The sequence below is a fragment of the Coregonus clupeaformis genome, chromosome 35 (genome assembly GCF_020615455.1).
Source record: "Coregonus clupeaformis isolate EN_2021a chromosome 35, ASM2061545v1, whole genome shotgun sequence".
NCBI classification, from domain to species: domain Eukaryota; kingdom Metazoa; phylum Chordata; class Actinopteri; order Salmoniformes; family Salmonidae; genus Coregonus; species Coregonus clupeaformis.
Window position 1 is genome coordinate 7,110,366 of NC_059226.1, and position 144,179 is coordinate 7,254,544.

Sequence of the window (144,179 nt, forward strand, 5' to 3'; positions counted from 1 at the left end):
CCTCCTCGACTGGGTCAAGCCATGTGAGAAAGAGAGGGGCTTGACGTGGAGGCAGAAGGGCGAAAGGCTGGCGAGGAGCATGGAGACCTGGTCCACGGGTAGGAGTGAAGCCCATAAATTTTTTAGGGGGGGCTAACGCCGTGGACGACGGGGCAGCAGGAGGCCGCCAGGTTACGGGAGTCACTGGTCACCAGGGGGAAGGAGGATGTAGAGGCACGGCGAGAGGTACTGGCGTGTGTTGCCAGTCCGGTCCTGCCTGTTCCTGATCCCCACGTAGGGCCAGTGGTGTGTGTTCCCAGTACGGTCCGGCCTGTTCCTGCCACTCGCACCAAGTCTACGGTGCGCATCGCCAGCTCGGCCCGGCCTGTTCCTGCTCCCCGCACCAAGTCTGTGGTGCGCGTCGCCAGCCCAGTCCGGCCCATTCCTGCTCCCCGCACCAAGTCAGTGGTGCGTTTCGTCAGCCCTGTCCGGCCCGTTCCTGCTCCCCGCACCAGGTCAGTGGTGCGCGTCGTCAGCCGGTCCGGCCCATTCCTGCTCCCCGCACCAAGTCAGTGGTGCGTTTAGTCAGCCAGCTCGGCCCATTCCTGCTCCCGCACCAAGTCAGTGGTGCGCTCGTCAACCGGCGCGTCGTTCCTGCTCCCCGCACCAAGTCAGTGGTGCGCTTCGTCAGCCCGGTCCGGCCCGCTCCTGCTCCCCGCACCAGGCACCGGTGACCCAGGCACGGGCTGTGCCGGACTGACGATGCGCACCCCTGGCTTGGTGCGTGGAGCAGGAACGGGCTCGACGGCTGACGACCGCACCCCTGGCTTGGTGCGTGGAGCAGGAACGGGCCGGACCGGGCTGACGTGCGCACCTGGCTTGGTGCGGGGAGCAGGAACGGGCCGGACTGCTGACGGCGGCGCACCCCTGGCTTGGCGCGTGGAGCAGGAACGGGCCGGACCGGCTGACGACGCGCACCATTGGCTTGGTGCGGGAGCCGAACAGGCCGGGCCGCAGCTGGCGACGCGCACCGTAGGCTTGGTGCGAGGGGCAGGCACAGGCCGGACCGGGCTGACGACGCGCACCATAGACTTGGTGCGAGGGGCAGGAACCGGCCGGGCCGGGCTGGCGACGCGCACCGTAGGCTTGGTGCGAGGGGCAGGAACAGGCCGGGTCGGGCTGGTGACGCGCACCATTGGCTTGGTGCGGGGAGCAGGAACAGGCCGGGCTGGGCTGGCGACGCGCACCGTAGGCTTGGTGCGAGGGGCAGGAACAGGCCGGGCCGGGCTGGCGACGCGCACCATTGGCTTGGTGCGGGGAGCAGGAACAGGCCGGGCCGGGCTGGCAACGCGCACCATTGGCTTGGTGCGGGGAGCAGGTACAGGCCGGGCCGGGCTGGCGACGCGCACCCTTGGCTTGGTGCGGGGAGCAGGAACAGGCCGGGCCGGGCTGGCGACGCGCACCGTAGGCTTGGTGCGAGGGACAGGAACAGGCCGGGCCGGGCTGGCGGCAGCGCACCATTGGCTTGGTGCGGGGAGCAGGAACAGGCTGGACCGGGCTGGCAACGCGCACCATTGGCTTGGTGCGGGGAGCAGGAACAGGCCGGGCCGGGCTGGCGACGCGCACCATTGGCTTGGTGCGGGGAGCAGGAACAGGCCGGGCCGGGCTGGCGACGCGCACCATAGGCTTGGTGCGGGGAGCAGGAACAGGCCGGGCCGGGCTGGCGACGCGCACCATTGGCTTGGTGCGGGGAGCAGGAACAGGCCGGGCCGGGCTGGCGACGCGCACCATAGGCTTGGTGCGGGGAGCAGGAACAGGTCGGGCCGGGCTGGCGACGCGCACCGTAGGCTTGGTGCGAGGGGCAGGAACAGGCCGGGCCGGGCTGGCGACGCGCACCGTAGGCTTGGTGCAAGGGGCAGGAACAGGCCGGGCCGGGCTGGCGACGCGCACCGTAGGCTTGGTGCGAGGGGCAGGAACAGGCCGGGCCGGGCTGGCGACGCGCACCGTAGACTTGGTGCGAGGGGCAGGAACAGGTCGGGCCGGACTGGGAACACGCACTCCTAACTTAGTGCGGGGAGCAGGAACGGGCCGGACCGGACTGGTGATGCACACCACTTGCTTGGTGTGAGGAGCGGGACTGGGTTTCTTCATAACCCTCCGCTCCCTCAGCTGCCTACTCAGTTCCTCTCGCCTTGCCTCTACTCTCTCCTTCTCCCTTCTAGCACCCAGTAGCTCCTCCTGCTGCCCCGTCGCCCATGCCGTGTGCCCCCCCCCTAAATTTTTTTGGGGGTTGCCTCTCGTCCGTCCGACGACGACACTGTTGACGCCGTTGCTCCTCTCTCGCCAGGGCCTTAACTTTAGCCCATGGCCCTTTTCCCGCGAGCATGTCCTCCCAGGACCACCATTGGCCCACCTGGGCCATCGCCAACCTCTCCAGCTAATTACCCGCCGCTTGCTCCTGGACACGCTGCTTGGTCCTGTTGTGGTGGGATCTTCAGTCACGATCGTCGAAGGAGGAGGACCAACGCGCAGCGTTATTTGCAAACATACTTATTTATTAATTAATTAACACGAACAAAACAACAAACGATAACGTGAAGTCCTTGGTTAACACACATAAACCAACACGGAACAAGATCCCACAAACACTGTGGGAAAACTGGCTGCTTAAGTCTGGTTCCCAATCAGAGACAACAAGCAACAGCTGATACTCGTTGCCTCTGATTGAGAACCACACTGGCCAACATAGAAATACAATACTAGAATGGAAAACAAAGAGCACAAAACATAGACTCTACACACCCTGGCTCAACATAAAAGAGTCCCTAGAGCCAGGGCGTGACACCATGCTTCACCGTAGGGACGGTGCCAGGTTTCCTCCAGACGTGACGCTTGGCATTCAGGACAAAGAGTTCAATCTTTGTTTCATCAGACCAGATAATCTTGTTTCTCATGATCTGAGAGTCTTTAGGTGCCTTTTGGCAAACTCCAAGCGGGCTGTCATGTGCCTTTTACTGAGGAGTGGCTTCCGTCTGGCCACTCTACCATAAAGGCCTGATTGGTGGAGTGCTGCAGAGATGGTTGGCCACTGTGTTCTTGGGGACCTTAAATACTGCAGAAATGTTTTGGTACCCTTCCCCAGATCTGTGCCTCGACACAATCCTGTCTCGGCGCTCTACGGACAATTCCTTCGACCTCATGGCTTGGTTTTTGCTCTGACATGCACTGCCAACTGTGGGACCTTATATAGACAGGTGTGTGCCTTTATGTAGACAGGTGTGTGCCTTTCCAAATCATGTCCAATCAATTACATTTACCACAGGTGGACTCCAATCAAGTTGTAGAAACATCTCAAGGATGATCAATAGAAACAAGATGCACCTGAGCTCAATTTCGAGTCTCATAGCAAAGGGTCTGAATACCTATGTAAATGAGGTATTTCTGTTTTCGCTTTGTCATTATGGGGTATTGTGTGTAGATTGATGAGGAAAAACATTTATTTAATCAATTTTAGAACAAGGCTGTAATGTAACAAAATGTGGAAAAAGTCAAGGGGTCTGAATATTCTCTGAATGCACTGTAACTGCAGTCAGGTCAAGACCCTGGTGAGCACGATTAGCACGCAGATGAGCTTCCCTGAGACGGTTTCTGACAGTTTGTGCAGAAATTCTTCGGTTGTGCAAACCCACAGTTTCATCAGCTGTCTGGGTTACTGGTATCAGACGATCCCGCAGGTGAAGAAGCCGGATGTGGAGGTCCTGGGCTGGCGTGGTTACACATAGTTTGCGGTTGTGAGGCCGGTTCGACGTACTGCCAAATTATCTAAAATGACGTTGGATGCAGCTTATGGTAGAGAAACTAACATTACATTCTCTGGTAACAGCTCTGGTGAACCTTCCTGCAGTCAGCAAACCAATTGCACACTCCCACAAAACTTGAGACATCTGTGGCAGTGTGTTGTGTGACAAAAGTGCACATTTTAGAGTGGCCTTTTATTGTCCCCAGCACAAGGTGCACCTGTGTAATGATCATGCTGTTTAATCAGCTTCTTGATATGCCACACCTGTCAAGTGGATGGATTATCTTGGCAAAGGAGAAATTCTCACTAACAGGGACGTAAACAAATTTGTGCACAAAATTTGAGAGAAATACGATTTTTGTGCATATGGAAAATATTTGGGATCTTTTATTTAATTTACATTATACATTATAGTCATTTAGCAGATGCTCTTATACAGAGCGACTTACAGTTAGTGAGTGCATACATTTTCATACTGGCCCCCCCGTGGGAAACGAACCCACAACCCTGGCGTTGCAAGCGCCATGCTCTACCAACTGAGCTACAGGGGACTATTCAACTCATGAAACATGGGACCAACACTTTACATGTTGCGTTTATATTTTTGTTCAGTGTATGAACATCTTGAACAATGATCATGCCTTAACGGCGACATGTACTCTTTAAAATCTTCATCTGGCACAGCCAGAAGAGGACTTTGCAACCAGGGGCGGACTTAGTGATTTGGAGGCCCCAGGCAGAGGCCAGTCTAATTGGCAAACAGTAGGTTACCTTCCACGTTCATTAGAAATAATTCCAGCATCCGAACAGTGCACTGTGCGCCTGCCAACTGTCCTTCAGTTTGCAAGTGGCTGAAACTATCTCACTGGAGCGAGCGAAACAGCGTCCCTCTGTCTTGCTATATGTAGCCCATGTATCTGATGCTGTCTGGCCAAAAAGAGTATGACATGCCATAATCCTTTTGGCCAGACAGCATCAGATACATGGGCTACACATACAGTACATGTCCTCTGCCTCGACAACGATGGCAGTATTATCAGCAGCACCTGTCTTTTTACTAAAGAAATGCGTATTGTATCCCCCTAAAGCAGTGGTCACCAACCGGTCGATCGTGATCAATTGGTCGATCTCCAAGGCATCCCTAATCGATTGTCAAACATTTCTGTAAAAACCCAATGATAAGCCTTGTGTTCCTATTTTTTGTCTCGCACTGTTGGCGGTAGGTGCACCCGATTCAGTTGCCCTGCGCGCCGGGTAGGCGACGTATTTCCATTTTGAACCATTTCATATGTCTGAAGGTACAAACTCTGCCTTCCCAGGGGGAGCAAATGAAGTGCACTATAGGCCTACCACTGGCCAATCAGATGGCTCAGATTACCGTGTCTGCAGTAACGTAGCAGGCGTAAAAGAAAGCTACAGCAAAGTTGATACAGTAAGATTTCTAAACTTTTAAAACCATGACTAGAGAGACTGTCAACGAATACAGCAAAGAGCTGCTGTTTTTATGAGTGAGTTCATGTTTGTCTTTACTCAGCACTGTCAACACTTTCTTTTCAACACTTTTATAAGCCATAAAATGTGTGTTCTCCCTACTTCCACTCACGCTACAACCAGCACTGCAGCTGCAATGAATGAGTGGGAAAGTGTATCGATAGGCTAATGTTGTTATTATTAGCGGGTGTTTTTTTAATATCAAGGAATATTTAACTTTCTCTGGTCATAGGATTAACAACATGAATGTGTGCATGAGGCAGAAATAATGAGGTGTGATTAGAGTTTCGTCATCAGCTGGAAGACTGTCCCTTTTTGGTCGGTGTCAGTGGAGGAAAGGGAGAGAGGAGAGATGTTGAGAGGCGGACCCTGTCTGCTGCTCTCTCCCTCCACTGAGACTGACCATCAGATGCAGGCTCCATCAGCCCAGTAAAATAAAAATGCAAATTATTTAAATGTATAATCATTCAGCTGTGCCTCATAAGTAAAACAACAACTATTACTGTTGTGATCATAAAGCCTACCTCAAATGTTGAAAAATAATGTTGAAAAATGGTCTGAGAAGAACAACAATGCATTGGCAGGGCATTTCAAGCAAAGCCAATATGTTGTGACAATGTTTTGGGCCTATAGCCTACTACAGTACTGTTTTTAATAGGTTAATGTTGCATAGGCTTAAGTTTTGTAAGTCATGTAAAAAAAAAATCTGACCGGAATATCTCGACTTGCATTTTGACTCAGAAAGTGATCTCAACTCAAAAAAGGTTGGTGACCACTGCCCTAGAGTCGAAGGGCCCGGGGCTGGGTTTCTACTAAGCTAACATATGGAACTGTTTTAAGATGGTCATACAAAGGATCATTTAGCTATTTGATTTTGAATTTTTTGGACCCCTGTAGGTATAAAGAAAATATATAAAAAACATATTTGAAGAAACATTGAATTTGGCCTGTTATTAGCCCATAGAAATGCATTGAATAACAGATTCATACATGGAAAAAAAGATAGTCAAAAATGTAATCAAAAAGAAGTATGTTTTGAAGTGTCTGTACTATATCTGAGAGATATAAGAAAGCTCAGAATGTTTTTTAAATAATGTATCGTGGGAATTACCTGTATACCTTTACGTGGAAATGCCCTATTCACTCAAATTCATTTTTCGGCCTGGTACAGGGTTACCTTCAGACGAATCCAGTGACATGGAGAACACCATCGTGTTCGTGAGAGTCTCATCTTTCCATAGTGTGTAGCTGCTTGGGCGCTACAGACGTTTTTTCGTGAGAATAACGATTTTCGGGATGTTTCCTGGTCTGACAAATACAGCTGTAGCTCTGCGACCTTCCACCGCAGATGCGGAAGGATTGAGACGCAGCCCATGAAAAAAACAGGATATCTCCAGCTTAAACAGACATATTTTGATGGGGATTCTTTTTTTTGTATGCCTCAAGTGGATAAACTATTTTAATAAAATAAAAAAATAAAAATATTATGCCCAGCTCATGAGGCCCCTTGATGATGTGAGGCCTGAGGCAATTACCTCTTCTGCCTAATGGTAAGTGTTGAGTTTTTCTTAGCCACTGTGCTTCTGCATCTGCAATGCTTTATAAAAAAACAGGGCCAATTTGAAATTGTTCTCTTAAAAACATGATTAAATCCTGTTCTGTTAAGAGTTGACAGCAGTTTAAAACCACTAATACTTCAGTTTCAAGAGCCTAAACTATTTTGTTTCAGAACCATCAAACCCCTGAAGGGGAGCAGCATGGGGGACAGTGTCATCTAGTGGAATAGAAATGAAACAATTATTCCAGATATTATTTAATGAAGAATATTTACATTTCTATTAACTCCTTTTCAACTAATTTATTTTGACTGTCGATGTCCCCTTATTAAAATAATAACGTTTTTGAACATGTACTGATTGCATGTTTTATTTTATTTACCCACCTTGGCAGAGTGAGTACCTATTTACAATTATAAACTGGGTCGTTCGAGCCCTGAAAGCTGATTGCCAGAAAGCCGTGGTATATGAGACCGTATACCACAGGTATGACAAAACATGACTTTTTACTGTTCTAATTACGTTGGCAAGCAGTTGTGTTGTGCATAAGAACAGCCCTTAGCCGTGGTATATGGTCATACCACACCCCCTCGTGCATTATTGCTTAAATAACCACTAAAACTCAACAATAAGTCTCAATACCTCCTTAAATAGCATGAACGGGGAGGATAGGATCAGAAAAACAGAACGCATTTTGAAACAGGCAAAATATACTACAATTTGTGATATTGTGTAAAGTAAACGGAGGACCTTTATTTTGAAGCTTTTTGCACGATTTGGGACCAGTTAATGTCGCTGATTTCACGGAGCTGGCGTGAAAATAGTTTTTGTCGTTTTCATTGCTAATCAGTTGCTAGTCCCACTTCCTTCTCGCTTGAAATCACATTGACAAAGTTACCAACAACCACTTCCGGAATCTGGCTGAGCCAACTAAATAATAAAGATGGGTACAACATTTAGAACATGGTACTGAATTTCCCTCCCTAGCCCTACGAAAAAAACATAAAGCTATCTTCGAACGAAGCATGCTGAAGTTGTGGTGAATATCTCTAATCATACATTAGCCTGTTATAACCAAGCAATTCATCAGTGTATGTGTCATATTTACCTCTCTAGCTCCCTCTCTTTTCTATGGATTCAGATTATCATGATTGAAAATTCGCCTTCTCCCCTGCCATAAAGGGCAATCTACGGCTTTGTTATTTTCCTTGGCTCACAAATTGGCTTCTGTAAATCACATCATGTGACCTTTGAGTTTAGTCTGTGTCGATGACTGAAGTTGGCGATTCAATGCCATATTATTATCTGTAGGCTATGTGAAAATGCCAAATGTGCTCTCAAATGCAATGTGTTAGTCTGACTTTTCGATGTACTTTATGTTTTTGACCATTTTATACTCCTTCCCCAGTTTTGTATTTGTTGTGGGCCTATGTTCCAGATAAATGGCATTATTCAGTAGGGCTTACTTACTGGCCTTAAAAGTAAGTGAAATTAAACGAGACCACACTTAACATGTTTATTATAATTTATCTCAGGGATTCTTGAAAGATGGGACAATCTCAACTTTTTTCACATATATTTTTCTTAATATTGACAACATTTGAAATATGTATTTGATAGACCCAAAGTATCAGATCACACCATGTAAAGGAACAACCTCTAATTCTTTTTTTCTCCATAAAATGCAACTAACTGGATTCATGTCAACATTAGATTATTCAAATATGTAATACAAATCTCCAACATATTTTTGTTTTATTTTATAGCGCTATATATATACTGTTCCAGCACTAATTTCGTTACCATTTTGGCATGTTTTTCTAGATTTAACATAGAACAACATTTATAAAGCAAACATTATCCCTTAGATCTAGCTCAGTAAATACCTCAATAGTTTAAGCGTATGTTGCAGAACAGTGATTCAAATGTTCTTTCCGAATATTTACAAAAAAAAATCGATCTGAAGACATCAGTGACATAGTTGACAACAAATACTCAAGTCCAAACAGACATTTTTTTTGCCTCCTTAAAATAAACATTTGTAAAATATAGAACATTATTCATTTGAAAATTCCCAATGAAAACAACAATTCTATCAGCACTCTGACTGAGTAGTTGATGTTAGACAAAAATCTGACTGAGTTCATGTTTTACGGAGTTGACAAACATTTTTATTCTTCATTCAAGGGGTATACAAAGTAGCAATTTAGTTTTTCCTCAGTTTTTTATGACTCTAAAACCTTATTAAAATGAACATATTTGAACCAAAATGCATATCCTATCTTAATCTATCAGGGAGATGTTGCCAGTTTATGGCTGTGACCATTGTGATTTCAATATTGTTTGTTTAAATCTATCAAAAGTAGAGAGAACTTTACAGACCATGAGTGGTCTTGTTGCACTGCATGTAATGAGGACATGAAGAAGGGGTCCTGGTGTGGTTAACCCTGCTCATTCCTGAGTAATTTAGGATTTGTAAAAAAATTAACCAAATCGGACACATCTTTTAAGAATCACAGTTTTGAGAGAAATATTCTAGTCAGAGAGGGCTATTGCAATAAACTACATAAGATCCCTTTTCAGTTAATGGTAGACTCCGCGATATGACGTAGATGCATAAAGTAAACAGCATATTGGGTAAATTTCCACAACAACTTAGAGCGTTGAAGCGCAAGGCTCAACTTCTCTGTTGTTTTGGTGCCCTGGCTACCACACTGAACACCGTGAAGCGAACCTGTGCACATGCGCAGATACTGTGTGTAGCTGTGTGAAAGCGAAGTCTTGCATCTCGCTCATCCTAATATCTCTGGTGCTGCTCGTGGCAAAGTCATGTTGCTGAGTCTACCTTTTAATATTAATTATTGACCGTTTTTAGAATTGTAAACACTTTTTTGGAGAGTTTGAAATTGGGATCCTTTGCGTCTTACAAGGTGTGATGTCACGAGAGGCTGTGTCCTGGAGGGACGTTACATCCCCCTGAGGTGGCTGCAAACCCAGACAGCTATGGCTCCATCTGCTGGTATGGTCGGGAACTCCACCCCTCTATGGCCAATCTTCCCACGCAGCTGAAACAAATGAGGAGCTGATGAGCTGAAGGTTTGGGAAGGGAAGAGACACACTGAGGGAGTGTGTGGGGGGTGAAGAGACACAGTCTCCAACCTGGGCTCTCTGGAGGACAAGAGTGCTGCACGTCCACTTCCATGAGGAATATAAGGATTTGGAGATACTTACCTTTGGGAAATACTCACCTTTGGATATATGCACCTGTGGAAATACGTGAGAGACATTTGGAAGGACTTTTTGCTGGGTTGGCCACTAGCTGCAACGTGGACTACAGTAAGGCTGGGGAAAAGTTATCTGAGCGAGTGAGAATTATGATTTTGGATGTGGAAGAGACATCCCTGAACTGTTAACCCTTAAAGAGCCACAAGAGAACAGAATTTTGTTATATTTTCGTTAATTTCCCAAGACCTATAATAAAATCCTTGTTTTGTTTGAACCTTGTCTCCTTGCACTACTTGAGCAATCCCGCTGAAAGCTGTGTAGCCTCTCGTGACGTCACAAAGGGTATATCCGGGTATAGAACCGACATGGAAATGAAAAATATTGAAAATTCACAAAGCAAATCTTTCCCCTTATGTAATTTGTAAGATCAAATAATGCTACAAAATCCTTATTTTTTTAACTATAAAAATAAGGTTTCCCTGCCGGACAAGGATTGTCCGACTTTCAAGAATCCCTGGCCTTATAATCCATATAGAAAAATAATAAATCAGTGATCAGTTAAAGCTACAATACGGAATTCACAAAAACAGGAGAACAAATCACACTTTTTATTATTGACGTTCCGGCTATCATGGTCATGAGTGAGTTTCTTTATGTCCCATCTGCCGTCTCTGTAGGTATTGGGCTGTTGCTGTGCCAATCCATCTGCTGGCTGCAGTAGTAGTCTGTGTAGTCATGTTGTATTAACACTGCTCCGCTCAGCTCAGTGGACAACATAACAGGTAAGCATCAGGCAGCTGGATACTGACTATGTACTGTATGGACACATGACCATACAGGCAGCTTGAATCACTGGATGTCTGATGATCAGTATAATTCATGATAATCTGCATTGTTTCCTTAAATCAGACCTGTGTGAATGCCGTAAATGTTTTCCCTTGCCTTTCATGGTAACTTACAGTGCATTCCCTTTTTCCACATTTTGTTACGTTACAGCTTTATTCTAAAATGGATTAAATCGTTTTTTCCCCTCATCAATCTACACATAATATCCCATAATGATAAAGCAAAAACAGGTTTTTAGAAATATGGCATTTACATAAGTATCAGATCCTTTGCTATGAGACTCGAAATTGAGCTCAGGTGCATCTTGTTTCTATTGATCATCCTTGAGATGTTTCTACAACTTGATTGGAGTCCACCTGTGGTAAATGTAATTGATTGGACATGATTTGGAAAGGCACACACCTGTCTATATAAAGGCACACACCTGTCTATATAAGGTCCCACAGTTGACAGTGCATGTCAGAGCAAAAACCAAGCCATGAGGTCGAAGGAATTGTCCGTAGAGCTCCGAGACAGGATTGTGTCGAGGTACAGATCTGAGCAAGGATATCAATGTCTGCAGCATTGAAGGTCCCCAAGAATGGCCTCCACCAAGACTCTTCCTAGAGCTGGCCGCCCGGCCAAACTGAGCAATCGGGGGAGAAGGTTCTTGGTCAGGGAGGTGACCAATAACCTGATGGTCACTCTGACAGAGCTCCACAGTTCCTCTGTGGAGATGGGAGAACCTTCCAGAAGGACAACCATCTCTGTAGCACTACACCAATCAGGCCTTTATGATAGAGTGGCCAGACAGAAGCCAATCCTCAGTAAATGGCACATGACAGTCCGCTTGGAGTTTGCCAAAAGGCACCTAAAGGACTCTCAGACCAGGAGAAACAAGATTCTCTGGTCTAATGAAACCAAGATTGAACTCGTTGACCTCGTTGACCTGAATGCCAAGCGTCACGTCCGGAGGAAACCTTGCACCATCCCTACAGTGAAGCATGGTGGTGGCAGAATCATGCTGTGGGGATGTTCTTCAGTTGCAGGGACTGGGAGACTAGTCAGGATCAAGGGAAAGATGAGCGGAGCAAAGTACAGAGAGATCCTTGATGAAAACCTGCTCCAGAGCGCTCAGGACCTCAGACTGGGGTGAAGGTTCACCCTCCAACAGGACAACGACCATAAGCACACAGCCAAGACAACGTAGGAGTGGCTTCGGGACAAGTCTCTGAATGTACTTGAGTGGCCCAGCCAGAGCCCGGACTTGAACCTAATCGAATATCTCTGGAGAGACCTGAAAATAGCTGTGCAGTGACGCTCCCCATCTAACCTGACAGAGTTTGAGAGGATCTGTAGAGAAGAATGGGAGAAACTCCCCAAATACAGGTGTGCCAAGCTTGTAGTGTCATACCCAAGAAGACTCAAGGCTGTAATCGCTGCCAAAGGTGCTTCAACAAAGTACTGAGGAAAGGGTCTGAATATTTATGTAAATGTGATATTTCCGTTTTTTATTTTTGATACATTTGCAAAAATGTCAAAACAACTGTTTTTGCTTTGTCATTATGGGGTATTGTGTGTAGATTGATGAGGGGAAAAAACAATTTAATCCATTTTAGAATAAGGCTGTAACGTAACAAAATGTGGAAAAAGTAAAGGGGTCTGAATACTTTCCAAATGCACTGTATATCACAAGACAATTAGGCTAACACACCACAGTATTTACTACCTATAGGTTTTTAGTGCAATAGGATTTTGTACCATGGATTTGATTTCTATTAGGTTCTCTAATATCTGTCTCTCTGAATCTAGTCACCTCGACTGTAACCTATAGCCTACCTTATTGTCTTGAACAGATGTCTATGCCAGAGGTCAGAGGATAGATGACTGCCAGAAGAGGGCCATAACCAGATTAAAGGATGTCTCCATCAGTGAACTGAACAGAATTGTCTATTTATCACCTCAATGACACCAGATTTTTTGCATTCCCATTGGCAGAGTGAATACGGGACTAGGAAGTATGGCGTTACCTCAGTGAGGATGCTGTCATGATCGTTATAAACAGCGGACCAAGGCGCAGCGTGGTAAGCGTACATCTTTTATTAAGTACACACACGAACAAAACAACAAACCAAACGATACGTGAAGTCCTAGGTTAATACACCAAAGCAAACCTTACGGAACAAGATCCCACAATAAACAGTGCCAAACAAGCTGCCTAAGTATGGTCCCCAATCAGAGACAACGAGAATCAGCTGCCTCTGATTGGGAACCACCCTGGCCAACATAGAAATACACGAACTAGAACAAAACATAGAAAATAACACGTAGAAAATCCACACCCTGGCTCAACATATAAGAGTCCCCAGAGCCAGGGCGTGACAGTACCCTGCGACCGTGCCAACCAAACACAAGAGGGTAGGGGCCGGGTGGGCATTCCGCCTCGGAGGCGGATCCGGCTCCGGGCGTGACCACCACTCTCTCTCTACCCCCCCCGTAGCGCCCCTGGTCTGGTCTGGCCCCGCTGGCCGGAGCTGGACTGGACATCGGTGGAGCGGATTGCTTTGGCTCCGGTGTGGAGCAGCTGACCGGTGCCTGGAACAGGCACGGACCGTGCCGGGCTGACGACGCGCACCACTGGCTTGGTGCGGGGAGCAGGAACGGACCGGGCTGGCGACGCGCACCACTGGCTTGGTGCGGGGAGCAGGAACGGGCCGGACCGGGCTGACGACGCGCACCACTGGCTTGGTGCGGGGAGCAGGAACGGGCCGGACCGGGCTGACGCAGCGCACCACTGGCTTGGTGCGGGGAGCAGGAACGGGCCGGACCGGGCTGGCGACGCGCACCACTGGCTTGGTGCGGGGAGCAGGAACGGACCGGGCTGGCGACGCGCACCACTGGCTTGGTGCGGGGAGCAGGGACGGGCCGGACCGGGCTGGCGACGCGCACCACTGGCTTGGTGCGGGGAGCAGGAACGGGCCGGACCGGGCTGACGACGCGCACCACTGGCTTGGTGCGGGGAGCAGGAACGGGCCGGACCAGGCTGGCGACGCGCACCACTGGCTTGGTGCGGGGAGCAGGAACGGGCCGGACCGGGCTGGCGACGCGCACCACTGGCTTGGTGCGGGGAGCAGGAATGGGCCGGACCGGGCTGGCGACGCGCACCACTTGTTTGGTGCGGGGAGCAGGAACAGGCCGGACCGGGCTGGCGACGCGCACCACTGGTTTGGTGCGGGGAGCAGGAATGGGCCGGACCGGGCTGGCGACGCGCACCACAGGCTTGGTGCGAGGGACAGGAACAGGCCGGGCTGGACTGTGGAGACGGACTGGAGGTCTGGAACGGAGAGCTGACACAACCCGTCCTGGTTGAATGCCTATTTCCACACACTCTGTGTGAGGCATCAGCACAGGACGTACAGGGCTGTGCACTCGTACTGACACTACAGCACGTGGCACTGGCGCAGGATATCCGGGCCCGAGGAGGGGTACTGGAGGCCACGAGCGTTGAGCCGGCACACTCCGTCCTGGCTGCATGCCCACCTTAGCACGACACGTGCGTGGTGCTAGCACAGGACGTATAGGACTGTGCCGGAACACTCGCGGCACAGTACGTAGCTCCGCATAACTCGGAACCTGCCCAGTCTCACGCTGCCTAGCCTGAGTACGGGGAGTTGGCACTGCTCTACCTCTAGGCTCCGCCAACCACCCTTCCAGCCCCCCAAACCTGGTGGCCTCCTCTCCTAAATCGCCGATGCGCCCTGTAGCTGCCTCCAGCAGCCCCGTCGTCCATGCCGTGTGCCCCCCCCAAAAAAATTATTGGTGTTGCCTCTCGCGTGTCCGTCGTCGGCACGGTTGGTGCCGTTTCTCCTCTCTTGCCAGGGCCTGTACCTTTGCCCAGGGCCCTCTGCCCGCGAATATATCCTCCCAAGACCACCATTCGCCCACCTGGGACATCGCCAACTCCTCCTGCTTGGCACGCTGCTTGGTCCTTTTATGGTGGGATCTTCTGTCACGATCGTTATAAACAGCGGACCAAGGCGCAGCGTGGTAAGCGTACATCTTTTATTAAGTACACACACGAACAAAACAACAAACCAAACGATACGTGAAGTCCTAGGTTAATACACCGTAACAAACCTTACGGAACAAGATCCCACAATAAACAGTGCCAAACAAGCTGCCTAAGTATGGTCCCCAATCAGAGACAACGAGAATCAGCTGCCTCTGATTGGGAACCACCCTGGCCAACATAGAAATACACAAACTAGAACAAAACATAGAAAATAACACATAGAAAATCCACACCCTGGCTCAACATATAAGAGTCCCCAGAGCCAGGGCGTGACAGATGCTGACTAAGAAAATTAACAAATAGCTGATTGATGCTATGTTTTATATGCACTGCAATGATAGTTGCTTGATGTAAAAGTGTGGTATCTCAAATGATACTTATTTAGTATTTGTCACTATCGCTTTAAAGGGGTCCCCTTACTATTGTAAATGTCTTACAAATTATTTCCTTTTAACATTTTGTTTGGGGATATGAATGACTTCAGCCTCGATTCACAAGTCGTCTGGGGAAAAAAATCGAAGAAGCTCCTCAAGAACAAATTTCCTTAGAAAGTTATTTAATGCAATTCCTGAACATTTATCACAAACTTCACACATTTTCATGTTAATAAGTTCATTATCCTCTCACCAAGTTAGGTTTCATATTAATGTCTATTAAAACCATGTGAACTGATCTTAATTATTCTATTTGTGCTTTTTGGTTTAACTTAAATAGGACTCCTGTGGATATGCATTTCAATTCTCAGAGAAATGTCAGTTGTCTTGTCTTATCTTGCTATCTTTCTCACTCCCACTAGTTTCTGTCTATAGTCCACTCAACACCTGTCAAAGGTAACTGGAAGTACAGCACAAATATAAATGCAAAATGTTTCAATATGCTGCTGAGCTGAGGGTAGACAACCAATCTATTTGCTGGATATTTTGTTTTGTTTATTGTGCATTTTAACATTGTTTATTATAATTCAACTCTGTTGATCAATGGTATTAATCCTGCAACATACCTGTATGTTATAATTGTCCACCATCCACTGTGTTGAGCCAGTGTTTTTATTTGAATGCTCGGGGCAAGCAGAGGACAGTTTTGTCACCATAACTGGCATCTCTCCTCACCGTGGGAATTTGCTGAGGTTTTAGATGCACCTTTTCCATCACTTGTGACAGGACAAAGATTTGACTTGCAGATGAACCCTGGGCAGTCAGGTGACCTGACCACAGCAGCTCGCACATCATCTGCTCTTCAACCTCTTGTGATAATCCGTCATCACGGCCCCTCGACTAACTAAGGAAAATGCAGATAGAATATGTTGTGTAATGGAACGTGTATAATTAGTGGTGCTGTGTGGAACAAGATGAATTGGTCTTATATTAATCCAATGACTGTATTAGTATTGATCAGTCATAAATATGAGATGAACTTCTCGGTTTTATAATGCTTAAGCCTTTGGGTGATGCAAATCAAGCATTGTGCCTGTGCTGCTACAGTATGATGTGCTCTTTTCAGTTGGGGTGAGGTCAGTAGGTTTATGACCTCCTGAACTCATCAGACTGCAAGTGAAATGGTCACCGCACTATCTCCTCATCTTCAGGATTTGGCTGAGACTCCTCAATCAGTCTGCTGCCCACCTCAGTGACCTAGCCACCCACTGGGAACTGACAACCCCCTGTCCCCCTCCCCTCTCCCCTAGCCTGTCCCAGCGAGCCCACCAGACAGGTGAGCAGGCCACCTCAACCAGGCTACTCAGATAAACCATCATAAACAAACAAGAGGTTGGGATCAGATGGCTGGCCAGTGTTTAACCTCTGGAGGGCCACCAGGTCCTGCTGCCCTGTTTGTAAGCCAAGCTGGACCTGATGATGGAGAGCCCTGGCACTACCGTTCCCTGTGTGTGGAAGGGATCAGGGTTTAGGAGTAACTGATTACATGTATTCCAATTACACAAAAAATAATTGTAATCAGTTACGTTACCAGCAAAAAATATTGTAATCGGATTACTGATTACTTTTAAATTTAGAAAGGTTGTTCGCAAAAAAAATACATGACACCTTTCTGTTTTCTCAATGAAATTCAATTCAGCATTGAAAAAAGGCGCAAGTTTAAGTTTGTGCCACCTGAGCAAGTCAGAGACCACAATGATGACACACCAAATGCATTGGATGGATCATTTTTGTCTTCTTCTAATGCCTCTTAAGGGGAAAGTAATCCAAAAATAACTGAAAGTAATCAGATTACATTACTGAGTTTGGGTAATCCAAAAGTAATGTTACAGATTAAAATTTTGGACAGGTAACTAGTAACTAACGAATTATATTTAGAAAGTAACCTACCCAATCCTAGGGGGAGGGGTTGGTGCCAGGAGACAGGCCGTGCTGGGCTTCAAATCAAATCAAATCAAATGTTACATGCGCCGAATACAACAGGTGTAGACATTACAGTGAAATGCTTACTTACAAGCCCTTAACCAACAATGCAGTTTTTAAGAAAAAAAAAGTGTTTTAAGAGTGTGCTCCTAATCTCAGCTCGTTATCTGTATAAAAGACACCTGGGAGCCAGAAATCTTTCTGATTGAGAGGGGGTCAAATACTTATTTCCCTCATTAAAATGCAAATCAATTTATAACATTTTTGACATGCGTTTTTCAGGATTTTTTTGTTGTTATTCTGTCTCTCACTGTTCAAATAAAAACCATTAAAATTATAGACTGATCATTTCTTTGTCAGTGGGCAAATGTACAAAATCAGCAGGGGATCAAATACTTTTTTCCCTCACTGTAGGTGTTCCTCTTGTCCAGGTGGGAAAGGGCAGTGTGGAGTGCAATAGAGATTGCATCATCTGTGGATCTGTTGGGGCGGTATGCAAATTGGAGTGGGTCTAGGGTTTCTGGGATAATGGTGTTGATGTGAGCAATGCCCAGCCTTTCAAAGCACTTCATGGCTACAGACGTGAGTGCTACGGGTCGGTAGTCATTTAGGCAGGTTATCTTAGTGTTCTTGGGCACAGGGACTATGGGGGTCTGCTTGAAACATGTTGGTATTACAGACTCAGTCAGGGACATGTTGAAAATGTCAGTGAAGACACTTGCCAGTTGGTCAGCACATGCTCGGAGTACACGTCCTGGTAATCCGTCTGGCCCTGCGGCCTTGTGAATGTTGACCTGCTTAAAAGCCTTACTCACATCAGCTACGGAGAGCGTGATCACATAGTCATCCGGAACAGCTGATTTACTCATGCATGCTCCAGTGTTGCTTGCCTCGAAGCGAGCATAGAAGTGATTTAGCTCGTCTGGTAGGCTTGAGTCACTGGGCAGCTCGCGGCTGTGCTTCCCTTTGTAGTCTGTAATCGTTTTCAAGCCCTGCCACATTCGACGAGCATCAGAGCCGGTGTAGTATGATTAAATCTTAGTCCTGTATTGACTCTTTGCCTGTTTGATGGTTCGTCGGAGGGCATAGCGGATTTCTTATATAGCAGATTTCTTATAAGCGTCCGGATTAGAGTCCCGCTCCTTGAAAGTGGCAGCTCTACCCTTTAGTTCAGTGCGGATGTTGCCTGTAATCCATGGCTTCTGGTTGGGGTATGTATGTACGGTCTCTGTGGGGACGACGTCATCGATGCACTTATTGATGAAGCCAGTGATTGATGTGGTGTACTCCTCAATGCTATCGGAAGAATCCTGGAACATATTCCAGTCTGTGCTAGCAAAACAGTCCTGTAGCTTAGCATCCGCGTCATCTGACCACTTCCTTATTAACCGAGTCACTGGTGCTTCCTGCTTTAGTTTTTGCTTATAAGCAGGAATCAGGAGGATAGAGTTATGGTCAGATTTGCCAAATGGAGGGCAAGGGAGAGCTTTGTACGCGTCTCTGTGTGTGGAGTAAAGGTGGTCTAGAGTTTTTTTCCCTTCTGGTTGCACATTTAACACGCTGGTAGAAATTAGGTAAAACAGATGTAAGTTTCCCTGCATTAAAGTTCCCAGCCACTAGGAGCGCTGCCTCTGGATGAGCGTTTTCCTGATTGCTTATGGCCTTATACAGCTCATTGAGTGCAATCTTACTGCCAGCATCGGTTTATGGTGGTAAATAGACAACTACGAAAAATATAGAAGAAAACTCTCTTGGTAAATAGTGTGGTCTACAACTTATCATGATATACTCTATCTCAGGCGAGCAAAACCTTGAGACCTCCTTAGTATTAGATTTTATGCACCAGCTGTTGTTTACAAATATACACAGACCGCCAGCCCTTGTCTTACCGGAGTCAGCCGTTCTATCCTGCCGATGTAGCATATATCCCGCCAGCTGTATGTTATCCATGTCGTCGTTCAGCCACGACTCAGTGAAACATAAGATATTACAGTTTTTTATGTGCCGTTGGCTTGCCAGTTGGTTGAGGGCTAAACTTGCCCCCAGGCTCAACCTCAGCCCAGGCTTTGATTACTGGACCCAGTGTCATTAGGAGTGATTAGGGAGTGACCAAATCGACTTATTTCCAATGGTTTTCCAACTGTTTTCTGATTTCTCTGAGTTCCAGGGAAATATTAAATGGTGGACCATAAAGTTTAGAAGATCCCATATAAGATCATAACCTTGGTCACCGTAAATGGATGAGGTTTGGGGTGTTTATACTTTTTTTCTGCCATTGAAATTCACTATATGATTCATGAGAGAGATGTTATTTTGTATGTACTGAAAGAGTCAGTTGATCTGCACTGTTTGACATACAGTATGCCTGTCCTTCATGATCTATTTTCCTTTTGCTAGTCAGGTTTCATTGGGTCTGTCTCTTCCCCTTGTAGCATGAGCCTGTACTGGCTTGTACTAGTGGTTAGCGGGGCCTTCTGTCACGCCCTGGCTCTGGGGACTCTTAAATCTTGAGCCAGGGTGTGGACTTGTTATGTTTAGTTTTCTATGGGTTTTGTTCTAAATCGTTTATTTCTATGTTGGCCAGGGTGGTTCCCAATCAGAGACAGCTGTAGCTCGTTGTCTCTGATTGGGGACCATACTTAGGCAGCATTTTGGCATTTTAGTTTTGTGGGATCTTGTTCCGTAAGGTTTGTGTTATGACCTAGGACTTCACGTATCGTTTTGTTGTTTTGGTTCGTGTAAGTACGAAATAAAGTATGTACGCCTATCACGCTGCGCCTTGGTCCGCATCATGTAACGATCGTGACAGAAGATCCCACCTCGACTGGATCAAGCAGCGTGACGAGGAGAGAGGATGGACTTGGGAGGAGAAGAGAGAGAATCTGGCGAGAGGGATGGAGGCCATGATCACGGGGGAGAGACAAGCCCAAACCATTTTTAGGGGGGGGCTCATGCCGTGGACGACGAGGCAGCAGGAGGCCGCGATAGAGCGGTTCAGCCGATTAGCAGAGGAGGCCGCCAGATTAAGGGGGTCATTGGTGCAGAGGGAGCAGAAGGAGTGTGTAGAGGCATGGCGAGAGGAGCTGGTTAGGCAGCAGAAGGAGCGGAGGTTTACAAGGAAACCCAGTCCCGCTCCTCGCACCAAGCAAGTGGTGTGTGTCGCCAGTCCGGTCCGGCCCGTTCCAGCTCCCCGCACCAAGCCAGTGGTGCGCGTCGTCAGCCCAGTCCGGCCCGTTCCTGCTCCCCGCACCAAGACAGTGGTGCGCGTCGTCAGCCCAGTCCGGCCCGTACCTGCTCCCCCGCACCAAGCCAGTGGTGCGCTGCCGTCAGCCCGTCCGGCCCGTTCCTGCTCCCCGCACCAAGCCAGTGGTGCGCGTCGTCAGCCCGGTCCGGCTCGCTTTCTGCTCCCCGCACCAGGCCAGTGGTGCGCGTCGTCAGCCCAGTCCGGCCCGTTCCTGCTCCCCGCACCAAGGCAGTGGTGCGCGTCGTCAGCCCGGTCCGGCCCGTTTCCTGCTCCCCGCACCAAGCCAGTGGTGCTGCCGTCAGTCGGTCCGGCCCGTTCCTGCTCCCCGCACCCAAGCCAGTGGTGCGCGTCGTCAGCCCGGTCCGGCCCGTTCCTGCTCCCCGCACCAAGCCAGTGGTGCGCGTCGTCAGCCCGGTCCGGCTCGTTCCTGCTCCCCGCACCAGGCCAGTGGTGCGCGTCGTCAGCCCAGTCCGGCCCGTTCCTGCTCCCCGCACCAAGGCAGTGGTGCGCGTCGCCAGCCCAGTCCGGCCCGTTCCTGCTCCCCGCACCAAGCCAGTGGTGCGCGTCGTCAGTCCGGTCCGGCCCGTTCCTGCTCCCCGCACCAAGCCAGTGGTGCGCGTCGTCAGCCCGGCCGGCCCGTTCCTGCTCCCCGCACCAAGCCAGTGGTGCGTGTGTCCAGTCCAGCTCCGGCCAGCGGGACCAGATCAGGGACGCAACGGGGGGGTAGAGAGAGACTGGTGGTCACGCCCGGAGCCGGATCCGCCTCCGAGGCGGAATGCCCACCCGGCCCCTCCCCTGTTGTGTTTGGTTGGCGCGGTCACAGTCCGCGCCTTTGGGGGGGGGGGGGGTACTGTCACGCCCTGGCTCTGGGGACTCTTAAATGTTGAGCCAGGGTGTGGACTTGTTATGTTTAGTTTTCTATGGGTTTTGTTCTAGATCGTTTATTTCTATGTTGGCCAGGGTGGTTCCCAATCAGAGACAGCTGTAGCTCGTTGTCTCTGATTGGGGACCATACTTAGGCAGCCTTTTGGCATTTTAGTTTTGTGGGATCTTGTTCCGTAAGGTTTGTGTTATGACCTAGGACTTCACGTATCGTTTTGTTGTTTTGGTTCGTGTAAGTACGAAATAAAGTATGTACGCCTATCACGCTGCGCCTTGGTCCGCTTCAGTCAGCGATCGTGACACCTTCTATGACCTCAAGACCTACATGTTGATAGGTTCATGCCATCTTATTCAATTTTCCCTTGTTTTGCACGCACGGTAATGTCACTTTTGAGCATTTTAGAGTATTGGTTAGCCAATATTAAATCAATGTTTGCTTATTTAGGAATAGGTTACTTACTAGTTTACTCCCAAATAGGAGTAATGTGAATAGCAAATACCTCTAAGATCAATGCTCAACTTTGATGAGCACATCAGATCATCTGAGTGGTTGTAATTTCTTATGTGTCTATGGTTATGACATTAATAGGACATAGAGAGGCTTTATCATTCATTTCCCATTGGAAATTACTTCAGTCCTGTCTGAGGGTATATTCAAGACCCTAACATATGAATCGATTCTGAACAAAAGTATAAGTCCACGTCCACAAGAAGGGCAGGGAAATTATACGATTTTGAAATAAATGTTTATCACTTAACTAAAATGATATAATTGAAATAAATAAAGAAAAAATCATTTTACATTTCACTTGGCATCCTTACCAACATATTCACTCACTAGCTAAGCCCATAACAGTAATATTAAATTCTATGCACATACATTACTTACATTTCAACCAACAAACCATCTACACAGTAACTCAAATGTCCAGCAATGTATTATACACACTTTTTCATACACACATAAAAAAAATATTATAAATACAAAACATAGAAAGCATAGAAAATGTTTCAGTACAAACAAAAAGGAGGAACCAGCACAAGGCCAACTTGAGTTTGCATGACAAGGTCCTGATAACAAAGAACGTTGTCAAGGAAAATGGCCATATCCGGGTTAAAGGTGTGTTGACACTGAACTGGTATAAACCGAATCACCTCAGTGAGGCCACATGCAGCCAGTGACCTGGCCCTTCCCGGCTTTCTGTGGCTGTCTCAGGTGAACACATTGGGTCCTACTAGACCCTCACCGTGGAAGTAACATGTCTCCTGTGACCTGCTGCACTGTCCTATCACACCTGCTTGTTTCCAAAACAGCAAAGACTAGCTACCTCTCTGAATTCTCTCTGAGTGGATGGGACCTGTGATCCAAATTGTGTGAATTAACCTCCAGCTCTTCCTCCATATCTTCATCTTCCTCTTCCTCAGAGCTGGAGTCATCGTTGTAGAAGTGGAGAGTGGCTTGGACAGGGAAACTATCCAAGACTTTCTTCCCCAAATGAGACAGATATTCCTCAGTCCTGGACTTGGGCATGAAGAGTCTATGGATCAGATTAATGTATTAAGTATTGTAAAATACATCTGTGTTTTACAATTCAAAGAAAGTAGCATACCGGCATACAGTACCAGTCAAAAGTTTGGACACACCTACTCCTTCAAGGGTTTTTCTTCTTCTTTCTACATTGTAGAATAATAGTGAAGACATCAAAACTATGAAATAACACATATGGAATCATGTAGTAATCAAAAAAGTGTTAAACAAATAAAATATATTTTAGATTTTAGATTCTTCAAAGTAGCCACCCTTTGCCTTGATGACAGCTTTGCACACTCTTGGCATTCTCTCAAACAGCTTCATGAGGTAGTCACCTGGAATGCATTTCAATTAACAAATGTGCCTTGTTAAAAGATCATTTGTGGAATATCTTTCCTTCTTAATGCGTTTGAGCCAATCAGTTGTGTTATGACAAGGTAGGGGTGGTATACAGAAGATAGCCCTATTTGGTAAAAGACCAAGTCCATATTATGGCAAGAACAGCTCAAATAAGCAAAGAGAAACGACAGTCCATCATTACTTTAAGACATGAAGGTCAGTCAATATGGAAAATCTCAAAAACGTTGAAAGTTTCTTCAAGTGCAGTCGCAAAACCATCAAGCGCTATGAAGAAACTGGCTCTCATGAGGACCGCCACAGGAAAGGAAGATCCAGAGTTATCTCTGCTGCAGAGGGTAACTTCATTAGAGTTACCAGCCTCAGAAATCGGCAATTAACTGCACCTCAGATTGCACCTCACAGAGTTCAACTAACAAGACATCTCAACATCAACTGTTCAGAGGAGACTGTGTGAATCAGGCCTTCATGGTCGAATTGCTGCAAAGAAACCACTACTAAAGGATACCAATATTTGTTGAATATTTAAAACATACAATATACTTGCAGTGAAGCCGCTCAACATCTACATCACATTAGTCATCTAACAGACTCCCATCCAGAGCGACCCACAGACGCAACCAGGGTCAACACCCTGCTCAAGGGCACGTCGACAGATCTCCCACAAGGTCAAAAACGGGAACCCGAACCAGCGATCCATCAGCCACCGGCCCAAGCTCCTAACCGCCAGGCCACCAGCCCTCCAAGATCCCCCCCACAGTTCCCCAAGAGCTGCTCCTCAACCATCCGAGACTCTTTCCCCCCCGAGAAAAAAACATAATGCACCAACAACCAACAAAATGAACAAAAGATAAAAAAGAGAAAGATAAAGGAAAACAGAAAACAACAATGCAAAAAACAAAAGACATCAAGGACAACATAAATCATAACAGCAAGGCCAACTGAATATGTTTGAGTGCATGTATGGCACTATTTACATGTGTGTGTGTCTGTGTATGTGCACGAGTGTGCATTTGAATGAGAGTGTGTGTATATGTATGCGTACAAACACCTGCACGGCATCAGCCTCAGGCAAACAGGCATTAGCTGTAACAACACTGCCCCTCAGTGTCATTCAAACTTTTATCTTTGACCATCATTCTATCCCCCGCCCAGCAACTCCACTCCCACTTGTCTCCAATTCCACATCCCAAAACTCAGCTTCCCTCAGCCCATCCCACCTATCAATCTATCTAATCGAATAGAATCCACAGATTGCGAGTTGAAGATCAATACTTTTACTGAGAGTATTAGTATATTAGTAATTGACTGACCTGGTCTCTCCAGATATCCCAACAATACTATTTCTAGGGTCAATTTTAGATCAATGTTATGCATTTTCAGCCTCCAGGCTGTGTAAGGGCTATTTGACCAAGAAGGAGAGTGATGGAGTGCTGAATCAGATTACCTGGCATCCACAATCACCTGACCTCAACCCAATTGAGATGGTTTGGGATGAGTTGGACCACAGAGTGAATGAAAAGCAGCCAACAAGTGCTCATCATATGTTGGAACTCCTTCAAGATTGTTGGAAAATAATTCCAGGTGACTACTTCATGAAGCTGGTTGAGAGAATGCAAAGCTGTCATCAAGGCAAAGGGTGGCTACTTTGAAGAATCTGAAATATAAAATATATTTGGTAACACTTTTTTGGTTACTACATGATTCCATATGTGTTATTTCATAGTTTTAATGTATTCACTATTATTCTACAATGTAGAAAATAGTCAAAATAAAGAAAAACCCTTGAATGAGTAGGTGTGTCCAAACTTTTGACTGGTACTGTATAAAAATGATCTTCATAAAAGTGATAATTACATCAAATCATAAAATGTATTCACAACACTGGTCTTTTCCCCAAATTAGTCTAAATGTAGTAAAAATACCAACTTACTATCTTCTCTCAACTGCTAACATTCTACATACCTGACAGGGTGCTGGAATCCATGGGCACCTTTGGACATCTGTCTGGTTCTTGATGACACATTCCCTTGGTCAAACTAAACAGGACAAGTAGGCATGTTAATTTTCAACTCAAATGAATAAACATATACAATACCAAATACAGCATTTCCAAGGACATGTGTCAGTAAAGTATTGGATAATCTTGTTTACTAGACTACAGGTTTCTTGTGATGATAGGTTGAATGAAATTGAATTACTTCATAATCGAATTGAAGGTCTAAAGTAATTGCATAAAGGGAATATCCTTACTTTTTCTAGACATCCAGTTTCTCTGTGACAGGGAATCCATGGTCTCCATATCACTGGATAACTGCAAAAGTAGAAAATTATTTATTGAACTGGTTTTTATTTCCATATTCCAAGCAGGCAAAAGATAACCTTCATACCTTAGGAGTGGCTCTTCAGACTCCCCATATCTTCTCATGCATCTCATTTGTTGGTCTTTCACTGTGAGCAACGGCAACTGCATATCCTGACCAAGAGGGAGCATCTTCTGTCTTCGACTGACCCACTACCTGCAAACTCCTAGACTGAGGGATACGGTCAGGTATGCTGTTTATCAAGGCTTTCCCATCTTGACCATTCACTTGAATAAACAAAAGTGGATTTGGGTGGGGGGAGTCTTTGAGATCTGTCTTCGGCTGTCAAATTGCAGGTCCCCTTCCTCCACTGAGTTGAAGCTTTTCAAAGATCGACCATGGAAAGTTAGTTATTCAGAAACAATATTTGTTTGTCCTCTTTTTCATTATGTTATTTAACTTTTAGGCCCTGGCTGTCCTTGCATTTATTATATAGGCCTATCCTATAGTTCTTGGTAAGTTTACTGGTAATATGCATTTGTACAGGGTACATTTAGATTAAATGGAATATAACTAGTTTAATTCTCATTTAAGGATAGCAACTGTATAATAATTTGTATAACATTTGGTGAGTTAAGGGATATGCAAACAGCCTCTCACATTATGTTCTCCTAATAGATATTGGAGTTTTTTCTTTCCCTGATAGTGTTGCAAATTCTCTCTCTCATACGCCCTCTTGTTGCCCTTGTGCGGTGAATGTTTGCGCTGCAGTCTGCACCAATGACTGTATATACAGTATGTCTGCACTAGTGATAGGCGGGTTGACTCATAACCCGTAGTCCCCGTGGTTATATCTGCCGGGCGGGTGGGTTTAGGGTCATTAAATATTGTGTGGATGAAGGGCGGGTGGGTGGCAGGCGGGTTGAATAATGAGATAACAATACCTTAAAAAATCCATACAAATATAATTCTGGTGCCATTTAAATCTATAGGCTACATCAATCAATCAAATGTATTTATAAAGCCCTCTTTACATAAGCAGATGTCACTAAGTGCTATACAGAAACCCAGCCTAAAACCTCAAACAGCAAGCAATGCAGATGTAGAAGCATGGAGGCTAGGAAAAACTCCCTAGAAAGGCAGGAACCTAGGAAGAAACCTAGAGAGGAACCTGGCTCCGAATGGTGGCCAGTGCTCTTCTGGCTGTGCCGGGTGGAGATAAGAGTACATGTCCATTAAGGCCAGATTGTTCTTCAAGATGTTCAAACGTTCACAGATGACCAGCAGGGTCAAATAATAATCACAGTGGTTGTAGAGGGTGTGACAGGTCAGTACCTCAGGAGTAAATGTCATTTGGCTTTTCATAGCCGAGCATTTAGAGGTCGAGACAGCAGGTGCGGTAGAGAGAGAGAGAGAGAGAGAGAGAGAGTCGAAAACAGCAGGTCCGGGACAAGGTAGCACGTCCGGTGAAACAGGTCAGGGTTCCCTAGCTGCAGGCAGAACAGTTGAAACTGGAGCAGCAGCACAACCAGGTGGAATGGGGGCAGCCAGGAGTCATCAAGCCAGGTAGTCCTGAGGCATGATCCTAGGGCTCAGGTCCTCCGGGAGGGAGAGAGGGAGCATACTTAAATTCACACAGGACACCAGATAAGACAGGAGAATTAACCAGATATAACAGACTTTCATTATTTTAGGCTATCTGGCATTAGTGGGTAAGCCTAAGCAGTCACAAGACTGGACTTCAAATAGACTTATGGCACGTCAAGAAAACTGTAGCCTACTGTAGGTTCAGTGGAAACTGAAATCTGGACACTGACTGGAGGTCTACAACCTCTCACATAGCCTTTATATTAACTCCTGCAGAATTAAGCATTTTTTGCAGTAAAATTATCCAAGCGTAGGCTAAATTTTTACTCGGGAAGAGGAGTGGAGAAAAATGTCTTTCTTTCAGCATCTTGAGAGAATGGGAATGCACAGTTAGATACCGTCTGTAGAGGCGCTATCAGCATTATAAAATCGGAGTATTTCAACCATATAAAATAGACTATGCATCCAAGCCGAACTGAAATCTTATCACAAACATGTTGGGTCGTTTTCACAGCTTTTTATTTCCTTACAACCGGTCAAACTGATGTAATTTGGACATTAAAACAGAAAATCTTTCCAGTTTTTTACTGCATTTTCTCCCCGGTACCTAAACGTCTTTGCTTCACAAAAGAAGCAGAGATGACAAAGAAAACCTTACCGATGTCAAGCATTCATTCTATCAATTTATAACATTATTCTGGTGACCAAGGGTTTATTTAGTCTTCTAGGGTCTCCCGAGTGGCGCAGTGGTCTAAGGCGCAGTGGTCTAAGGCAGTGCAGGCTGTGCCACTAGAGATCCTGGTTCGAATCCAGGCTCTGTTGTAGCCGGCCGTGACCGGGAGACCCATGGGGCGGCGCGCAATTGGCCCAGCGTCGTCCAGGGTAGGGGAGGGAATGGCCGGCAGGGATGTAGCTCAGTTGATAGAGCATGGTGTTTGCAACGCCAGGGTTGTGGGTTCAATTCCCACAGGGGGTATGAAAAAAATAATAATGTAAGTCGCTCTGGATAAGAGCGTCTGCTAAATGACGTAAATGTAAATGTAAATATGGGCTAGGCTAATGACAGAAGATAAGCTGCATGTATTTACACTGAACAAAAACATAAAACGCAACATGTAAAGTGTTGGTCCCATGTTTCATGAGCTGAAATAAAATCAGACATTTTCCATATGCACAAAAAGCTTATTTCTCTCAAATGTTGTGCACAAATTTGTTTACATCCCTGTTAGTGCGCATTTCTCCTTTGCCAAGATAATCCATCCACCTAACATGTGTGGCATATCAAGAAGCTGATTAAACAGCATGGTCATTATTATCCAATTTGTAAGTCGCTCTGGATAAGAGTGTCTGCTAAATGACGAAAATGTAAAAATGTAAATCATTACACAGGTGCACCTTGTGCTGGGGACAATAAAAGGCCACTCTAAAATGTGCAGTTTTGTCACACAACAATGCCACAGATGTCTCAAGTTTTGAGGGAGTGTGCAATTGGCATGCTGACTGAAGGAATGTCCACCAGACCTGCTGCCAGAGAACTGAATCTTAATTTCTCTACCATAAGCCACCTCCGTCATTTTAGAGAATTTGGCAGTGCTTTTGTCACAGTTTAGTGTGAACCCCTTTTTGCACCACACAACACAGGATGTAATGTTCTCCAGCACACAACCAACACAGAAGACCAGGACAGGTAAGTATGCTCAAGGTACATTTTATTTTAAATTCATGGATTAATATGGATCGGACCCTGTTTCTCCACCTCCCACAGCAGACTGCACGATTTTCCGGACTGTGTCGACACAATAGCGCCTCTCCTCATGTAGGTTACCCTCCCCCTGACTCCCTCAGGTAAATATCGGCCATGCAAAAGTGACAGTGCAACACGGCACACTGAATTATTCTGATATGGCACCGCAACACTGATAGTTATAGGGAAGGCACTGCAAACAATATGGTGAAAGGCACTACTACTCGCTCTGGTGCTGCACACAATATGGGGCCCACCCTTGGCCCTGCTCTACTCTGCCAACCCCTCTAACTGACTTTCTACTACTATGGGACAAAATAGGGAGGAGGACAGGCAAACAAGACAACATATCCCCACAAAATAAACGTCTCTGTATGACGATACCCAGATCCGCACAGCTCCCTGCCCTGGAACGCACCCGGTCTGAGACTCTGCTTGTAGACGTCAGCGATGGCCCCCCCTGTGGTGCCAAACAAGAGGAAAACAGACGTCAGGGACAGTGTTGCCAACTTAGCGACTTTGTCGCTATATTTAGCGAGTTTTCAGACCCCTCTAGCGACACATTTTCAAAAAAGCGACTAGCGACAAATCTAGCTTATTTTTCTGGTGTTATTGGAGACTTTTGGAGACTCTGACGTCAAAGCACGTATCGTTCTTACTCTTCTCAATGAGCAGCGGGTGCTGCCATCTGTGGGCCCCAGCCCCGTCCCAAAGCACTCACAGGCTTCGCGCAGCAGTCCCTCCCAGCTGCAGTCAGAGCAGGAGATGTTCACCCCTCCGCGTCCAGACTGCAAATGAATTGCGCATGCGGGAAGCCGCCGCTGGCTGATCCCGTCCTGGCTTACATTCAGGGCGGGATGTAAATGTAGGGTGTTTTTTACTCACTTTTTGTCTCTCTCCCACAACGTTATTCCTCTCTCCTACAGCATCCATCACAATTACATGCACATGGCCAATTATGCAAATTAGGTGATGACATCATTTAGCGACTTTTAGGACAGCCAATAGCTACTTTCCTTACTGAAGAGTTGGCAACACTGGTCAGGGAAAGCTGCCGATAATAGTGGCTTTCAGTGGCGTGGCAAAACGGCCCAGAGAGAGAAAGAGCTGTGTAAGGGGAACACGGGAAGAATCACGTCCATTACTTGCCGGAGCTAAAGCTACTAGGGCCTCCTGTAGCTAGGTTCGATTCCCACGGGGGGCCAGTATGAAAAATGTATGCACTCACTGTAAGTAGCTCTGGATAAGAGCGTCTGCTAAATGACTAAAATGTACAAATGTAAATGTGCGTTGTACCAATGCCTCTTTCGGTCCTCTGCTCTCGGATCACCACTCAGCTCCACAGCCCCAGTTCGTCGTCAGCGCAGCCACCCACATCCTCAATCGAATTCAGCAGTAAGAATTTGTGTTCCGCAGACGCTGGTCCAGTGCGATCACAACAAACAGACAAGACATGGAAACTTGCAGAGGGGACCGATCCCCCACCCCCGAATACCTCTTCTATGGTATATTGGCGATCACACAATTTAATGTGCATTCCGCCACCTACTGTACAGTTTATAACTATGGCAATGAACGCCACAAAAATCCACCTTTTTAACACTCCCACATCTACATTTGTTTTCTCAATTATTTGAATGCCTCCGCATAGGAGATTCGATTGACCGCTCTAACTTATGCCACCTCAATCTCCTTCACCTTTACAGGGCACTCCAGGAAGTCGGCCTCATGATCCCCACCACAATTGCAACATAGTCGTCCTTCAATATACCTCTGTCTGTCTGCACACACTTGAAACATGGCCAAATCCTTTACAATTCTTACACTGCAATGGTTTGGGGACAAAAGCTCTTACAGAGGTATTTGCTCTTGATCAATAAACATCAGGACTGACAAACTTTCTTATTTTTCTGCATTCACCCAGTGGGTCAGACACCGGGCACCAACCACACCAGGAATTCTCTTCAGGGATTCAACCTGAACATCTGTCATCACCCCTGAGATGACTCCTTTGATGGGGGCTCTACTCCGAAGTTCAAAACACAAAACTTCTGTTGTCCGGATTATTTTGAGGCTGACTGCAATCTTCCTCTGTTCTTCAGAAATACAATTAATCAAAACAAGACCACTCCTGGTCACTGACAGACTACACCCACTTATACACTTATCTACCAATCCATCTCGTGACACGTCCAACTGGCCTCACAACCGCAGACCACATGTATGACGTCGTGTGGGTGAGCGGTTTGCTGACGTCAACGTTATCAACAGAGTGCCCCATGGTGGCAGTGGGGTTATGGTATGGGCAGGCATAAGCTACGGAAAACAAACACAATTTCATTTTATTGATGGTAATTTGAATACACAGTGATACCGTGACGAGATCCTGGGGCCCATTGTCATGCCATTCACCCGCTGCCATCACCTCATGTTTCAGCATGATAATGCATGGCCCCATGTCGCGAGGATCTGTACACAATTCCTGGGAGCTGAAAATGTCCCAGTTCTTCCATGGCATGCATACTCACCAGACATGTCACACATTGAGCATGTTTGGAATGCACTGGATCAACGTGTACGACAGCGTGTTCCAGTTCCCGCCAATATCCAGCAACTTCATACAGCCGTTGAAGAGGAGTGGGACAACATTCCACAGGCCACAATCAACAGCCTGATCAACTCTATGCGAAGGAGATATGTCACGCTGCATGAGACAAATGGTGGTCACACCAGATACTGACTGGTTTTCTGATCCACGCCCCTACTTTTTTTTAAAGGTAGAGTGCATTCAGAAAGTATTCAGACCCCTTCCCTTTTTCCACATTTTGTTACGTTACAGCCTTATTCTAAAATGTATTAAATAAAAACATTTCCTCATCAATCTGCACACAATACCCCATAATGACAAAGTGAAAACAGGTTTTATAGAAATGTTTGCAAATGTATAAAAAAACTAAAAGGTCCCACAGTTGACAGTGCCTGTCAGAGCAAAAACCATTCGAAGGAATTGTCCGTAGAGCTCCGAGACAGGATTGTATCGAGGCACAGATCTGGGGAAGGGTACCAAAAAATGTCTGCAGCATTGAATGTCCCCAAGAACACAGTGGGCTCCATCATTCTTAAATGGAAGAAGTTTGGAATCACCAACACTCTTCCAAGAGCAAATTGAGCAATCGGGGGAGAAGGGCCTTGGTCAGGGAGGTGACCAAGAACCCGATGGTCACTCCACAGAGCTCCAGAGTTCCTCTGTGGAGATGGGAGAATCTTCCAGAAGGACAACCATCTCTGCAACACTCCACCAATCAGGCCTTTATGGTAGAATGGCCAGACAAAAGCCACTCCTCAGTAAAAGGCACATGACAGCCTGCTTGGAGTTTGCCAAAAGGCAGCTAAAGGACTCTCAGACCATGAGAAACAAGATTTTCTGGTCTGATGAAACAAAGATTGAACTCTTTGGCCTGAATGCCAAGTGTCACACATCCCTACGGTGAAGCATGGGGGTGGCAGCATCATGCTGTGGGGATGTTTTTCAGCGGCAGGGACTGGGAGACTAGTCAGGATCGAGGGAAAGATGAACGGAGCAAAGTACAGAGAGATCCTTGATGAAAACCTGCTCCAGAGTTCTCACGACCTCAGACTGGGGTGAAGGGTCACCTTCTAACAGGACAACGACCCTAAGCACACAGCCAAGATAATGCAAGAGTGGCTTCGGGACAAGTCTCTGAATGTCCTTGAGTGGCCCAGCCAGAGCCCGGACTTGAACCTGATCGAGATTTTTTAAAAACATTTTAGTCGACACTCTTATCCAGAGCGACTTACAGTTAGTGAATGCATACATCATTTTTTATACTGGCCCCCCGTGGGAATCGAACCCACAACCCTGGCGTTGCAAACGCCATGCTCTACCAACTGAGCTACATCTCTGCCGGCCATTCCCTCCCCTACCCTGGACGAATTGTGCGCCGCCCCATGGGTCTCCTGGTCGCGGCCAGCTACGACAGAGCCTGGATTCGAACCAGGATCTCTAGTGGCACAGCTAGCACTGTGATGCAGTGCCTTAGACCACTGCGCCACTCGGGAGAACATCTCTGGAGAGACCTGAAAATAGCTGTGCAGCAACGCTCCCTAGCCAACCTGACAGAGCTTGAAAGGATCTACAGAGAAGAGTGGGAGAAACTCCCCAAATACAGGTGTGTCAAGCTTGTAGCGTCATACCCAAGAATACTCGAGGCTGTAATTGCTGCCAAAGGTGCTTCAACAAAGTAAATGGTCTGAATACTTATGTAAATGTGATATTTGCAAAAATGTCTAAAAACCTGTTTTTGCTTTGTCATTATGGAGTATTGTGTGTAGATTGATGAGGGGAAAAAAACTTTACAAAATTCGGAAAAAGTCAAGGGGTCTGAATACTTTCCAAATGCACTGTATCTGTGATCAACATATGCATATCTGTATTCCCAGTCATGTGAAATCCATAGATTAGGGCCTAATGAATTTATTTCAATTGACTAATTTCCTGATATGAACTGTAACAGTAAAATCTTTGAAATTGTTGCATGTTGAATTTATATTTTTGTTCAGTACAATTATAGACAAGTTGACTAACAAATAGCCTGCCAAAATGTTTGAAATGTATAAGCAAAAACATATCTATATCAAGCAACCAAAAAAATGCACCCCCTGTCAAAAGAATATTTCCGCTGTCTCTGACTGTAGCCTACAGCACATTTTCTATATTAGTGGGTGGGTCTGTTGTGGGCCTCAGATTTTCACTTTATCACATAGGCCTAGTCGGGCGGTTGCGGGTGAACAAACAGCAGACCCGCGCACCACTAGCAAAGACAGTACAGTAGGAAGATAGGCTAAAACTGCATCTCCAATAGACATCCCTGATCACACTTGCAAGCGAGTTCATGGCGACGTTGCCTAGCTAAGCTCATGCGTAGGGACACGTCATCGGGTGTAACGGTCGTCTCCCGCCAAACTGCGCATGTGCAAGCCGTCAACGCAAAGGCACCCCTTCGATATAAAGTTGTTTTTGACGAAACTGAAAACGTATCAGTTTGTATTTTTCACGTGGTTGGAGTAATAATACGTTAATCTACTTAAGACATAGGCTTGAATCTAGGTTATTCCTTTAATTTTCGAGAAAATTAATAACTAAAGAAGAATTGTTCACTTCTCTCATTGACTTCTCAAACCCCAAACCCCGGGCTGGTCTGTTTCAGTCTGTTTCGAAAGCGTTCCCGGAAGTCTCGCGATGATGCGCCTCTGGGTTTAGAAACTGTGCCACTCGTCTGCACTGACTGCGAGCATGCGTAATGACGATTTGTAGTGGGAAGAGCCATTCTGTCAACAACAGGGAAGCAACGGTCAGGTCGAATCTGAGCTCTGTGCAGAGGAGAGGCCATACCATATGGGCTCAAAAACGGCTTTCCAGATGTAAAGAAAATGCTAATAACGTTGTGCTACGTCTACCTTTGGGTGCGCTTTCAAAAGTGCTACACAGTAGTTATTCGGAGCACCCTGCACAGATTGTGCGGGGGGAGCAAAAGCAGGGCCAGTAACGTTAGCTTCACATTCTGTGCCTTGAATCCACTCGGGAAGCCTCGACTTCAGAAAGGACAACCAACCTGCCAGCAAAGTGTCAATAAGCAGCTCAGTCCACCTCTGCCTGAGGAGGACGTTTTTCTCAAGTTGGGCGACAAGGCTATTTACATAACCGAACCTCAGGTGACACGTTTGTTTGATATAGCTAGCTAGTTATGTTAGCTAGCTTAGCTAGCATCCGAGGCCTTCACTTGTCAAAAACATAAGCTGAATGGGCAAGCCCAGCTTGCCAGCTAAATGACAGGCGTGACGGTACGCAGTCTGCTGCTCTGTTACATTCAGAGCACGACCATGTGAAATAGGCCTCCTCCATTATTAGCTATCAGTTTTTGCATGCTCTATGATTGAGGTAAATAGCTAACCCGTCAAAATCCAGTCAATTCTGGCGTGAACTTGTCAGATCTTTTTGGTGCACATTAACTTACATTATATGTCAGTCATTCTACATAGTTTCATAGATTTCATAGTCTTACTAATGTCTAATGATCATACTAACTTTCTAAAACATGCTTTAATATCTATCTATACCATCAGTGTCCATACTGTAGATCAGTGTATATGTTGTCTGTATTATTGTTCCTAGGCATGTGATGACCTCAGCAAGTGGACTCTTTTGTGGGGGTCCTCTCTGAGTTGTGGCCCGCGGATAGAGAACATTTCTTTCATCATAGAGGCTACGTCAGGACAAAGAGTGGGCAGCCAGGCTCATCATCACACTACAGAAAAGAAAAAAGTATGGATCACAAGTATATTTATCGAGACGCAAAGAAAATGTCCGTTTTTGTAGACTGTCAATCATATATGTGACAAAACGTACACTGAACAAAAATATAAATCTAACATGCAACAATTGAAAGGGTGGGGAGAGGTCATAGATACCTTTTTTAAAAGGTAGGGGCGTGGATCAGAAAACCAGTCAGTATCTGGTGTGACCACCATTTGCCTCATGCAGTGTGAACAGGCTGTTGATTGTGGCCTGTGGAATGTTGTCCCACTCCTCTTCAACGGCTGTGCGAAGTTGCTGGATGTTGGCGGGAACTGGAACACACTCGTACACGTCGATCCAGAGCATCCCAGACATGCTCAATGGGTGACATGTCTGGTGAGTATACAGGCCATGGAAGAACTGAGACATTTTCAGCTTCCAGGAATTGTGTACATATCTTTGCGACATGGGGCCGTGCATGATCATGCTGAAACATGAGGTGATGGTGGCGGATGAATGGCACGACAATGGGCATCAGGATCTCATCATGGTATCTCTGTGCATTCAAATTGCCATCAATAAAATGAAATGGGGCACTCTGTTCACAACATTGACATCAGCAAAGCGCTCGCCCACAAGACTCCATACACGCTATCTGCCATCTGCCCGGTACAGTTGAAACTGTGATTCATCCGTGAAGAGCACACTTCTGTGCCAGTGGCCATAGAAGGTGAGCATTTGCCCACTGAAGTCGGTTACGACGCCGAACTACAGTCAGGTCAAGACCCTGGTGAGGATGACCAGCACGCAGATGAGCTTCCCTGAGACGGTTTCTGACAGTTTGTGCAGAAATTCTTCGGTTGTGCAAACCCACAATTTCATCAGCTGTCCGGGTGCCTGGTCTCGGACGATCCCGCAGGTGAAGAAGCCGGATGTGGAGGTCCTGGGCTGCCGTGGTTACACGTGGTCTGCGGTTGTGAGGCCGGTTGGACATATTGCCAAATTCTCTAAAATGACGTTGGAGGCAGCTTATGGTAGAGAAATTAACATTAAAATCTCTGGCAACAGCTCTGTTGGACATACCTGCAGTCAGCAAGCCAATTGCATGCTCACTCAATACTTGAGACATCTGTGGCATTGTGTGACAAAACTGCACAGTTTAGTGTCCCTTTTGTCCCCAGCACAAGGTGCACCTGTGTAATGACCATGCTGTTTAATCAGCTTCTTGATATGCCACACCTGTCAGGTGGATGGATTATCTTGGCAAAGGAGAAATGCTCACTAACAGGGATGTAAACAAATTTGTGCACAACATTTGAGAGAAATAAGCTTATGGAACATTTCCTGGATCTTTTATTTCAGCTCATGAAACATGGGACCAACACTTTACATGTTGCATTTATATTTTTGTTCAGTATAGCCAGTGAGGAATGTGCAGTCTAATGTGCTGCTGCTCATTTCATAGCAAAGTTTGCAAATAATAGATACAAATGATATACTTACTGATGATATACTTCTGCCAGGTAAGCCTACTTTGCAGTTAACATTTAATTGAGAAAGTTTTGAGGAAAGTATTTCTGTCAACCCACAAGACGTTATCACATCAACTGGCTACACACAGTGATAGACAAACGCGCCCACCAAACAGACAGACGGCAATATTGCTGGAAATTAATTGGCAGATATTGTGTTAGGTTTGTCTTTTTAAGCCAATGGTGCTTAACCAGGGGTGGGATAATGTCAATGATGCGTTGATTAGATAGTAGCTGGGAGCTTGCTGTGTCTGATACTTGTGAGATTTGTTTGTGACAGTTTGCGGTTGAATTGTTTGGCGAGCTACTCATAGGTGGGCTGTGAGCTACTGGTAGCTTACGATCGACCTGTTGGAGACCCCTGCTCTAGTCACTGTTGCCTAGGGTCGGGTTTTCGAGACTATGCTTGTATGCCTATGCCTTTTAGAGTTCGGGGGGAATGCTCTCTTTTGCTGACTGAACAGAGAATTGGAACCTTAGACAAGTCACTTTCTTTCCTTCTGAGTGTTTACCTCCTCTCCATTGTTCCTCACGTCTGGGTGGGACTGCACTGGACAGTGAAACCCCACTCTGTTCAATTGGGCTATTTTTCTTCAAAAGGCTCAAGGAAAGAGGAAGCCTCTGGCCTCTTGGAAGTCATGCTTTAAAAAGCAGGTCTTTAATATGGCAGACAGAGGATCAACTGACACTTGAGATGCCATGTTAAGATCCTGGAGCCAAAATGTTTTGGTTGGAGAGGAAGTAGGGATCCTTTATTCCCCTTCAGCCATTTAAAGGTCCCTTTAAACACAAAGTGTTATTTTACTCAGGCAGCAGTAGTTTCTCAAAAGTGGTTAAGCAGTGCATTATCTATGTTCTGTTGGTTGTTGAACTAATCCCGATCCCAACTAATCTAGAAAACAGTCTGATATGATCCTCTTTTCCTTCCACTGTCCACTAACGGTTAAATCCTGCTGACCTGTGTAATATGCTGTGTTGTCTAGGTGCTGAAGTGGTCAGACTACTGTCTCCCTCTGGCCTGTAGCCCAGTGCAGCCGTTCAGGGCCGTGGCTCAGGCCAGCGTTGACAACTTCAGCCGCCTTGGGGTGGCGTTTATGGAAGATCGCCTTCAGCTGGACAATGGACTAGTGCCTTCAAAGATAGTCTGTGAGTGTCCTGACTGCTTAAATGTCAATGGTTTATCATCTCATGGAGTGTGTATCCAGTTTTATACCTATCCTCAACTTTATTGTAAATTTAGGATTTTAAATATTTAAAGGCTATTTCTGAAGAGGCCATTTTTTTCAGTAACTGCAGATACGTTTCAGTTGTTGGCCAATGCCATCTCAGTGCTTCATTTAGCTAGGCTATATCCAAAAACATTATCCAAATCTATTGTGAAATTTTTTCACATTGCTTAAAACGGAGAGAGGGACACATTTTGCAATTCAAATATTGCCCTTTGTACTCATTTCCCTAGCTGTCCTGCTCCGAGAATCTGCATTCAAAGAACTTTTGGAGAAGGGAAAGTCGGAAAAGCACATCACTTCCCTCTCCCTCAAAAAACAGACTGAGATCATCCTCTCTGAGCCTTCTCCCTGCGAGTGGGAGGTACTCTCAGTGAGAGGCGACCCCAAGCTAACACAACACAGGAAGGGCAGCCTGCTCCTACCGCCGGAGATCCAGAGGGCTTTAGGGGAGAGACGAGGCTCAGAGCCCCTACGAGGAGCCAGCCCTGGGGTGGACAGCGGGGACATCTCCCTGGGCATCAACCACCAGCACATGGAGGGCCACGGCCACCACCTCCACCTGTCCAGCTGCCACGAGTGCCAGGAGCTGGAGAACAGTACCATCCTCTCCGTCAAGTACGCCTCGGTCGACAACATCCCTGACCTTCCCGACGACTACGCCACGTGCACGGACAGCGGGGACGAGACTCTGGACGAGTTCGAGGAGGATGAGGCAGAGAGCTTTGTTGGTCAAAGCCGGCGGGTCAACGTTACCGGGAAGCCCCCCAACGTGCTGGTGTTCACGGGCGGCTGCCAGGAGAGGTTCCAGAGGGTGCATTCGCTGCTGGGCGAGTGCATCGACATGGACAGCTACACGGTGTACCCCCTGAGGCCCCAGCAGGCCCTCAGTGAACCCTGGCTGGGGAGTGCTGCCCTGCTAGTGCTGGCCTCAGACGAACCCCTTACCCCCCAGCTCCAGGCCCGTTTCCTCGCATACCTGGAGCAGGGTGGCAGGATCCTGGGACTCTCCTCCACCCTCTGCCCCACGGGGCTGGCCCTGGTGCCCAGGAAGAGTAGGAGGAGCCAGATCTGCAGGCTGAGCTTCACCAAGGCTGATACCACAGAGCTGGATCTGAGCGTGCTGGCCAGCGGGAGTGTGTTTGTTAGGGAGCCCCAGAGTGGTGGTGGTGGTGACCCTGGAGAGACGGAATTCTGGGGGGAGCTGAAGTGGGACGGGGATGGTGGGGACAAGGACATGGTCATCGTCAGGGTGACGCGTGGAGAGGACGGAGGGGAGGCCGTGCTGTGTCAGGTTAAGGGTTGCACACGACTGTCTCTATCAGTCATATGTCCTTTCACATGTAAAGCACTAGATTTGTATGTAAAATGAAGCGCTCTATAAATGGAAAGTATTCATGTTCATGTTAACTAACTTTATTTAGCAACTAATATGCAGTAGTCATTCATGTTGATATGTGCATTTTACAAACCGTTGACTTTTCAGCTGACCTTTGCCCTCTCACCACTGACCTCAGGTGCACCTGGAGACGGCTCCCAACTCTGAGGATATTGTGTCGTCTCAGGGTTTTGACGAGCTGAAGATGAGCAATGCGCGGCGCTACGAGGTCCTGACAGAGATCTTCACCTCCCTGGGCTTGAGCTGTGAGTTGAGTCAGGCCACGCCCGCCAGCCCTGTCTACCTCCTCGCCACCTCTGAGGTACGTACCTCCTCCTCTGCTACCTTTCCGTTAAAGCTAAGGCCTCTCCCAGCCAAGGCCGTGTTCAGTAGGCACAAGGTTTTTGGAATGTTCAGATATCTATTCAGAAATCTATTGTGTAGAACAGACATGCTTCTGACATATAGAGTAAGGAGTCATGACTGCTCTATTAATGGTATTTCTGTCTGCATCAGTAATTGTGTTGCATATAGTGTATGCACCCAACTAAACGTGACCTAGGCTTCCCCACCCTATAGTTGATCAGCCACAAATTATATATTTCTACATTGGCCTGTGGTGTCAAAATGGCTGGCTGGCCTGCCCCACAATATCCAGACAACTGGGTATGGAAACCCTCAACTCTCTTGTCTGTTAGAGTTCTCACATTACTCCCATCCTCAAGTTGGATAAAAAAATCTCCTACTGCTTTAACAATGTTAGCTCATCACAGTCTCTCAACTAGATATGCCATGAGGCTGACTGCTGATCAAAGGTCTGTTCTAGCTCTACTGTTTGTGTTCTTGTGGAGCCCTGCCCTCACTTATTTTGACTGCCTCTCTGGACACATAAACCTGCTCTAAGCCAGTTGCATATATTGGACAAGCATTTACATGTATTAAGAATCAAAATGGTTTCCACATGTTCAGACCTGTCTGGGGCGGGTCTGGACTAGGGCTGCCAAAATAAACATTTAACCAGGCAATTATGGTCTGGTGTGTGTGTGTTGGTCTGGGTCTGTGTGGCTGGATGGATGGATTGTGTGTGGCCAGGAAAAGGCCTGACATGAATGTAAGACGTAGCGCACAGTCACACACATACACACCTTATTGGTCAGTGCACAATGCAATTTCTCTATGTGAAATCAGTGAAGTAACAGTTCAAAATGTGCCACCAGTCTGTGTACACCCAGTCGCTGCCTGGCAGGCTGAGGATATTACTCCCAGTCAACTTGCTGCCTGGCAGGCTAAGGCTTCATTCCTCCATTGTGTTTGATGATGATGAGGCCCTTGACTCTTCGAAAAGGCCCGCCAGCAAAGTGCTGTGCTCTGCTGTGGTATGTGGGGAATTAGCTCTGGGAGTTAATCAGTGTTTGAGATGGATCACTGACCGTTTACTCGCCCACTTCAGAGGGATCTCAGAGGGCCCTGCCAGGCTCTCGCCACTGATTGGCCTAACGGGCCTCTGAGAGCAGGAAGTGAAACGCCTCAGGACCACACACCAAGAGGCCAGGGTTCCGGTTTAGAAGCAAGGTTTCAACTGCTCCTACAGTTTAGCTTCGGTACTGCAGTTTAATTGACGCCTGGCCAAGAAAAACTATTTCCATAGACAGCCACATAGAGAAGTCAGATTTGAAAATTCCTAATAAGACACTTTAGTCATCACCTTTGTGCACAAAACATCCATTGAATTATTCAAATAGTTGTTGCTGAGTCCGATTATTTATTTTATTTTCTCCATCACTCACAGCCTAAGATATTAACATTTTATATTAATCTGCTGTCTGCCATGTTTTTGGATGATGTGATGAAGTTTTCGCTGCTCGCACTACTCACTGTGCGCACTGAGTGCTAGTGCACGTGATGTTGGGCCGCGTAAACCGTATGCAACCCGGACATAGACAGTCCATGAATTGGCGTATGCGAACGTGAGTAGATTACGTTGAAAACTACGGTCGGACATCTTAGATGCAGTCTCCAGTTATTTATACCTCAGTGCCACAGACAGCCAGCTGTTTCTGGAGGCTTCAGCCTTAGCAGTTATGGGTAGTCTAGTTAAACCCACAAGGGCTATAGAGTCTAGAGTAGGGCTGTCAGATAGGCAGAAGTGCTGAAATGCAGCACTTGAATTGGGAAAGGATTGTGAAAATGTCATTATTTCAGCCAGGGTCTCAAGACTGCAGCCCAGGTGTTATGGTACTCTACTCTGTTGTACCCCATTACTTTGAAAGATACGTTTCTTGGCAGGGGGATACAAATGACAGCAGAAGTTTCCCTATGCACCTGTGGTGAAATAACTCTCCACTAGGTGGCAGACCATCTCTATTTTGCTCCTTATGAGTACTACATCCCCATCTCTCTGGTATTTCATAGTGTTTGTTATGATGATTCGTCTTAGCAAAGAGCAAATAATCAGTCAGTTTGATTAATGTTCTTGAGTATTCTTTATCAAAGTATACACTTACTGAAAAATAAATCAAAGAACGTAATACCCCAGTACAGTTGTACCTCCAAATAAAATTCACTTTGACCACGATTTGTGAACCCCAAAACGAATGCATTATCTCATAATGCCAAATAAAGACCACAGAATGTACCCTGGACAGGAGACACACCCGTTGCACCCGTTGCCCTCCGCTTGGCAAATCACATCTGATGGGCCCACTTGAACGATTCTGTTAAGTTACTTATTTATCCATTCACTTGGCCCTAGTTGGCTTCCCTCTGACCGACAATGGAGAAGTGTTTCCAAAAAGGCCCAAAATCTAGTGTTATTATGACTGTTTGGTGTGTTTGGACTGGGCTGTGACTTCTTCACCCCACTGCCCCAGCAACTTTGTTAAAACAAACACCAGGATGATGAAAGCGAGGGCATGCAGGATTGCTTCCAGATTGTTCTTGGAAAATGGAAGGTGCTTTGAGGAGTTGGAGGGGAATAGATAGTGTACCACAGAAATAGAGTACTCTGTGCACCTTGTCTTGGCTAGAGCGGATGGACTGTGTGCATCTGGTAGTGCAACCTCTGGAATTTGTAGTGACCCTGGTGGTATCATTATTACCCAGGTTCCTTTGCTCTAGCCCGTCACATGGCATGGGCTTGCTCAGAGGAACTCTGCTCAGACAGATTCATCAAGGGAGCGTTTATTTCCTTTTTCCCCTCTACTGCTCACTTCTTCTCTCCCTCTCTCTCCTCACTCTCTCATCCCTCTCTGATTTCCCTGCTATGCTTTCTCTAATCTAACAAACCAATCATGCACCAAAAACATTTTTTTTCTTTGTCTTGAATATTACTTAGATGTTTTCAGTTCGTACTAGTCAGGTTATACTAGTGCTTTCAATCGAGAAACCCACTGAGCTCCCTCCTCCTTATCCCTGTAAGCCCAGAGATGTCAGACTTGTTAACAGTGGCCCAAGCAGTCTCCAGTGACTGCCCTCTCCTTTGTGATTGGCACAAAGCAGATAATTGAGGCATGCAGATCAGTGACTCTAATTGATTAACCATCACTGTATTCATTAAATATGGATTTGGGCTAATTAGGCCATCATCCCTGTCCTCTCTCGTTGCCAAGGGGGTGCTAATCACATACATTTGGGCAGCAGATGGTGCCTTGAGAGGTTGTTAAAAAAAAGACCTCATTTTAGGAGATGAAAGGAGCACCACGTATCCTCTTTACTAAACCGAATATCTCCTGTGGGTGTGGGGTGGCAGAATTTACTATTAATCCACTCCCCCCCTCAATGTGCATGTAGTGGAAAGGGGGAAAACAACACTTGATTCTAATTGGAGATTTCAAAATGTCAGTCAAACCTTAGCTGTACTATTAACACTAGCTGTAAATGGTCATTTGGATGGCCTTTTCTATTAGTAATGATTCAAAAAACATTTATTTCATCATCTGTGAAGTTTATTATGTAGGCCTATGAACTGTACAAGTAGGCCTAGTGTAGGGAAAACTGATAATATAACTTAAATTAAAAGAAATTAGTATAAAACACTTAACAGGGTTCTCACCAAAGAATGTGCCACTATGCCCGTACACTTTAAAATGAATTATAATGGACCTACTGTACATTCATGCAGTTTCTTGACTGTGGCCAGCTCGCTAATAGCCTAATCACCGAAATGAAAGCAGAATATAAAAAAATATATATATATAATATAGCGAAGAAATATAGCCAATTTTCAGTGTGGCCCTCCAGACCTCGTTGAAGACAGAATGCGTTTGACACCCCTGATTTAAAGCTGCAATCAGCAATTAAAACAATAACAAAGGGTTCTGCCCGCACCTGTTAACGTTAGAAAGCTGAGGGAAGGGGCTGGGGAAATGTAACCACTCTCAAATTCATAAACCGAGCTATGGAAGCAAGGACTGACCATCCATGATATCAAAATTATAGTTTTAACCATGTTTTGAGGCTATATAGTGTTTGTTTACATTTACTTTGTTTACCAACATTGGTGTAAAACAAGCTTATATTTTGGGTTCGTATCATATAACTCCAAAAATGGATGTAGCAACTGCAGATTGCCCCTTTAAGGCTCTAGATTGCAGGAAATGTCACTTACAGGTGTTCAAAAAATCTTGTGAGTCTCCGCCCGCCTTACTAATCAGCACCACCTTGTTAAAATATCCTTGGGAAAACCCTGACTTAACCATTGATTTGAAGACTCGAAACACAACACTAGTGACTTGACCTGAGCTCTGGGACTTAACTTGAGACTTGTCCATTATTACTTGGGACTTGACTCGAAGGTTAAGACTTGAGACTTGCTTAGGACATGCTAAATTGTGACTTAGTTAGTACCATCTCTGGTAGTTACTATAAAGAATGACGTTTTATTTTTCAGCCTGTGTGTGATAAGCTTAATCAAAGCAACATATTACTTTTAATTCAGACAATTCACTTTGCTGTTCTTGGCTGGGTGCAAATGATCTAGCATTGCGGCGATTGCAATGGAAACGTTCCCTGTCTGCGTAGCGTCCGTATACAGCATCATATTAGATGAGGATCATGTCAAATCCCAACATGTTTAGTGTTACGCATTGATCTAAAACACAGGAGAGATGTTTTCTGGTGGGAGTCATAAAGTGTGTGACCCTTTTGATGGATGAGAAGTGACTGGAACAGAATGTTTCACCACTCTGGGGACCAGCGCCTAATTAAGCCATGTAATTGATTATCCACAGCCGTTGATGATCTTATTTAAGACTGGACTTCAGCTCGGCTCTTTAACTCTATACTGTAAATATGATTGACCGTATTGTAAAAGTCATGTTGATCGTCATTGAAAAAGATGGCATCCTAGTTGTCCGTCGTTTTATACGTTTTCATGGAAGGATGGGAGCCATAGGATATGAAGATAAATATATTTCATTGAAATGAGAGAAGTGAATGGTAATGAAAACACAGAGGATTTATTCAGTCTCTCATCACACCGGCCTTGTGTTCCTCTGTCTCCAGGAGCGCAGGGCCAGCTTCCTCAAGTGGCTGTACACCCAGGTGGACAAGGAGGGGCTGCTCAAGTCCTCCAAGGCCTTCCTCAAAGTGATCCCCAGCGCGGAGCTCCAGGCTGGGCCACCCCTGCTGCCCAAAGGGACCCTGGCCTTGGTCACGGACCCCCCAGAGGCCCAGAGTTGGGAGCAGTTCAGCCTGCAGACCTACAGCCAGCACCTGGAGACCCGCACGCTGGGACGCACCCTGCTCTACGCTCAAGTCACCCCGACCACCATGGACCTACTAGAGGGGTAAGTTAACGTTACCTGCACCTGGCTCTGGGACAGGGAGGGAGGGGGGTAGTCGATAAGTAAGGGCCGAATCCTAACCTAAGAATTAGTTGAACTTGAAGTTTCACAGAACTCTCCATTGACATCAATGCATGATTTACGCAAAAGATCGAGTTGGCTGCTCTCATATTTCAAGTTAGCATCCGGGGCTTAGCAGGTGTGGGTGGTTGCAGGAGAAGATGTCCAGTTTACAAGTATTGTTAAATTAACATTGACACATACGATGACATACGCACTGTGATACCCTTGTCAGCATAGCGCCACGAGGTGATTCCGGGTTTAGTAGTGGTGTCTAAATGAAAGTGAAGTTGTCAGACACCAGCGCGGCGAGCACAGTGCCTGCACCATGACAGGGGATCATGAGAGTTATAGAGCGATAAAAATCGAGAGAAAGCAAATTCAATTGAGAGAGAGTGAGTGGTTGGTCCACCAACCATGCTGTGGGTTGTGGAGGCATTCCGCTGGGCTGGAACTAATTTAATGGCTGAGTGACCTCACTGCAGCAGAGGCAGGCTGCACCTAATAGAGGTCTTTGTCTACCTCCCCACATCTCACTGGGAACTTGCCAGTCAACAGGCGGATCCCAGGAACAGGTGGAAGCTATTAGAGCTGTCATAAAGTTTGAAAAATGGATTCTGGACCTGCGCTGAAGTGATTGGAACTGACAGTGTTGTCATTAAGGTTGTAAGGTAACGAAAGAGGGGGGAAAGACGAGGGCACGTGAAAAAAAACTGTTCTCCAGTTTTGATTTCGCTCCCTCTGATTTTTTTGCGTTTTAATTTCCAGATGGTCCCGTTAGTCTTGATTAAGTTGGATTATTCTAGATGAAAGCCTCTTGTTGGATTCCTTTTCTTTGTTTTAGCCTATATTCCCTCAAGAACATGTAGTTCTGCCAAGCATAGTCATTATAGGATGACTATGGGGGATTGTCATTGTTTATCTGGACCGCTCTTGCTCCTATCAAAAGGGAGCACATGGGTAGTGTTCATTAGGCACCAAAAGGAAGAAAATGCTCCAAAACGCAGAGAAACAGGGAGTTATTATCCAATAAGAAAATCTTAATTTTGTTTTCCGTTGCAAAATGCTTTTCTATGCTGTGACCTAATGAACATGGCCCTGGTAATATCAATATAACCATCACTGACACCAACCATGTAGGCAACTGGCCGCCTATCCAGTATTGAGTGTGTTTTGGCATTCTGATATGGACTGGTGATGATAGGGAAACTACTGTAGGTATCAAGTATGTGTGACTCTCATTCATACTCAGTAGGTCTTTATTTAGTGAGTTTGCTGGCCTGTGTTCTTAGCTGTGGGGTCTGTTTTTGTGCAGGTGGTAGTGGAATACCGTATGAACGATCCACAGCAGTTTAGGAGCTCCTCAAGTATAGGTCCACCAGTACAGTGGATTTAATAAGTGTTTCCTTAATTATAAAGTGTTTATTTAATTCAAGAGGGACTATTTTCAATGCATGGAGAGAGAGTAAAGGACCCACAGGCCAAGAGTACAGTAAGTGCAAAACCAATAACTGTTATTCGTCCAAAGCGCAGATTCTTTTTTCTGTTATAAGCCAAAGTAAGACAGGAAATGAAAATAGGCTGAATAATTCATGGATATAATTGAACTGGCATAAAACAGCAATTAGCTTCACATTCCTATGTAAATACTTTTTTATGGTGGTGTAGTGGTTAGTGTTGGCAAGGAAATTTAAATTCAAATGAGTTGCCGCAGGCAAGAAATGTTCTGACCAATGTATTACTCAAGCAAAAAATATATATATTATTGAGTGTATTCAAATGTTTAGTTTTTTACCTTACGTATTGTTCAACAAAATGATGGCATTGTTGTATGCATATCTTTTAGCATGCAGTAAAAAGGCAAAAAAGTTTTTTTCACACCTCTTCCTCATAAACTGAAGTTTATTTAATCATAGGCTATCCATGACCCTTTCAATAATATGTATAATTTCCAGGTAAACTGTACAATCCATTAGCCATTTTTTGTACATTCTTAATCAATATTTTAGTTCACAAATAAATGAGTTTAAAGCAGTGAGAAGCAAAATCCTGAGAATGTAATAACCTTATTAATATACGAAAGCTAATAATACATATATATATATATATTATTAAAACGTATTCCCCAAATGCAGCTTTAATTATAGATTAATCAGTTTTTCAACTCAATGGTGGAGCATTTCTTTTATAAGTAATAGGCCATTGAGGGGGAGATTATTAAAAGGGGAATTGGTTGGGGGGTAAAGTGCCTAGCTCATCGGCTGGGGGAGCTGATGAAGACGGGGGATTGGTATAGGGAGTTGGGGGACTATATTGACGGCCAGGCAGGATCTGAGCTCAGGGGGGAGGCGGTGTGTTTGTCCAGAGTATTAGTGCTTTGTTTGGCCAGTAGCAGCTAATAATAGGCTGGCCCCAAGACAGATCACAAGGTCACAACCTAGCTGGAATATCAATGCCCTCAGCCAGGGCAGCTGGGTTGTGAGCAGGTTACACACCCCGCTGCTACACACTCACCAACCCCGCTGCTACACACTCACCAACCCCGCTGCTACACACTCACCAACCCCGCTGCTACACACTCACACTACACACACACTTTCTAACACTTCTCATACAGACTGATCAGAGGATAGATACCCATCACAGTCATCTTGTGTATTTTTTATTCAATTGCTACTCAATTCGCTACTAAGGGTGGGGGGGCGTTCTGCATCCAACAGACGTTTAAATTGGACTGTTTTGTGGAAGTGTTTATTTGTGAACAAGTTGGGATAAGACCCCATGGTGTTCCTGAACACTGCTCCGCTGGGCCATAATGATGCTTTTCCTGCTCTGGTGAACCTGATCCCAGCGCCTGGAGCGCTACACTTCCTTTTGTCCGGCTTTCTCTCCTTCTGTCTATCTGAGCCCAGGCAGCAGGTCCGTCAAGAAAAACCCAAGGGCCCACTTTTCCTCTCCTCTCCTCTAACTTCTCCTTTTTCTTTCACTAAGCAAACATTGGGCCCGGTGAGAGGAACAAGTGATGGACGTAAAATGCAAACTGAATATTTCCTCAGAGTCCTCCTATAATGTAGTTTTATCGTTTATCATACTTCAGTTCTCAGTTAGTTTTGTGTTTGAGCGAGGAAAAGATTTCATCCTATTTCACCACCAACGACATCAATTGACTTTAGGATTAAAGAAAATACTGACTTGAAAGATAACCACCAGCAGTGTAATTTAGCAGTGAAAACCCGTGCCATATTTGGTTTGAGTTGCAGGGACATAAACAGGACCCTGTTAAGCTAATGGGCGCATAACACTTTCCTCCTCTGGAAGTGGGAATAAGACAAACACGGTGAACAAGGGGCTCTTCTGGTTAAAGCAGCCCAGTTGTCGAGCCAAAGCCTCGGCAATCAGTGTTTGTTTTGACAGGGAATCCAAAATCCAAACTGACACTGTATGGAATTAGGGTCCTGTTTCCTGTGCAAAATATGAACCTTGTACGGGTAAAAAAACGAGAAGGAGAGAGAAAATGGACGCTCCATAACTGCAACAGCAGGTTTGTACATAAAAATCAAATTGGTGCAATTGACCTTGCATGCTCTACCTGCAATTATTTCAAATTGTAAGCAGATGTCTAAAGTCCTCATTTCATATTCTGGTGAACATCTGGCACGGCAGACTGGAGTTAAAGTTTACATCTCCAGCAAGTCGGCATACTAAGGAGCTGGAGTCTGCAGGTCAGGGGAGAGGGCCCTACAGGGCACAGGCCTCATAGAAGCGTTCAAGTGGAGCAGGAGAAAGAGAGAGCGGGAGCGAGAGACACACACTTGCACAAGTGGGAGAATGGAGAAACACAACCTCCGGCACACATGATCAACACACAGAGGAGTTAAAATTATGAACATATTTTGTCGTTGGAAATTCAATAATCATCATCAGGGTGGAGGAGAATAGGTGCTCAACACTTTGTGATAAATGTTCTACCTATGTCATGAAAACACAAGCTCCAAGGAAAGACTGACATCCTGTCCAAGACATTGTTCTTTAAACAAGACATCACAGCTCTAAAGAGAGAAATCAAGTGGCGTCCCTCCGTATGTTCTGATGACTAGTGTTTCTAACTAAACCTCTATTAGGGCCATTTAAAGGGTCCAGCAGAGTCAGGGAAAAGAGGGCGTCCCGCCCTCAGTAATGGACGACGCATCCCATTGATCACCTCCAAGGGTGCTATTTGAAAATGATAATTTGTGCAAACAGGATTACGTCAATTAATCACATTTACAGATTAGTTTTTCCTCTCTTATCGATCATCACCTTTATTTTGGCGGATGATCAGTGCAAACTTGCTTAGGCTAACCACAGCAAATCCAATTGTGGAAATGAGCATCGACAGCAGAAGTAATCTCTTAATTTGAGATATTTTGATCTAGGGAATCGGATAGGGATTGGATAGGAGAGTGTTTTTGTGATAAATGGCTTTCAGTAAAATGTCCCCAAATTAGAGATTTTAGGCCAATATCACTCTGCCTGATGAGTTATGATTGAATTGAAGTTTTATCAGAAAAGAAAATCCAGTCAAATCAATTAATTTTGCCATTGACAATTACTATAATGACTTGGAGGCAGTCATCCACGTCAGTGTGGGCAAAAACGGGTTGCTCTTTATTTTCCATCACCCCAACAGCCATTCCCTGTGACAGGCAGCATGCTGTTGAGAAACATCTTCATCTGGCCTGTTTAAGAACCAGCAGAGCAAAGCTTCACCCCTAGGCCTACTGAGGGCTAACCTTTGGGCTGAAAATCCTATTTTTGTCTGCTGGGTGTAATGTGTAAAGTGTACCTCCCCACACCATTCTCCCCCATACCCCCAAAAACAAGGTAAGCGACTGGGCCTTTACACTAATCCAGGACCGGGACACACACACACACACACACACACACACAAACACACACACCCTGTCTATGTGTCAGTCTAGGGTGGTGTGAGTTACCACTCCTCCCCACTTGTCCCTCTGATCCCTTGGCGCTGAGTAAGTGACCCCTCTGGCTCAGCTGCCCCCCCATGCCCTGAGAGCCCATCTCTGGTCCGGCCAGCCACACAAAGGCCTGGCCGGACTTAAAAGGGCCCTGCTCTTCTGCTGGGAGAGGTGCTCCCCTCTTTCATCCCCAGACGTGTTACTTTGTAATGCCTTTGTTCTGGGCCTGTTGTAATTATGAGCTGGACAATGGCCCCGGCCTGGTCAGTTAAGATGAAATGAATGCTGCTGCTGGATGGGTGGTGGAGTAGTAGAGGTTACTGCTGCTGCGGGTGTTGGCACTCAGTCTCTTCCTCCCTCTCTCTCTTCTCGCTCTCCTCTCTCTCGCTCCCTCTCGTTCTCTCTTCTCTCTCTCGCGCTCTTGCTCTTTAGCCTTGTTTCTGCCTCTCTCTTAATCTTAATCTAGCTCTACCTCTCCCTACTTGAAGGTATTGCTCATTCAGGTTTGGCAGAAGTGGACCTGTAACTGTTCCCTGTTTAAAGGTGACAGCATTGTTTTGCATCGAACAGGTTAAAGTGTACAGAGATAGAGGGGGAGAGCGAGAAATAACTAGAGAGAGATAGGGAGGGAAAATAATGTGTGTGTGGGTGCACAGCGCAGGTTAAGGAGGGAGTCCCTGCACTTGTGGCCACTGCTGTTCCCAATCAGGGCCATGCTGCTGATTTGAAGAGACCAACCGGGAGTAACACAGCTGTTTTCTGCTACTGACCTGTGCTCAGGGGGAAGCAGGCCATATCGTTAGGCCGCCGCCTGCAACCCAGATAGATTGGAGGGAGGCGTGCAATTCTTCTTGCTAAATTTTTGTATTTTTTACTTCACCTTTATTTAACCAGGTAAGCCAGTTGAGAACAAGTTCTCATTTACAACTGCGACCTGAATTTATTTCATATTTCGAATACAGTTTTTTGTCTGAGTCATATGTTTTCTGGCTCAAGGGGATGTTGCAATGTTATTGCAGCAGTACACTAACATGGGGAGTTTTATATTTACATTTTATAGTCCTACATCCTAAGTATTTTATATTCCTATATGCGGTGCATTCGGCAAGTATTCACAGCCCTTGACTTTTTCCATGTTTTGTTACGTTACAGCCTTATTCTTAAAATTGATTAAATTATATTTTTTACCTCATCAATCTACACACAATACCCCAAAACGACAAAGCAAAAACAGTACAAAAAATTATAATATGCTAATTTAAACTACCGTTCAAAAGTTTGGGGTCACTTAGAAATGTACTTGTTTTCGAAAGAAAAGCAATTTTTTTGTCAAATGATGTCAATTAGCTTATCAAAAGCTTCTAAAGCCATGACATCATTTTCTGGAATTTTCCAAGCTGTTTAAAGGCACAGTCAATTTAGTGTATTTAAACTTTTGACCCACTGGAATTGTGATTACAGTGAATTATAAGTGAAATAATCTGTCTGTAAACAATTGTTGGAAAAATTACTTGTGTCATGCACGAAGTAGATGTCCTAACCGACTTGCCAAAACTATAGTTTGTTAACAAGAAATTTGTGGAGTGGTTGAAAAACTAATTTTAATGTCTCCAACCTAAGTGTATGTAAACTTCCGACATCAACTGTATATATACAGCTCTGGAAAAAATTAAGAGACCACTGTACATTTTTCTTAAATCAGCATCTCTACATGTATGACAGCCATTCCATTCCAGTGTCTGTTGAATTCCAACACAGGCACACCTCATTCTACTAAATAGGTACTGATTAGGTGATCACATGAACCAAATCTTATTTAACGAGGAAAAGTATAAAAACCACTGCTGTGGTCATCACTATCCACTTGCAATAGGACCAGCTGGATGGCAAAAACAGTGCTAATAGTAACTCAAAAGTAATATTAATCAAAAAATAACTATTGACTATGCCAAAAGAGTTGAAAAGGAAAGTTTTGAGTGAGGAAAAGAAGGGTTCAGTTCTGGCTTTACTGGCAGAGGGATACAGTGAGCGTCATTGCTTCCATCCTTAACATTTCAAAGACGGCAGTTCATAAGAACAAGGTCAAGCAGCAGACATTGGGGACAACAAAGCTAGAGACCGGCAGAGGGCGAAAACGACTCTCTACTGACCGGGATGACCGCCAATTCATTCGAATATCACTCAACAACCGTAGGATGACATCAAGTGACCTACAAAAAGAATGGCAAACGGCAGCTGGGGTGAAGTGCACGGCAAGGACGGTTCGAAACAGGCTCCTAGGGGCAGGGCTGAAGTCATGCAAAGCTAGAAAAAAGCCCTTCATCAATGAGAAGCAAAGAAGAGCCAGGCTGAGGTTTGCAAAAGACCATAAGGATTGGACCGTAGAGGACTGGAGTAAGGTCATCTTCTGAGTCCAATTTTCAGCTTTGCCCTACACCTGGTCGTCTAATGGTTAGACGGAGACCTGGAGAGGCCTACAAGCCACAGCGTCTCGCACTCACTGTGAAATTTGGTGGAGGATCGGTGAGGATATGGGGATGCTTCAGCAAGGCTGGAATCGGGCAGATTTGTCTTTGTGAAGGACGCATGAATCAAGCCACGTACAAGGTTGTCCTGGAAGAAAACTTGCTTCCTTTTGCTCTGACATTGTTCCCCAACTCTGAGGATTGGTTTTTCCAGCAGGACAATCAAGGTGTGGATGGAGGACCACCAGATCAAGACCCTGTCATGGCCAGCCCAATCTCCAGACCTGAACCCCATTGAAAACTTCTGGAATGTGGAATCAAGAGGAAGATGGATGGTCACAAGCCATCAAACAAAGCCGAGCTGCTTGAATGTTTGCGCCAGGAGTGGCATAAAGTCACCCAACATCAATGTGAAAGACTGGTGGAGAGCATGCCAAGACGCATGAAAGCTGTGATTGAAAATCAGGGTTATTCCACCAAATATTGATTTCTGAACTCTTCCTAAGTTAAAACATTAGTATTGTGTTGTTTAAAAATGAACATGAACTTATTTTCTTTGCATTATTCGAGGTCTGACAACACTGCATATTTTTTGTTATTTTGACCAGTTGTCATTTTCTGCAAATAAATGCTCTAAATGACTATATTTCTATTTGGGAGAAATGTTGTCAGTAGTTTATAGAATTAAACAAAACATTTATTTTTACCCGAACACATACCTATAAATAGTAAAACCAGAGAAACTGATAATTTTGCAGTGGTCTCTTAATTTTTTCCGCAGCTGTATATATATATACTACCGGTCAAAAGTTTTAGCACTAAAAAAAATCCACAAAGAAATGGACTGGCCATCTCAGTCCCCGGACTTGAACCCCATTGAAAACCTGGCTTGTTAAAATTACATGGAACGACCCTTAGTATAAAATAATATAAATTCCCCTTTTTTGTGGGGGGATACACTATAGCTCAGTATTTGTATTTATTTTATACAGTCTTTTGCTCATCTTTATCAAGAGTGCCATTAATTATGGACCTAACTATATATATTCTTATAATTTTTTTCTGTGTGGTTTACTTGGGGTCAGAGATTTTTGGAGTTGTTTTTTGGACACCCCCATAAAAATGATCTGAAGTATGTGTTGATTCCCTTCAGTATAGGCCATGGGGTTTGTCTCCCACTTCATTTTCTCTCCTCTGCTCTTGCTCTGTTCAGGGAGAGGGGAGTTTCCTTTAGGGTTGGTTGGTATCCAGATATTCATATCGTCATACCGTTTTTCTCTCATCCTGGGATTTACGGTATTACTGGCTTAGTACAGAAGGTGGGTGGCAAAAAATGGCAAAAAAAAGCCTTTGGGCGTCTATTACCAGAATGCTATCAAAATTAGCACAAGTAATAACGAATTTCCATGGAGGCTGCTCGCTGAATATGCTAAATGAATAGCAAAGACAGGCAATCCAGCTCACAAAGTTATACATACTGAAAATCATTTTTGGTGAGTTTGGACATTTACAAGCGAGACATTCTATAAATGAACAAAGTTTTGATGCATGCTTGTCTGAAGGAAGAACAGTACTGGCTCTGGAGCACCATGTGTACACGGTGTGTCTGTGTGGAGTCTGGAGTCGCTAGGGCAACAAGCCTGCCTGCTCTGCTCGGAGAAGAGGGAGCAAGCGAGCAGACGGCCGAGAACGGAGAGAAAAAAACGCAAGGAAATCAAGATGGCAGTGGCAGCTGTATAGATTTCTTAAACATGGCAAAAACATAACACTATATGATGCCCTGTCTGCTTATTAATTTGGCCACTTACTTAGATAACTAACAAGTTCAACTTAGGGGTCGCATTAACGCAGAATTCAGCGTTTTTCACAACAACAAACAAATGCGTAAGAAATAACTTGATGCGTTTTGTAAACGCAGTCAATCAGCAGACTGTGTCGATACTTCTTGGTGTGAACTACTTTACGGTGTAAACTACTTTTCTCTGGTAAAATTCAAGATTAACTTTATGCAAAACATTTGGAAATGAAGCTGGCTACATTCTATGATAAACATTAGAAATATGATGGCCATGCATAGTTTTTGCAAAAGATACCTTTTTATTTTTCATTGTAAGCTTTTTACTTTCGTGGCTGCCATCCAAATAGCGTTGCACTTCTGTTGTCATCTGATGAAAATGAAGCTATTTGCTGCCGAATGTGTTGCACTAATGTATTTTCTGTGACGGAAACTATAGTTGCATGCCCATGATCACTCAATTGAAACAAAAAAACACTTGACTTTCAGTATAAAAAGCATTCTCCCATTGTGCTATTTACGAACAAACACGACTGGCTCAACTGTTTTGGGGAACTACGGTAAGCTTCATAATGTAAAGTAATGTGACCGGTGAAATGAAGAACGTGATCTGCTTTATTTCCTAACATATGCGCAAGTTGACTGCAGGTATTTACTTTAAAAGTAGCTACAAATATTAAAATGTATTAGAAACACTTCAAATAAATAGTTGACGTATTGATAAACCATCCTGTGTCTATTTCCAAATACCCCGGTATACCGCCCAAGCCTTGTTTCCTTGTCCATTTGTTTCACTTGCAGGTGAAAGCCCTGCCATTGTAGCCGTCTAATTGTTAATTGTGGGCCTTGTCTTTCCTTTTTTGTGGACGTTATTGAGATTTTTTTATAATGTGTTTGGGCTTTTCTCTGAGCCAGCGACGACCTCTGTGGCACTCCGTGGATGTGCTTTCAAAATTAGATTAACTTTCTAGAGGAATGCATTAGCCCCCCAAGCTTTACAGCCCTGGACTGGCTGAGATGGCCCTTCATTCAAGCTCGCGCACAGACATGCACTTGCTTCTACACACTCATACACACATGCACGCACACACACAAACACCCGTACCCCCCACCTCCTCCTTTATTGACAACCTCTCATTGAACGTATAAGAGCATTACCATGTTTAGGAGTGAGTTGTTTTGTGTGATCTGCGGCTGATCTCATATTTGCATTGTAGAAATGTATTTTAACGCTGCTTTGCATGCTAAGCTGGCCCAGGGAGAAGAGGGGGAACTGATTTTAGATGTGACAAAGCCCCTGAAAAATAGATATTTGGGGGGTGAAAACACCCTCTACCCAGAAACGACTCATTTTGGTTCCCAGCTTTGAGACAATGCAGCTTTTCTCTCTCCTCTGTGGCTGGGCTCTATACTGACTCTATAATGGAGACTGGAGTAGTCTGGGAGGAGGAGACAGACTGGAAGTGGCTCTCCCTTTCTTTCTCTCTCTCCCTATGGCACTCTCTCACTTTGACTCCTAATATTCTACCATTCAGTAGGCCTACTTTGACTACAATTCTGTTTTTTAGAAGCTGCTTTTGAGACATTGGACTAATAATGGAGCAAGGGATTGACTTGCACTTCTTTGACCCATTTATGCAAAGCATACAGTGCATTCAGAAAGTTTTCAGACCCCTTGACTTTTTCCACATTTTGTTACATTACAGCCTTATTCTAAAATGGATTAAATAAATACAAATCCTCATCAATCTACACACAATACCCCGTAATTACAAAGCAAAAACTGGTTTTTAGAATATTTTGCAAATATATAAAAAAGAACGTATTTACATAAGTATTCAGACCTTTTGCTAGGAGACTCGAAAGGTGCATCCTGTTTCCATTGATCATCCTTGATGTTTGTACAACTTCATTGGAATCCACCTGTGGTAAATTCAATTGATTGGACATGATTTGGAAAGGCACACACCTGTCTATATAAGGTCCCACAGTTGACAGTGCATGTCAGAACAAAAACCAAGCCATGAGATCGACGGAATTGTCAGTAGAGCTCCGAGACAGGATTCTGTCGAGGCACAGATCTGGGGAAGGGTACCAAAAAATGTCTGCAGCATTGAAGGTCCCCAAGAACACAGTGGCCTCCATCATTCTTAAATGGAAGAAGTTTGGAACCACCAAGACTCTTCCTAGAGCTGGCAGCTCGGCCAAACTGAGCAATCGGGGGAGAAGGGCCTTGGTCAGGGAGGTGACCAAGAACCCAATGGTCACTTTGACAGAGCTCCAGAGTTCCTCTGTGGAGATGGGAGAACCTTCCAGAAGGACAACCATCTCTGCAGCACTCCACCAATCAGGCCTTTATGGTGGAGTGGCCAGACGGAAGCCACTCCTCAGTAAAAGGCACATGACAGCCTGCTTGGAGTTAGCCAAAAGGCACCTAAAGGACACAAGATTCTCTGGTCTGAGGAAACCAAGATTGAACTCTTTGGCCTGAATGCTAAACGTCACGTCTGGAGGAAACCAGGCACCGCTCATCACCTGGCCAATACCATCCCTACGGCGAAGCATGGTGGTGGCAGCATCATACTGTGGGGATGTTTTTCAGCGGCAGGGACTGGGACAATAGTCAGGATCGAGGGAAAGATGAATGGAGCAAAGTACAGAGAGATCCTTGATGAAAACCTGCTCCAGAGCGCTCAGGACCTCAGACTGGGGCGAAGGTTCACCTTCCAACAGGACAACGACCCTAAGCACACAGCCAAGACAACGCAGGAGTGGCTTCGGGACAAGTCTCTGAATGTACTTGTGTCCCAGCCAGAGCCCGGACTTGAACCCGATCGAACATCTCTGGAGAGACCTGAAAATAGCTTGAGAGGATCTGCAGAGAAGAATGGGAGAAACTCCCCAAATACAGGTGTGCCAAGCTTGTAGCGTCATACCCAAGAAGACTCGAGGCTGTAATTGCGGCAAAGGTGCTTCAACAAAGTACTGAGTAAAGTGTCTGAATACTTAGGTAAATGTGATATTTCAGTTTTTTATTTTTAATAGATTTGAAAAAAAAATGAAAAACCTGTTTTTGCTTTGTCATTATGGGGTATTGTGTGTAGATTGATGTTTTTTTTTTTTTTTAATCAATTTTAGAATAAGGCTGTAACATAACAAAATGTGGGAAAAGTGAAGGGGTCTGAATACTTTCCGAATGCACTGTATGAATCAGTGGTCCACGATTTGGGGTGGAAATTGCCTATTGTGATGGTTGACTTTGAGTATTCATCAAAGTGTTTTCATGAAGTGCTTCAAACTTTCTACACTTTTACTGTAGTCGATCTAGTATGCGTAGGCTGTTTCCTATTTACAAGGCATCTTTTCACATTACCAGTAGAACATCTCTTCATTCACCCACTTCCCACTGCATCTCAATCCATTATCTTCCTCCTCGGCTGTAAACAACGTAAAAACACACGCTCACACACACAAATTGAAGCAAACATGCACACCCACACGCGACCCACACCCCCAGCTGTATCAGACACTGTATCAGACACTTAACAGTGGATAGCGCTACCCTGGCAGCCTGGTGAGGAGGTCAGCGCCAGTCTTCCTAGCCTTGTTAAGGCGCTGATGTTCTTATTAAAAGAGAATTTCTGGGGCTGAAGGACTCCAGAGAGCCAGCTGGGCCCCCTGTTCGCTTCACCTCGCGCCTTGATTGGCAAGGGGACGGCCGTCGTCACGGAACGGCACACACGGTTCTCTGGTGGTCCTGCCAAACAGCGCCAGTGCTCAATTAGGGCACCTGCATGGTGCTCCGAGCCTGGCCACCTCCTAACTGGCCTCAGCCGCAGGGAGGTCATGCTCCTGCTAACAGGGTTCACACACACAGCTCACACTGCAGCACACAAATACTGTGCGTGTCTGTGTGAGGGAAGATTTGGAAAAGCAGTGTGAGATTTACTATGATATGGCAGTATACAGGATTTCATGCCTTTTCTAAACTAAAACATGCATGAAAGCTATTTTCTTAACACAGGTTCATGGCCAAGCATTACTCAACATCATAATTGATTAACATAAATTGCATTTTATTAACATTTTATTCATCTTAGTTTGGTGAAGAAAGTACAGCAGAATACTCCATTAATATTCAAGTTATTTAAAACATGTTTTCCCCATGTCTAGAACTTTTTGAAGGCTTCAGTTTTTTGACCTCACAGGTTTTTTATTTTTGTTGGTTTTTCCTCGTTGAGCACGTGATGGCAGTTTCTTGGCTGTTGGGCAATTACACCACGTCCATTTTAATTACTTTCAGTTTGAGAGGACACATTCCTATGTCTGCAAATCAGCATTTGGTTATTTCTGGACATTTTCTCTCATTACTATTTTTGGCTTCCACCACTCTCTCCGCCATGCATCTCTCTGACATATTTGCAGGGATTTGCTGCTAACAATAGTAACTACCTCAAAAAGCACCACCATCTCAGATTGTTCTGAAATCGTTTCTGTAGTTAGAGACAGATAAGATTAGCATTCATTAAACATTCATTTGTTGAAATATACACTGAACCAAAATATAAACGCAACATGCAACAATTTCTAAAATTTTACTGAGTTACAGTTCATATAAGGAAATCAGTCAATTGACATTAATTAATTAATTAGGTCCTAATCTATGGATTTCACATGACTGGGATTACAGAAATGCATCTGTTGGTCACAAGTACCTTAAAAAAAAGGTAGGGGCGTGGATCAGAAAACCAGTCATTATCTGGTGTGACCACCATTTGACTCATGCAGCGCGACACATCTTATTCACGTAGAGTTGACCAGGCTGTTGATTGTGGAATGCTGTCCCACTCCTCTTCAATGGCTGTGCGAAGTTGCTGGATATTTGCTGGAACTGGAACACGCTGTCATACATGTCGATCCAGAGCATCCCAAACATGCTCAATGGGTGACATGTCTGGTGAGTATGCAGGCCATGGAAGAACTGGGACATTCTCAGCTTCCAGGAATTGTGTACAGGTCCTTGGTACATGGGGCCGTGCATTATCATGTTGAAACATGAGGTGATGGCGGCGGATGAATGGCACGACAATGGACCTCAAGATCTCGTCACGGTATGTCTGTGCATTCAAATTGCCATCAATAAAATGCAATTGTGTTCGTTGTCTGTAGCTTATGCCTGCCCATACCATAACCCCACCACCACCATGGGGCACTCTGTTCACAACGTTGACATCAGCAATCTGCTCGCCCACATGACACCATACACGCCATCTGCCCGGTACAGTTGAAACTGGGATTCATCCATGAAGAGCAAACTTCTCCAGCGTGCCAGTGGCCATCGAAGGTGAGCGTTTGCCCACTACGTGCCCCGTGTAGCTCAGTTGGTAGAGCATGGCGCTTGCAACGCCAGGGTTGTGGTTTCGATTCCCACGGGGGGCCAATATGAAGAAAATAATAATAATATGTATGTAAGTCGCTCTGGATAAGAGTCGGTTATTACGCCGAACTGTAGTCAGGTCAAGAACCTGGTGAGGACGAAAGCACGCAGTTTGTGCAGAAATTCTTCAGTTGTGCAAACCACCAGTTTTATCAGCTGTCCGGATGGCTGGTCTCAGACAATCCCGCAGGTGAAGAAGCTGGATGTGGAGGTCCTGGGCTGGCGTGGTTACACGTGGTCTGCAGTTGAGGCCGGTTGGACTTACTGCCAAATTTTCTAAAACTACGTTGGAGGCAGCAGCTTATGGTAGAGAAATTAATATGAAATTCTCTGGCAACAGCTCTGGTGGACATTCCTGCAGTCAGCATGCCAATTGCACGCTCCATCAAAACTTGAGACAGCTGTGGCATTGTGTTGTGTGACAAAAACTGCACATTTTAGAGTGGCCTTTTTATTGTCCCCAGCACAATGTGCACCTGTGTAATGATCATGGTGTTTAATCAGCTTCTTGATATGCCACATCTGTCAGGTGGATGGATTGTCATGGCAAAGGAGAAATGCTCACTAACAGGGATGTAAACAAGTTTGTGCACAACATTTGAGAGAAATACGCTTTTTGTGCGTATGGAACATTTCTGGGATATTTTATTTCAGCTCATTAAATATGGGGCCAACACTTTACATGTTGCGTTTATATTTTTGTTCAGTGTAATTTAATCTCTGAGAAACTAAGCTAATTGATTGCACCCAAATTGGCCATTTTAATTTATAGGACTGAAATGCAGTGCTTTTGGAAAGTATTCGGACCCCTTGACTTTTTCCACATTTTGTTACGTTACAGCCTTATTCTAAAATGGATTCAATTGTTTTTTCCCCTCATCAGTCTACACACAATACCCCATAATGTTTTTAGACATTTTTGCAAATGTATTACAAATTAAAAAACGGAAATATCAGATTTACATAAGTATTCAGAGCCTTTACTCAGTACTTTGTTGAAGCACCATTGGCAGCGATTACAGCCTCGAGTCTTCTTGGGTATGACGCTACAAGCTTTGCATACCTGTATTTGAGGAGTTTCTCCCGATCCTCTCATGCTCTGTCATGTTGGCTGCACAGCTATTTTCAGGTCTCTCCAGAGATGTTCGATCAGGTTCATGTCCGGGCTCTGGCTGTGCCATTCAAGGACATTCAGAGACATGTCCCGAAGCCAACAACTAGTATACAGTATCAGTTCTTTATCAGTCTGAGAAGTAGTGTGGAGTATTACTTCTTCGTCCTTTGTAATGTATTCCCTGTGATTCTGGTGATGTCCCCAACCCCCCCCTTTGCATCTTTGGGTGTAAAACCAATAGCTTTTGTCATGATTAAAATATATGGACCATTTTATAGGATTCCTCATGGCTTACTCAATGGTAGGAAGAAGTTTGGTCCAAATTGGATGTTGGGTACTATATTTGTTGAATGTTATGTGAATCCTATCAATTATAAGAGCCAATTTGGGTGCAATCAATTACCTTAATTTTCAGATCAAAAATAATGACATGGAATGACCTTATAATGTTATGAAATGACTCAGTAGCTCCCCAACCCACTCAGACTCCCATTTTTCATCTGATACATTGGAGTTATTATGTTTTGATGAACTTTTCGATAATTAATTCTGCACTGCTTTACATCCGAGCACAGTGAACAAGTCCCTACATTAAAGTGAGCCCCAGTAGCTCTTAGCCAGACATACCATATTGTAGGTCCTAGATTGAGTCTTCATTGGTGGCAGTAACCCCAGCTATCCCTTCCATAAACTCTGTCTTTAAACAAGGCTGTTTGGCCACATTGGTAGGATTAACAAGAGGACTGTTGTAATGTGATTGGCTGACACAGCCTCTTTGCATAGGAAAGCCCACATTCCCCAACTCTCATCTGCCCTGCCAGCTCCCCAGTCTTGTGGAGCAGTTTTCTTAAGGAAAACTGAAATCTGTCCTACCTCATTAATACCAGCATGTCACCTGTGCAATTAGAGGTGAAAAAACTCTAGATCACTTTTACTCCACACACAGAGACTCATACAAAGCTCTCCCTCGCACTCCATTTGGAAAATCTGACCATAACTCTATCCACCTGATTCCTGCTTACAAGGAAAAACTCAAACAGGAAGTACCAGTGACGAGCTCAATGCGGAAGTGGTCCGATGAAGCGGATGCTAAGCTACAGGACTGTTTCGCTATTACAGACTGGAATATGTTCAGAGATTCATCCGATGGCATTGAGGAGTTTACCACATCAGTCACCGGCTACATTAATAAGTGCATCGACGACGGCGTCCCCACAGTGACCGTACATACATATCCCAACCAGAAGCCATGGATTACAGGCAACATCCGCACTGAGCTAAGGGCTGGAGCTGTTGCTTTCAAGCTTATAAGAAATCCCATTACACCCTCGGGTAAAGCGTCAATACAGGACTAAGATCTAATCATACTACACCAGCTCTGACGCTTGTTGCATGTGGCAGAGCTTGCAAACTATCATGGATTACAAAGGGACACCCAGCCGTGAACTGTCCAGTGACACGAGCCTACCAGACGAGCTAAATGCCTTGAATGCTCGCTTCGAGGCAAGCAACACTAAACCATGCATAAGAGCGCCAGCTGTTCTGGACAACTGTGTGATCACGCTCTCCGTAGCCGATGTGAGTAAGACTTTTAAACAGGTTAATATTCACAAGGCTGCAGGGCCAGGTGGATTGTTACTCAGAGCATGTGCTAACCAGCTGGCAAGTGTCTTCACAGACATTTTCAACCTCTCCCCGACCCAGTCTGTAATACCTACATATTTCAAGCAGACCCAGTGCCCAAGAACGCCAAAGTAACCTGTCTAAATGACTATCAGGGCCCCGTAGCACTCGCATCTGTAGCCATGAAATGCTTTGAAAGGCTGGTCATGGCTCACTTCAACGCCATCATCTCAGACACCCACTCCAATTCGCATACTGCCCCAACAGATCCACAGATGACACAATCTCTATTGCACTCCACACTGCCCTTTCACACCTGGACAAACGGAACTCCTGCGTGAGAATGCTGTTCGTTGGCTACAGCTCAGCGTTCAACACCATCACTAACCAAGCTCATCACTAAACTAAGGACCCTGGGACTGAACACCTCCCTCTGCAACTGTATCCTGGACTTCCTGACAAGCCACCCACAGCTGGTGAGGGTAGGCAACAACACATCCGCTAAGTTGACCCTCAACACACGTGCCCAAGAACGCCAAGGTAACCTGTCTAAATGACTATCGGGGCCCCGTAGCACTCACATCTGTAGCCATGAAATGCTTTGAAAGGCTGGTCATGGCTCACTTCAATGCCATCATCTCAGACACCCACTCCAATTCGCATACTGCCCCAACAGATCCACAGATGACACAATCTCTATTGCACTCCACACTGCCCTTTCACACCTGGACAAACGGAACTCCTACGTGAGAATGCTGTTCGTTGGCTACAGCTCAGCGTTCAACACCATCACTAACCAAGCTCATCACTAAACTAAGGACCCTGGGACTGAACACCTCCCTCTGCAACTGTATCCTGGACTTCCTGACAAGCCACCCGCAGCTGGTGAGGGTAGGCAACAACACATCCGCTAAGTTGACCCTCAACACGCGGGCCCCTCAGGGGTGCGTACTTAGTCCCCTCCTGTACTCCCTGTTCACCCACGTCTGAGTGGCCGCGCACTACTCCAACACCATCATTAAGTTTGCCGACGACACGATGATGGTATGCCTGATCAAAGACGATGATGAAGACAGCCTGTAGGGTGGAGGTCAGAGACCAGGCAGTGTGGTCCCAGGACAACAACCTCTCCTTCACCGTCAGCAAGACAAAGGAGCTGATCGTGGACTATAGGAAACAGGAGTGCTTAGCACGTCTCCCATTCAAGTCGACGGGGCTGTAGTGGAGCGGGTCAAGAGCTTCATGTTCCTCGGTGTCCACATCACTAAGGACCTATCATGGTCCAAACACACCAACACAGTCGTGAAGAGGGCACGACAATGCCTCTTCCCACTCAGGAGGCTGAAAAGATTTGGCACGGGCCCTCATATCCTCAAAAAATATACAGCTGCACCATTGAAAGCATGTTGACTGGCTGCGTCACCAATTGGTATGGCAGCAGCTTGGCATCCGACTGTAAGGCACTACAGAGGGTAGTGCGTACGGCCCAGCACATCACTGGGGCCGAGCTTCCTGCCATCCGGTGCCGAGCTCCCTGCCATCCAGGGCCTCTATACCAGGTGGTGTCAGAGGAAGGCCCTAAAAATTGTCAAAGACTCAAGCCACCCAAGTCAGACTGTTCTCTCTGCTACAGCATGGCAAGCGGCACTGGAGCACCAAGTCTGGGACCAAAAGGCTCCTGAACAGCTTCTACCCCCAAGCCATAAGACTGCTCAACAATTAATCAAATGGCTACCCGGACTATTTGCATTGACCGCCTTGTTTTATTTGTTTATTTCGTTTTTTTGCACTGACTCCATTGCACTGGCTCTGCACACTCACACATCATACACTGACACTCCAACACACACACACACACTACATACTCTCACACACACACAAAACACACATGCATATTGACGCCACACACACTCGCACATAGCCACATTTTCAAATACGCTGCTGCTACTCTGTTTATTATCTATCCTGATTGCCTAGTCACTTTTACCCCTACCTACATGTACATATTACCGTAATTGCCTCAACTACCTTGTACCCAAGCACATTGTCTCGGTACTGGTACTCCTTGTATATAGACTCGTTATTGTTATTTTATTGTAATCTTTCTTACTTTTTAACTCTGCATTGTTGAAGAAGGGCATGTAAGTAAGCATTTCACAGTAAAGTCTACACCGGTTGTATTCGGTGCATGTGACAAATAACATTTTATTGAGTCGATGGAGGGGTTCTTGGCTAAGCCCTCTGGGTCAATTCATTTTCTCTGGAGATGACCGCTTGTTCAAAGATTTTGCTTCATGGTTATTGACCGACAGTAGTGCATCCAACTGTCAAATACAAAGATCAAAATGTGTCTATTTTGGCCATGTGGATTTGTTTGAGATTCTCAACGTGTACATTGGCCATGGCGTATTGTGAGTCTTTGCACTGTATAACAGTGTTTAGTATAGAAAGACTCCAGAGCCATTGAAGCTAGGTGTGTGTACATTCATGTGCATTTTCTACACACTGCACAGTGTATACACACACACCATCCTTAAACAGCTTGCTGACCAAATGTTTGGATAAGAACAGGTAGGTAGCCTAGTGGTTAAGAGCGTTGGGCCAGTAACCGAAAGGTCGCTGGTTCGAATCCCAGAGCCAACTAAGTGAAACATCTCTTGATGTGCCCTTGAGCAAGGCACTTAACACTAATTGCTCCTGTAAGCCACTCTGGATAAGAGCATCTGCTAAATGACTAAAATGTAAAAAGATTGTGTTTGAAACGCATTAGCTCCAGGGCCTGTGTGTGTTTGTGGCATTTCTGGTGTGTGTTTGGGGTGAAAGGAGAGGTGCAGAGTTAACACCTCCTGCCTGAGTAGTTTATCTTTAACCGAGTGTGATTAATGCAGGGTGGCCATCCAGAGCGACACTAGTAGCTCGGGGCCTTCTAGAAAGGAAATATTAACTACCAGGCCCCTGCAGCCAAGCTACTTGAGAGAAAGGAGAAAATATTTGAAAATGATTGATCAACAGTCCTTTTTTTACTCTCAATGGAAAGGCAGTTGTTTGTGTATTTGTGTTAGACTAATCACATATGAAATAGGCCTATGTTTTTGGCGAGTTGTTGAAGTAGACACGTCACATGCGGTGTAGTGAATGCCCAGCACTGACACTGTGTGTGTGAACGTGATAGAAGGACCACTCGACTCAGCCCTTCCTCCTCAGCTAGCTAATACTTTGGGAAATTATTTCTGTGACACCAATGAGTGAATGCAGAACTAAACTAGCGACTCAACTACTATTTTTCTCAGAGGATGTCATTTACATAGTGTTGTTAGTGTATGAATAATACTCTATCACTAATCAGTTATGTGAAGGCAACACTTTCATACTCTGACACCTTCCTTCCCTCCTGTCCTCCACAGGTTGATGCTCCAGCTGCCTGAGGAAATGGGGTTAATGGCTGTAGCTGCTCGACAGACCCAGGGTAGAGGTCAGTTTCCACCACAGCGCTCGCTTTCTTTCTCGCTCTCTCTCTCCCTCACTTAGCTAGTACTCTTAAATTCACCTACATTGGTACATTTTTGTACCTCGTTCCGATGAATAACCTAAAGGTGGATTGTTACATCACGTCTCCTCTCACTGTCTTTTTGTGTGTTTTCTGTTGCGTTTTCCGTGTGTCAGGCCGCGGGGGGAATGCGTGGCTGAGTCCTCTGGGATGTGCTATGTTCAGTGTGCATGTGCAAGTGGCTGTGCGCTCCAGACTAGGCCAGAGGATCCCCTTCCTGCAGCACCTGGCTGCCCTGGCCGTGGTGGAGGCCGTACGCACCCTTCCCGGTTACCAGGTACAAACACTACGTACTGCTGCATGGTTACCACCAAGCTACACTATATATACAAAAGTATGTGGACACCCCTTCAAGTTAGTGGATTCGGCTATTTCAGCCACACCCGTTGCTGACAGGTGTATATAATCGAGCACACAGCCACGCAATCTCCATAGACAAACATTGGCAGTAGAATGGCCTTACTGAAGAGCTCAGTGACTTTCAAAGAGGCACTGTCATAGGATGCCACCTTTCCAACAAGTCAGTTCGTCACATTTCTGCCCTGCTAGAGCTGCCTAGGTCAACTGTAAGTGCTGTTATTGTGAAGTGGAAACGTCTAGGAGCAACAACGGCTCAGCTGCGAAGTGATAGACCACACAAGCTCACAGAACGGGACCATCGAGTGCTGAAGCACGTAGCGCGTAAAAATAATCTGTCCTCGGTTGCAACACTCACTACCAAGTTCCAAACTGCCTCTGCAAGCAACGTCAGCACAATAACTGTTAGTCGGGAGCTTCATGAAATGGGTTTCCATGGCCGAGCAGCCTCACACAAGCCTAAGATCACCATGAGTGGTGTAATGCTCGCCGCCATTGGACTCTGGAGCAGTGGAAACGCGTAATCTGGAGTGATGAATCACGCTTCACCATCTGGCAGTCCAACGGAAGAATCTGGGTTTGGCGGATGCCAGGAGAACACTACCTGCCCGAATGCATAGTGCCAACTGTAACGTTTGGTGTTTTTTATGGTGCGGGCTAGGCCCCTTAGTTCCAGTGAAGGGAAATCTTAATGCTACAACATACAATTACATTCTAGACGATTCTGTGCTTCCAACTTTGTGCCAACAGTTTGGGGAAGTTCCTGTTTCAGCATGACAATGCCCCCGTGCACAAAACGGGGTCCATACAGAAATGGTTTGTCGAGATCAGTGTGGAAGAACTTGGCTGGCCTGCACAGAGCCCTGACCTCAACCCCATCGAACAACTTTGGGATGAATTGGGACGCTGACTGCGAGCCAGGCGTTATCGCCCAACATCAGTGTCCGACCTCACTAATGCGCTTGTGGAAGCAAGTCCCTGCAGCAATGTTCCAACATCTAGTGGAAAGCCTTCCAGAAGAGTGGAGGCTGTTATAGCAACAAAGGGGGGACTAGCTCCGTATTAATGCCCATGATTTTGGAATGAGATGTTCGACGAGCAGGTGTCCACATACTTTTGGTCATGTAGTGTATCTCCAAGCTACAGCCATAGACCTGCCCTATCCCAATCAATGTCACTGAGGTTAACCTGTCATCACTAGAATACTTTACTTACTGCACTGATACATTTTCCATTGGGAGCGCTCCTTATGCCGAATAAAGGGCTCCAGTTTTCACACAGCTGTTTATGGCCAGTCAGGTGTCCCTCTTCTTGTTCTATTCAACGCAATGCACTTCCCTCTCCAAATGGATGGTGTGTCTAACTCACTGATCAAAAGGTTCTGTGCTAGAACTCTCCTTTCTCCCCCTCTCTCATTAAGCATCTATTTTACATGGTGTAAGGGCCCTATTATGCTTCCAGGTGTGTTTGTGTGTGTGAGAAAATATATGCGCTGCAGTGTGGGGGTCTGTGATGAGAAACACTCTGGTGTCACACTGCCCAGTTGTTTATGGGCTCTGGCCAGTCAGCCAAAGTGTAGAACAAGCCAATGCCTGGCACAGGAAGTATTACTGGACGTGAAGAAATAACAGCCAATGCTTTGCCTAAATATTTCTCTCTTAATCAAGACTAGAGGCCAGGTTTACATGTAGCTGGATATGCCATTTTTTTAGGTACTGTAGGCCTGTCAAAGCCATTGTAGACGTGTACCATGAGTTATGGGTAAATATAAACAGACATGGTTGCCGTTTTAAGCAATGTGCTGCAGATGAGGCAGAACCTAACCTTCAAAGCCGGCCATACTCAGAAGAGCTGTTCAGGTTGACAGACATACAGTATGGCATTTTGAACCCGTGGAGACGCTACATTTGCACAGTTATGTCATTTCTTGTACAGATTGGTTTTACAGACAGGGCATGTAAAACTATTAATTATTTCGATTTCTGTCTTAGCTTGTTCTAGACCTAACTATTTTCATGTATATCATGTTATGTCTTACATGTAATATTACATATTTGATTATTTAAGTGATAATTCCCTTGAAGCTGGTGTTTGGAGGATATATTGGCACGGTGTTGTTAGGCCCGAGACGAAGTCGAGGGCCGGCAAACCGTGCCAATATATCCTCCAAACACCGGCTTCGAGGGCATTATTACTTTTATACAACAGTTTACCAACATATTCAAATAAGATTGACATATTTTCATTAAAAACGTTATTTTGATGAATTTATTCATACTATTTTCTTCCTTCCACAAGATATAGTGCCGACCCAAATTCAGGGTTGCTACCCAAGCTGGCAGGTCATTCGTTCTATCGTTTCGGTTGCCAGAGACACGACCCAGTCGTTCAGTCTTTTTGTTCTATAACTATGGACACGACCCAGTCGTTCATTCTAAATGTTCCATTGGCGTACTGGCTGGCAACGTTCTTATCCCTTGCTTGCTAGCTAGCCAACTACGGCTTACTTACAGTCGCGTCAAACAGTGCAGCCAGAATAACAGCAAAGTAGCTGCATTTGCGTTTGTTTAAGCTGTTTTCTAGTGACATTTATTTGGATACATCCATAACAATGAGCTAATGATGCACGATTTCGCCTGGCATAGAAAATGTGCTATCTCATCAGGACACTGTTGTTCAGAGGAGCTAGCCAACAACACAACTAACACAATCACTTCAAACTGAAGCTGGAAAGACAGCAAACTAGCTGCACTTAGTTTCGTTTGACCTGTTTTCTATTGATAGTTCTTTGTATATATATCCATAAACATTATGCTGTTTCATGATTTCGACTGGCTGAGAAAAGCTGCCTGCCTGTCTGTCTCATCCCGACACGTTCGTTACTATGAGACAGCTGGAGATCGAATTTGAATATTGAAACAATGTTGCAAATGTCAGAGAGAGAGACAGGAAGGTTTATACAAATCTCCGTTGTTGAAAACGAAATGTTAGTATAAAAGAAATGTGAGATAATGTCTAGATGCTTTTTATAGTGGAAATCAAGTTCATAAATTGCCTGGCTGGGCTGATGAGACAGTGGATTGCGCAGTCAGATGGAACAGAGTAAATGGCTATTTTAACGTCAGATTTAGCCGGTGGTAACTTGAGGAATAGACACTGGCTGGAATGCGGTTTTAACCAATCAGCATTCAGGATTAGACCCACCCGTTGTATAAAAGTAGATACGGTATCGTGTACTATATCTCCGTATTTAATAGTACATTCATGTATTGATGTGTTACACCAGCATGTGTGATATAAAAGTGTATCTCAACGTCAGTTTTGGTCTCGTTGTAGGACATCGACCTAAGGGTGAAGTGGCCTAATGACATTTACTATGGTAACCTGATGAAGCTAGGAGGAGTGTTGGTGACATCAACAGTCATGGGACCAACCTTCCATCTCCTCATTGGTCAGAATCCTCTTCTACTTATGTTTATCCAAGTGCAGTATAATGGAGCTTCTGTTGAGGACTTAACCTGTTAACTTATAGAAAAAAACAGTGCTTTAATAAAATACCCTTTGTTATTCTTGGTGAAGTGTCTTCTCAATGAACGTCTTTAAACAATCTGCTTCTCCAGGCTGTGGCTTTAACGTCAGCAACAGCAACCCCACCATTGCCATTAACGACCTGGTGATGCAGCACAACCGAGAGCGCGGCACAAGCCTGGAGGCCCTTAGCTCAGCCCAGCTCATCGGCCGCACCCTCACCTCCCTGGAGCAGCTCATCTCTGACTTCCAGGAACGGGGGTCAGAGGCCGTCCTACCCCTCTACTACAAGAGATGGGTGCACAGGTAAGATAACTTGGATGGATATTATTTTATACTCGGTAGGCTACCTGTAAAATCTACTCAGCTCATAATATTAATTGTCATTCAAGAGGAACTTCTTTCCCACACAGACACAACAATACAAATCTCTCACGCTTCAGACATAACATGTAAACATGGGAATTGTGTTTACACTACATTGACCTTGCTGTGCTCTCCGTCCTGTCTCAGTGGGACCCAGGTGCGTCTGTGGAGTGAGGACGGCCCCCAGGCTGTCGTGGTGGGCCTCGACGACAACGGCTTCCTGCAGGTGCGCTCCGAGGAGCAGGGCGTGGTCTCCGTGCAGCCTGACGGCAACTCCTTCGACATGCTGAGGAACCTGGTGGTCACCAAGCAACGCTAGGACCCTGTAAGAATCCCTGTAGAGTAGCCCCACCTGGTTGCCTGAAGGGCATTTTAGCCAGGGGCATCATGAAAGAAAATTAGCCAGCTCCTATGTAGCTTGAGTTGGAGATACTCTAACTGTTTGTGAGATCTCACACAACTAATCTGCAAGGGAAAAATACAACTTACATTTTTTTTCTTGTTTTTTACTTGATAGAATAACTAATTGACCTATCTATCAATTACCTATCTGCAAGTAAAAATACTAATTTTCTCTTATTTTACTTGATAGATTGGCTGAAACGTATTGGGAGCCTAAAGCATCTGAAAATGTTTGTTAGGATGCCATCCCATGGTATTTAGGTAGCTTTTTAAAGTTGGCCTGTTTAGTGTAGTGCGGTGGTAATGGAATTACTTGAGTAGTTCATGTATTACTCCTGTCCATGAGTACCCCCAACAGCACACATTTTTGTTGTAGCCCCGGACAATTACACCTTTATTACATGATCAAATTATAGTTGGCAGCTACAGGATTTCTAAAATACAGTAGTTTATGAAGAATACAAAATGAGTTATTCACCGAACTCGCATATATTAAATTGTACAATAGCATAGGTTAGGTATCATTTACCAGTCATTTTGTGCAAAGGTTGTGAAGTCAAATTGTCAACACTGATTATTTCCTTTTGTAATGTAGTATTCCATGTAATATCTTTAGTTACAACACTCAAATGCTCTCGAGAAAGTGCTAGAGGTCGACAACAGTATTTTTTTCCAGAGGTGTTGACGCGAGGGCTATTAACATGTTAAAACACGTCTTTAACTTATCGCTTGGAAATGTACCAAATCTGCTTTGCGTAAAGACGTTGTGATGCTATATTGACATGGGAGGTCACACTTAGATGCAAATGTATTAATTGAGTGCAAACATGTTGTGATAGATTGCCCCGAAGGCTGGCACATATCCCAATTGCTGGACTGTTTAGCATTGGTCGCTACTGAGCTACGGGATAACCCAAGCCTGTTGCACTGAGTCATGTATTAACTTGTGTTATCATAGAACTCCATCAATTTAAGAACTATAAGTTCATATCACTTACTTTAAGCCTTGCGTTTTATGTTTTAGAGGTTAGATTGAGACCTTGTTTTTGTTACTCTTTAGGACAGGCATGCTGGATTGTATTCCTTACTTTAAGTTTCAGAGACTATAATTGATACTCAATGTCTAACATAAGATACATATTTGTAAGATAAAGAGGTGATCTGTATATTTTGATAACACACAATTGATGTAAAACATCAGCACTCTATAACTATGTAATTATGTGATAAAGGAATACTGGTTGCAGTCGTATGATAAAAAAACTGTTTGGTAAACTTATATATAAATATCAATTATATATCTTGTCATTCCAATAAGAGCTATTATTAAAAACCTATAATGAAATAAATGGAGATAACTGGACTTGGATTGTTCTTACTCTTACAATACTGTGTAGATGATGATACCTTTGCATGGGTATTAGGCAAAAGGTGTAGACACATGAACGAATGCGCCTAGAGCGGAATTGGCTTTCAAGTCTGCTTCAAAATAATGCTGTTTGCAACAACCCAATCTCCCATCTAAAGGCCTGTCATTGGACAACAAGAAGGGGCCTCTTAAACGAAGGGAGGTAGGGTTCCTATTGCTTTCTTTGCTCTGCTCTCCTTTCTCCATGCCCCTTGAACTGTCCTAAAGAGAAAGACACTGTTGATTGAGTCCAGCTTTGCCCAGCGGTGGGAGAGGGGGGTGGGGAAGCATATTCCCTCCCTCTCCCGGTGGGGGAGGGATGAGGTGTGGTAGAGCCCCTTGGTGCAGGTGGCCAGTGGGGATGGTGTGGGGGGGGGGGGGGGGGGCTCCTCCACTGTGTTGGGCTCATCCCAATGCTCCTAAATGACACCTAATTTGCCTTCAGCACCCACCTCAGGCCTTGTACTCGTCTCTGCCAGATGAGGTGAAAATATGCACGCAAGCTCCACAAACTGGACGCAGCCCTCACCTCATTACAAGCTCATTCCCCCCCTTTTCAGGTTTTAGTAAATGTACCGAATATGGTTTCATCAAAGTTTTAGCTGTGTGCTAACAGAGAATGTATTCAATGCAATGTTGAGGTATTTACAGTGCCTGGTTGTATGAATACTGTTACTTTTTGAGGAAACAACATGGTCCTCTGAACACTGTTGAAAACAACTGGCTTCCAATGTAGCGATTTTGATCAATGGAGATTTAGGTTTTAGCTGCACCGTGCTGATGTAGCTGATGGTGTGCGGGTGTACACTGGAGCATCAGCTGTAAAGACTCCGGAGTTTCTCAAACCTAAAGTTCATTAAGCAAATAGCTTACCTCTGGATCCATAAATGGCGCCGCCTCAATATCCTATTAAACAATTTCAGTGGCAGGTCTCAAGGGTCAAAATGGATCTATCCTCTTTAATATTGGCTGCATAATACCACATCTCAATCCAGCCTCCCCAGAGAGACAGCAAAGCCCTTTGGCTCACCTTCAAATATCAGAGCTTTTCTTCAAGAAAATCTAGACATGCCGTTTTAAAGGGTAGTAAGATCGGAATCCTTGGCTTCTATGTTTACACTAACTATATTCTATAAGTTATAGAAAACAGAATGAAGTGAAGGATGGAAGATTGAGAAAATAATGGTTGTCTGAGTGCTAATATGTGTGCTGAACTTTGTTTTACAAGCATTCTGCCATGTGTACTGGTTATGTAGGGAATAGTTGACTGATTTCATATCCCATCATGTGATGAAACCTAAAAGACTAGCAGGGAAAACAAGCATATGAAGTAGACATACTGTATTTACATCAACTTTGAAGTGGCTTTGAAAACTGGTGGAAGGTGCATTATTGCATTTGAATGTTTTTAGGCTTTATTTGAAACATGCAAATACCCAATGGTTACCTGTAATGGGTTTTTGGTGTTACATTTTACATTTTCTGACCTCTGAAATCCATAAAGCACAAATTACACTGTGGCTCCTTTAGGTTGCTTTAGAAATAACATGGGACCATTGTTGATATACTGTACATAACACTAATATGAGAATAATACAGTTTTTTATGGAAGTGCCTAATACTTTCAGAGCTTCTGCTAAGTTGTGTTTGAGTTTAGATGTTAACATGGAGTGTCTCCAGTGGTCCTTGGCTGTCATCGGACTGTGTAGATGTGGACCCCTGGCTGTGTGACTGGGGCTTGTCTAAATATCTCCCTGACCGTCTATATGTGCCCTAAGGGGAATGTGGAGGGGTGTATGGATAGTTCCTTGCAGTAATTGGGAGAACACACTCCCACATACAGACATTTGGAGGGCCCATGTGACCATGTTGATGGGATACAGGCAGGAGGACAAAAAGGTGTATTTCAAGATGACCTCATAGAAAGAAAGTAAGAAGGTTATTTATGTAACTATTATATAAAAGTGTTCCTCATTCGGACATATGACGTGATTGATATCACAGCAATGTCCATAGACCTCTTCAATAACCAGATGATATCCATGATGCATTCTGAGGAATAAAGAAGAGCTGAAAATAGAAACGGACAATGACTGTCTGGCAGGACATTTCATTTGAATTGTTTATTCAGAATGAAAGCAAACTACCTTGTTTTATTTCATTTCATTTCCCCCAATGCAGTTGATTTTTTTTCATTATACTTGTTAGACCCTGGTTTCCTTCATAAATAAGCAAGCTGCTATGTGTTGCACAATAATAAATATACACATTACGTTTCCGATCTCTGCCATGGGTAGAATAGACCAAATTAATTCCAACTTCAAAAGAGGGTGAAGGATATTTACCCTCATTCCTGTTTGCAAGACAGTGTTCACATTCAATACTTTTGTGACAAATTTTTCTGTTCATTATACAAGGTAAGGAGTGACAGCATTTATTATTTTCTGTTGGCATAACTTACACGTTCTCCTTTTTATGTTACTGTCATTAAAAAAAAGTGCATTGGAAACAGTTTGCACTTGAACTAGCTTGCAAATTGGGTTGAAACCATGTTACATGTAATCAAAATGCTGCTTTAGACCATTCTATAGTCTCTTCTTGTTCAGGTCTGTAGGATTGGTACCTCTATGAGTTACAACATTAGAGGGGTGTATTCTTCACAGGCAATTTGTACCTCAAATGATGTACCGTATGGCTCAAAGGTGATTGACGTCTTATCAAAAGAAATGGCTTTGAACTAGAACGTGACAATGCATTACATATGCTATTGGCTAAACAGTATGCCAAAAATATAATATATTCAAGAAACCTGAAATTACTGGCTGCTCCTTACAGGAGTCTGGCATTGGTTAATCTGTGTAGAAAGCATCGGGAAAAACAGAAATGGAGAGCCATGTTGAGGTCTTAACCAGACAGGGTCCCCAGAAAGTGACTTGACTTATGACCAAAAAGGCTGAAGCCTCAGGGTGTCTGTCCCTTCTTGACCTTCAACCCCGGCCTGTGTCACCTCTCGTTGGTGATGATGACGGACGTGCCGATGTAATGAGGGATCTCTTTGTGAGTCTCAGGGGAGGGGCTAGAGGCGGGGCTTTGGCTCTTGTAGCCATAAGAACCCATTTCATCGCCGCGGTAACCATAACTGTCCGTCAAATGGCCGAGGGCAGCGTAGGGCGGGGCCTGGAAGGAGCTGTGTTTGGCCAAGACGTGGTGGAGGTTCAAAGACACGTACGGCGCCTGGGCTGGCAGGCCTGCCCCAACTCCCACCCCCATCCCAACCCCAACTTCAACTCCTACCCCCATCCACATCCTCCTCTCCTCCTCCACCGCCTCAGCCTCCAGTAGCTTGGGGGTCCTCCGCTCTCCATTGCAGTCCGTGTGCTCCAAGGGGCCGGTGGCACTGTGGCTGTAGGGGGACTCCATCATACACAGCCTCCTGCGCTGCTCCAGCACCACCTGCATGGGGAAGGGCTGGACCAGGCCGTGGAGGGACCGGGACTGCTTACAGCTTGCCTTCCCCAGCACAGAGCTATTCAGCATGGGACAGGACAAAGGCTTCTCCCCTACTATGCAACCACCTCCCTCTGAGGCCTTGTGGAGGTGGTCTCGGTTGAACGGCAGCTTGCTGTCCTCTTTCGTGGCCTGTGACTGGGAGTGCAGGCGGTCCTCTGTGGTCTTCCTCTGGCCAAGCGTGTGATGCTCATAGGGCTCGTCCTTGAACCTGCTGTTAGAGCGCAGGGTCACGCAGCTGGAGAAGCCGTCATGGAGGGGTTCGCTGGGGGGATACCTCCTGCTCACCGTAGGGCCTGTAAAGAAATGAAATGCTACGGTGAGATTCAGACTAAAATGCTACAGTGAAACTGAGCTAAGACGAGGTCTTAAACAGCTGTAAGCTAAAAAACGTTACAACCCTGCTAATGGCAAGTCGTGAAGTACAAGTAAAATGACTGATTCTTTAGCTGTTTGACTGAATGTTGCTAAAATAGAATTAGCAGCCATTCATTACAGTTAGAGGATATAGCCAGACGCCTCTAGAAGTTGGGTTAGTCGCTGGTTTAAGACTTGCTGCCACACCAATCTGTCCCCTATACATTTTAAAATGATGGGGCACTACTACCACATAGCAATTCAATTGGTACAGCACTTTCAGTAATGGTGCAACAAATACAGCCTCTTACAAGGCAGACCTCAAAATATGTTAATGAGCCAGAAACAATACCATGTATCCACTAGTGGTCAAAAGGTTTCTGTATTCTGTGAGATTGAATTACAGTACCATTTGAAATATAGCAATTCTTTCCCTGCCCACAAATGTTCCCAGAATGCACCATCATTTAGAGTATGCTGCAGTAAAATGTTTCTCAGTGTTTGACTGTTGATAATACCCCAAATTACCATATACATTATAGTTTTCAGTTACAGTGTAGCATTTCTGGTTAAATGTAGCAATGCTAGTGTAAACTGATTTAAAAGCATGTAGAAAGAGCTCTGCGTTCCTCAGCGCTGATTGGAAGCTTGCGTTTCCCCATGCTTTTGACCCAGAGCCATACCGGAATATGCTATTGCAGTGGCAGTGGTGATGGCACATGATGCAGCAGAGGGCCTCAGGGTGTGACCAGGGTGGGTTTTGGCGTTGGCACAGCTCCAGCGCCCATCGCCCCCTCGACCCTGCAGGGAGCTGAGCAGCTGCTGGGCGGCCAGGCTGGGGGAAGGTGAGGCGGAAGAGGAACCCTGGGTGGGTCGCAACCTCCTCTGGGAGTCCGTGTGGGGTAGGTGTCCATATGGGTAGGGGAAGGAGAGGCCATACGGGGCGCTGATGCTACACAGGACCTCTCCAGCCTCTGGGCCTCCAGAGGGGCCAGAGCTCTGCCCCTGGCAGGGGGTCATAGGGTAGGGGGGGCTCTCCTTCCAGCCCTCTCCTTGGGGGGAGCAGTCCAGCTTGTTTGGGTGGTAGGTGCTGTTGGGCTGGAGGTGGAGGCAATAGACAACAGGTTATGGTGGTGTTGTTCTTTTCTATCAAAGACAGGCAATGAAGACAGTGTTGAGTACAGCTCATTTGTTGAGCTATGACAAAGAATCAAGTCACTTTGTTATATTTTTGGGATAACAATGAACAGAATATTTCATGAATTTTCAAGAGGAAAGTTCCTGATTGTGAATAGTGTCTCCTCTTTTTCCAAGCTGGCAAAACCAATTCATCCTAATATCTTAGTACATGTGAATGTACATTGTACAGGTATGTCAGCTACTGTATGTGCATATGAACTGTATTAGTAACTCGGTGTGAGGAGCAGTAGTCTTTAGTACCTGAGGGTAGGGGGCTGTTTTGAGTTTGCTCTTGATCTTGACTGCTTTGGTTTTAAGTTGTTTGCGGGGGTCCTGAAAGGAGGCCGGGCCACTCTTAAAGGCCAAGCTGGATTTGGCCGCTCGACTCTGCTCCTGAGACAGCTGCATGTCTTTATACTCCACGTCCCTGTGGCGAGACATATACATACAGCATAGAACAGCTTGGATAAGCATAACACACACACACACACACACACACACACACACACACACCGGGTGCACCACCTTACAAATTAGCTTGTGTTTCAAACCCAGACTTTCTGCCGCAAAATGTCCAAGACTATTAAATGGACGTTTTTTAGGTCGTGATTCAACTGTCCCAGCATCACTCAAGTCGAAAAGTGAAAGTGTTGACTCACGTCAGAACATAGTTGATGCTGACGATGCAGTGGGGTCTGGAGGAGCGGCTGTTGTGGACGATGGTGGCGTAGCTCTGCACCCACACCCAGCCCCCGTGCTTGGACAACATACGATAGTACTTAGTGGTGACCTGCCCTTTCACCAACACTGCAGAATAGGGAGGGGTGAGAGAGAAGAGGGAGGGGTGAGAGAGAACGATGGGGGTGAGAGATCAAATCACAGACTGCACTTTGCCTGAATAAAAGATTGAGGGAGAGAAAGAGAAGTGCACATACAGTTGAAGTCAGAAGTTTACATACACTTAGGTTGGAGTCATTAAAACTTGTTTTTCAACCACTCCACAAATTTCTTGTCAACAAACTATAGTTTTGGAAAGTCGGTTAGGCCATCTACTTTGTGCATGACACAAGTAATTTTTCCAACAATTGTTTACAGACAGATTATTTCACTTATATTTCACTGTATCACAATTCTAGTTGGTCAGAAGTTTAAATACGATGCGAAAAGTGCAAATCAATCCCAGGATAACAGCAAAGGACCTTGTGAAGATGCTGGAGGAAATAGGTACAAAAGTATCTATATCCACAGTAAAACGAGTCCTATATCGACATAACCTGAAAGGCCGCTCAGCAAGGAAGAAGCCACTGCTCCAAAACCACTATAAAAAAGCCAGACTACGGTTTGCAACTGCACATGGGGACAAAGATCGTACTTTTTGGAGAAATGTCCTCTGGTCTGATGAAACAAAAATAGAACTGTTTGGCCATAATGACCATCGTTATGTTTGGAGGAAAAAGGGAGTTGCTTGCAAGCCGAAGAACACCATCCCAACCGTGAAGCACGGGGGTGGCAGCATCATGCTGTGGGGGTGCTTTGCTGCAGGAGGGACTGGTGCACTTCACAAAATAGATGACATCATGAGGAAGGAAAATTATGTGGATATATTGAAGCAACATCTCAAGACATCAGTCAGGAAGTAAAAGCTTGGTCGCAAATGGGCCTTCCGAATGGACAATGACCCCAAGCATACTTCCAAAGTTGTGGCAAAATGGCTTAAGGACAACAAAGTCAAGGTATTGGAATGGCCATCACAAAGCCCTGACCTCAATCCTATAGCAAATGTGTGGGCAGAACTGAAAAGCGTGTGCGAGCAAGGAGGCCTACAAACCTGGCTCTGTTACACCAGCTCTGTCAGGAGGAATGGGCCAAAATTCACCCAACTTATTGTGGGAAGCTTGTGGAAGGCTACCCGAAACGTTTGACCCAAGTTAAACAATTTAAAGGCAATGCTACCAAATACTAATTGAGTGTATGCAAACTTCTGACCCACTGGGAACGTGATGAAAGAAATAAAAGCTGAAATAAATAATTCTCTCTACTATTATTGTCACATTTCACATTCTTAAAATAAAGTGGTGATCCTAACTGACCTAAGACAGGGAATTTTTATGTCAGGAATTGTGAAAAACTGAGTTTAAATGTATTTGGCTAAGGTGTATGTAAACTTCCGACTTCAACTGTAGCTATAGAATGCAGACAGAATGCTTGGGAGAGAGTGACTGCAAAAGGCTCAATTCCATTGACATACTCAGGAATACCTTGAATCATGATTACTGTATCATTTTTATTCTCCTCTGCAAGCATATTCTGTGAGAAACTCCACAGTTGCCACTTATAGAAACCCTAGCCCTCTCAAGGAGAGTGTGGGTTGTTTAGCTAGAAGTGTCACAATGTGGCCACAGAGGGGGACTGACTCACAGAGGTGGTGAGCGAAGCGTAGATGGAATACGTCACAGCCGTGCACGTGGTGGTATAGTGTCTTCTCGATCAGGTCCTGGGGTTCGTATCCCGTCAACTCAGCCACCCTTGAAACCAGAGGTCAGGAGTCAAAAATAAAACATTTTAAATCATGATTTTCAGATCCTTTGTTATGTTTGTCTTTTTCTTTTAATTAAATGTTTTATGTCTCATTTTACATACAGTGTATATTTTTTCCCCTCCCTCCCTCCCTCCCTCCCTCCCTCCCTCCCTCCCTCCCTCCCTCCCTCCCTCCCTCCCTCCCATACCTGGAGTCCAGGAAGATGAGCTTGAGGTCCAGGCTGGCCCTAAACATGAACATGTTGCTATGGAGCTTGATCTCTGTGATACCACTGGGAGGCAGGGAGTGGCCCACCGCCACCAGACCCACGATCTGATAACACGAGTCAAACAGCGCCATGTCCATCACGTACTGACGGATCTTCAAATAGCCACTGCAGTGGATCACCTGGGGAGCAGAGAAATGAGAGGGGCTTTACACAGCAATATAGAGATAGATACAGATACATACATAGATATAGCTAGACAGAGAGGCTTTACACCTTGCCTTATGTGTCCTGAATGTGGTTTTGTGTCCACATTTAGGTGGATCCGAGAGATAGATACAGTAGATTGAGATACAACATTGTTGGTAATGCAGCAAACTTACTCTCACTCACTCCGCAAAAGCAAGAGCAGGCTCAACCCTCAGCCTGCACCCCACTAAGTGCCCCTCTCCATCCCCCCCTCCTCCACTGCTCCCCTCCAGCCCTCCATCCCTGGAACAGCCACGTGCCTAGATGCTAATGCCGCTATTTATCTTCTTCACTTCCTGTTTACCTAAGCCTGCGCGGGCCTCGTCCGGCCATTCAGTAGCGGTCTCCCAGTTCACACAGATGATTTATTCCACTACTTAACATAAGCGGCTTGTTTATTGCCAATGTAAATTTACAACAGATCTCAATTGCAATCTGCTAGGTGATTTATATTATAGGGGAAGAGGGGAAGAGAGGGAAGAAGTAGGGAGTGAAGAATATAGCCGTTGCATCCAGAGAGGAGGATGGTGGAGGAACGACTGTGGACTGTGTGGACTGTGTTTTAGAAGAGGTAGTTGTTGTTGGAGATTTGAGTGAGTCAAGTGGAAATGCTGCAGCTGCTGAGATTCTCAGACAAACAATATGCAGTTTCAAATAACCTGTTAACACTATTAACACTATAATAACATTGTAGCCTCAATAGAACAGAAAAATAATCATCTCAAAATAGTAGAAATAGAATAAATATTTGTTTTTAACTGATGCATTTCAATTGTAGGTGTTTAATTTGAATTAGCTACTTTCTCTCTTATATTGATATTCATGAAATGTTTACTACTTCCAGAGACACAGATTATCATGGAATACAGTAACCAAAAAATGTGATTTCAAATATTTAATTTCATTATAGTAGTACCTTATATCCTCCACAAGTCAGTCCTGCATTACGCTTGGCCAACACACACTTCATCCTCAGGAAAAAAGAGCGCTCAATTTCGTACTCTATAACGCACACACACACACACACACACACACACACACACACACACACACACACACACACACACACACACACACAGAGAGAGAGAGGAGAGTGACTATAAGCACATGTTTCATGTTTTGTGTGGACCCCAGGAAGAGTAACTGCTGCTTTCGCAACAGCTAATGGGGATCCTAATAAATACCAAATACCAAATAAAGCAGCAGATGTGGATGTGGTTAGCCCAAGTGTGTGTGTGTGTGTGTGTGTGCGTGCGTGCGTGCGTGCGTGCGTGCGTGCGTGCGTGTGTGTGTGTGTGTGTGGGGGGGAGGGTCTTATTAAACTCCCCCAAAGACGGTACTCCACAGCATGTCGAGTACTGTTATCACGTAAGGCTTAACATGCTGCTCCTAGAAGAAGATAATGAAAACCTGCCTGCTGCTCTGAGCAGAGTGGCTGCCTGGGTATTGCCTTGTATTATGTATCATGGTGCTACACATTGTACTTTGTACACAAGTACTATGTTGTTATAGCTGCCTTCCTTCTTACGGAAGAGGTAGACATTGAAGTAGCAACACTGTTGCTTATAAACATACAGAGAGTTGAGTACATTTTGCATGAGGGAAAATCGTGATCAACTGACTGTTGGTTCGGAGAGAGAGAGAAGAAAGGAAGTAGAAAGGGAAAGGGAAGGGAGAAAAAGGTGAAAAGGAGAGAAATAGGTGAAAAGGAGAGAAAAAGCGAGAGAAAGAAAGACAGAGACAGAAAGAATAAGAAAGACAGAAATAGAGGGAGAAAAAATGAGAAAGAGAAAAAATAAAAGGTTAGTGAATAAATCAAGCATGTTAGGCACCTTGCAGGAAGTGATGATGGAGGGGCTGATGGGCACTGAGCACGGCTGTCATCTCATCATGGTCTGATGGGTGGATGTACTCAAATATACTGTTACCCGTCAGCTCCACCTGACACAAACAAATCAATCAATTACTTCACATGAAGTTTCATCAGCCTGAAATTTGAGAAAAAGACAAGTTACATTATATATGTTAGAGACCAACATATAATTTCTTCAATGACTTGTCATCCCTAACAGTGAAGAAGACAGAGTCTTTTTGAATGGTATTTTGAGGTCTTTTGATCATTTAGCAGGATGATACTCTGTCATTACAAGGGATTACATTATCAAAGAGAAATGCCTATTGAAGGGGGACACTGACACTGACGGTGTGTGTGTGTGTGTGTGTGTGTGCTTGTGCTTGTGCCTGCATGCGTACATGCATATGTGTTGGAAGTGAGAAGGGGGGCAAATCTCTTGCCACCCCTGAAATTGATCTCTGCATCACTTTCAGCTCCGCCTCAAAGGCGAATGATGTCAGGAAACACTAGGGTTAATTTATGAAATAACCAATAATTTGCATGACAACACAGAACACTGTCCAGGCTCCTCTCTGATCTATTTTACCTCCCAAATTTGGGGGCTGGGTCACTCAGCGAGCGGGTCACTGCTCCCCACTTCAACGACAAATTGGTTTCTTCATAGTGTGAAGTTAGGCTGGAGTAATCCATGCTTTGTAGTGAGAGAGCATTGGGACTGATAATAGGGGACTGCTCTGCTTTTTGGTGTCACAGAAATGGTGTTCAGGAGCAAGAAGTGAAATGTGTGTGTCAGTGGAGGCTCCTCAGAGAAGGAAGGGGAGGACCATCCTCCTCAGTGAATTTAATAAAATTAACACTACAGTTCAAAAGTTTGGGGTCACTTAGAAATGTCCTTGTTTTCGAACGAAAACAAAAAAATGTGTCAATTAAAATAACATCAAATTGATCAGAAATACGGTGTAGACATTGTTAATGTTGTAAATGGCTATTGTAGCAGGAAACTGCTGATTTTTAATGGAATATCTACATAGGCGTACAGAGGCCCATTATCAGCAACCATCAGTCCTGTGTTCCAATGGCACGTTGTGTTTGCTAATCCAAGTTTATCATTTTAAAAGGCTAATTGATCATTAGAAAACCCTTTTGCAATTATGTTAGCACAGCTGAAAACGGTTGTGCTGATTAAAGAAGCAATAAAACTGGCCTTCTTGAGACTAGTTGAGTATCTGGAGCATCAGCAATTGTGGGTTCGAATACAGGCTCAAAATGGCCAGAAACAAATAACTTTCTTCTGAAACTCGTCAGTCTATTCTTGTTCTGAGAAATGAAGGCTATTCCATGCGAGAAATTGGCAAAAAACTGAAGATCTCGTACAACGCTGTGTACTACTCCCTTCACAGAACAGCGCAAACTGGCTCTAACCAGAATAGAAAGAGGAGTGGGAGGCCCCGGTGCACAACTGAGCAAGAGGACAAATACATTAGTGTGTCTAGTTTGAGAAACAGACGCCTCACAGGTCCTCAACTGGCAGCTTCATTAAATAGTACTCGCAAAACACCAGTCTCAACATCAACAGTGAAGAGGCGACTCCGGGATGCTGACCTTCTAGGCAGAGTTGCAAAGAAAAAGCCATATCTCAGACTGCCGATCTTAATCTTTTATTTTTATTGGCCAGTCTGAGATATGACTTTTTCTTTGCAACTCTGCCTAGAAGGTCAGCATCCCGGAGTCACCTCTTCACAACACAACGTGCCATTGGAACACAGGACTGATGGTTGCTGATAATGGGCCTCTGTACGCCTATGTAGATATTCCATAAAAAAATCAGCCATTTCCAGCTACAATAGCCATTTACAACATTAACAATGTCTACACTGTATTTCTGATCAATTTGATGTTATTTTAATGGACACATTTTTTTTGCTTTCTTTCGAAAACAGGGTCATTTCTAAGTGACCCCAAACTTTTGAACGGTAGTGTAAGTTGTAAAACATTTAAAAGGTTATCCTTTTTAGATAAAACTATACTAAATATAATCACGTCACCAAATAATTGATTAAAACACACTACTTTGCAAAGAAGGTCTACAGTAGCCTCAACAGCACTCTGTAGGGTGGCACCATTGTGTAGCCGGAGGACAGCTAGCTTTCATCCTCCTCTTGGTACATTGACTTCAATACAAAACCTAGGAGGTTCATGGTTCTCACACCCTTCCATAGACTTACACGGTAATTATGATAACTTCCGGAGGACATCCTCCAGCCTATCAGAGCTCTTGCAGCATGAACTGACATGTTGTCCACCCAACCAAAGGATCAGATAATTAATCTAGTACTGAAAGCTACAGCTAGCTAGCACTGCAGTGTATAAAATGTGGTGAGTAGTTGACTCAAAGAGAAAGACAATAATTGCACAGTTTTGAACAAATTAATATCTTCCAAAATGAATGAGAAGCAAGAGAGAAATAGAGATTGTCATTTTTTTCACTTTCAGTTTCACTTACTTAGCTAGCAAATGCAGCTAGCTAGTTTAGCATATTGAAACACCCTGCTCAAACAGAGGATGCTATGTTAGCTAGCTGGCTATGACTTTCCAACAACACTGGAACTCTTCCAAGCTTTTGGTATTACTAATTTATTGCCACCGGGGCCCGCCAGTGTAACTGCTTACTGACTGTACGCTGTAACATTACTGCATGACTGTAGCGGGTTTACTAACGCGTTAGTGCTATTAGCTATGCTGACTATGACGTTACTTTAGCGAATATGGTGACAACAATGTAGGCTGTGTGTAGCGGTTTGGTTTGGAAAGGTTTTTTCTCCTGGTCACATACAGCTGATGTGTTGTGCATTGAAGTCCACAAGCGAAGGGAAGAGAGCACAAAAATGCGAGAAAGAATACAACGTGGCTGCTATGAAAGTGAATTGTGTTTACGCGTGATCAGGAGTGTATTCATTCCGCCGATTCTGTTGAAAAACGCTTCTTAAAAACGGAAGCAAACGGAACAAAACGGGGCTAAACATACCCTAATTTGTCCAATATAAACTCTTGTTTGCAACTGCAGGCAAGAGTGCGTAAGGCGGTATTGAATTTCACTCTCTGTCCATGACTCACTGTCTGTCACCTCAAATTTGTCTCTCGACGTGTGCACCTACGTTGTAAACTTTCATTCATAGGCTAGGTTGTAGCAACCTCATGATGGGTATAGGGAAAATGTAAGTATCATGTAGTAGTCTAAACCTATCGCTGTTACAATGAACTGGGTGAATGGAATATGAATGAGAGTCATCCAATATGCAGTAACAGAAATAAGGCCATGCTCATGACAAAATAATCGCCCCTCATCTTAAAAGGCACTGACCGCCACTGGTGTGTAAAAGCACCAATGTAAGTTAAGAAATGTGGATTACTGATACTTAACAGGCATCTAGATTTTACAATGGAGGATGGGTTAACCTCAATGTAAAAACAGAGGCATTCTCAACAGACTCTGTTTTCTCTTTTACAGTTAATTTTAAAACGACACTAACCTTAGCCAACTAAACACACACACACACAAACACACACTGACACTGACTTGCACCGGCTCTGCACACTCACTGGACTCTACCCACACACTCACACATTCTACACTGACACTCCAACACACACAAATATACACACACACACACAAGATATCAACAAAAGTGGATGGTCCATTTGAATAAGCTTGACAGCGTGCACAGGTGTGCACAAGCATAATTTACATCAGGCCTGCGTGCAAGAGCACCACATTCAGAGTGGGTGGTTGGGTTGTTTTTATTGGATTTAGATTTTGCTGTTGCTCAGCCCCCCTGTTTCTGAGCACAGCGGTCAATGTGTCTGTCCAAGTTTGCTTAGGGGAGGTACATTCAAGACATCAGCATTTCTGTTTGCTATCCACAGCTCAGTACACAATCTCTTTACATGAGTGCAGTGTTAGGATGACAGCGGTTCCCTACTTTAGGTTCTGGACAGTTTCATAAGCAGAACACCCCTATACTGTAAGTAGCTCAACTAAAATCAATGTGGGCCCCTCCATTTTTTAAAAACTGCTTCATAAAATAGTTATTTTGTTCAGGCCCACTACTTCTAGGGCACCCCTCAAAATCAATGTTCTACCCTTAAATATATATTGCAGCATTTCTGTCACTTGCCTTGTATGTTTTGGAAAGTGAACCAGATAGAATGACTGTATGCTGAAAGTAGAGACCAAGAGTATACGCATCAGAGACAGTTCTTAAACCTCTGTTTTGAGGGAGGCTGCCGCTGACTCCATTTTGCTATTCTCAGTAACAGCGTGTGAATAATGAGATGATTCAGTGGGAGTTCACGTGTGGAGAGGGTTAGATAGACAGAGCATCTCTCTCTGGGGGAACAGCAATACTGATGAAATGGGCTTGTCAAGCAGCGAAGCCCACTCCTGAGTACTGATCACACTGTCATAATGGAATATATATAAGTCAAACCAGCAACGATACACTGCTTCTCACTCAAACTGCCTGGATCTCAGTTAAGGCAGGGTAAACAGATTACACTATATACAGTATACAAAAGTATGTGAGTCTCCTGAGTGGCGCAGTGGTCTAAGGCACTGCATCGCAGTGCTAACTGTGCCACTAGAGATCCTGGTTCGGATCCTGGTTCGAATCCAGGCTCTGTCGCAGCCGGCCGCGACCGGGAGACTCATGGACGGCACACAATTGGCCCAGTGTTGTCCAGGGTAAGGGAGGGAATGGCCGGCAGGGATGTAGCTCAGTTGATAGAGCATGGCGTTTGCAACGCCAGGGTTGTGGGTTCGATTCCCACGGGGGGCCAGTGTAAAAAAAAGATATATGTATTCACTAACTGTAAGTCGCTCTGGATAAGAGCGTCTGCAAAATGACTTAAATGTTAACTGTATGTGGATCAAATGATTGGATTCGGCTATTTCAGCCACACCCGTTGCTGACAGGTGTATAAAATTGAGCACACTGCCATGCAATCTCCATAGACAAACATTGGCAGTAGAATGGCCTTACTGAAGAGCTCAGTGACTTTCAACTTGGCACCTTTCCAACAAGTCAGTTCGTCTAGTGCTGTTATTGTGAAGTGGAAATATCTAGGAGCAACAACGGCTCAGCCGCGAAGTGGGAGGCCACACAAGCGCACAGAAAAGGACTGCTGAGTGCTGAAATGCGTAAAAATTGTCTGTCCTCGGTTGCAACACTCACTACCGAGTTCCAAACTGCCTCTGGAAGCAATGTCAGCACAAGAACTGTTTGTCGTGAGCATCATGAAATGGGTTTCCATGGCCGAGCAACCGCACACAAGCCTAAGATCACCATGTGCAATGCCAAGCGTCGGCTGGAGTGGTGTAAAGCTCGCTGCCATTGGACTCTGGAGCAGTGGAAACACATTCTCTGGAGTGATGAATTACGCTTTACCATCTGGCAGTACGACGGACAAATCTGGGTTTGGCGGATGCGAGGAGAACGCTACCTGCCTGAATGCACAGTGCCAACTGTAAAGTTTGGTGGAGGAGGAATAAGGGTCTGTGGCTGTTTCTCATGGTTTGGGCTAGGCCCCTTAGTTCCAGTGAAGGTAAATCTTAACACTACAGCATACAATTACATTGTAGATGATTCTGTGCTTCCAACTTTGTGGCAACAGTTTGGGGATGGCCCTTTCCTGTTTCAGCATGACAATGCCCCCATGCACAAAGCGAGGTCCATACAGAAATGGTTTGTCGAGATCGGTGAGGAAGAACTTGACTGGCCTGCACAGAGCCCTGACCTCAACTCCATCGAACACCTTTGGGATGAATTGGAACGCAGACTGCGAGCCAGGCCTAATCGCCCAACTTCAGTGCCCGACCTCACTAATTATCTTGTGGCTGAATGGAAGCAAGTCCCCGCAGCAATGTTCCAACATCTAGTGGAAAGCCTTCCCATATTAATGCCCATGATTTTGGAATGAAATGTTCGACGTGCACTTACACACATACACATATACACATATACACACACACACTCACACACAATGTGCCAGACACTAACGTACATGCAAAACACAAAAATCTTCTTTGATGTCCAGCAAAGTTGATGATGACGTTGCTCCATTGAGAGAGGGTGCAGGGAGGAGGACACACACCGGACCGTTCTAAAATAATGTCTTCAACCGGGCTAGCTGAAGTTCCAACAGCTAACAGGCGTCAGTGCTATCTAACACCCCCCAGAGTGACAAGTGAGAAGCAATAGCTAGCTAAGCTAACCTTAAATATTAGCATGGGATGAGCTACTGTTTTCGCTGTGTCATACACCAATGCTACACTCACAGCATAAAAAGATGGAGGTTTTCGCACGTCCCAAATTGTAGGGTGTCCAATCAAAAACGCATCTTTAGACCAATGGGTAAAATAATATTTTATACTGAACAAAAATATAAACGCAACATGCAACAATTTCAAAGATTTTACTGAGTTACAGTTCATAGAAGGAAATCAGTCAATTGAAATAAATAAATTAGTCCCTAATCTATGGATTTCACATGACTGGGCAGGGGCACAGCCATGGGTGGACCTGGGAGGGCATAGGCCCACCCACTTGGGAGCCAGGCCCAACCACTGGGGAGCCAGGTCCTGCCAATCAGAATATGTTTTTCCCACAAAGGGCTTTATTACAGACAAAAATACTCCTCAGTTTCATCAGCTGTCCGGGTGGCTAGCCTCAGACGATCCCGCAGGTGAAGAAGCCGGATGTGGAGGTCCTGGGCTGGTGTGGTTACACGTTGTCTTACTTACTTACTTTATTGTCCCCATGGGGAAATTTTGTTGCAGTGTCATGTACACATTTAAAGTGGCGTTAAATACAAAACAAGATTGACAATACAACTTTCAATAACAGTCACGCACCAATAAAAGTAAGAAATAAGAAATAAAACATTTAAAACATTTAAAACAAAGACTAGCCTGCTGGCCTTACGGGGTCAATGGGAACATTTGCCCGAGCTATTTAAGAGGGATATCACACCTGGCACAAATGATTGTCTCGTTCTATTTTTCCTGCTGTTGTGAGGCCAGTTGGACATACTGCCAAATTCTCTAAAACGATATTGGAGGCGGCTTATGGTAGAGAAATTAACATTCAATTCTCTGGCAACAGCTCTGGTGGACATTCCTGCATTCAGCATGCCAATTGCACGCTCCCTCAAAACTTGAGACATCTGTGGCATTCTGTTGTGTGACAAAACTGCACATTTTAGAGTGGCCTTTTATTGTCCCCAGCACAAGGTGCACCTGTATAATGATCATGCTGTTTAATCAGCTTCTTGATATGCCACACCTGTCAGGTGGATGGATTATCTTGGCAAAGGAGAAATGCTCACTAACAGGGATGTAAACAAATTTGTGCACCAGAATTGAGAGAAATAAGCTTTTTGTGTGTATGGAACATTTCTGGGATCTTTTATATCAGTTAATGAAACATGGGACCAACACGTTACATGTTGCATTTATATTCTTGTTCAGTATCATTGTTTAGATACTCCTCTAAGAAAAACTGATGGTCAAAACCTCATGTCTCTATCATAATCTGTTCAAAAGTTATTGGAGTTTTTACCCTTGTAGGATAGCCAGAATTAGGGTGACTAAATCAATGGAGGCCAGAGAAAAAAAGTGCTCAAAAATCAGTAAAATAGCATTGTGTCAGCTAGGCTGGATGCTGTGCGAGAATTAAGGCAAACTGACAGGCTCACTGTTGAACTCGTCATCTTTCTTCTCGAATCCGGAGGACATAAAACAATATATACAATGGGGAGAACAAGTATTTGATACACTGCCGATTTTGCAGGTTTTCCTACTTACAAAGCATGTATAGGTCTGTAATTGTTATCATAGGTACACTTCAACTGTGAGAGACGGAATCTAAAATAAAAATCCAGAAAATCACATTGTGCTTTTTGCTACCTGCGGAAACAACTTTGCAGAAGACCACCACAACATGTAAAATCCTCAAAAGGCACTGCGAGAAGTGGCACCACTCTGTCAACAGAGGTTGGTGCTTATTGCCGGATGTATTAGATTATGGAATCCGACTTTTGGGATATGTTAATGATATGTTAGAGAAAGACCCCACTGAACGATTCAAAACATGAAGAATCATATTTGTCTTGGTAAAATGTATTTTATAACATAAGGAAGTGAAATGTCATCACCAAAGCGCGTTTTCACCCTCTCTCGGCAGAGTGGGTGGACACCCTACAAATCATACTCCCAAATCCTACTCCCACACACAAAGTAAAATAACTCAACAACACCTAGAATAGACTGACAGATCATATTCTGTGACCACCCCATACCCTCTCAATTATCTGTGCTAGGTGAACTTAGGCAACCTTTGCGTAGCATTCTGCAGTCTGTTTTACTGACTGTCAAATCAATGTTTGAACAGGCATATCAGGAGGCAGCTGCCCCTTAGTTGACCTTGGTTGTGTTGAGGGAGGCAGACACAAAGCTTGTGGCATACGCAATGGCCCAGGACCAAGATGGAGGCAGAGTGATGTCTTACCTGGGATAGGCCGAGGTGGACTGATGCAGTCTCAGAGATGTACATGATTTTGCCATCTGAAGCGACGACGAATACGAAGCCTTCCAGAGTCTGGGGAACAAAACGTGTTAGACCCGAAAATATGCCATCCATTTTGCATAATAACATGCATAGAAGGTCAGTTAGAATTGTAGATATTAGACACTGCATTGTGCATAAATCAGCATATGGGAGTATGATTAATGATGCCTTTATGGCTACTATTTTGTAGTCTTTGAAAAACCACACTCATGGCATGAAATCCACTACAAATTATTGGCAAAGCCTACAAATTCCATAGCAAAAACATTAAAACAGTGCATTTGATCAAAATAATCAATTACATTTCCTCTTGAGAACACTACAATTTTCCTAAATACATATAATATTGTTACGCACGTCTAAGCACCACTCTGATGTAATGTTGTATATTTTCTATGTATATTTTTGCACTATATATATGTACATTGTATTTGTGTAGTATTAACTGCTATAGATTTGTTTTCTACTTACTTATGTTGTATATTGTGTAGTGCAATTATTGTTGCATGTAATCTTAATGAGAATATTGTGTTGTATTTATGTTGCATATATAGTACTGCAATATTGTGTTACATATTTGTGTTGTATATATTGGGTCATATACAGTGGGGAGAACAAGTATTTGATACACTGCCGATTTTGCAGGTTTTCCTACTTACAAAGCATGTAGAGGTCTGTAATTTTTATCACTTCAACTGTGAGAGATGGAATCAAAAAAAAAAAAACAGAAAATCACATTGTATGATTTTTTTATAATTAATTTGCATTTTATTGCATGGCATAAGTATTTGATCACCTACCAACCAGTAACAATTCCAGCTCTCACAGACCTGTTAGTTTTTCTTTAAGAAGCCCTCCTGTTCTCCACTCATTACCTGTATTAACTGCACCTGTTTGAACTCGTTACCTGTATAAAAGACACCTGTCCACACACTCAATCAAACAGACTCCAACCTCTCCACAATGGCCAAGACCAGAGAGCTGTGTAAGGACATCAGGGATAAAATTGTAGACCTGCACAAGGCTGGGATGGGCTACAGGACAATAGGCAAGCAGCTTGGTGAGAAGGCAACAACTGTTGGCGCAATTATTAGAAAATGGAAGAAGTTCAAAATGACGGTCAATCACCCTCGGTCTGGGGCTCCATGCAAGATCTCACCTCGTGGGGCATCAATGATCATGAGGAAGGTGAGGGATCAGCCCAGAACTACATGGCAGGACCTGGTCAATGACCTGAAGAGAGCTGGGACCACAGTCTCAAAGAAAACCATTAGTAACACACTACGCCGTCATGGATTAAAATCCTGCAGTGCACGCAAGGTCCCCCTGCTCAAGCCAGTGCATGCCCAGGCCCGTCTGAAGTTTGCCAATGACCACCTGGATGATCCAGAGGAGGAATGGGAGAAGGTCATGTGGTCTGATGAGACAAAAATAGAGCTTTTTGGTCTAAACTCCACTCGCCGTGTTTGGAGGAAGAAGAAGGATGAGTACAACCCCAAGAACACCATCCCAACCGTGAAGCATGGAGGTGGAAACATAATTCTTTGGGGATGCTTTTCTGCAAAGGGGACAGGACGACTGCACCGTATTTAGGGGAGGATGGATGGGGCCATGTATCGCGAGATCTTGGCCAATAACCTCCTTCCCTCAGTAAGAGCATTGAAGATGGGTCGTGGCTGGGTCTTCCAGCATGACAACGACCCGAAACACACAGCCAGGGCAACTAAGGAGTGGCTCCGTAAGAAGCATCTCAAGGTCCTGGAGTGGCCTAGCCAGTCTCCAGACCTGAACCCAATAGAAACTCTTTGGAGGGAGCTGAAAGTCCGTATTGCCCAGCGACAGCCCCGAAACCTGAAGGATCTGGAGAAGGTCTGTATGGAGGAGTGGGCCAAAATCCCTGCTGCAGTGTGTGCAAACCTGGTCAAGAACTACAGGAAACGTATGATCTCTGTAATTGCAAACAAAGGTTTCTGTACCAAATATTAAGTTCTGCTTTTCTGATGTATCAAATACTTATGTCATGCAATAAAATGTCTGGATTTTTGTTTTAGATTCCGTCTCTCACAGTTGAAGTGTACCTATGATAAAAATTACAGACCTCTACATGCTTTGTAAGTAGGAAAACCTGCAAAATCGGCAGTGTATCAAATACTTGTTCTCCCCACTGTATCTGTGTTGAATATATCCCACCTGCAGTAGATGGGAGCCCAGTTCTTTTGCCATGTTGTCCAAAGGGCTGATTCTGGTAGGCTGGCCCCAGGCCTCCCCCAGCCCTGTGGAGGAAACACACAACATGTTTAGAATACATTACCGAGCTGCTTCCAGGAGAAGAGGACACTATGAAGAGGACACAATATATAACCTTACATTATTTTTCTTCCTGGTCTGGTCGGATACTGCCATCTCAATGGTACGGGTTAATGATGACTCACATAGCTCTGCCTATTGGCTGTGTCTGACTTGGAATACTAATGTGATCACAGCCTGCAACTGGACATTCAGGCATCTTTGGCACAGCCACATATAATGCAGAGAGACACACACTAAACTGTTGACATAATGCCTTCTACGCCAAATGAAAAGATGGACACCAGCCAGCATTAAAGGGGTCTTCAATCACGACAGTTGTGCCTTGAGATGCTGCTCATAATGGTTTGAGAAGTATTGAGCCTCGTAATGTATAAAACACAGTTAATCCTCCTTGGTAATACTAAAGGTTTTCAAGCTGCTCCATCCTGTATCGTTATGTTGTCTGTATTTGTTTTAAATCGCATAGGTTGATAGTGGTGTGTGTATTTACAGCTGATGCAAAGTGAGTGCACAGAATCCTACAAGCACACATATCCACCAGTCCTGTATAAGGTTGGACTAACGAGAGATGTCACATAAGAAATCTTGCATAAAATATATTGAATTTGTACCTTTAAACAATGTCAGATCTTCAACATTATATCCATTATCAGAAAGAAAGAAAATTGGCTGGGCAGCACCTCCTACTGGAGAGTTGATCTATCTACAGCTATCCATTTGGTCTCCTTTCCAGGGTCTTAACCAAGCCCAGCCCTGCTTAGCTTTGATATTTGTCACTGACTATTAATGTGCTATCGTTAGAATGATTGATGAGAGAGCTCCACTCAAAAACGAAATAGATTCACTAAATTGTCATTCCAAAGGGTAGGTTTAACAGAGCAAATGAAATGTGACCATACTTTGTCACTCATATATCATCAATGATGCTATTTAGGCCTATGTAGCATTTATAAAGTCATCAACAGCTATTGTTTCAATTCAACCCAGAATTAAACTTAAAATAAACAACAATAGGCCTAGGGTTTCAAGCTCTGGTTTATTTCAAATGTAATGATATTTAGTGATATTGAATTGTGCTCGGTTGTCAACGCAACCAAATATTAACGTTTGAAGGAGATGTATCTTCTGCTTCAATAGTTCCATCACTAATAATTAATATGTTGGATTCACGTCTCCAACAATCGAAGTTAAAGAATAGGACTAATTCAAATCAAACTTTATTTAAAGTGCATTTAAAGTTTTATTTGATTTAGTCTTATTCTTTAACTTAGATTTTTGGTTGAGATGGAGACGTGAATCCAACATATCAATTATTTATTTGTAGACAAACTAGAATTAAAGCCAGACTAAGTCAGTAGCACAGATGGAACCATCCAAGCAGAAGATAAATCTCCTTCAAATGTTGATATTTGGTTGCATTGACAACATTTACATTTTACATTTTAGTCATTTAGCAGACGCTCTTATCCAGAGCGACTTACAGTTAGTGAGTGCATTCATTATTATTATTTTTTTCTTCATACTGGCCCCCCGTGGGAATCGAACACACAACCCTGGCGTTGCAAACGCCATGCTCTACCAACTGAGCTACATCCCTGCCGGCCATTCCCTCCCCTACCCTGGACGACGCTGGGCCAATTGTGCGCCGCCCCATGGGTCTCCCGGTCGCGGCCGGCTACAACAGAGCCTGGATTCGGGAGTACTGTTTCAATTATGATTAACTTCTAAATTATACTGCTATCGTTAAATGCACAGAGCATAAAAATATCAAAATGCATTTCTCCACCAAGCCAGCTTCGTTTAGGCCCAATGGTTCCTTACAGTCTACATTACAACCATTGTTTAGGATGACGTGAAAATCTATGCATGACACCAAAGAACCATTGGGCCCAAACGAAACCAACCTAGTGGAGAAATACATCTTCACATTTCTATACATTTACTCTGTGCATTTAACAATAAACTAAACACAATTCAATATCCCTTTTGAAATACAATAAATAGCGTATTAACTTGTTGACAAGTTAACAAATGATATGTTGGATTCACGTCTCCAACTCAACCAACACAATTCGATAGAACTTTTTTTATACAGTAAATAGCCTAAAGTTAAACCTTAAAGGGATACTTCGGGATTTGGGCAATGAAGCCCTTTATCTACTTCCCGAGAGTCAGATGAACTCATGGATACCATTTTTATGTCTGTATACAGTATGAAGGAAGTTAAGAGGTAGTTTCGCGAGCCAATGCTAATGAGTGTTAGCGCAATGACTGGAGGTCTATGGTATCTACTAGCATGCTAGCAGTTACCATATACTTCCAGTCATTGCACTAGCAGTTACCATATACTTCCAGTCATTGCGCTAACGCTAGTTAGCAATTGAGCTAACGCTAGTTAGGAACTTCCTTCAAACTGCACGCTGAGACCTAAAAATGGTATCCACAGGTTTATCTTACTCTGGGGAAGAGTAAGATAAACCCAAATCCTGAAGTATACCTTTAAAATGAGTACACATCTCATGACCCCATTTTGAGGTTACTGTATACATTTCTTCTTATCATATATAAAGCGTGCATGTTCAAGATAGCATGCAAAGGCCGTCGCAGGTCTGTGGAGATTTTCATAATTGCTGTAATATTCTGCGCAGAATCTCGAATGGCACTGATCACTTGCACCATGTACTTTTAATGTAGTCTCAACTGCAATCCAGGTCATTTGGTTCTGCTATTAGATGAAGCACAGTTATAACACATTAATCTGTTGTATAAATAAACAAAATACCTGATATTGTGTACCCATTTCAATTTAGCTGTGCTTTTAAATGGTTAAAACACGGGCAAAATTGTGGTGTAGGCATTAACGGGAAATTCAGCCCCCAGATCAAAATATTACATTTTACCTGCAATTCTACACAGTTTGACATGGCATACAGTATTATGACTCTCTTGTGGGGTCCTATGAGGGGTATATGGAGGGGTATTTTGAAAACACAGTATACGTGGAAGGATAAATGGAAGGCCCCCCAACCCCAGATTTTTTTTGGGGGGAAACAGCTAACTTCCGGCATTTCGACTCATTTACGTTTTATAATGCTATTCTACACATTTTACCATGAGGCTGAGAGATAATGTTACCATTTTAAAGTAACTGTCCAGTGACAATATCACTTTTAAAAGTTAATATATTGTTAACTCATACCCAAATAACATTGTTGACTCATCCTATACTCGTATTTGTGGCCAAAGCATAAATTGAAGAAAAAAACACTTCAAAAACTGCACTTCAAACTTGTATCTCAAACAGACCATTAAAAAAATGCCTGCTATTTCCTCATAGAGGATAATGTCATCCTCCTCAGGAGGATGAGCTGGCCAATCAGCGGTCTACTCGAATGAATATTTTGAATGACCGGTATACACCCACACCATTCCAACACAGAAAAGCTGCTTTTGAACATACTTAATTGCCATTTTTTGGAAGGAAAACTATTTCACTCATATTGTAATTTATTGTAGGTCATATTTCATACAAATCTAGAAACACTGGACAGATACTTTAACCATTTCACACCTACCAACAAACGGGAGTGATCATTCTACAGTGGTCCCTGCAGTGTACGCTCAAACCGGTGTGATTAGAACGCTTATTTAGAACATCCAGTTTCGATTGACGCAACAGTCAGCATTTGAGCTAGCCACACTGTTTTTTCACAGAAACATTTTGCACAAACACAGTCCTTACAAAGTTATGTCTTTAATGTGACCATTTTATTTTTGGATGCAATGTTCAGACATTCACAGAAGTAGCAACAGCGTACACAATCATCCAAACCGGAAAATGTAGGTTACATTAGTCCTAGCGATAACTGAGGAAAGATTGACGTAACACAAGCGGTCATGTTTAGATAACTCTCGGCTTACAGAAACCACAATATGAATGAGCTAATAGCAATTACTATTTATAATTCATCACATCACGGGTGAGCTCAACATTGATCGAAATAATTGAATAAAACACTTTCTAGAAATTGAAAGTAATCCGACTATGGGTAGTTTGTGCGCACCGCCATGTTTGTTTTCCGCTTCAACCAAAGATAATAAGAGGAGGCTAGATGAGTTTGGTCTGTTTGCAGTATGCATGTTGAAGGGGGTGCGTCGTCTGCGATAATTAACTTTCCTTCATTCACTTCCGGAAGTTTACCCGAAAGATGAGTGAACCATTCCTTCACCTCATTATAACATCTTTGGTCTGACAGACGTGTACGTGACACCCAGAATGCATTGTATAATGTCAACCAACATGGCGCAACACATAGCTGGCAAATAGTTTAGCATTAGCTCATTGTAATCAGTACAACCTTCAAAAAGTATTTTACACACATTATAGGTGTCCATGACAATCTATGCAATAATCGGAATGCATTATTTGTCACCAGTACTTAAAAACATTTGAATAAAACTGTAAATACATTATGCTCCATATATGCATACAGTTGAAGTCGGAAGTTTACATACACTCAATTAGTATTTGGTAACATTGTCTTTAAAATTGTTTACCTTGGGTCAAACGTTTTGGGTAGCCTTCCACAAGCTTCCCACAATAAGTTGGGTGAATTTTGGCCCATTCCTGCTGGCAGAGCTGGTGTAACGGAGTCAGGTTTGTAGGCCTCCTTGCTCGCACACGCTTTTTCAGTTCTGCCTACAAATGTTATATAGGATTGAGGTCAGGGCTTTGTGATGGCCACTCCAATACCTTGACTTTGTTGTCCTTAAGCCATTTTGCCATAACTTTGGAAGTATGCTTGGGGTCATTGTCCATTTGGAAGGCCCATTTGCGACCAAGCTTTTACTTCCTGACTGATGTCTTGAAATGTTACTTCAATATATCCACATAATTTTCCTTCCTCGTGATGCCATCTATTTTGTGAAGTGCACCAGTCCCTCCTGCAGCAAAACACCCTGACAGCATGATGCTGCCACCCTGTGCTTCACGGTTGGGATGGTGTTCTTCGGCTTGCAAGCCATCCCCTTTTTCCTCCAAACATAACGATGGTCATTATGGCCAAACAGTTCTATTTTTGTTTCATCAGACCAGAGGACATTTTCCAAAAAGTACGATATTTGTCCCCATTTGCAGTTGCAAACCACAGTCTGGCTTTTTTATGGCGGTTTTGGAGCAGTGGCTTCTTCCTTGCTGAGCGGCCTTTCAGGTTATGTCGATATAGGACATGTTTTACTGTGGATATAGATACTTTTGTACCTGTTTCCTCCAGCATCTTCACAAGGTCCTTTGCTGTTGTTCTGGGATTGATTTGCACTTTTCACACCAAAGTACGTTCATCTCTAGGAGACAGAACGCGTCTCCTTCCTGAGTGGTATGACGGCTGCGTTTGTCCAGATGAACGTGGTACCTTCAGGCGTTTGGAAATTGCTCCCAAGGATGAACCAGACTTGTGGAGGTCTACAATTCTTTTTCTGAGGCCTTGGCTGATTTCTTGTGATTTTCCCATGATGTCAAGCAAAGAGGCACTGTGTTTGAAGGTAGGCCTTGAAATACATCCACAGGTACACCTCCAATTGACTCAAATTATGTCAATTAGCCTATCAGAAGCTTCTAAAGCCATGACATCATTTTCTGGAATTTTCCAAGCTGTTTAAATTGGGGTGGGATGAAACGATCTGTTCTGAATATTGGGGGGGGACATGTTCCCCCATCCCCCGTGGCAATTTCGCTTATGGGTTGAATGCACAGTGATAGGCATTTGTGTGACAACTAAACCAAAAATCAGACATTGTTTTTCCATTAGAATTTGGTTGTGCTTTTAGATGGTTGAAAGCATAATGATAACACATTGGAACTTTAACTAACTTTTGGCTTTCTTTTTGAGTGGGTGAATATAGGTTTTAATCTCATTGATCAACATCTCAACCAAATATTACCCAATTATCCACGTTGAAATGACGTGGTGTGCCCTGTGGGAACTGTGTGTTTATACTCAATAAGTCTGTTTGCAAATTATAACTTGACAAAATCACACGATAAAAAAAAAGAGAAAAAGAAACATATAATACATGTTTTAAAAGAAAGTGTTACATTCACAGAAATCTCACAACTGTCATCTGAAAATGTAAAACCTTAATTTGAAATGTATTATGATGTGTGATGAAGTTGAATATTAACATGCCAGGTTGTCCATCATATTAATTTGTAGAAGGGTGGAATTTGTCAAATGCTGTGAAATCAATTGCCAGTGACACTTATTTCATATACAGTGCATTCGGAAAGTATACAGACCCCTACATTTCTTTCCAGATTTTGTTACGTTACAGCCTTATTCTAAAATGTATTCAATAAAACATTTCCTCATCAATCTACACACAATACCCCATAATGACAAAGTGAAAACAGGTTTTTAGAAAAACAGAAATATCTTATTTACATAAGTATTCAGACCCTTTGCTATGAGACTCGAAATTGAGCTCAGGTGCATCCTGTTTCCATTGATCATCCTTGAGATGTTTCTACAACTTGATTGGAGTCCATCTGTGGTACATTCAATTGATTGGACATGATTTGGAAAGGCACACACCTGTCTACAGTTGACAGCGCATGTCAGAGCAAAGCCATGAGGTTGAAGGAATTGTCTGTAGAGCTCCGAGACAGGATTGTGTCGAGGCACAGATCTGGAGAAGGGTACCAAAAGATTTTTGCAGTATTGAAGGTCCCAAAGAATACAGTGGCCTCCATCATTCTTAAATGGAAGAAGTTTGGAACCATCAAGACTCTTCCTAGAGCTGGCCACCCGGCCAAACTGAGCAATCGGGGGAGAAGGGCCTTGGTCAGGGAGGTGACCAACAACCATCTCTGCAGCACTCCACCAATCAGGCCTTTATGGTAGAGTGGCCAGACGGGAGCCATTCCTCAGTAAAAGGCAGATGACAGCCCGCTTGGAGTTTGCCAAAAGGCACCTAAAGGACTCTCAGACCATGAGAAACAAGATTCTCTGGTCTGATTAAACCAAGATTGAACTCTTTGGCCTGAAGGCCAAGTGTCACGCCTGGAGGAAACCAGGCACCGCTCATCACCTGGCCAATACGGTGAAGCATGGTGGTGGCAGCATCATGCTGTGGGGATGTTTTTCAGTGGCAGGGACTGGGAGACTAGTCAGGATCGAGGGATAGATGAACGGAGCAAAGTACAGCGAGATCCTTGATGAAAACCTGCTCCAGAGCGCTCAGGACCTCAGACTGGGGCAAAGGTTCACCCTCCAACAGGACAACAACCCTAAGCACACAGCCAAGACAACGCAGGAGTGGCTTCAGGACAAGTCTCTGAATGTCCTTGAGTGGCCCAGCCAGAGCCCGGACTTGAACTCGATCTAACATCTCTGGAGAGACCTGAAAATAGCTGTGCAGCGATGCTCCCCATCCAACCTGACAGCGCTTGAGAGGATCTGCAGAGAAGAATGGGAGAAACTTCCCAAATACAGGTATGCCAAGCTTGTAGCGTCATACCCAAGAAGACTCTTCGCTGTAATCGCTGCCAAAGGTGCTTCAACAAAGTACTGGGTAAAGGGTCTGAATACTTATGTAAATATTTCTAAAAACCTTTTTTTGCTTTGTCATTATTGGGTATTGTGTATAGATTGATGAGGGGGGAAAACAATTGAATCCATTAAATAATAAGGCTGTAAGGTAACAACATGTGGAAAAAGTGAAGGGGTCTGAATACTTTCTCTCAGAAAAACATATGTGCATTGAGCACTCTACATTTTCTCAACGTAAACGAGTTACAAAACTGGGGAAAATATGCAAAATAGTGGCTATTGCTAAATATGTTTTGGTCAAACATTCAGGGTTAATAGGTCATGGTTTTAACTCATATATTTTCATCATTTTCACCATCAATATCCATTTCATTCCCTGTGTCTTGATTTGATAGACGTCAGCTAAGGGATTAGGTGCTGTGCAGGACTTTTCCGGATCTATAGGCCCAAATCACGATAAGTGACTGCGACAGAGACGTGGAAGCAATCTGAGGTAGTGTGGAAAAATGTGTTTGCTTATTTATTACTCTTTTTAAAGAACTACCTCAAACTAAAATAAATTAGGCCTATATTTGCGTAATTTGCACATTTAGCGCATGGAATGCACGAGATAAACATGCATAATTTGAGTGAGGTGATAGGCCTATATTTCACAAACTTTTGCGCATCATATTGAAATCTGCCTAGGGTCCAAGTTTCTGATCCCCCAGAATAGTTATTTGCAGTGCTTGACTTGGACTGAAATAGGTGCTGGTACTCATTTTGGGTGCCGGTAGGCCTACTGTTTATATTTAGGTGCAGGAGCCCCAAAATACTTTTGATCTAATATTCTATAAGAGGAACAGGAGCTAGCTCAAGCAGTAGAAAAATGATGGTGCCGGTACTCAGCTCCGATGAGCTCATGCCCAAGTCAAACACTGGTTACTTGCAAAATAAATTAAATTAAATTAAAATGTATTTGTCACATGCGCAGAATATAACAGGTGTCGACCTTACCGTGAAATGCTTACTTACAAGCACTTAATCAATGCAGTTCAAGAAATAGAGTTAAGAAAATATTTACTAAATAAACTAAAGTAAAAAATAAAATAAAAAGTAACACCTACACATTTGACAATTGTGAGGGACAGTGGCCATTAATAGACTCGTTGGACGGCGGTCACATCTCTCTCAGTACAAGGATGTCGGGAATTACATGTAGACCCAGACAATATTCATTTACATTTACATTTTAGTCATTTAGCAGACGCTCTTATCCAGAGCGACTTACAGTTAGTGAGTGCATTCATTATTTTTCATACTGGCCCCCCGTGTGAATCGAACCCACTACCCTGGCGTTGCAAACGCCATGCTCTCCCAACTGAGCTATATCCCTGCCGGCCATTCCCTCCCCTACCCTGGACGACGCTGGGCCAATTGTGCGCCGCCCCATGGGTCTCCCGGTCGCGGCCAGCTACGACAGAGCCTGGATTCGAACCAGGATCTCTAGTGGCACAGCTAGCACTGCGATGCAGTGCCTTAGACCACTGCGCCATATAAAAATGTTATGGCAGACTGTATTTTAGCCTAGGCCTACTTATTAATTTGAAGTGACTGTTCATTTCTCCAATTAATTTAAAATGTAGGCCTATATTTCGTGTGAAACAATGTAATTAAGCTGAAACAATCCTATCTAATCATATTTACTATAACTAGGAGTGCTTAATTAATATTTCACTTGTAAGTTCATGTAATTTAAAACGGAGGCCTATGTCTGTACTTTTGAAAGAGCCAGCATAATGCATTTTCTCGATGTAGGTTATTAATCTTATTAATTAGTCCCAATTTATAATTTATAAGTCAATTTCTGTTTTGTCATGGAAGTTATGTTTATTTTAAATTACAATAGTAAGGCTATTTAGTTGTTTTAGTGTAGTGTCTGATTTTGCTCCATCAAAAACACAACGAATTGGCCTAATAATTTAAGAGAATATTAGTTTAATTGATTTCCAAATATTTAAAATTACATCAAAATCACATTTTTGATTACTATAATTAAATATGATCAAACCTATAATAGATGCAGGCTTACACGTTTTCTTTTTGTAATATTGTTATACAGTTTAAGTATGTATGGATTCCACAAGATTTTAATAGTGAAAGTATGAAAAATGTATGCACTCACTAACTGTAAGTCGCTCTGGATAAGAGCGTCTGCTAAATGACTAAAATGTAAAAATGTAATAAATGTAGCTACTCAAATCCAGAACTAACGGGTGGTCCTTTTAGTCCGTGCCTAAACGTTTCTGTGACTTTATGAGTGATGACAGATCAATTCTAAGAGAGGAAGATGGCTGTTTTCCTCAGGTTTAGCCTGTCGAAGTGTTCCTTTTATTGACCATAATTGGATGATTTATCATAACTCATAATCTAGAGCCACTTGTATAGGAGTGAAACATTAGTCATGTGAAATTATAAACTTGTAAAATAAGTATTTTTTTAAAATTGTATGACCAGGTGGGAAAGAGGAAAGTTGGTGACAATTATAATGGCACTTTTACGCATGCATGGTCATATCCCACTGGGCAAACACTGGGTGAATCAACCTTGTTTCCTGGTCATGTCAACCAAAAAATAAATGTGATGACGTTGAATCAACGTGGAAAATGTATTGGATTTGCAAAAGTCATCCATGTAAAGGAATTTCGTAATTTTGTACCCACCTTTTTATATAAATCCAATGACATGTTGAACTATTTTTTGATTTCACATTGAATTCACATTAGTTGACAACTCATCCAAATGTAAATCAAAACTAGACGTTGAACTGATGTTTGTGCTCAGTGGGATGCATATATTTTAGATATTTATTATTGGCTAATTCTAGTGGAGATTAATTTTCGATAAACAACTCTCCTTATCCGTAGAAACATTAACTACGGGAAGTGACAATGGAAATCTACATGACCTCGAAAATGTACATATATTTTTTCTAAATTAACACAAATAAAAGGCATGTATTCTCTTATATTTTCTGCCCCTTTCTAATATGTATTTGTTAAAACTATAATACAAAGACTAATATTATGTTTTGAAAACGGACATGTGCCTCTTCTCCTGAAGACATAGGCCTAATTATGATTAATCATAATTGATAGTGGTAGCATAACTTACCATCCGGAAACACGGCTCTCATCTTCAAGTAACTGGTTGTCAGCCGAATGATTGAAGCCTTATCCAGTTGTGAGGTGATGGCGGAAGGTAAGGGCAGTAATTTCGCCAGTTCATAAAATTCTCCATTTTCTTTCTCTCGTCTCGTCTTCGCGGCATTCTTGGACTTTTCCTTCATCTCTGACTGATGTAAATGAATGCCTGTTGCATAACAGAACACCTTCCTCTTCGCCTTCAAAACGTAGATTTAGCCTTTTTATCTTTGAATCAGAAAATGCACTTAGCAATTAGATCATAACGATATTGTAACATATTCATTCTCATTTCTTGAATGATCTAATGAAAAATAATCCCTCTCCTGTCTCCTTGTAGATTGAAAACAACCTGTTGCATGTAGTTCATTCCAATTAAATGTTAAAACCTTAAGCCTACATGTGGATATGTAATGAATGTTCGAAATGTTGGTCTCCAAAACATTGTTTTGCGACGCCTGTGCACAACACAGTGTATGTGGTAAACAACGTTAAAGTTACCAGTGCCCTGTAATCATTTGAAAAGCCTTTCTTCGATTCGGCTACGTTTCATTCAAAAGAGTCTGTGAGGACACATCTTGGGTAGGTTCCCTTCAGTCTCCATGTGGTGGCATGAGAAACAGGTTGCTCTCTACTGAGCGAGTAAACAACGGAATACGTAGGCTGTCAAATATCACATTGATGAACGCCCCGTTTAGACAGAAAATACTCCCTTGAAGTATCAGAAAATCTCTAAAGTTTAAGCACACCATCAAAAAACGATTTGGTTGGATTCGCTTTACCTCATCGGTGTGAATGTGTATTCATTTGCGTAAATCAAACGCTCATTTTAATCGTTTGAATAACGAAAGCAAGCCCATATAAACACTATAGCCTACTGTTAACGCTTGCAAAGAATTGGACGCGAAATTCTTCGTGCGTAATGGAAATGTGTAGGCTATCCAACTATTCAACTTGCCGAATAATTACAACCTCCATGCCCAAGACACATTTAAAGACGTCCATGATGTAGATACGTTTTACAGCATATACATTTGAAGTTACCTGCGCCTGGACTGTAATTTTTCACACTTCATTCCAGAGTGTGTTTGCTGCCATAACCATCAGAAACCTGTCTTCGATGACGCACTGGCACTGCAGTTAGGATGATTAGTGAATAAGGCCTATGTGTCCTTCCCATGTAATGTCCACCTTGTTTAATCGACTCAGGAAGACATCAACTGAGTTCTCCATTTCCTTATTTCAACGCCAGGATAAGGATACATAACTAGGCTACCAATGGAGAGCATGCGAAGTTGCCTCAGACAGTGCTAGGAACAATAACGCAACCTTTTCCTCTTCAAGAAGTCTCGTTTTTTGGCTTCAGTAATCCTAAAAGGCCGACCGATTTTCCAAGCAGCACCCGTTAATTCCTTTCGCAGAACCAAATGCGGACTGAGGGAGAGGGGCGGTGCGCAGGCAAGAGGGCACTGTTACATCACGGAATCTCTACCTCTAGGATCAAAGCAAGGTAGGCTACTGTGCAAATAAATTCAAAAAAAATAAATAATACTTCATCAACTGCTGTGTGGGGCTGACTACATGACAATAGACTGCATGTCTCCTCCTAATTAATCTGGTCACATGTAGGCTCCTGGGCACAAACTGGATGAGTCAACGTTGTTTCAACGTAATTTGTCAAAATATTGTGATGTGGAATCCACATGGAAAATACATTGGATTTGAAAAAAGTAATCAAGGTAAACTGTTATTTTGACTGTGAAACTTCATACACAGGATTATGTCATCATAGTAACCAAATTTCAACAAAGACAAACCGTGTATAGAATATATTGAATTTGTACCTTTAAAACAACCTCAGATCTTCAATGTATATATATAAAAAAAACTATAGGCTGGGCAGCTTATCTTACTGGAGAATAAATCTATCTACAGCTACCATTTGGTCTCCCATCCAGGGTTTTACCCAAGCTCAGCCCTGCTTAGCTATGATATTTGTCACTGACTATTACCAATGTTCTATCATGATAATTATTGTTGATTGATCTCCACTTAAACTAAATAGATTCACTGTTGCTATCGAAGTCATTCAAGGGTAGATTTAACAAATGTGATCATACATTATACAGTAGGCTTTATCTTCAATTATGTTATTTAGGCTTATATAGCATTTGCAAAGTCATCAACAGCTATAGTTTCAATTCAACCCAGAATTCAACAAAAAATTGACAATACAATATGCCAAGGGTTTCAAGTTTTCCAATTTTGATATGTTGGATTAAGGTCTGCATCTGAAGTTAAAGAATAGGACTGAATCAAATCAAAACTTTGATTAAAGCACATTTATAGTTTTCTTTGATTTGGTCATATTCTTTAACTTAGATTTTTGGTTGAGATGGAGACTTGAATCCAACATAGGCCTATCAATTATTAATTTGTAGACAAACTGGAATTAAAACCAGACTAAGTCAGTGGCACAGATGGAACTATCCAAGCAGAAGATTAATCTCCTTCAAATGTTGATATTTGGTTGCGTTGACAACCAAACACAATTCAATATCACTTTTGAAATACAATAAATAGCCTATTAATTTGTTAACACATTATATGTTGGATTCACTTTTCCAACTCAACCAAACATTTAAATTGAAGAATGGGATTAAGCCAGTGGCTCAAATGGAACTATGCAAGCAGTAGATACAACTCCTTTAATTAAATGTTGACATTTTGTTGCATTGTCAACCAAATTCAATATTACTTTTATAGTAGGCCTAAATAGCCTAAGGTTAAGGCTATCTTACAAACTAATGTAACATTTAACATTAAAATGAGTAACACATCCATGGCCACATTTTGAGGTTACTGTAACTATACATTTCTTATTCTGTAGGCTAATTATATAAATTGTGCATGTTCAAGATAGCATGCATAGGTTGTCGCAGGTCTGTGAAATCTTCACAATTGCTGTAATAACCTGCTCAGAATCTTGAACAGCACACTCCAGCATCCAAACAGCGCAATGTGCACCAGCCATTTTATGAATGGAAATAGATATCTGTTACAAAACACCAAAAAGTGTTATGCCATTCTGCGATTGTCATTAGGCCTACACTCTTGTAGCCTGAATTAATTGATGTGTCTTGCTGACGAGTGGACCTTTCTTGTAAAAAGAAAAGCTGGGACACCTGAAAAGGGTCTGGAATAGCCTATGGGATGCAAATACAGCTGTGTCTGTCTGGAGCTCATTGGTGCGGGGAAACTGGGCCCAGTTGAAACAATGTTGCAAGTTCACTAGCAAAAGCTCAAGACAGAGAGAGCGGCAGACAGGCGGAGTAGAGAGAAGAATGTGATTGAAAGAACCTGAACCAACAGTCAATGGTTTAAACCATGAGAGAGAGGTGGGGGTGTTCGTTTCATTTGGAATAAGCTTTTATTTTCATATTTACCACTGTAGCAGTACAAAATTCCATCTTAAATAAATAGGAGAATGATTGAAATTCGAGTTAGGAAGGACACCTGTATCTTTGTAGTGACTGGGTGTATTGATACAATATCCAAAGTGTAATTAATAACTTCACCATGCTCAAAGGGATATTCAATGTCTGTTTTTTTTATTTTCTTTTTACCCATCTACCAATAGGTGCCCTTCTTTGCGAGCCATTGGAAAACCTCCCTGGTCTTTGTGGTTGAATCTGTTTGAAATTCAATGCTCGACTGAGGGATTTTACATATAATTGTATGTGTGGGGTACAGAGATGAGGTAGTAATTTAAAAATCATGTTAAAAACTATTATTGCACACAGAGTCCATTTTGACTCAATAGTAAACTTTGTGATAAAAGCACTAAATTTGGCACAGAGGTCAATGTAAGTACCCTGAAAAGATATAGATATGGAGCTACCCCAAATGTTTAGCTTTCAATCAATGTTTCTATACCAAGTTGAGAGTCTCATCTTTCAGATACAATTAGAACTGAGTTGATAGCCTATAGCGTTCCAAAGTTAGAGCTAAAAGTCTGATGGCACCGGTGCCCATATCGCCTATGTCGCCCATATGGGCGGTCATCTTAGGTCATACCGGTATGTCAGATGAGCTCAATCACCAATTTCTCAGCCTCTGAGTATCACAGAAACACAACACTTTGAATGAATAACAGAAAAATTTTCATGACAAGTTCCTATAGATGAAATGGATCAAAATAACTGTTCAAAACATTTTAAAAAATGGGGAATTAAAACCATTTACTTGTGTTACAAAATATTAATCAAAGAAAAAGTGTTACTGCTTGACAGACAGTATCTCTTTGCAATCATTACAAATATGGGGTAAACAATGACCCCTGTTGGCACTTTTAGGGTTATAAATTAAATGGCGCTTTTAGGGTTAAAATGTTAATTCAACTAATTTGCCACTAGATATTTTCTTATTAGGATAGCCTACATCTATTCCTGATCCATAGGCCTAAAAGAAAACTGAATTCAGTTTTAATAGGCTTATAGTTTGGTGAACTGGGAAAGTTCTTCAAATATGCTCAATATTTAATCAATCAATTACATTAATTATTTTGATATCTTAACAAATGGCTTTTGGTTTACACATATTTAAATTCTAAGTTCATGTTTACTGTTGCCAAAATCATTCACATATGCCTACCACTACTTATGCAATTAATTATCCAATAACAATCTATTGTAGTCTACAACTAAATACACCAAGATTATGTTTACGGAACATCACATAATTCTAAAGCATGCCAGTTCTATTGATGTCTGTATATGGTGAAATGCTCTAGCTTGATATCAAATAGAACAGTATGAAAAAAATGTATGCACTCACTAACTTTAAGTCGCTCTGGATAAGACTGTCTGCTAAATGACTAAAATCTAAAATGTTAAAAAATGTAACGTATAGTATTTGGTCAACTTGCAGCTATGCACATGAAATCAGCCCAAACGTTTGACAAGAAGTCCCTTGGCAAAAGCTAATGCGGCCCGGTAAAGTTATGAAAATGAAGGATGAAATTAAAGTAACTGTGGTAGGCTAATATAAAATACTTCAAAGAATGTTGCATCCATTCCAAATCCATTCAGCAAACAAATAATATTTCAAACAGAATTTAGATTTAAGAGCAATTTAATCTGATACTGACCAAAACGCTCATTAATAGCTTCTACCTCCAAGCCATAATACTTCTGAACAGTTGCCTTAACTCCCTTGCACTGGCTCTATGCACACTCACTGGACTCTACCCACACACTCACTGGACTCTACCCACACACTCACTGGACTCTACCCACACACTCACTGGACTCTACCCACACACTCACTGGACTCTACCCACACACTCACTGGACTCTACCCACACACTCACTGGACTCTACCCACACACTCACTGGACTACCCACACACTCACTGGACTCTACCCACACACTCACACATACTACACTGACACTCCAACACACACATACACACACAGACTACATACGACTTCATACGCTCACACACACGAAACACACACACATTGCACATTGACGCCACACACACACACTCACACAAAGACACACTTTCACACTATTTCACACTCTTCACATACGCTGCTGCTACTCTGTTTATTATCCATCCTGATTGCATAGTCACTTTTACCCCTACCTACATGTACATATTACCTAAATTACCTAAACGACCTCATACCCCTGCACATTGACTCGGTAGCAGTACTCCTAGTATATAGTCTCGTTATTGTTATTTTATTGTGTTACTATTTCCTTTTTTTATTTTTAGAAAATGTTTCTTACTTTTTAACTCTGCATTGTTGGGAATGGGCTCATAAGTAAGTATTTCACAGTAAAGTCTACACCTGTTGTATTTGGTGCAAAATTAGATTTGATGTTGTTATTTGTCCAATTATGTCTACTCTAGCAATTAAGTCAGTTTTACACAACTACTGTTTACCTGTGTAGCATTTCAATGTAATTAACAATTAGAGATGTATCCGTGACTTGACACAAAGTCGACCCAGTCAGCACACACTCATTACCCTTTTCAAGAGCAGAACAACTTTATTTGCTGAATATGGTTTTCATACCTGGCACACTACTGTACCGCTCACAGGAAAGAGCTGTGTGAACTGGAAGCAGTCATGTAGCACGACTGTGTGTGTGTGTGTGTGTGTGTGTGTGTGTGTGTGTGTGCGTGTGTGCGTGCATGTTTATTTTTTATTAAGAACAAATTCTTATTTATATTGACAGCCTGGCGTGTGTGTGTGTGTGTGTTTGGATGGATGGACAGTCCCTTGGGGTCTTGGTTACAGAGACAGGGTCTCTGGTCTTTCAAACTGAAAGGAGCAGGGTTCAAACATCACCTGTCCCATGTGCAATGAACTAACCATGCACATACGACCTATCAGGGAAACTCAAAACAAAAGGTGAAAAATAATATGTTGCTGTAATATTCGCTGTAGGCTAGACCTGTGCCATCCATGACAATTAAACATGAGGCAAACCACCTTTACAAGTCCAATGCACATAGAAGACTCCTCGACACCTCTAATCTTTCCCCTAACCTAACATTTAACACATTATTATCACACATATGGCACTATAACATGAGGTGGATAATTGCTCCTTGAGAAAACAAAACATGGGAGTCCTTCATCCCTTCAGTTTTTCACAGTGTGAAGTGCAGCCTTTTGAAAAGGGCCTAATCAGCGCATTTATTTATGTTCCAGTGTTGGCTGTGATACTCAGGCTATCACCTTCTGCCTGGCTGTCACCGCTGATGGATTAACAGAGCGCTGTGCCGATATGGAAAATCCTGCTGGAGGAGGAACTTGGAGTAGACGCTAAAGGCCAATGCTTGTGGTTTCCCCCAACTGCCCGCCCACTCGTCTCGCCCTCCCTATCCTAGACGTCCATCTATGTTCCTGGACTGGCCAATGTGGATCTCTTGGATTTTAGAATAACTGTGAATGAATAGAGGATAGTGAGTTTTACTGCCTGGAGCAGGGATGGGCAACCCCCTTTTGAAGGCCCTTGGAGCCATTATTTGTTATTTTTTATTTATTTAGGAACTCAGACTTACTGTTGCGATTTAGAATAGTAGAATAGATAAGGTTGAATTTCAAAATGTGGTTGTGATTCAGTTTTTCTCTTGTTATGTCAGTCACTGATAGTCACTAAATTAGCCTATGTCAGCAAAAAAAAAAATGGATTGGTATGTTAGTCTAGTGGTCAGCTATCTAAACGTAGTAATCATGGTCGAATTACCAGCTGGGCCCCCCACTGATTTTGTGAGTTAGTTTCACTCAGATGTCATATTGAAAACTGCAATCATTTCTATCCACCCATGGCAAAATGTGTAGAATTGCACGAAACTAACTCTAAAACTTCAAATGTTTTCTCTCCGCTGTCAAGAGGGGGGAAGCTAAAATGTATATGGATGTAGGTACGCAGACCAGCGAGCAACTGCTGCTCATCATGATGAGTTCAGATTTGTTGTGGCCCCCACCCCCATAAAAGTTGCCCATCCCTGGCCTGGAGGGTGTGAGGGTCAAGATAAAATATGAACCCAGAAGTCATCACCCTACATGTTGTACTAGGACACTAACTTGAATAAAAGTCTGATAAGTAGGTGTGTGTGTGTGTGTGTGTGTGTGTGTGTGTGTGTGTGTGTGTGTGTGTGTGTGTGTGTGTGTGTGTGTGTATGCGTGTGTGTATGCGTGTGTGTAAGAGGGAGAGAGTGACAGAGGAAGCCTGAAGAGTGCTGGAGAATGAAATTGAGCAGAGGCGATGAGTAGCTTAACCTATTAACATCTGTCTGGGGAATTTATACACTCATTTTACTTTCACACTTCCAGGTGTGCAGCTCCCTGCCCAGGTCATTGTGTTCCCAGCAGCCTCTGGGCTTAGCCTCACCTCACCTCAACCTGATATCACACAGACTACTGCACACACAACAACATTCACATGTACAGGCAATATGCAACACAGTACTGCAGCCTGGTATCAGCAGAATATAATTCTATATAAATGAGTTATGCCATGTTACAGAAATGTGTATTGTCCACACGCTCCTATTCCATACTACATTATTTAGACTAGAGTTAATAATGGGCATGCAAGTTGAAGAATATGTTTAGGACTACAGAAATATTGTCCATGCTGCCAATGTTTATCTCATTGACATTCATATTAATTGAGGTGGAACACATTTGCTGTTTATTTAATTTAGGCTGGTGGGGAATAACATGAAAAATAGATTATGAAAATAAGTAGTGCATGAAAATAAACAGTCGGGGTGGGATGAGTGATGAGGATCTAAAATGGGGCTAAATGCAAATGGTATTAGTATTACATTTACGTCATTTAGCAGACGCTCTTATCCAGAGCGACTTACAGTTAGTGAGTGCATACATTTTCATACTGCCCCCCCGTGGGAATTGAACCCACAACCCTGGCGTTGCAAACGCCATGCTCTACCAACTGATGTACTTTGCTTTCCCCCAGTCAGTCCTCTCTCAGATTGCCTTTTAAGCTGCCTACACTCACTAATGCAGAAAGGTTGTTATTCATCAGTAAGTAAAGTAAAATCCAATTCTGGCAAGAGAGGAACATGCTTACTCAAGGCTTGTTTCATACACCATTGAGTTCTGGGAATATAGTCTCTACTGCAGGAAACTGTTGCTGCTGTAGTTTGTAGGAACAAAGGTAGGCTACTTATGGAGTTTAACAACAAAGGACAAACATTTAAACAGTTCTGCTCAATCAGTTCCACTAAAGAGGGTGATGGAGTGCATAAGTGAATTGGAAAGTGTGCAATTCCCAACATTGAAATGAGATACCTTTACAAGTTTGACTCTGAGTGCAGTAAATGTTGTATTGAAGCTTTATAGTGTACATTAGGCAAACCGGCAACCCAGGGACCCCCATCCTACCTCCCCACACTCTAACATAGCCTATTTGTCACGACTTCCTCCGAAGCTGCCTCCTCTCCTGGTTCAGGCAGGCTTCGGCGTTCGTCGTCACCGGCCTTCTAGCCACTGCCGCTCCTCATCTCATCATTCCATTTGTTTTGTCTTGTTTATTACACACACCTGGTTCATATCCCCTCATCAGTACCTGTATAAGTGTTCCCTCTGCCCCCTTGTCTTTGTGTATGATTGTTTATTGTGAGGAGTGTGAAGCTCGGTTGAGCTCCTTGTATTTTGTTTTACCAGGTTATTTTCCCTGTGTGCCTTGTTGGTTCCAGTGTGCCTGTTTTGCGCACTGGACTGTTTTGACGCATTACTGCGTAACTCTGTATTTCGGAATAAATCCTGTGATTTACCCTCCTACGCCTGACTCCTTCAAATCACCCATCACACTATTAGCTAGAAAGGTAACTCCAAACACATTTTCACTAAGAGCAGCTGTTTTTTTTTCCTGTTATACTTATCTTGCAATAACGGAGCATGTGCGCCCAGCTGAGCCATAGGGTCCATGGGAGCCAAGCGCTCCTATAATTACACTCTACAGTGCCTGTTGTGGTTTCTGAAGGGGCTTGTTTTAGAATGGTGGGGCTTTAGACTAGGCCTAAGATATGCCAAGACAGCCTGGGTATGGCCTACTGTAGCCTGTGGAGCTGCAGAGAATAGCTAGAGAATTGCTATGAGCAAATTCCATGTTCATTTTACCAGAAATTGAAGTCAAACTGACTGTAACTTTGCTATGGAATTCTGTATGGTTTACTAGGCATATGGCCAGAAGATTAGTGGTGTTCATAATGTATAATGATGGGGATGGTTAATTGGTTTTTAGCACAGATAGCTGGAGAGGGGGAGAGATCAGTGAAGGAGAATAGTACAGTGTGGGCAGGTCACCCATGATACAAGTCAGTATTCGACATCCATCCATGTCTGAGGACGTCAGGAGAAGACATGGAAACCGGCCACTGGGGGCAACAGTGAGCTCTGTTACCTTCAAGTAGACATTTGTTTTGCTAGGGACGGGATGGATAATGAGCGTAAGCATCTGCCACTGGTTCCAAAGGTTGCATGTTTGAATCCTGCAATAGAAAGTGTTTTTGTTTTCAAGCCTTTTTCAAACCTTAACCCTTATCTTAACCATTCGGAGTTAATACCTAACCTTAAGAATTCGGAGTTAATGCCGAACCTTAAGAATTCTGAGTTAATGCCTAAACGTAACCTTGGAACGATACAGAGAAGTAACCAAACACTTAGAAATTTGACATTTGGAATACATTTGAAATGTGACTTTTGAGAAACATGGATGAACGTCTAATTCTGACGTGAGACCGTGAGAGCTTGTTAGTGATAAATTGATGTATTTTAGTATTCTGATAAAAAACACATCTTTTAAAAATGTGACAGGGATATCACAAAAAAGTCTGAAACTTATTTCCATTGTGGTCCCTAAAAGAAAAGTGGTCCTCTTTGATGGTGATGGAGATTGAAAAGTCTTTCTAGTAGTCAGTTCCGGATGGTGGAAAGGGAGTTGAGGCAGTGGGCTAGAAAGGCAGTATAGCTTGAGTGGAAGGGGCATCATGGGTACAGCCAGGCAGAAACAAAGACAGTCTGACAAAAAGGCCCTGAGCTCTTCGTCAGTGCACCACACCTGCTTCTCTGACATTCAGTTCCTCCACAGGAGCGGTTCCTCCACAGGTACTTGTCCACCACTGCTGAAAATGTGGCACCCACTGTTCAAAAGCCACCACACATCGACAGTGGTTAGGAACAGTCCCTTCTCTGCTATCCCCGGACACTACATATAGTTGTTGTTGTCATTCCCAGCTAATGTAACAAAAAAAGCCAGTGCTGCATTATTTAAATCCTTATCCTAGCTAGCTATCAAACCAAACAAATAGGCTTTTCATCTCAGTCCTGCAACTCCATGAGTCAAGACAACCAGATGTAAGTGAACAAAACCCAGAGCAATCAACTCCCCCCACACACACTCACACCAGCCCATTAATACACACGCACAAACTCTCTCTCTCTCTCTCTCTCTCTCTCTCTCTCTCTCTCTCTCTCTCTCTCTCTCTCTCTCTCTCTCTCTCTCTCTCTCTCTCTCTCTCTCTCTCTCTCTCTCTCTCTCTCTCTCTCTCTCTCTCTCTCTCTCTCTCTCTCTCTCTCTCTCTCTCTCTCTCTCTCTCTCTCTCTCTCTCTCTCTCTCTCTCTCTCTCTCTCTCTCTCTCTCTCTCTCTCTCTCTCTCTCACACACACACACACACATACACACACACACACACACTCTCTCTCTCTCTCTCTCAGTCTCTCACTCTCTTTCTCTCGTTACTTTCTGCCCAGCTACAAGGGGATAACGTCTTGCTGTAGAGCTGTACAGTCGTGGTCAAAAGTTTTGAGAATGACACAAATATTAATTTTCACAAAGTCTGCTGCCTCAGTTTTTATAATGGCAATTTGCATATACTCCAGAATGTTATGAAGAGTGATCAGATGAATTGCAATTAATTGCAAAGTCCCTCTTTGCCATGAAAATGAACTTAATCCCAAAGAAACATTTCCACTGCATTTCAGCCCTGCCACAAAAAGACCAGCTGACATCATGTCAGTGATTCTCTCGTTAACACAGGTGAGAGTGTTGACGAGGACAAGGCTGGAGATCACTCTGTCATGCTGATTGAGTTAGAATAACAGACTGGAAGCTTTAAAAAGGAGGGTGGTGCTTGAAATCATTGTTCTTCCTCTGTTAACCATGGTTACCTGCAAGGAAGCACGTGCCGTCATCATTGCTTTGCACAAAAAGGGCTTCACAGGCAAGGATATTGCTGTTAGTAAGATTGCACCTAAATCAACCATTTATCGGATCATCAAGAACTTCAAGTAAAGAGGTTCAATTGTTGTGAAGAAGGCTTCAGGGCGCCCAAGAAAGTCCAGCAAGCACCAGGACCGTCTCCTAAAGTTGATTCAGCTGCGGGATCGGGGCACCACCAGTGCAGAGCATGCTCAGGAATGGCAGCAGGTAGGTGTGAGTGCATCTGCACGCACAGTGAGGCAAATACTTTTGGAGGATGGCCTGGTGTCAAGAAGGGCAGCGAGGAAGCCACTTCTCTCCAGGAAAAACATCAGGGACAGACTGATATTCTGCAAAAGATACAGAGATTGGACTGCTGAGGACTGGGGTAAAGTCATTTTCTCTGATGAATCCCCTTTCCGATTGTTTGGGGCATACGGAAAAAAAGCATGTCCGGAGAAGACAAGGTGAGCGCTACCATCAGTCCTGTGTCATGCCAACAGTAAAGCATCCTGAGACCATTCATGTGTGGGGTTGCTTCTCAGCCAAGGGAGTGAGCTCACTCACAATTTTGCCTAAGAACACAGCCATGAATAAAGAATGGTACCAACACATCCTCCGAGAGCAACTTCTCCCAACCATCCAAGAACAGTTTGGTGATGAACAATGCCTTTTCCAGCATGATGGAGCACCTTGCCATAAGGCAAAAGTGATAACTAAGTGGCTCGGGGAACAAAACATCGACATTTTGGGTCCATGGCCAGGAAACTCCCCAGACCTTAATCCCATTGAGAACTTGTGGTCAATCCTCAAGAGGCGGGTGGACAAACAAAAACCCACAAATTCTGACAAACTCCAAGCATTGATTATGCAAGAATGGGCTGCCATCAGTCAGGATGTGGCCCAGAAGTTAATTGACAACATGCCAGGGCGGATTGCAGAGGTCTTGAAAAAGACACTTATGGAATGCTTGTAATTATACTTCAGTTTACCATAGTAACATCTGACAAAAATATCTAAAAACACTGAAGCAGCAAACTTTGTGTAGACCAATACCTGTGTCATTCTCAAAACCTTTGACCACGACTGTAGATCTAGTTTTAAGGTTATGAGAGTTGTTTGGAGTGGTTATAGGAATGTTTTTGGGTGGTTGTGGGAGTTGACTTGACTCACTGTCCAGCTGGTGTTGGGTACCCTGGCCAAAGCACAGCCTGTAAATTTGGACACGCCACTAATTATGAAAACAGACATAAGCCTATTGCTGAATAACGGATATTATATTCCTACAAAATATATTGTTCAGCCATGACAAATTATTCTTTTTATTTATTATTATTATTATTTATTTTTTAAATTGGGGGGGTAGATCAGCTTTAAATTGCAGATAGATTGTAGCTTCCATCAATGTAATTGTCTGCATCACTTCCAAACCCCATATATATTTTTGAAAATATATACACTACCAGTCAAAAGGGTTTTTCTTTATTTTTACTATTTTTACATTGTAGAATAATGGCATTCTCTTGGCATTCTCTCAACCAGCTTCATGAGGTAGTCACCTGGAATGCATTTCAATTAACAGGTGTGCCTTCTTAAAAGTTAATTTGTGGAATTTCTTTCATTCTTAATTCGTTTGAGCCAATCAGTTGTGTTGTGACAAGGTAGGGGGGGTATACAGAAGATAGTCCTATTTGGTAAAATACCAAGTCCATATTATGGCAAGAACAGCTCAAATAAGCAAAGAGAAACAACAGTCCATTATTAATTCAAGACATGAAGGTCGGTCAATACGGAACATTTCAACAACTTTGAAAGTTTCTTCAAGTGCAGTCGCAAAAACCATCAAGTACTATGATGAAACTGGCTCTCACGAGGATCGCCACAGGAATGGAAGACCCAGAGTTATCTCTGCTGCAGAGGATAAGTTCATTAGAGTGACCAGCCTCAGAAATTGCAGCCCAAATAAATGGTTCACAGAGTTCAAGTAACAGACACATCTCAACATCAACTGTTCAGAGGAGACTGTGTGAATCAGGCCTTCATGGTCGATTGCTGCAAAGAAACCAATACTAAAAGGACACCAATAAGAAGAAGAGACTTGGAGATTTTGGGTTCCAACTGCCGTGTCTTTGTGAGACACGGTGTGGGTGAACAAATGATCTCTGCATGTTTATTTCCCACCGTAAAGCATGGAGGAGGAGTTGTTATGTTGTGGGGGTGCTTTGCTGGTGACACTGTTTGTGATTTACAGTGGGGGAAAAAAGTATTTAGTCAGCCACCAATTGTGCAAGTTCTCCCACTTAAAAAGATGAGAGAGGCCTGTAATTTTCATCATAGGTACACGTCAACTATGACAGACAAAATGAGAAAAAAAATCCAGAAAATCACATTGTAGGATTTTTTATGAATTTATTTGCAAATTATGGTGGAAAAAAGTATTTGGTCAATAACCAAAAGTTTCTCAATACTTTGTTATATACCCTTTGTTGGCAATGACACAGGTCAAACGTTTTCTGTAAGTCTTCACAAGGTTTTCACACACTGTTGCTGGTATTTTGGCCCATTCCTCCATGCAGATCTCCTCTAGAGCAGTGATGTTTTGGGGCTGTCGCTGGGCAACACGGACTTTCAACTCCCTCCAAAGATTTTCTATGGGGTTGAGATCTGGAGACTGGCTAGGCCACTCCAGGACCTTGAAATGCTTCTTACGAAGCCACTCCTTCGTTGCCCGGGCGGCGTGTTTGGGATCATTGTCATGCTGAAAGACCCAGCCACGTTTCATCTTCAATGCCCTTGCTGATGGAAGGAGGTTTTCACTCAAAATCTCACGATACATGGCCCCATTCATTCTTTCCTTTACACGGATCAGTCGTCCTGGTCCCTTTGCAGAAAAACAGCCCCAAAGCATGATGTTTCCACCCCCATGCTTCACAGTAGGTATGGTGTTCTTTGGATGCAACTCAGCATTCTTTGTCCTCCAAACACGTGTACCTATGATGAAAATTACAGGCCTCTCTCATCTTTTTAAGTGGGAGAACTTGCACAATTGGTGGCTGACTAAATACTTTTTTCCCCCACTGTATTTATAATTCAAGGCACACTTAACCAGCATGGCTACCACAGCATTCTGCAGCAATACGCCATCCCATCTGGTTTGGGCTTAGTGGGACAATCATTTGTTTTTCAACAGGACAATGACCAAACACACCTCCAGGCTGTGTAAGGGCTATTTGACCAAGAAGGAGAGTGATGGAGTGCTGCATCAGATGACCTGGCCTTCACAATCCCCCAACCTCAACCCAATTGGGATGGTTTGCGATGATTCGGACCGTAGAGTGAAGGAAAAGCAGCCAACAAGTGCTCAGCACATGTGGGAACTCCTTCAAGACTGTTGGAAAAGCATTCCAGGTGAAGCTGGTTGAGAGAATGCCAAGAGTGTGCAAAACTGTCATCAAGGCAAAGGGTGGCTATATGAAGAATTTCAAATATAAAATATATTTTGATTTGTTTAACACTTTTTTGGTTACTACATGATTCCATATGTGTTATTTCATAGTTTTGATGTCTTCATTATTATTCTACAATGTAGAAAATAGTCAACATAAAGAACAACCCTTGAATGAGTAGGTGTGTCCAAACTTTTGACTGGTACTGTATATACATATATGCTTTTAAAAAATACATTTTCCTTAATTACTTTCTAACCCTACCACCCCTCCCCTAATTGGAGTAAACTAGTGAACAACAATGCATAGGCCTCTACTTCCAGCTTATACATACTATATACATTTTATTTTACAGTAGTTCTATTTTTTTGTTTGTTTTTACTCCTGTCCTTCCTCTACCCTCAACCTCTCCCGTCTATTTCTGATGTCCATCCGATTTGAACGTTCTTAACCTATAACCTATATACATTTTACGGACACAGTATGTTTTACATTAGTTATCTTGTTGTTATTGGTTGTTATTAGTCCCAACCTTCAGCTCCATTCAACCCCTCCCATCTGTCTCTTAACACCATCCATATTGGATTTCTATTTGCCATATATTTTTCAACTGTGCTGTGACGTTTGACAAAATCTATTCTCATTGTTTCGACAGATTGTAAATTGAAAATAAACATTTTTGCTAAAAGTATTATTATATTATTGATCGATTGACTATGACTTTTCAGATCACGCAGTAGTGCTATCTGCAGGGTTAGCTCCAGGTAAATATTGCAATTCTTCAGCCATTCCTGAACAAGCTACATATGGACAGTACCAAAACAAATGATCTAATGATTCTGTCTCTTCGCAGCAAAATCTGCAGAGCTGGGAAGGTTGTATCCCCCATATAAATAACATTCTATTGGTTGCAAGAATTTTGTATAATAATTTAAATAGAAAAATGTTAAGTTTTGAATCCGGCGTCGTTTTGCGTATCCATGTGCCATGGAATCGGTACGTCAAAAATCTCTTCCCAACTATTTTGCAATCTACAGTTGAAGTCGGAAGTTTACATACACTTAGGTTGGGGTCATTAAAACTCATTTTTCAACCACTCCACAAATTTCTTGTTAACAAACTAGAGTTTTGGCAAGTCGGTTAGGACATCTACTTTGTGCAAGACGCAAGTAATTTTTCCAACAATTGTTTACAGACAGATTATTTCACTTATAATTCACTGTATCACAATTCCAGTGGGTCAGAAGTTTAAACAGCTTGGAAAATTCCAGAAAATGATGTCATGGCTTTAGAAGCTTCTGATAGGCTAATTGACATAATTTGAGTCAATTGGAGGTGTACCTGTTGATGTATTTCAAGGCCTACCTTCAAACTCAGTGCCTCTTTGCTTGACATCATGGGAAAATCAAATGAAATCAGCCAAGACCTCAGAAAAAAAACTGTAGACCTCCACAAGTCTGGTTCATCCTTGGGAGCAATTTCCAAACGCCTGAAGGTACCACGTTCATCTGTACAAACAATAGTACGCAAGTATAAACACCATGGGACCACGCAGCCGTCATGCCGCTCAGGAAGGAGACCCGTTCTGTCTCCTAGAGATGAACGTACTTTGGTGCGAAAAGTGCAAATCAATCCCAGAACAACAGCAAAGGACCTTGTGAAGATGCTGGAGGAAACAGGTACAAAAGTATCTATATCCACAGTAAAACGAGTCCTATATCGACATAACCTGAAAGGCCGCTCAGCAAGGAAGAAGCCACTGCTCCAAAACCGCCATAAAAAAGCCAGATTACGGTTTGCAACTGCACATGAGGACAAAGATCGTACTTTTTGGAGAAATGTCCTCTGGTCTGATGAAACAAAAATAGAACTGTTTGGCCATAATGACCATCGTTATGTTTGGAGGAAAAAGGGGATGGCTTGCAAGCCGAAGAACACCATCCCAACCGTGAAGCACGGGGGTGGCAGCATCATGCTGTTGGGGTGCTTTGCTGCAGGAGGGACTGGTGCAGTTCACAAAATAGATGACATCATGAGGAAGGAAAATTATGTGGATATATTGAAGCAACATCTCAAGACATCAGTCAGGAAGTTAAAGCTTGGTCGCAAATGGGTCTTCCAAATGGACAATGACCCCAAGCATACTTCCAAAGTTGTGGCAAAATGGCTTAAGGACAACAAAGTCAAGGTATTGGAGTGGCCATCACAAAGCCCTGACCTCAATCCTATAGAACATTTGTGGGCATAACTGAAAAAGCCTGTGCGAGCAAGGAGGCCTACAAACCTAACTCCGTTACACCAGCTCTGTCAGGAGGAATGGGCCAAAATTCACCCAACTTATTGTGGGAAGCTTGTGGAAGGCTACCCAAAACGTTTGACCCAAGTTAAGCAATTTAAAGGCAATGCTACCAAATACTAATTGAGTGTATGTAACTTCTGACCCACTGGGAATGTGATGAAATAAATCAAATCTGAAATAAATCATTCTCTCTACTATTATTCTGACATTTCACATTCTTAAAATAAAGTGGTGATCCTAACTGACTTAAGACAGGGAATCTTTACTAGGATTAAATGTCAGGAATTGTGAAAAACTGAGTTTAAATGTATTAAGGTGTATGTAAACTTCCGACTTCAACTGTAGCTGTACCGTGATATTTGCATTGCTACTAAGTACAGTGTGGGAAAAAAGTATTTGATCCCCTGCTGATTTTGTACGTTTGCCCACTGACAAAGAAATGATCAGTCTATCATTTTAATGGTAGGTTTATTTGAACAGTGAGAGACAGAATAACAACAACAAAAATCCAGAAAAACACATGTCAGAAATGTTATAAATTGATTTGCATTTTAATGAGGGAAGTAAGTATTTGACCCCCTCTCAATCAGAAAGATTTCTGGCTCCCAGGTGTCTTTACCGTTCTCATGATCATTGCAACTCCACGAGGTGAGATCTTGCATGGAACCCCAGGCCGAGGGAGATTTACAGTTCTTTGTGTTTCTTCCATTTGCGAATAATCGCACCAACTGTTGTCACCTTCTCACCAAGCTGCTTGGCGATGGTCTTGTAGCCCATTCCAGCCTTGTGTAGGTCTACAATGTTGTCCCTGACATCCTTGGAGAGCTCTTTGGTCTTGGCCATGGTGGAGAGTTTGGAATCTGATTGATTGATTGCTTCTGTGGACAGATGTCTTTTATACAGGTAACAAACTGAGATTAGGAGCACTCCCTTTAAGAGTGTGCTCCTAATCTCATCTCGTTACCTGTATAAAAGACACCTGGGAGCCAGAAATCTTTCTGATTGAGAGGGGGTCAAATACTTATTTCCCTCATTAAAATGCAAAATCAATTTATAACATTTTTGACATGCGTTTTTCTAGATTTTGTTGTTGTTATTCTGTCTCTCACTGTTCAAATAAACCTACCATTAAAATTATAGACTGATCATGTCTTTATCAGTGGGCAAATGTACAAAATCAGCAGGGGATCAAATACTTAATTCCCTCACTGTAACCCTCCAATTGTTCTCCACTATTCCACCCGCTAAAACCCCTCCCCATCCCAAGTTGGGTTGTCATCCCAGTGACCGGCACCCCCGTCCCCCCAGATCCCTAGGCCCCCCGAGAGGCCAGGACCCATCCTTCGAAAACAGCACACAGTGCCACCCACAGAACAGAAGCAGATCAACCGCTAAAAGTATTTCCAATGCACTCACCTCAATTTGCTTTATATTTATCTATTTTAAAATATATATCTATTTAAATATCTTGCATATCTTAATTTCCATCATTAACAATTAATATGTATAATAATGTTGGCAGTTCATGCAAAGGATTGTTACCTATAACCAGGATTGCCATTGCGTTACATTACATTTTTGTCAAGCAATTATTATTTTAGCAAACAATTATTGTGATTCATCCTATATTGTCCCTAACATCCTTACCCCCTTGCAACAGATGTGGGATACATACACACACACACACACACACACACACACACACACACACACATACAAACACACACACATACTCTTACACACTCAACCCCTTTCCTCCACAATCAACCATAAGCTCAGATGCTCAACGGTTGTTACATCCCCGAGCCCAACTCAAGAAAGGACCTGATTTACGAATGCATATACAGTTACAGCTGTTTGAGAAAGCATGCAAGATTGAGCAAAAATTGACAGAATTCTTTGCTCTGAGGTGCTTGAATGATTTGCCATCACAAACATCTCACAAATGCTTATTTGAGGATAGGTCAACCAAATAAATCAATAACTTGTCAATTCTAAAAGATAGATGTTGTCTGAAGACCTGGTGGTTTGTAGCATGGAATTGTACTGTAATTTGTAAGAGTTAGTATTTTGAAGGTGTTGAGTGTTTGTTAGTTTGTATATCACCATTGCATCCTATGAGGGGACACAATTCCGTCCAATGGTTTCAAAAGCGCAAAATTCTTCTAACATCTAGAGTTGGACTGGTTCAGATGCAGAACATCAGCAGGCAGAGAAACTCATTTTCCTACGGTAGGAACGTCTTCTGTATGTTTTCCTCTATTAGAAACGAGAAATATGTGGTCAAAGATAATATTTCCACGAGGCCATAAAGTAGTTTTCCACGTTGATTTAACGTCATCACATTGAACATTTTGGTTGAAATTATGTGGAAACAATGTTGATTCAACCAGTTTTTGCCCAGTGGGGTAGGCTTGCTGTATTACTGGATCAGCGCGGCAGATGTGTTGTTGCCTACCCTTACCATCTGGGGGCAGCCCGTCAGGAAGTCCAGGATCCAGTTGCAGAGGGAGGTGTTTAGTCCCAGGGTCCATAGTGATAAGCTTTGATGGCACTATGGTGTTGAACGCTGAGCTGTAGTCAATGAACAGCATTCTCACGTAGGTGTTCCTTTTGTCCAGGTGGGAAAGGGCAGTGTTGAGTGCAATTGAGATTGCGTAATCTGTGGATCTGTTGGGGCGGTATGCAAATTGGAGTGGGTCTAGGGTTTCTGGGATGATGGTGTTGATGTGACCCATGACCAGCCTTTCAAAGCACTTCATGGCTACAGATTTGAGTGCTACGGGTCGGTAGTAATTTAGGCAGGTTACCTTGGTGTTCTTGGGCACAGGGACTATGGTGGTCTGCTTGAAACATGTAGGTATTACAGACTCAGCCAGGGACAGGTTGAAAATGTCAGTGAAGACACTTGCCAGTTGGTCAGCACATGCTCGGAGTACACGTCCTGGTAATCCGTCTGGCCTTGCAGCCTTGTGAATGTTGACCTGTTTCAAGGTCTTGCTCAAATCGGCTACAGCGAGCGTGATCACACAGTCGTCTGGAACAGCTGGTGCTCTCATGCATGCTTCAGTGTTGCTTGCCTCGAAGCGCGCATAGAAGTAATTTAGCTCGCCTGGTAGGCTTGTGTCACTGGGCAGCTCGCGGCTGGGCTTCCCTTTGTAGTCCGTAATAGTTTGCAAGCCCTGCCACATACGACTAGCGTCGGAACCGGTGTAGTAGGATTCAATCTTAGTCCTGTATTTATGCATTGCCTGTTTGATGGTCCGTCTGAGGGCATAGCAGGATTTCTTATAAGCGTCCGGGTTAGAGTCCCGCTCCTTGAAAGCGGCAGCTCTACCCTTTAGCTCAGTGTGGATATTGCCTGCAATCCATGGCTTCTGGTTGGGGTATGTACGTACGGTCACAACATCATCGATGCACTTATTGCACATGTAACATGCTGGTAGAAATGAGGTAAAACGGATTTAAGTTTCCCTGCATTAAAGTCCCCGGCCACTAGGAGCACCGCCTCTGGGTGAGCATTTTTTTGTTTGCTTATGGCTTTATACAGCTCGTTGAGTGCGGTTTTAGTGCCAGCATCGGTTTGTGGTGGTAAATAGACAGCTACAAAAAAATATAGATGAAAACTCTCTTGGTAAATAGTGTGGTCTACAGCTCATCATGAGATACTCTACCTCAGGCGAGCAAAGCCTTGAGACTTCCTTAATATTAGATTTTGCGCACCAGCTGTTATTGACAAATAGACACAGACCGCCACCTCTTGTCTTACCGAAGGCAGCTGTTCTGTCTTGCCGATGCATGGAAAAACCAGCCAACTGTATATTATGCATGTCGTCGTTCAGCCACGACTCGGTGAAACATAAGATATTACAGTTTTTAATGTCCCATTGGTAGGATAGTCTTGAACGGAGCTCATCCAGTTTATTCTCCAATGATTGCACGTTGGCCAATAGGACGGATGGTAGAGGCAGGTTACTCAAATTCTCACAAGGCACCCCGACCTGCGTCCCCTGTATCAGCGTCTTCTCTTCATGCGAATGACGGGGATTTGGGCCTGGTCGGGTATCTCGAGTAAATCCTTCGCGTCCGACTTCGCGTCCGACTCATGAAAGAAAAAATCTTCATCCAGTTCGAGGTGAGTAATCGCTGTTCTGATATCCAGAAGCTCTTTTCAGTCATAAGAGACGTGGCAGAAACGTTATGTACAAAATAAGTTACAAACAACGCGAAAAATCACACAAAATAGCACAATTGGTTAGGAGCCCGTAAAACGGCATCCATCTCCTCCGGCGCCATTCTATTCTGAAGATGATGCCGACTATCTGGGAAGTCTCTGTGTTCTCTACCATGATGTAAAGACCCCAAAGTAGCAGGCAGCCCGACTGATCACATCCACAGACACATTGAGCCATCTGCACCCGCATGACTGGGGGGGCTCTGTAACCTCTCCAAAGGGCTTCCCTTTAAATACCCAACTGCTGCCGAACTGCCGAAAACTCACTTTCTGACTAAAGATTGTTATGCCCCTCTAGTTGCATGTGTTGCATTTCTCAGTCATAGATTTTCAGCAGGACTGGAAATGGGTGCTTATGTGTGTTTGATTTCCATGAGGAAACAGCTTCACAGTCCTGTGAGAAAGAGAAGGCCTTCGTACACTCACTCATTCATTCCTGCTGCATGCGACCCACCCCATTCATACTGTATGGACCTACCGGCCTAATAGAAAAACAGAAGGCTCCTTGAGCAAAGGATGAAATACAGGCAGTCTAATGACACACGGTTAGAAAAAAAACACAGTACTCTAACTTTCCTAAGCGGGATTACCTTTTTTAAGGCCAGTTCGGGGTGCCGTCTGAAGACAGAGTCTCCCGAGTCCAAGAGTTGAGTCCATTAACAATGTCCATTCATGCTGTAATGCAGCCCACAGGGTATGAGTATGTCATTTAGCTTGTGTGAACTCTTCGAGGAATCATCCATACAGCTCTGGCAAGACAGGGATGTCAAGACGCTTTCTGGTGATGGTGGGGAATGTTCCTCTATACTTGAACTTGACTGATTACACACAGTTGGCCCTTCCTGTGGTTGAATACCAAGGAAATAGCCCTGTGACAATACCAGAAAGTTACGTCAATATTTGATTTGAAAGGTTATAATATTTGTCATAAAATCTGCATCTGAAGAGAAAAATATAAAAGTAAAGACTGATGTATATGTTGTTCGTGTTCTGGGGCTATTCACATGATTTGTATCTGTCCAATAGCTCCTGTAAATTTAGGGTCATGGCATTTGATAAGGGTAATTGTTTAGTGTGTGGCAAAATTATAAATAGCATTCAAGCATCCTCCTCTGTTTCAATGGATGATGATCCATGTGGAATTCATAAATTAAAAGAGTTAGACATAACAAGAAAGAATGGAGATATGTTTCAGTTCTAAAGGGAAAAAATATCTCTCTTTCTAAACACACACACAGTGATCCCCAGGGTCATTTTATTAAAACCTTTAGAAAATGAGCTAAGCTTATAGATAGTAATAGCACAGCTGCAATCCCAGTTTGCAAGGAAGATCGAGGTTATATTTTGGCGAACATTGATTTACCGAATTCGACCATACACTCAAGGAATGTCCTCTTATGTATATAATTTCCCACACAATGGGCCTGTATTAAAATACTTTAAAATCATACATTTCTAGATTATTAAAAAAATAATTTAAAAAAATTGTCAATTTGAGCTATAAAAAGTCACAAATCCGATGCAGAATTTAAATGTTTGCATAATTTAGGCCACTTTTTGGAGCTACTGATTTTACACGAAGGATATAACTTCACATGAACTAAATATTAACTTAAAAGGTTGAAAATAATGCATGCATTTATGCCTAGATAGTTTTTCACATCACATAAATCCATGGTTTTACTTGCGGAAAGAATCAGGCACGACTGGTAATGTGATAGATACAAGGGGCAAACATGCTGTAGAATACATTATTTATTTATTTTATTGTTTATCTTTATTTTTTGTAGAACATTTTTCTCCACAGTTTCGTGATTACGATCTTGTCTCATCGCTGCAACTCCCCCAACGGCCTCCGGAGAGGCGAAAGTCGACTCACGCGTCCTCCGCAACATTACCCGCCAAGCCGCGCTTCTTAACACCCGCTCGCTTAACCCGGAAGCCAGCTGCACCAATGTTGAATACATTCACTCCATTAAAGTGTTTACATTAAGCGCGCGGGAGAACATGAGAGAAATGTACACCTAGTAAATTAATTAAAGTGCATGCTTCTTCTATCCTCACTGAAATTATTTATAAAATATGTGGGCTATTGTAATTATGAGGTCCAGTATTATTTTGCTTTTTTTCTGTAGGCTAATTACATTTAATAAATTTTTCAACTTTAACAATTACATTGATAACAAATAATGATAATACAATAATAACAAACAATGATGCTGATGATTTAGACTAACCTATTATTATTATTATTATTATTATTATTATTATTATATCTTACAACTAATATTGGTAATATAGCCCAATGCTGCTGTAATAGTGCTGATGTAGGCTACTGTAGCCTTATTAATATTTCACATTCCTGACAACCCTGACAGTGCAGCACAGTAGCCTACTTATACACACTACAGCTATTCACATGCTCATGAATAAGGTAAGATAAATAAAATAAATAAATGCTTGCTCAATATTCTTACTCAGGATTCTGACTTTATGGTGGGTAGGCTACAGATTGTTACTACTTTGGAAAGTCCTAAATCAGTGATTGAACATGATCATTGAGTTCAACTTGAACATTAGGCTGCTGATAAGTGGCATTGTGGCAATATTTCTGGTGCTTTAAAAAGGTGCCCATTACAGTTTTATCAAATGTGCTATCAGTTATGAAACATTATGAATGATGGTATATAATTGGCTACTGCACACACACGTACACACAGACACACTTCTTGACGTAAAAAAAACACAACTTTTCCTGTTGAAAAGCAATATCCCAAGTATAAATACAGTAAAGTACACACACTAAAGGGTAAAAAAATATGTTTTGAGCAAAACAGTGTTTTTTAGACACAACTGCAAACTTCAAAGAGTAAGGCATTCAAGGAGTTGGTCTGATGGTGACTTTGTAATGTCATCGGCTTGAGGAACTATAAAGGAGCAATAGAGAAGAAAGAGGAAAGGCCCACCCCCCCCCCACTTGTGCCATGTCATGACATACCTGGACCACCTATTGAGATGTGCCTTTTGTTATGTAAATCAGGTGTTAAATGAGGGGAAAAGGAGACTGTAGTTGGACTTTAAACAGTACTTTAAACAAGGATTCCCCCTAGTGGATACAACGTTCATAATAGCCTCTTATGAATTACATTTTACTGTATTTGGGCATTGTCAATAAATCTACTACTCTTTCATCTTTAATAGTGCACATTTATTGGAGATCAACATCACATGTTCAACTGCACAATATGTCATAATTGTGGTCTGGAAATCTGATTTTAAATCCTAATTTAATTGTTACAGAATCATATGACTTGAACTGAGTAAGTCCACAAGGGCCAACTTTTGCTGTTTTCCTGGGCTAAACTCATACTACCCTTTTATACCCCTTACACCAGGGGTAGACAGCCCTGTTCCTGGAGTGCTGCAGGTACTGCAGGATTTGTTTCCAACTAGGCACCACACCTGTCCAAATGAGCTAATTGATCAGTACAGTGATTGCCTAAATTCAAAATACCTGGTCTTCCAGGTCAGTTCAATCAAAAACATGAAGTGCCTGTGGCACTCCAGGACCAGGGTTGCCTAACCCTGCCTTACACCCTTTTCGCATTACTGATCCAAACCGAGCCAACCCAAGTCGAGCTACTTGGCTGGCCTGGTTAAGCATCTGCCATAGTTGCTGTAATCGTGCTGGGAAGAACAATGTGAAAATAAGGCCTATGAGTGACAAACATGTCTGATTGTCAATAGACTCTTTTTGTTTCCGTTTCAACCTCTATATTGCCTAGAGGGGGTTGTAAGGTCACCATGTCTCACCTTTGTGTCTCATCAGATTAAAAACTCTCTCGCTCTCTTGGCATGAGTTGGCCGCCTTAATGGTTTTGTCGTTCTGGCATCCACCATGTTGCTTTTGCCGCCCTCCAGACCCGTGCGCACATAAAATAAGCAAAACATGGCTCTGTAAAGTGGTAATTACAAGCCATGTTAGTGATGCATTTACCCATCTATTAATCCTAATGATTAGCTAATGGACTGTGCCATTCCTTCCAGGGCCTCAGCGCTAAAGAGCTCCATTGGCTGTTTACGCAGCCATACAAGTGGTCATGGTTTGTTTTTAAACCATTACACTGGTCATTTAGGGTTGTTTGATTAACCTTAAGTGGTTTGCGCCTGATGTTGCAATGCACGCGTTCGTGACCGATAACTAAGTGCTTGGTCGATTTTCCAATGATGCGATATTATTTCTACATAAAGAGTGTCATTAATTGAAGTAATTAATTCACTAAAGGGATGTAATGAGTAGAAATGTATGGCAGGTCAGGTTTGCAACTGTGTCATATTATAGGCCCTTTCATGTGCATGTTGAGTCATGACTGCAGGTTGCAGTGAGAATTGGGTTGGTTAGGGCTGGCCAGCTGGCTTGTGTTGGGTGTTGCAGGGTGGACCTCTCTCTCTCTCTTTCTCTCTAAAACAGTTCTCTTTCTCTTTCTCTCAGGGAGGTCGATGTCCCCCATCTCACAATGTTAGAGGTGGTAGCCCCTCTGTGGACAACCTCCCCCTCCCTGCAGCATGTGGAACACATTTAGAGCTCAGGCCGTGGAAATCCTGTGTGAATCCAGAACCAGCACTTTGCCTCTGACCCATCCCATGTGCAAAGCCCTGTCTAATTAGCCTTATTTAACCCCGCCGACAGGGAGTGTGTTTTCACAGACCACAGGCTATTAACGCACACAGAGACACACACAGACACACCATCACACAGGTACACCCAAACTCCACAGGCCAGTGTCCAAGTGACTCAGGCACTGACCAGAGAGCAGACGACGGCAACCAGAGCTGAATAAATTGTTCTTCTTCCCGAATTAGAAGAGAAAAGAAGGAAAAAGGAAAAAGCCAGATCCCTGAAATTGAAGATTGTTTTCATTAGCCCCTGCCACACACACAGACATTCATACATGCGCACGCATGCACAGACACACACACACACTGATTGCTGAAGAAAAGCAATAGCTAATTGTCACTGGCATAACATTTAACAAGTGCTCCTTTCTCTGCGAAGAGCTGGGGTATTAGTTCTGATGAAATCCAGACCCTCTTATCAATACTCTCTACGGGATGGAAGACTTGCTCTGGAAAATGTACTTCTGCATCTATAATATTGCGGCCTCTGTTTTATCCTGGGGCCCATGGCCCCTGGGGACTAATAGTTCTTAGTCTGTTAGGTGGCCCCTAGACTCTGCTCTCCTCCCGATGGCAGACATATGGCTTCCGGTTTTGTGTGCGCCATACAACAGATGTCATCTTCGGGCAAAGCAGCCGATAAACGAACTCACAGATATGTGCATAAACACACACATACGAGCACACACACACACATACACACACATGTACGTACATACACACACACACACACACACACACACACACACACACACACACACACACACACACACACACACACACACACACGTGCTTAGACTATAATTACAGAAAATGGTCCTGTTGTCTGAGGTAATCAATTAAATAGTGGTTTACGGTATACTTTCCCTCATAAACACTAAATTACCAGGCTTAAAAAAAAAAGTATATCTGTATTGTGTTCAAGAGTGTTCAACTTATAAGTTAATTGAGAGCGCATAGTAAATGCCAATACACTCTGGACTGCGCTGAAAGATGAATAGACAGCCTACATATAACCAAACCTATAGACTCTAGGGTCGTTCCATATGATTTAAATCACATTCTGACGACACCCATTTTGATTGCCCATGGTAGAAGTGGTCAGAAACATTCAGGAGATAGAGGTGCTCAAAGTTGACATTTTGCATACCCCACCCTACCATGAGACATCTATGATGTCTTCATCACTGAAATAGATCAACCTTTAAGCTTATAAACAGGGTTATCAGACTGTTTTATGATTTATAGAAGAAAAAAAACAAATTCTGTAATTTTTTAAGCATATCAATTTTAAAACGCGTAAACTCCGATTTATTTTATGTTCATATACTGTACCTTTCAAAAAAGGTAGGAATGTGGATCAGAAAACCAGCCAGTATCTGGTGTGACCACCATTTGCTTCATGCAGCGCGACACATCTCCTTCGCATAGAGTTGATCAGGCTGTTGATTTTGTCCTGTGGAATGTTGTCCCACTCCTCTTCAATGGCTGTGCGAAGTTGCTGGATATGGGCGGGAACTGGAATACGCTGTCATACACGTCGACCCAGAGCATCCCAAACATGCTCAATGGGTGACATGTCTGGTGAGTATGCAGGCCATGGAAGAACTGGGACATTTTCAGCTTCCAGAAATTGTGTACAGATCCTTGCGACATGGGGCCGTGCATTATCATGCTGAAACATGAGGTGATGGTGTCGGATGAATGGCACGACAATAGCCTCAGTATCTCGTCACGGTATCTCTGTGCATTCGAATTGCCATCGATAAAATGCAATTGTGTTCGTTGTCCGTAGCTTAGGCCTGCACATACCATAACCCCAACGCCACCATGGGGCACTCTGTTCACAACATTGACAGCAGCAAACCGCTCGCCCACACGACACTAGTCTGCCATCTGCCCAGTACAGTTGAAACCGGGATTCATCTGTGAAGAGCACACTTCTCCTGCGTGCCAATGGCCATCGAAGGTGAACATTTGCTGCAGTTAGGTCAAGACCCTGGTGAGGATGTCGAGCAGGCAGATGAGCTTCCCTGAGACGGTTTCTGAGAGTTTGTGCAGAAAGTCTTCGGTTGTACAAGCCCACAGTTTCATCAGCTGTCCGGGTGGCTGTTCTCAGATGATCCCGCAAGTGAAGAAGCTGGATGTGGATGTCCTGGGCTGGCGCCCTAGCAGAGCTGGTTAGGCTGTTTTTATATAATCCCGAGCGTTGGTAACGACAACTGTGCTGCTGGCAACAATTTATGCTTTTTTTTCAACGTTTACTGACACCGGCCATATTCAACGGGTGTTGAGCGTTTGTAAATTCGTCAGTTATTCTGTGCTCTTCCACACTCAGACGAGAGTGCTCTGAAATCGGAGTAGATAGCCAGAGGGAATTTACCAGCTACGTCTATCAACAGTTGTCGCAGTGACATCATGAACATTCTATTGAAATGGTTACTTGCATAGTGGAGTCTTTTGTTGACATGTAGCTAGCTAGCTAATCAATGAACCATAATCCCAACTCATGACGTTACTACCCTGCATGAATCTGCAGGTAGCTAATCAACCAGGTTCAATGTTACTTGCATTGTGGCATCTTTTGTTAAGATATGTAGCTAGCTAGCTGAACAATAAACCATAATCCCAACTCATGATGTTACTACCCTGCATGAATCTGCAGGTACCTAACCAACCAGGTTCAATGTTACTTGCATAGTGGAGTCTTTTGTAAAGACATGTAGCTAGCTAGCTAGCTAAACAATGAACCATAATCCCAACTCATGACGTTACTACCCTGCATGAATCTGCAGTTAGCTGACCAACCAGGTTTAATGTTAGCTAGCTAACATTAGGCTATAACTACCAAAGCAAATGCTCTGAGATATTAATAATATTACCACACAGATCATACACGTAACGTTAGCCAGCGAGCCAGTCAGCTAACATTAGCTAGCTAGCTAACAGTACACTTTAACTTGAAATGAAAACTACTTTCTGACAAAATTAGAAATGTGTAATATATGAAAATGTAGCTAGCTAGACTATCTTAGCCGTAAACATGGACGGACGCTTCTCACTCTCTGTCACAGATGCCATGGTTGCCCTTAGTTTGAAGACGTAATCCGGAGACAGGTGTTTTCTCCATCTCCTTAGCTATCATACTCTAATTCCACTGATTTCAAAACTCGGTCCTCCAGAAAGTGGAGAGCAACAGTTATGCAGTTCTACTACGCGATATATTTTTTTAAAAGACGCTTTAGACAGGATTACCTACACATACTGACCAGCTCAAATAGACAGAAGCGTGCAACATGGCAGACCAATCCGAACTCATATCTCGGCATGTCCAGCCCACTCATTATCTCAGCCAATCATGGCTAGCAGGAAGGTTGCTGTCTTTTTCTGTGGCTAAACCAACTAGGCTCGTAATTTAACAATTTTGGCATACAAGTTTGTTATTAAGGCACATGAAAGTTCAGATGTTCCAGAAGGCATTTCTGCCAAAAAACACATTTTGATTTAAAAAAAGAAGTTTATGTTCAAATGGCTCTCCTGTGAAGTAGTGACGCGTGACATAAGCCTAGTTTCTTGAAACGAGTCACAAATGTAAAATATATTTTGATTTGCTTAACACTTTTTTGGTTACTACATGAGTAGAGCACGTGCTGGTAGAGCACGGCGCTTGTAACGCCAAGGTAGTGGGTTCGATCCCCGGGACCACCCATACACAAAAATGTATGCACGCATGACTGTAACTCGCTTTGGATAAAAGCGTCTGCTAAATGGCATATTATTATTATATTATGATTCCATATGTGTTATTTCATAGTTTTGATGTCTTCACTATTATTATACAATGTAGAAAATAGTAAAAAATTAAGAAAAACCCTGGAATGAGTAGGTGTGTCCAAACTTTTGACTGGTTCTGTATATACTTTTTCCCCTCAAAAGTTATGAGGTCCAAAAGGCACCGGAAAGTAGGAATGACCCAGCAAATTGCAGGGGTCTGAAAGAATTGGTCCATTCTATTAATTATATTTCTATGATTGAAATGACGCCCACCATGCATTCAGGAGTATGCTGTGTCTCAACCGATGATGGGCACAACACAAACACTTCAGATGATGTAAAAAAGAGTCTAAGCTACAACATTTGTGAAAATGAGAAAAATCTGAGTTTCCGTGTTTTTAGATAATTGATGTTAAAGCTTAAAAAATTGCAATTATTTTATTAAAACATTTTTTTCAAGAATTCATAGAATAGTCTGACAACCCTATATGTAAGCTTTCAAATTATATCAAACTCTACTATTTATCTTTTTCAGTGATGAAGACATGGACATCTCATGGTAGGGTGGGGTATGCAAAATGGGTCAACTTTGAGCACCTTGATCTCCTGAATGTTTTGTCATTCAGGTCCAAAAAGTCAGTTTCTGACCACTTCTACCATGGGAAAACAAAAGGGGTGCCGTCAGAAGGTGATTTAAATCCTATGGCTAGACCCTACCCACTGGGCACACTACATCATTTCAACGTGGACATTTTTGTAATATTTATTTGAAAAATGGATCAATGAGATTTCAACCTTTATTCGCCCACTCAAAAAGACTATGCTTTCAACCATCTAAAAGCACAACCAAATTCCAATGGAAAAACAATGTCTGATTTTTGATTTAGTTGTCATCTAAATGTGTTATTATTGCGCTTTAAACCATTTAAAAAACAAACAAAGCTCAAATGGAAATACAATGTCAGATCTTTTGTATTTATACAACAACTTAATATGTTATCACTGTGCTTTATTTAAATAGCACAACCAAATGACATGGATTGCAGTTGACGTTCGAGATTCTGCCCAGATTAATATAGCAATTGTGAAGATCTCCACAGACCTGCGACTTTTGCATGCTATCTTGAACATGCATGCTTTCTATGATTACATAAGATGACATTTATTAACAGTAACCTCAAAATGTGGCCATGGATGTGTTACTTAACATTAGTTTGTAAGATAGCCTTAACTTTAGGCTATTTACTGTGTTACAAAAGTAACATTGAATTGTGTTTGGTTGACAACGCAACCAAATATCAACATTTAAAGGAGATGTACTGTATCTAATGCTTGGATAGTTTCATCTGAGCCACTTGCTTAATCCTTTCATTTCTGGTTGAGATGGAGACGTGTAGCTTAGTGGTTAAGAGCGTTGTGCCAGTAACCGAAAGGTCGCTGATTCTAATCCCCGAGCCGACTAGGTGAAAAATTGTCATTGTACCCTTGAGCAAGGCACTTAACCCTAATTGCTCCTGTAAGTTGCTCTGGATAAGAGCGTCTGCTAAATGACTAAAATGTAATGTAAATGTGAATCCAACATATCAATTACTAATTTGTAGACAAACTGGAATTAAAGTCAGTAACACAGATAGAATTATCCAAGCAGAAGATACATCTCCTTCAAATGTTGATATTTGGTTGCATTGACTACCAAACAATTCCATATCCAGTTTGTCTGCAAATTAATAATTGATATGTTGGATTCATGTCTCCATCTCAACCAAAAATCCAAGTTAAAGAATAGGATTAAATCAAATCAAACTTTAAATGTACCTTTAAATAAAGTTTTATTTGATTTAGTCCTATCTTTGGTGGAGATGACGACGTGAATCCAACATATATATATATTTTTTACCGCTAAAAGTTTGTATTGTTTTTCAGCATAGAAACAACACACGAATAACAGTACATACAGAACCAAAAATAGGGGAAGGGGTGGGAGGGGAGGGGGGAGGGTAGTGCATCGTATAAAAGTCAAATACATTAGTTACAAGATTTTCATTTCATACAATTTTGGAATTGGCAGATATTCAAGTATAGACTACAGGATACAAACTTTCATGTGTACATTTCCAGAGTCCAAGAACTTGCGTACAGTGTGTCCCAGTGACCATGTAAACCTAAATCGAAGTCCTTGAGCAGGCAAGCTGCACATTCCAGGTCTAAGTAGTCCTCCAGCCAGCGGTCCACAGAAAAGCAAGTTGGCTTATGTTCCTTCCAGTTAAGAAGAATGATTCTCTTGACTGAAAGACAACCCAATGATAACAAACGGTTCTTAACATTAGACAGTACACTGAGTGTACAAAACATTAAGAACACCTGCTCTTTCCATGACAGACTGACCAGGTGAATCCAGGTGAAAGCTATGATCCCTTATTAATGCCACCCGTTAAATCTACTTCAATCACCTTAGATGAAGGGGAGGAGACAGGTTAAAGAAAGATTTTTAAGCCTTGAGACAATTGAGACATGGATTGTGTATGTGTGCCATTCAGAGGGTGAATGGGCAAGACAAAATATGTAAGTGCCTTTGAACGGGGAATGGTAGTAGATGCCAGGTGCACCGGTTTGTGTCAAGAACTGCAATGCTGCTGGGTTTTTCACGCTCAACAGTTTCCCGTGTGTATCAAGAATGGTCCACCACCCAAAGGACATTCAGCCAAATTGACACAACTGTGGGAAGATTTGGAGTCAACATGGGCCAGCAACGCTGTGGAACGCTTTCTTTAAGTATTGCCATATCAATTGTAAAATTCGACATCAAAAGTTTCGGACAAAACTGAAATAACTTCAGACCAAAATGTTTTCACTGCATTGAATTCCCACAATATGTGGATTAGAAAGCCATTGCTGCCACAGTTGTGCCAGCATAAGTTAGATGGATTTTTATCCATCTTTGAGATACGTACAAGGGTGATAGGCTCTACACAATATCTTGAACTGAATTATTTTATACCTAACACATTTTGAAGTGGCCAGATTCAAATAGCATCCCATTGCGATAGGGTGAGAGAAGTGTTGAGGTCACGCTCCCATGTTTACATATCTTGCACTACTCATCTCATATGTATATACTGCATTCTATTCTATAATATTCTACTGTATCTTAGTCAATGTCGCTCTGTCATTGCTTGTCCATATATGTATATATTCTTAAATCCCATTCCTTACTAGTTTTGTGTGTATTGGGTATATGTTGTGAAATAATTAGATATTACTTGTTAGATATTACTGCACTGTCGGAGCTAGAAGCACAAGCATTTCACTACACCCGCTATAACATCTGCTAAACATGTGTATGTGACAAATAAAATGTAATTTGATTTGATGCTAACTGAAACAACAGTCTATAACAGTCTATTCTGTACCAGAGGCAGGTTCAGCACCCTCCTTTTTATGAACCTTGTATATGACTGCTAAAAATGAAGGATCGCTCAAACCATAATCTGCCTTCACTTGGGAAAAGTATAGAATATCATCTTTAACAATCTGACTTTGCCAGAGTGTATTATTCAAAGTCTTTCCCAAGCTGTAAACAGGGGGTTATACTAGATAGGACACGATGGAAGAGACAGACCTTTTACACCGAACCTTATGTGCAGCATCTTAACAATTCTACATGAGAACCTGATAATTACAGTGTCAAGGGCAGTAGGGGGTTTGGGGCAGTACCACTTTGATGCCAGGTGCTTGCACTGTTATTAATGTAGCAAGATAGTTAGCTTGCTTTTTGGCTAGAAGAGAACATTAACTACGAAAATGCCGGTAAAACTTGTTCTCACATCTTTAATTTGAACCCATGACATAATAAACCTGACTACTTCTTCCGAGTCTCTGAGTTGCGAGCATGGTTGTTGTTGACCACTTCTGATACCATGTTAAGTTATGAAGTGAGGGGACGCGGACACCAGAGTTAGTAGGAAACATGAGTGACTTTATCTGGCTTCAACACAGTATTTATCAACTCGGTCTCCTTGCGCCCCCTTACGGAGAGGGACATGTAACTACTCCCACACCAGGGAGACAGACCTGTGTTCTGACATTATCCTCTCCTCTAACCACTCCCAGCTGTCAATCTTATATTCTGATTTGTAAGCCCATGTAAGGGGATATCTTGAATTATATGACAAGTAGTAGAAGAATACATCTGGGACACCCAGTCCACCTTTGAATCTAGAATACAGTCAGTGTTCTATACCCTATCCTGGGTTTCTGATTGTTCCATAAGATCTGTGAGGAGAGAGTTTGTACCTCCTTAAACCATGACTGTGGGAACTGGAGAGGGATGGAAGAGATGACATAGGCTAGCCTAGGTAATACATTAATCTTCAAAATTTCAGCTCTGCCCCATAAAGATAGTGGGAGAGTTGTCCATATTTTAATATCTTCCCTGATGACCTGGACAACTCTAGGCCATTTAGGCTGCATATCTTAGTTATGGGGGATACTATATTAATTCCTAGATACTTCATGCCACTAGTCTTCCAAACAAAGGGGGGACCCACTAAGTCAGCCTGGAATGTGTGTGGGCATAGGCTCACTCTTCCTCCAGTTGATCTTGTATCCTGAGAGGGAGCCAAAGGAGTCCATCAGCTTTAAGACTGCTGGTAGGGAGATAGCAGGGTTACTAAGTGTAAGTAGGATGTCATCAGAAAACATATTAATTATTAATTTGAAGATTACATTTTAAATCAACCAAAGATTGAAACCCTAGGCCTATAGAGATTGTCTATTTTTAGTTGAATTCTGGGTTGAATTGCAACAATAGCTGTTGATGACTTCGCAAATGCTATATAGGCCTATAGTATCATTTATGATGTATGACTTATAAAGTATGGTTACATTTAATGTTCTCTGTTAAACCTACCCTTTGGAATGATTTCAATAGCAACAGTGAATCTATTTAGTTATTAAGAGATCTCTCAATAGTCATTCTCACGATAGCACATTGGTAGTAGTCAGTGACAAATATCAAAGCTAAGCATGGTTGGGCTTGTTTAAAACCCTGGATGGGAGACCAAATGGATAACAGTAGATAGATCTACTCCAGTAGGTGATGCTGCCCTGCTTGTTGATATATCATTTTTTTCTGATAGTGGATATAAAGTTGAATATCTGACATTGTTTCAAAGGTACCGAATTAAACATATTTTATACAAGGTTTGGCTATGTTGAAAATTGGTTACCATGATGACATAATCCTGTGGTTGAAATTCACCCTCAAAACAACAGTTGATACTTTTTTCAAATCCAATGTATTTTTCACATAGTTCCACATCACAATACGTTTACAAATTACGATGAAACAACGCTGTTTCAACCAGTTTAATTTAGCCACAGCTAGCTAAAACATTTATGGAAGTCATTTAGGTAGCCATACAATGTAAAAAATAATGTCCAAATCAGCTTTAATTAAGTCAGTTGATTTGGCCATGAAACTTGTACTGTACAGAAAGATATTCGTAATGTTTGTGTTAGGAATATAATTATTCCATTCCTTCTTTACCTCTTGTTTTGCCTCTCATTTCTACCTCCTGCAAATAGTACTTTGGTTTAGCACTGATGAAGACCAGCAGTGTATTATCTGTCAGAAGACTCCTAGCTCAAAGCAGATGTCCAGATGGAGGGATTTGCCATTGCTCAGACTAGACCCCCAACAGGTAAAGATAACAATAACAGGTCTATAGTCGTACCCAAGCCCTCTCCACCCTCCTCTCTCCTCTCAGCTGCACTAGCTCTCGCCCTAATTTGGGCCCTCTCGCCCACTTACAATAAACACACAGTGCCTGCTACCCAGCCTCCCACATTAGAGAACAAGCCCTGCCATTAAGATTTATTAAGGTTAAAATAAACAGATAATTAAAATACAACAGATCTGTTTCCTATAGCCGTAAGTGAAGGGGATATAGCTGTCAGGCTCATTTTCTGGTTCCTATTAATAAATGTGGGTCCAATTACACGCTGTTCCAAACAGTTCAAAACCGACTTTATTTTTTTGAAACATTTTGACGGCCATTAAAAAGAATGTCTGCAAGAAATTACAGTGATTATCTGCGTAGAATCTGTGTAGTATTTCAGCCCCGGCTATTCACTGTGACTTGACCTGTTCTCAACACCCTAGTCTAGGGTGTTGAGAACAGGTCAAGTCACCTGGTCTCAGAGCATTTCGTATTATTCTGTACGTATATCTGAGACATTCCATTTGGTATGATATGTTACATTTCGTATGGTATGTATTAATTTGTGGATGTCCATTATCCATTTCTTATATTTTACGAATTACAATTCGTCCAATATGTTACGAATTGCCATTCGTACAATATGTTACTACAATTGAGACATGAATTGTGTATGTGTGCCATTCAGAGGCTGAATGACCAAGACAAAAGATTGAAGTGTCTTTGAACGGGGTATGGTAGTAGGTGCCAGGCGCACCGGTTTGTGTCAAGAACCGCAACGCAGCTGGGTTTTTCACGCTCAACAGTTTCCAGTGTGTATCAAGAATGGTCCACCACCCAAAGGACATCCAGCCAACTTGACACAACTGTGGGAAAAATTGGAGTCAACATGGGCCAGCATCCCTGTGGAACACTTTCTTTAAGTATTGCCATATCAATTGTAAGTCTGCATGGAAGGCAGCAGAGGGAGCTCTTCTCTAAAATATGTTTCTAGTCAACGCCACAGCTTGGAAAGCAACATTCAGACAAAACTAGGATTAGTTTACCCTCCCAAATATATAACATTAACCATTAGGTGGAGTGGGGGGAATATGGACTGCCTCTTAAATCAATGTGCAGTAGGAGCAACTTCATCTTACCCCGACAGCAGTGGTATCACTGACTGACGGTATGCACTATGCAGGGCCAGTGCTAATGAGAGAATGCATTGCTACAGGCTAGCCGGGGCTTATTAAAAGGCTGTAAGAGATCTTGATCAATAACCGCCTTCTATTAAATTATGACTTGCAGGAAGAATCCTCTCTCTTGTCCTGAGACATTTCCGTTCATAAGACACTATTCAACAATACCACTTTACTCTCTAATGTTGCACATTATGTACATGGGTGAGAGAAAGGATTATGTTGCTCATATTCCATTCCTGGAACTGAAAAGTAATGCATGGAGTAACCGGTCAGCAGCTTACATTTGTGTTCAAGTGTCTGTCACTTCAGAAGTAAAGACCAAACAACACAATGTGGTCTACCCAGTAACTCATGACAGTGTCATCATCCACTCTATTTAATGGCAAAGATAAATACAGTATTTGCTGACACATGGGCCTACGCCACTCTTCGTGAAGGGTTATATTACCCTACAAAGTGGTGGGTACAGCAGAAGGCCTCACTTTGCTACTGGATAATGATGGAGCGGGATGCAGTGTGGAGGTTATTAATGGCTGTTGTGACATCAGAGAGCACAATGGCTTTCTGGGAGAAGTAGCAGAGCTGGGATTGAAGGTGGCTGAAGGTGAATCAGTGCCATTGTCCTCACCGCTGCCTCCAATCTGACCTCACCACAAAGGAACAGAATTGAATTCCTCTTTCACTCCTGTTTTCATTCCTCCTTTATATGCTGACCTTCATCAGGAGATAAATGGAGCAGAATGCAAATATATTTCATTTCAATCGAGTTTAAGGCTTAACTGAATGAATTTAACTGAATGAACAAAATTGTGTTTGATCAAATACAAAGTTATTTTACAGAAAACAGACTTTCAGCATGCTTATAGGGAAGGGCACTCAACATGCTCCGCACTGACACTGATGATTGACTGATGATTGGCTGAAAGAAATTGATAGTAAGAAGATTGTGGGAACTGTTTTGTTAGACTTCAGTGCAGCTTTTGATGTCATTGATCGTAACCTATTGCTGGTGTTATGGATTTGCATCCTCTGCCATTTTACGGATTGAGAGTTACCTATCTAATAGAACACAGAGGGTTTTCGTTAATGGAAGCCTCTCTCATGCAAATTCAGTTGAGTGTGGTGTACCGCAGGACAGCCGGCTGGGGCCATTCATGTTTTCTGTTTTTACAAATGACCTTCCACTGACCTTGAATAAAGCCTGTGTGTCTATGTAGGCTGACGACTCAACAGTTTACACGTCGGCTGTAACAGTAAAATAAATAACTGAAACACTTAACATAGAGCTCCAGTCAGTTTTAGAATGGGTAACTAGCAATAGGCTGGTGCTACATATCTCAAACTAGAAGCATAATTTTGGGGACAAATCACTCGCTCAATGCTAAACCTCGTTTAGATCTATTACTGACTAATGTGGCTATTGAGCAAGTTGAGGAGACTAAACTGCTGGGTGTAACCCTAGATAGCAAGCTGTCATGGTCAAAACATATAGACTCAATGGTTGCTAAAATGGGAAGAGGTCTGTCCATGATAGGGCGTTGCTCTGCCTTCTTAACATCTCAGTTGACCAGACAGGTCCTACAGGCCCTAGTCCTGCCCAGCTGTGTGGTCATGTGCGGCAAAGAAGGACATTGGTTAAATTGCAGTTGGTCCAGAACAAAGCAGCATGTATCGCACTTAGATGTACACAGAGTGAAAGTGTCAGTAACATACATGTCAGTCTCTCCTGGCTCAAAGTTGAGGAGAGATTGACAGCATCACTATTGGTCTTTGTGCGAGGTATTGATGTGTTGAAGGTACCGAGCTGTCTGTTCAAGCAGTTGGCACACAGTTCGGACACTCATCTTTACAACACAAGACATGCAACCAGAGGTCTCTTCACAGTCCCCAGGTCCAGAACAGAGGCTGGGAAACGCATTTTTTTTTACATCCCTGTTAGTGAGCATTTCTCCTTTGCCAAGATAATCCATTCACCTGACAGGTGGTATTTTATTAGGATCCCCATTAGCTGTTGCGAAAGCAGCTGCTACTCTTCCTGGGGTCCGCACAAATCATGAAACAATACAGAACATTCATAGACAAGAACAGCACAAGGACATACCTATATCAATTTTAAAATGGCACACGTAGCCTACATATCAATACATACACACAAACGATTTAGTTCAAATAGGGGAGAGGCGTTGTGTCCTAAGGTGTTGCTTTATCTGTTTTTTTAAACCAGGTTTGCTGTTCATTTGAGCAATATGAGATGGAAGGGAGTTCCATGCAATAATGGCTCTATATAATACTGTATGTTTTCTTGAATTTGTTCTGGATTTGGGACTGTGAAAAGACCCCTGGTGGCATGTCTGGTGGGCTAAGTGTGTGTGACAGAGCTGTGTGTAAGTTGAATATGCAAACAATTTGGAATTTTCAACACATTAATGTTTCTTATAAAAATAAGAAGTGATGCTGACAGTCTCTCCTCAACTCTTAGCCAAGAGAGACAGGCATGCATAGTATTTATATTAGCCCTCTGATTACAATGAAGAGCAAGACATGCCGCTCTGTTCTGGGCCAGCTGCAGCTTAACTATGTCTTTCCTTGCAGCACTCGATCACACGACTGGACAATAATCAAGATAAGACAAAACTAGAGCCTGCATGACTTTTTGGAGTGCAGTGTGTTAAAAGCGGAGCATCTCTTTGCTACGGACAGACCTCTCTCCATCGTTACAACAATTGAATCTATATACGTTTTGACCATGACAGTTTACAATCTAAGGTAACACCAAGTAACTTAATCTCCTCAACTTGTTCAACAGCCACACATTCATTACCAGATTCAGCTGAGGTCTAGAACTTAGGGAATGATTTGTACCAAATACAATGCTCTTAGCTTTAGCCATCCATTCCAAAACAGACTACGACTCTTTGTTAAGGGTTTCAGTGACTTCATAAGCTGTGGTTGCTGATGTGTATATGGTTGAATCATCAGCATATATGGACACATATGCTTTTTTTAATGCCAGTGGGACGTCATTGGTAACAATAGAAAAGAGTAGAGGGTCTAGAGAGCTGCCCTGCGGTACACCACACTTTATATATTTGACATTAGAGAAGCTTCCATTAAAGAAATCCCTCTAAGTTCCATTAGATAGATAGCTCTGAATCGACGATATGGCAGAGGATGAAAAGCCATAACATAAGTTCTCAACAACAGGTTATGGTCAATAATGTCAAAGGCTGCACTGAAATCTAACAGTACAGCTCCCACAATCTTCTTATCAATTTCTTTCAACCAATCATC

At 43.3% G+C, this 144,179-nt stretch overlaps 2 protein-coding genes and 1 pseudogene across 4 annotated transcripts; 2 read left to right on the top strand and 1 right to left on the bottom strand.

The window, feature by feature from the left end:
• Positions 1-7,741: 7,741 nt before the first annotated feature.
• On the top strand, positions 7,742-12,844 carry LOC121551876 (annotated as a pseudogene).
• Positions 12,845-34,284: 21,440 nt separating this feature from the next.
• Positions 34,285-72,205, top strand: LOC121551977 (biotin--protein ligase). 3 transcript variants are annotated; one of them, XM_041864659.1, is made up of 11 exons: positions 34,285-34,685; positions 35,146-35,295; positions 37,784-37,946; positions 38,260-39,320; positions 39,544-39,726; positions 44,907-45,190; positions 66,047-66,114; positions 66,306-66,466; positions 69,883-69,997; positions 70,167-70,380; positions 70,588-72,205. In XM_041864659.1, exons 1-11 carry the CDS (start codon positions 34,404-34,406, stop codon positions 70,757-70,759), a joined length of 2,853 nt encoding a protein of 950 aa, XP_041720593.1. In that variant the 5' UTR covers positions 34,285-34,403; the 3' UTR covers positions 70,760-72,205. The 3 variants fall into 3 exon arrangements, with proteins under 3 accessions (XP_041720593.1, XP_041720594.1, XP_041720595.1); XM_041864660.1 differs by lacking the exon at positions 35,146-35,295; XM_041864661.2 differs by lacking the exons at positions 69,883-69,997; positions 70,588-72,205 and having other exon boundaries at positions 70,167-70,306.
• Positions 72,206-75,253: 3,048 nt separating this feature from the next.
• Positions 75,254-104,663, bottom strand: LOC121550624 (single-minded homolog 2-like). The gene is made up of 11 exons (XM_041862952.2): positions 103,776-104,663; positions 92,956-93,038; positions 90,706-90,795; positions 82,119-82,227; positions 81,203-81,288; positions 80,020-80,219; positions 79,712-79,818; positions 77,953-78,100; positions 77,555-77,720; positions 76,798-77,212; positions 75,254-76,053 (listed from the first exon to the last, which is right to left on the bottom strand). The coding sequence occupies exons 1-11, from the start codon at positions 103,948-103,950 to the stop codon at positions 75,254-75,256; spliced, it is 2,379 nt and encodes a 792-aa protein (XP_041718886.2). The 5' UTR covers positions 103,951-104,663.
• Between the last annotated feature and the right edge of the window lie 39,516 nt (positions 104,664-144,179).

Coding starts and splice junctions, on each gene's coding strand:
- LOC121551977 (XM_041864659.1), top strand. CDS start 34,404: ATGCTAATAACGTTGTGCTACGTCTACCTTTGGGTGCGCTTTCAAAAG. Junction 37,947..38,259: donor AGTGCCTTCAAAGATAGTCT/GTGAGTGTCCTG, acceptor TCATTTCCCTAG/CTGTCCTGCTCCGAGAATCT. Junction 45,191..66,046: donor ACCATGGACCTACTAGAGGG/GTAAGTTAACGT, acceptor TGTCCTCCACAG/GTTGATGCTCCAGCTGCCTG.
- LOC121550624 (XM_041862952.2), bottom strand. CDS start 103,950: ATGAAGGAAAAGTCCAAGAATGCCGCGAAGACGAGACGAGAGAAAGAA. Junction 93,039..103,775: donor GAGAGCCGTGTTTCCGGATG/GTAAGTTATGCT, acceptor TTTCCTCCACAG/GGCTGGGGGAGGCCTGGGGC. Junction 76,054..76,797: donor CACTGCAATAGCATATTCCG/GTATGGCTCTGG, acceptor ATTTCTTTACAG/GCCCTACGGTGAGCAGGAGG.